Below are 144,179 nucleotides of genomic sequence, written 5' to 3'. Positions count from 1 at the left end.
GTTCTAGCGAGAAATCAGTATTGTAGTAATTAAATTAAAAACTCATTCTATTTTGTTATAGATCATTAAACTGTTATGCTGCCTCAGAAGTTTGTCCGAAATCAGTTTCATGAGGTGCCTTCGTGCAAAAAAAAGTTGCCTGTAAAGTCATTGCCTCATACGGCATCGAGGTAGCTAGTCAGCTGCCTAAGTTTTCAGATGCAGCCTTTTTTGTATGTCTCCCTAATCAGACACACCCAATTTAGTTCTTGCAGTCTCTACAAACGAACTGATGGATGGAATCAGGTCTGTTAGATAAGGGAGACATACAAAAGGTGCAGGGCAGGGGGGCCTCCAATAGAGGTTTGGGAAGCACTGGGATAGAGGATGTGATTACTGATGGTGAATTAGCTGCATTGATTATCTATGTGCGGTTTTCTCTCTCGTGGTTGGATGTATGGTGCGGTTATTTCGCGTTGATTATTTGAACATTTGGGTGACATTATGCAAATCTTCTCACATATTGATGTATACATGTGGGGGCATATTATAATAAGCCCTTTTTAACGTTTACAAAGAATATCTCTTTGGATTTGAGACTATAGTCTTTGCAACTTTACAGATCTTCTTTATGCACCAAGAGCTTGTAACACTCCAAAGAGAAAGGAAAACTTTAAATCACATCATATGACCCCTTTAAGTATTGTAAAATTAATTGCATGTGTTAACGCATTAATTTTGATGTGGCGATTTAGGACGGGGTGCCGATGATAATCAGGGAGGAGGAAGCTGACTCGTCACATTCCCCCTCCCAAGCGACATCCCCGTCATCAGGGCGCCGCCCACACGGGAGTGCTACATTCCTCAACCAGGCTCCAAATGGTCGTAGTGGGTGGGGTGGGGATTCCTCTCCGGGCAGTCCTCCCTCTCGCAGAGCCCCGGAACAAGGACAGAGAAACCGGATTTAGTCAACAGCCTCAACCGACCACAGGGCAAAATGACAATAACAGGGAAGTCACTTACCCCTTTTGTGGTTGGGAGGCTGTCTCCATTGTTTCTCCATCCCAGTCCGGGTTTTCGCGAACTATTGCGAGCGAGAGGGAGTGACATCAGCGGGTGTTTCCCAACTGCTCTGTCTAGGCTCCGCCATGCCCGCATTCTCCACCAGTGTAATGGGAGGAGCCAACAACAGACAGTGGGCATGGCGTCAGGCCTTGGAGAGGCTTTTATTAACAGAAAATAAAGTATAATAGGGGATAAACATGGCCAAAGGGGGAGAGTGTCCAAAACAAACAGGCGATCTGGTGTCCTCATCATGCTGCGGGGTTCGTGTGGGTCGGGCAGTGTTCATGGAGGAAGGGTCCAGGTAAGGGGCGGAGTCCGGCAGCCGCACGCACTCCCCTCTTCGGTCCAGGGCGCGAGGGGCGGCGGCTTCTTCTAATGGCCGCATCCTACTCGACGGCCGCAGCGCTTGCAGTGGATGGACTGCCCAGCATCCTGCCCCGTCGGCCGTGTAAACGGGTGCGGTTCTCGTCCGGACCGTGGGTCCGGTGGCTCATGTCTCTGGTGGCGCAGGATTTCCTCAACGCACCCTTCCTGGACCCACGAGGATACTAGTGTGCATGGACGGGGAAGAGACCAGTCTCTCGAGGAGAGGCGCGTTGGGCTTTTAAACAGCGCCGGTGATGAGGCTCCATTCAGGCTCCTGTCGGGAGCCTGGTGAAGGGTGGCGATTTAGGACAGGGTGCCGATGATATATATATATATAGGGGGCTGACCCCCCTTGAAATGAAAATCCTAGAATCACTCCTGCCTGCTGGATGCAGCTTGGCAGTGTTTCACAGGAAAATAAGAGGTTCAAGATGACGCCAAGCTCAATTAAAGTTCATCCTACTCCCTGCAATTGGATGAATCTGACAGTGTTAACGTGGGGACAGGGGCAATACTGGTGGCTCTGGAAGCTGGGGATCAGCTGTATGGATCAGTATGTTGTAACACATATAACATTTCTTAAGCCCCTTTCACACTGCACGTCTGACCCGGCATATTGCCGGAACATTGCCGGGTCGCCTTCTGTGTGAAAGCAACCACGTCCCGGGATTGATTCCGGCATTGAACCCGGGTCGGGGACCTAGTAACATTGCCGGGTTCAACCCGGGACGAGCGCTGTGTGAACAAAAGCCAGATCTAATGCCGTGTCGAAGTGATGAAGCATGTTATCGCGCGACTCTTTTACCAGCTGTTTTGAAGGAAGATCAACGTTCGCGACGAAAAAATATGTGCAAACTGTAATGAAGCAGAGAGCAGTTAGTTCCGAGTACCAAACAAATCATTTCCCCCACTTGCACATCACAAAATTTGAGCATAGTGTTCTGAATATTTCTTTTGGGAAATCATGTTCCCAGAAGTTGCCGAGGGCAGAGTGCACGGGAGTTTCGAGAACTTTTGGCTTATCTGTTGGTTTGAAGCACCAGGAGGGACTGTGTATGTCTTCACTCCAACTGATCATATCATTCTGAGGCAGCACCCAGCTGCATCCCGCAAACAATTGTATTAGCCAACATATTTATGCCCTCACACTTTTTCCCATAGCAGATCATGAAGGCAAGCGTGAAAAGGAGTGAAACCGCCATGAAAGATTCCATATGTGCTGTTTGTAAAAGCACACATACTGAGTTATTGCTTAACTGCTTATTTTAAAAGTTCATTTGAAGAGATTCATAAAGAATAAAATACTTAAATTATCTGAAAAATCTAGGCTCAGAAAAGCCTTTTTTTATTTTTTTTTATTGTGGTGGGTTTCCTAAAGCACCTGTTACACATTAGCACTAAATAAGATATTTATTTTATTTAAAAATAAAATAATACATAAAAATATAAATAAAGGCTTAAAATAAACTAAACTCTCATGCTGTTTTGTTTCTTTGTGTTTTGTTAAAAAACACTTTCTCTCAAAGCTGTGAATTAATTGTATGGACTCTTTCAGAATAAACAACATCTCTTTGAAGTAAGAGGTTTAATATAAAGTGTTTTATGAGATCATTCTTGAATTTCAGACATCTGTGACCAGATTTTCTAAACAAATTAGTGTGAGAGTGCAATCACATAAAAGTACAGAGGAAAGTTCTGCAGGTGACCTACTAACAATGTAAAGTTTAAAGAACACAGATGAAGCAAGATCAAATCCATAATGAGCGACACAATCTACCAAGAGCCGTGCAAATTAGCATAGGGTTGGTGATAATCAGGTGTGGGTAATCTACTATCAACACAGCTACAAATTGGGTTAAGATATTTTGGGACATCTCCTCATGTGCCTTTAGAAGTGCAAGCTAAAAATTGCAAGATGTTAAGGTACAAGCTGTCAGTAAATCTGTCAGTTAATAGTTTGGGATTATAATGACAAATGCATTGTTTTAGAATTTGAGATTTGAGAATTAGTGATTACATATAATTGCATGTTATATATAATTATTTCTTCATAATCATCCTGAAAAATACTAATTAAGTCACTAAGTAACCTCTGGTCTTTGCCACCCAAGATACATATTATGAGTCAGACCACTTTTACTGCATATCCGTGTCTGTCTTTGTCTTGGCTGTCACAAGAGATACTTGATTTGCAATAGCAACATGTGTTTCAGATCTATTCTGCCAAGACATATAGATCATAGAGATAATTGGTGCTAACATTCTTGGACTTTACAATGTTTTGTTGTGAACCTGTCCTCTCAGTGTGCTCTCTGAGAGCCTTTAAACTCTCCACCTCCTTCAGCTTACTTGTGCTGCGGCAACTACATCTTATATGCTCACAACATCATGTCTAGCATATCTTGGCCATAGCATAAATGGGATTAATTTATGATATAATGCGTACATTATGTATTAGTTTGTGCAAGATTTCCCACACTGTTTGCCAAAGAATAAGTTAACCTGCCCTGTTGTATTGTATCTTTTATTTATCCTGGTCAGTCTATTGGTGCGTTCCATTCGACAGGGTCCCTACGCAGTGTTCACTGCTCCCTACTCGCTGAGCATGGTATATCAGTTGAAGTGGACTTCACTGACAATAACCGCTCATTTGGAATGCCCTGCAAACGTCATCAAAGAAAGTCAATGATGGGGTCGTGCAGATTATGATATAACATAAATATAAAGGACTACATTCATATTTTAATTTTTATTTACAATCACATTTAAAATATGTACACTATACATTAAAAAAAATAAAAAACATTGAGTACTATATAATGAAAAACGTATGTTTATTGTACACTTTAATTGACTATTGCTGCTATTACTTGACTATTAACAGAATTGAAGCCATGCTGTAACTGTCATGCAAATATGAAAATAAACTTTTATTTGGTTAACTGTGTATATATATATGTGTTTTTAATAAATGGTCATATAATTGCATAGCGGTCTTGTGCGCCTTTTTCCCGCGCACAGCCATATAGTAAACACTGAGGTAAATAAAGTAAAATAAAGAAAAATGGCAGAGCCTCATCTGCTTCTAGTCGCTTTTACATTATCATAGCTTTTTAAAATCCGTAATGAATATGAGCGAAGATGGCCGTTCTGACTGGTGGTTACGTGCTGCGCGCAATGACAGTTGGGGGATAATCCCTCTCCACTTCCTGTGAAGTGATGTATCAGTGTTCCCTTATTCCCTGTGCCGTGCGCAGTGCCCTTCTAACTGAACATGTTCGCTCCCTTCGGATTGGAATCTCACTTAAGATGGCGGACCACTTCGCAGTACACTTTATGAGATTTCCTTTAAATGAAAGGAAGTGCACTTACTTACCTTTGGTGACCCAGGAAGCAGTCCATGGATAGTAATGGACAAAATTGGACAATTCAATGAATCAAGGCACCATGTGTGTACAGAACACTATGACAGGAGAACACAATCCCATGTGTCAAATTTTGTGGCAGACATGGCATCATCAATCAATGGATCTAATATTTAAATGTCCATTGTTCCACAACTGAAACTAGTAAACATGATGTAAATATACTGATTTGGTCTTGTAATGTTGTGCTACTGTCAGCAGAAAGAAATTCATAAGAAATTCAAAGAAATGACAGACCAGAGACCTGCTATGCACAGGGTCTGGAACTCAGCAGGGTTCTGGGGAGATGTCGGGATAGATCAGCCACTGAGTGCCAGCCAGACTCTAACTGCTCCGCTTACGGTCACATCTAGATGATGTGATGGACAGTCATGCTAGAAAACATCAGTCAAATTATCATACTGCCCTAATGGAAAGGGAAAGTTCCCCTGGCCATGAAACCTAAGAATGTGTGAACAACAAGTTTATGAGTAATAATATAATCTCGTTTGTAATTAGAAACAGAAAGAGAGAGTTTGTGTTTCTGATAATCACACAGTGCTTTCCCCTGATGCAAGATTTGTTTTACCTATTAAAGCCTGACATGGAAAACAAGAACCACGTCTACAGTACATAGAGAAAGTAGATACAACTTTACACAATAGACTGGATAGGGCAACACACACCATGAGATGGCTGACCACAAACATGGCCATCCAAGCATCATGCCAAACAGGATTTAGATAATTCAGTTGATTCTGTCCTTTTGCACTGTTTTGCTCACACAAACTCGTCCCCAACTAAACATATGTAAGTATTTCCCAAATTCATGCAGAATGATCATAAATGTAACATAAGATTATATTTTTTTAATGGCATATATCATGATTAATATTGCCAAATACAATCAAGTGTACACTCTTAAAAATAAAGGTGCTTCAGGATGCTATAGAAGAACCTTTTTTGTCTAAATAGTTCATAAAAGAAAACTTTAACATTTGAAGAGCCTTTCTGTTTCATAAAAGTTTCTTTGGATTATAAAAAGGTAAGTAAGAGATGTTTTTTTTTTAAAAGAACCTTTGACTGAATGGTTCTTTGTGGAAATGGAGGCTCGTGGGTTTTAAAATAGAGGAGGCACACTAATTGTTTTGGTCTGGGGATCCCTGCCGATGATTATTATTATCAATATGGTAACACTTTACATTAAGGTTCCCTTTATAAAGGGTTTATAAAGGTGTTTATGAATGACTAATAACTCATTTACAAATAAGCAGCTATAAAATAAGCAGCTATAAATGCATTAATAAAATGGTGATTTTAATGCAATACCTGCCAAATAGTGAGCCATATTTGACTCACATTATAAATGCTTAAATATATTTATTAATACTTATTTCACTTATTCATTCATATCTCATAACTCATGTCAATTTCTAACAATGTTTCTTACCAGAATCTAATCTGTAACTTACTCATGATCCTCTGCAAAAGTTCATGATGTGTAACCACAGAAATGATTAGAGACTGAAATATTTTGTTTATCAAGATGAAATTATCATCTTGATTTTTATTTTGGGGTAAAAATAATAAAAGCACACCCATGACTTGAGATATTAATATAGAAAAACTCCAATATTACCTGTGAACCTTAATGTAATGAGCCATTTATTAATGATTTATAAATGCTAAAAACTTGTGAAAATGAACCTTAATGTACAGTAACGTGAACACTTGTGAACCTTTTATTAATGAGTAATAAATATTAGTAACATGTGAGACCATTTATTAATGAGTTAAAAACATAAGTAACGTGTAAATGCAAACCTTAATGTAAAGTGACCACATATGAACCATTTATTAATGATCTATAAATGTTAGTAACCAGTGAAAGTGAACCTTAAAAGGTTATTAATGTTTATAAATCATGAATTAATGGCTTATTACGTTAAGGTTTGCAGGTAATATTAGAGTTAACATTTTTAATATTAATATCTCATCAAGACATGGTTGTGCTTTTATGATTTTCCCCCCAAAATTAAAATCAAGATGATAATTTCAAAGATTCTAATCATTGCTGTGGATATGCAATGAACTTCATGTACGTTTGCGGAGGATCACGGGTAAGGTACGAGTCATGAGATATAAATGAAAAAAAGCATAAATACAACATCAACGTCTTGCTAATATAGTGATTTTTTTGCTGCATCACGAATAAAATGAGGAATCTAGTTTTGAATAAAATAAGTATTAATAAATATATTTGTTAAGCATTTATATCACGTGAATTAAAAATGGCTCACTATATGGCAGGTATCGCATTAAAATCACCCTTTTATTAATGCATTTATAGCTGCTTATAAATTATTTATAATGCATATGTAAGTGAGTTATTAGTATTTTATAAGCACCTTTATAAACCCTTTGTAAAGGGAACCTTAATGTAAAGTATTATTATTATTATTATTATTATTATTATTTGCTTATCCACTTTAAAATTTAGTTGGAAAACGTTAAGAAAACGACAGACATAAAGCAAAATAATATAATTTCACTTACATGGCCTATCACTTGAAGCAAACATCCATCCCTTAAAGGACAACTCCGGTATTTAACACCTTGAGTCTATTTTGTAGTTTGTTTTGGATGAACAAGAGTGGTGGACAAAGAAATTTTGACAATGGTTCCTGTCGCGACTTTTTGACTATTTTAGAATTGCCCATGACCGCATTTGAATGGGAGTCAATGGCCATGCACAAACATGCCTTTAAAACAACCCTTAATGTTCGTTTTCGAAACTGTGCAACTCACCAAGTGGTTAGTGGTGTTCGTTGATGATTTAAAACAAATATATCGGCGCAATGTATTATTTCGATCCGTTTATTTTTCTATAGGGGAACTATTTTTTCAGATACTTCACAACCGCGTATAAACTTCTGCTCGATATTTGAGTCTGAAGCGTTGGCACACTCCCGACCACTTGATGGCGATAAAGTGTCTAGCTAGCACATAGAGTAAAAAAAGGTTTCGCGGGAAAGTCACTCTCACAGTCGAGTTCAACTACCAGGCATCCAATATGGTAAAACTTTGTGCGGTCAGAAACTGCGGTAAAATCCCTAAAAATAGGAGTTGTCATCGGATTCCTTTCCACAACCCTGAACGAGTAAAGTTTTGGCTTTTATTCCTCGGGTTTGACATAAACACCCCTTTAGATGTTCTTCGAAAAGCTGACCATCGTGTTTGTGCATTTCACTTTCAGGATGAGGACTATGTTAAATCTACAGGTTCTCGAAAAAAGTCTCTGAAGAAACTCTATCTGAAAAGGACAGCTGTATCGACGCTCAGTGGACCGACGCAAGACGAAGAAGACCTTGGGGTAAGCTAAACAACATAAAATGATGTGTTATTTGTATGCAGGGCTCTACAGTGCGGCCATTTCACTCGCACATGCGACTAAATATTTGGGCTTGCGAACGTGAAAAAATATTTGGGCGCACTCGTGCGAGTTTTTGTGTGGGAGAAAAACGTTGTCTGAGGAAAATCGCATATTATTGAAAGGACGAGCATAGAGAGAGGCCCGGACGAGCGCCCGCGTCTTCAAACTGTCTTGCTCTCTCTCACTCCTTCATTCCCTCTGTTAATCTAAATTAATTGAGAATTGACACAATGGTAGCAGTAAAAGATCAGAAGAACGAGGTTTCACGTGGAGCATTTGGATATTTTTTGTTGACAAATCTTGTGCAATGTCCTAAAACTGCCGGGATAATCACACAACGTCTGCTAAAATGATACGTCCGATTCGCAAACTAATGACTCCTTTGAACCGGCAAATTTAGATGTAGCAAATAAACAATATTTCTCAAGAAAACAATCAAACCACCGTTAAAGTAGAAGTTCACTTTTAAAATAAATTCTGTCATCATATACTCACCCTCATGTTGTTTCAAAGCTGTATGAATTTCTTTCTTCTGGTGAACAGAAAGGAAGATATTTAGAAGAATGTCAGTAACCAGACAGTTTTTGGGTCCCATTGACTTCCATAGTAGGAACCAAATATACTATGTAAGTCAGTGAGGGTGAGTATATGATGACAGAATTTTCATTTTAAAAGTGAACTTCTCCTTTAAAATGGCACAGTCTGAGCCATCATTACAACAGTGCTTGTGTCAGTAATATATATGAGATGTTGTGTTCTGCAACTTGTAAAAGGCTGTTGGTGGTATAGAACCCCTTGTTTTCAAATATCCCCTTTCTTCAACTCCTGCGAAGGACCGGCATTCTACCTCTGGCATGTCCTTTGTTCTCACCAGCCCACAGCAACGGCCTCAACAATCCACGAAATCCCCAAGGAAGTCCTTATCTGGCAGTTACCTTGCTTTCCCTGTGATCAGGGAGAGCCTGTCACTATCTGTAAGTTTGTATATTGTATTTGTTTTACTTTGTGTGATGTATCACTAGAATATTAATTATATTACTTTCTTTCACTTTTGAACAGCCAGATGATTGTGAAACTGAGATGCTTCAGATGGACACCAGCATGTCATCAGTCATTGAGGATGCCCCAATAGACATGAGCTTCAGCCTCAGTCAACAGTCAACTTCAAGTATAACCTCCAGTTTAAGTTCCTCAGAAACGGAAGAGGAGTGGGATGAAAGAAAATGGATTGTGAACGAGTCTAGTCTCACGACACTGTTTAGAACGTGCCATACATGTGGTGTACCCATCACTGATAAAAAAGTTACAACTGCAGGCAGCCATATAAAAATTGAATGGACATGTTTGAAAAATCACCATGGCAGGTGGGCATCATGTCCTGATGCAAGAGGAATGGCACAGAATAACCTGCTTGTTTCTTCTGCTACGCTTTTCTCTGGAACAACTTTCACTGAAGTACACGAGTGGGCCAGAATACTAAACTTGCAACTCCTGCAAAAATCTCAGTACTACTCCATCCAATCACAATACCTTATTCCAGTAGTACACTTTGCATACAAGACTCATCATGAGAATATTATCAAGCGCCTTTTGAGACAAAAGGCTGAAGGCGCGTCCATAGAGCTGTGTGGAGATGCCAGGTCTGACTCACCAGGTGAGTGTTTTTTTTTAATTATTTTATTTTTATTTTTTATTATTATTAATACATGGAAGTATGGATTGTAAGACTGTGTTAGAAGTGTTCTTCTCTGGATACTAAGGAGGACTCACAGGTTGTCACACTATTACATTATACAGCGTACAGCTGCAAGTATTCCACCTATTAGTTTCAGCTTCTGTCCAGTAATGAGATCATCCACTTTGAACTACTACAGGTAAAACCAAAATTATTCTTCTCTGATTTGTAAAACTATACTCTGGGTGACAGAAAGTTTAGATAAAGCATAATTCAGTGAGTATTATATTTGTTTTCCCTTATCATTTTAGGATCAAAGAGGAATGGGTGGTATGAGCTCTAAATTAAAATCTATTGCTCATTCATTAATTTGTATTCTATTTCTTCAGGTAACGGAAGCTAGCAGTTCAGTTGCCATGGAGTCCCAAGGCTGTAGGAGAGGCCTTAACCATTTAATTTTTAACGAAGAACTAGACATAGATCTCATCACTACAGACCAGGCCCCATCAGTGCGGAAAATAATGAGGGAGGAATTCCAGATGATTCACCACGAGTTTGATCCTTGGCATGTAGCAAAAGGTAAATAGTTGTATCAAAACAGTTTAAATTGCGAGTGACTCAATTACCATCATCAAATTATAACCTGATATCAAGACCCCACATGTTGTACTGTGAAGGAGAACCTTCACAATTGGCACACCCACATTTGCATTTGTTAATTTTCTGTGTTTCATTACTATTATAAACAGGCATAAAGAAAAAACTAGTAGCACTCGCCAACAAAAAGGAAAATCGGGACCTGCAGGGCTGGCTTCGGTCGATCCTCAATCACTTTTGGTTCTCATGCTCATCTTGTGGTGAGAGTGCTGAGGTAATAACCCGGACGTATAAAGATAACCAAGTGGCAATGAAATCCAGTCAGCAGATGACCAAATAGTCTTGTTACAATTAGTTTTGAAATGTAATATATTCTGTAGGAACTGAAGCGACAGTGGACCTCAGTCCTTCACCACATCTGTGGGGAGCACACATGGGAACAAGATTGTAGAAAGTGGGCATGTCCTCACCCTGCTTTACACCCAGATGAGCAAAGGACAAAGCGATGCCTACACCCAGAGTCTCAAGTGTTCAAGGCTTTACGGTCTATTGTAGAAGATAAAAGACTTCTGAACGACCTAGAGCAGTTGACTCACTTCAAACATACAGGTATGTAGCTTTATGTAGGGATTTACGCTTTACTACACTAATTCTTAACCACATGCATCCAATATGCATCCAATATGAGATAAATCAGATATAGATAGGCATACACAAAATAATCACAGTATTACAACTTACATTTGCACAAAACAAAAGGCTGAGAAAGCACATGCAAACTTATAGTCATGATAAAGGTGTAAAATGGTCCCAAAAATAACTCCGGCACACTGGCTTTACATGTTTCATGGTTGAGCAGCACGCAAGTTGTATCAATTAAGTTGTATCAATTAAATGTATTATAGAAAATTAATCAATCGTCGATTAATCGTTGACGTCCCTAGAAAGTATGCACCTTTTCAATCTATGTAGTCACTCTCAATGTCTAATGAAACACTTTCATTTTCAGGTGCTTTGGAGGTGTTCCACAACGTTATGCTAAAGTATCTGCCTAAACGACTGCATTTTGGATACGACACCATGGTAGCTCGAACACAGCTGGCCATCATGGACAACAATTACAATGTTGGCCGAGAGCAGGCACAAACTTCTGAAGGTATTGAGATTTTCATACGTAAGTCCCTAATTGAGTTTGTATAACAACTTGACTAAGTAATGTTCTCTGTCTAGGACTTACAAGATACAGTATGAATTTCCTTAAACAAAGCAAGGAATGGTTAGTCAAGAAGATCTATGAGCCTACAAGTCAGAATTTTACGCAACACCTTGTGGAACGCGTGTTGGAGAGAAGGGAGGAAAGCGCACCTGAAAATATGCCACATGTCCAGTGTCCTCCAAACATTGCCACTAAGGAGAGACCCACGAAAGAACATCTCATCAAGAAACACAAATCCAGATTCACTCGCCACACGGATGCTTGAGAAACTAAGCACCTCCTTACATTATAGGACTTTTACAGTTTTAGACTAATTTACATAATGTTATTGAAATATTGGGAGACTTACTAGTCTCTGTACGTTCCAGTTTTTTTCAGTCCTTACATGTAAGGTAGCAGTCCATGCAATCTTTCCCAAATCTGTAGGTAACGAGGCCGTTAGAATCAATATTGTAAATTTGGTTGTTGTAAATATGTTTGCAAATATAGAAGGCCTATGTCTACTTTTACACATTCTATACACAATCTATGTGAAAATGTTTATGCGTAACAGACTGTGGTATGTTGTACTTTATAAATTAATGAGAAAAGAAGTTTGAAAAATAGATTTTTATTTAAACATTTTTAACAGAAATTGAATTTTAACAGAAATTGAATGCAAATGTCAGTGGGAATAAGTCAAAATAAGTCCTCTATCTCGCTTGGTTTTAACCCCGCATACTGTCCAGTGGGGGATGGGAATGCATTCCTAACAGCCCACACCACGCAACTGGGCAATGCAATTCTATTTCCTCGTCCAAGTGTTTGGCCTTTGAGGGCCCACTCCAGAATTACACGGTAAGCCACAAGTCGGTATTGCCTGAGGATTACATAACAGAGCATAGACTGCGTCAGCGGTGGCATAGTTTTCGAAAAAATTATAGTCAAGGTAACATGCGAATTATACAAATTGGCTATGACTAGGAAATGCAATACATAAATGTAGCTTACCTTTCTGACAATTTTCCATTCGGTCCTTCGGGTGTGGGGCGCTTCTTCCAGTTTATTTTTGGTACCCAGAAGAAAGTTTCCAGCACGGGTTTATACAATAGCTGGCGCACTTCGTTGTCTGTGATGCAGACCGACGACACATCATTCTTGTCGAGAAGGTCCCACTCCATGCAGCACCGACTTTCTACCTCCGTCGGCATCTGCCTGCATTTGTCACAGGCACACCACCATGTTCCCGTGATCCTCGGGACCCGAGCGAAAAGACCATAGAAGACTACAACCACATGTAAACAGCCCCCTTTCTGTTTCCGGTAGCGCAGTAATATAAACGAGCAATGAGTCCTCCAATGGAAATTAATGTGATTTTACAAAATGCCAAATAAAACACTACAGAAAATGTATTTCGCTACGCTACTTGTTTTTAATCATCAACGAACAACACTAACCACTCTGTGAGTTGCACAGTTTCGAAAACGAACGTTAAGGGTTGTTTTAAAGGCATGTTTGTGCATGGCCATTGACTCCCAATGCGGTCATGGGCAATTCTAAAATAGTCAAAAAGTCGCGACAGGAACCACTGTCAAAATTTCTTTGTCCACCACTCTTGTTCATCCAAAACAAACTACAAAATAGACTCAAGGGGCCCTATCTTGCACCCAGCGCAATTGACTTTGTACACTGACGCAAGTATCATTCCTATTTTGCACCGGCGCAAAGCGGACTTTTCCCTCCACAGACGCACGTTGTCAAACTACAGATTGAACTTGCGCTCCCTGGGCGGGTCGGCGCAAAAAAGAAGGCGTGATCCGGCGCAAATAGTCCCTGATGCTATCTTGCAGTTCAATAAAACGTTTGCGCAACTAACCAAAAAAAACCTGGTCTAAAGTCAATGGCGCAAACGCATGTTATCAGATGCTATTTTAAGCGCGCAATGGCCATAGTGTAGCGTGTGTGCGTCCATTCCTCTCCAGACTTCACAAGGCAATGTGATTAAGTTAGTAAAATAATTTAATTATCTTGGCATCATTATCGATGATAAATTATCTTTTGAGTCTCACATAACTCATTTAAAGAAAAAAAATGAAATAAAGCTTGAGTTTTATTTTAGAAACATGAAATGTACGAAAGAGAAGTTTCTACTATGTCTTGCCTTTACTTATATACAGTTATGTGGTGTATGAATTAGATTCCTATCTACTTCTTTCTTCTCTGGGATGCTTTAAGATTTAAATCCGATTGTAAGCCTTTAACTCTTAATTATAAATTGTATAATAATTTATCCTGGTCATTTTTGTATTTTAGAAGGAAAATTTATTTTTTATCGAAATATTTATAAAAACTATTCTGGGATTGTTGCCTTTTTATTTAGGTTGTCTTAAAAATGGTTTTGTGAATATTCCCTCTGGTCTGATAATTGTTTTACTCTCGTTTCACTTGCAAGAACCGAATTGGGAAAAATGGCATTTATGTAGGCTACGCAGTTCCATTTGAATGGAATAATATATTGGCATTTTAAATATATTATTCTGTCACGCGAAGAAGAATCATTGATTTGCTGTTGTTTCAATCTGTAAATGGGTCATTCTTCAATTGGGGTGGCAAATGAGAGGCAGAAATTTTAAAAATGCTTGTTTGTTTTCTTTTAATAAAATGTATTGCTATGCATTTAAAATTAGTTTAATATTATATATCCATTAAAATTGAAGCTTAATAAAATTTAGATTTTTAAATAATTTGAATCAAACACTGGTGAAACAACCACTTATGTCTATGGTGTTACCAATATTTGAAGTAAAATTTTGGTTTGTTCTAAAATGAGCAGGGATATGCAACTTTAGGTAATAATTAATAAATACATAAATTACTGTAAGGACTCGGTTGCATTGATCATTTAAATTTAATTTTTCAAAAGAAATGTTTAATTGTTCATCTTGGCCCCTATTTTTGCCAAAGAAGAATTGTTTAGTTTTTTTTAAATGTGTATATACATAAAAAAAGGCAGGAAAAATGGTCTGTGTTACTTTTATAGTCTTTATTCTAAAATATTAAAACCACTTTACAGTCTAAAAACATTAAATTATATGATCAAATGGCTCTGAAGGAAAGAAATTTCAGATACTTTTTGAAGTAACACCACAGACATAATATTGCATAAAAGGTTTAACAATTTAAAGTTTATTGAGCAAAATACTGAAATTCATCATGAGTAAGATTACAAGAACTATCTTCTCTGATAAAAGAACATTTAGAGAAAAACTGAATAAAAAAATTATTAAAACACTACATAAACACTGTTTCTCACAGTGAGTGTTTCTCACTCTATCAAAAAATTGTCTGCACAATGGGTTGTGCTGCAATCACAATGTGTGATATGTTTCAATAGAGAATACAAAAAAACTGTCCACAGACTTGACACAAAACATTCAAAAAAATAAATAAAATAATAAAAAAAATCTGAACATCTTCAGTGAATAAATCATGTATCCACAAACTCATTTAACACAAAACACAAAAAATGCAGAACATCTTCAGTGAATAAATCATGTATCCACATACCTGACAAGAGAGATACAATTATGTGATTATGGCTGTTCTATGTGTTTTATTAAAAATACAACATTGCTGGTTGTATATTGTCTGTGGAGTTACTACAGAGTTACTATAGAGTCTGTGGTGTCTGTGGTGTTACCAGGATAGGATAACACCACAGACAGAAACACCACAGACAAATTAGCCTAAATCCAGACTTTTCTAAAATGGAGGCTGCCATCATGATGATTGAAAGATCAGGGCATATTTTGGAGATATGAATAAACATGCAATTATCAAAATTTTGATTAAAATTTGTAAAATCTGCAAGTTATCAACATAACACCACAGACACTAATAAAGTGCGACACATGAAATTGTCAGGAATTTAGCTAACTTTAAGAAAATTAATAAGAAAGAATGTACTCACCATGCACCCCTCAGATCAACCAGCACCTGCAATGGCCTTTACACACAGGAAGTAGGCCAAATAGATTTCCCCCTTTTCTTAAAGGGACGACGTCCATTGATGTAACACCACAGACATGAATTTGGGGGACACTACTTTATTCTTAAATATTACAAAATACGTATTTTTAAAAACAATTTAATAGAATTGTACATGTTGAATTAAATCTATATTCACAATATAACCACTTTATTTGTGTTAAAAATTTTATATTGTTGCCATTACATTCTATGAAACCTCTCTGAGGTATGGCGGGAACATGCATATTTTGTTACAAAAGTAATCTTTCAAACTCAATAAAATATGTATTTTAATACAAAAATGTAATTATTAATAGTGAAAAAATTGTTTTTATCCTACAGAATACAAAAATGCAACAACAATTTTTTTTAATGGTATTTAAAGTTTATTTAAACTGTTTTAAAGTAGAGGGACACCACTTGCCACCACAAATGAAGAATGACCCCCATGCTGTCAATTCTCGGCCAGGACTCTTTGAAAAATAGGCATTCTAGTCTAGATTACACATTTACAAAATTATTATATGCCTGTTAAACCAAAGCTTATTAGGTTGTGTTTCTCCTATCCCCATACAATGTCACCTGTGTTTTATGGCCAGACGAGAACATCTGTCTCCTCAGCTCTGCACCGCACCTGGCGCGCGCCTTGGAAGATCCGCCGTTAAAATATCGATCCGCTATGAAATATGCGCGTCTCGTCTTAAAGGGAAGGATATATGAAGCTCTGATTGGTTTATTTCATGTTACTGCCCAAACACACCTCTGAATAATGAAGTTACTTCAGACATGCCTCTTTGAAACTTGCGTCGGGCGCAAGAGTCATTTATTCCGCCGGCATAATAGCAACAGCGCCAAAGACCCGCCCACAAAGTTACTTGCGCTTTGCGCTTGATACTTGCGTTTCAGATCGTTAAAATAGGGCCCAAGGTGTTAAATACCGGAGTTGTCCTTTAAGAGCTGCCTGTTGTGCTGTTGTGCCTGTTGTGCATGACTGCTGTAGCCTATTTCCATCTTAGGCATATTCTCCCTTTATTTTTATATACTGTATACTGTTTGAATGACAGCTATTTGCACAAAAATGTTGTATCCCTTCTAGCAATAACCGCAAATATAACACATAATTACTGTATTTGCATTACTGTAAGAGTAGGTTTAGGTTTGTGGTAGGTGTAGACGTTAATAAACCATAACTTTACAGGTAGCTTTTGTCTTTGTCGAATTGTACTACACACTGTTTTAATTGGAGGTAGCAACAATTGGAGGGTAGGACAAATCATCAGAACACCGGCTCTGGTTACAGCTGTGAAATTACAAACAAAAATATGCATTCTGAGACATGAACTGAAATTTATTGTGAATTTCATTAACATTAAATCCACCCATTTTCATCTCAACATTTTGGGGAAGCCATGCGTCCCCTGCCTCCCCCAATAAGCCACCACTGATTTGTGGAACCAAAGGTGGTTCTTCTATGATATCACTGTGGAGAACCTTTTAAGCACCTCTATTTTTGTATTGGAAGTACAAATACCTTTGTTAAAGGAATAGCTCACCCAAAATCATCATTTACTCACCCTCATGTCATTCCAAACCTGCATAAGTTTCCTTCTTGTGTTGAACACAAAATATATATTTTAAAGAATTCTGAAGAACCAAACAGATTTTGCATCCCATTGACTTCAATAGTAGGGAGAGAAATACTATGGAAGTCAATGGGGCAACCAGCATTCTTCAAAATATCTTCTTTTATGTTCAACATTAGAAAGAAACTTGTACAGGTTTGGAACAACATATGGGTGGGTAAATGATGACAAAATGTTCATTTAAACTATCCCTTTAAATGTTTTTTTAACTGAAGACAACAAAAAAACAACTAACTATAGGCATTCAAAAATATATTTTAATCATTTTGAACTTTTAACAAGCAAACTGAAAATTATTAGGCTACTGTTTTTTTTTTTTTTTTTTTTTTTTTAGCATTAATAATAATAATAATAACAGAACATAGTCGATCTTATAATAACTTTTGATTTAAATTAGGGGTGCTCCGATCACGATCGGCCGATCGTTATGCGCATCTCCTCAGTAAAGCCAGTTCTCTAATCAGCGGTTAATTCCATCAGGTGCTTGATTTCACATAGAGCAGCTGTTACTACACAGAGCCGTTGTTAACTGAGAAGATGCGCAAATCCACGTTCATTTTCAGCGTTTATTGGCGCATCTTCTCAGTTAACAATGGCTCTGTGTAGTAACAGCTGCTCTATATGAAATCACGCATCTGATGGAATTAACCACTGATTAGAGAACCGGCTTTACTGACGAGATGCGCATTAACGATCGGCCGATTGTGATCGGAGCACCCGTAATTTAAATAAATGTAATCATCCCATAAACTTTATAATAAATGTCTCATAGCTTTGCTTTTAATGATGATAATTAACTCCAGATGTTACTGTCAATTCTCTCTCTGCTCTGCTGATTGAATGAGAAATATTTATTTCACGTTTAAGTTTATTTAACAGAGCTAATGAAAAAAATTAACCCACAGCCAGGGTAAATATCACTTTAAAACATTATTTTAGTGTCATCATTTCCATTCAAGTTGTAATTTTGTCAAATTTTTCAAAAAGTGTGAAAATTAAATTTAATGGTGTAAGTGCAAGCTGTGAAATTAGACATAACAAAAAGTTGCTTATTGTATTTCATTGCATTTTTCAAAATGTAATTTACACCACTGTCACTAACATAACAGAATACAATGAAGCATACATGGAATGACACTGATTGGAATTTCACTATTTTTGGAAAATAAAAGACAATAAAATCCTCCTGATCTGTACACCGCATATTCACCGTTGAACTTTTTTAGTGGACAAATTCAATGAAATAATGAGAGTGTGAAAATTATTTTCTGCAAAAGTGTATTTTCTAAAAGTCCACAGAACCAAAAGTGTCCACAAAAACAACACTCATAAATAATAAAAAAAGGCTTTTTGCACATCTCTGGCCTGCAACACCACAACACAATGCGGAATGCTAACTTATTCTGGGCACAAAAGAAAGTACAAAGCATGTGCAATTTGATCAAGAGTGCATTTTAGAAATGTATATATATATATATATATATATGTGTGTATTTAGATATGTATATCTCTATAGCATATTTTTGTTGTATATTAAATATCATTAAAATAGTAAGGTAACTCCATAGTCTCTTGATATAGGAATTTCATTAAACCCTCATCAGTACTTCAACGACAAAATACACCAAACATTTGTTAAACTGACTAACAACTTAATAGGAAACAGACAAATTCTTCTCAAAATCACTTCCCAAAAAACAACAACAACAAAAAACAGCTTTTTTTTTTGCTTCATTATTTTGTCAGTGAATACTGGTGTCCTCAGCTGTGTTGCTCTAAGGAGTTGAACACTCATGATGGGTAATTAAACACTAACATGATTGATGATTTGTTATCCTTGTCAGGATACTCACAACTGTCTCTAAATACTTCTAACCTGAAGCACACCAAGCGGCCTGTATTCTCCAAAGTAGGACAGCAAAGGCTCGTCTTGGAATCCTCATAAAGCATGTAAAGAATAACCAACCTTATTGTCAGAGTATGGTATAAATGATTTATTTGATTTCCTTTTCTAGTGTATCACAAGCAAGTCTCTCTGAAATTTCAAAACATATGGAGCATCAACAAATTAGGATAGCTGTGTTTGCTGTCCAGGTGGTTTTGGGTAAGACCACCAGGTGTGACCTAGTTATCCCTATAGTTATTCTAGCAACTCCCAACATCCGGCCAAGTCTAAATGTTTCATTTCATGTTGACGCAACCTATAGGTCTAAGCTCTGAACATGCATTAAGTTTTGTATTTCTATAATTATTTGAGTTATGACAATAAATCTCAGCAAGTGTCTCCACAACAGCTGAGCAAGTTGTAAAAACTTCAGACATGTGATAAGCATTAAATACTATGAAACTGTAAAAAAATACAGCACCTCATTTATTCTTAGTACACAGTGTCTAACAGTTCTAGTCTAACAGTAAAACACTGTCATATTTGGAGAGAATTAAACAATACTTGCATATTGATAGTTCTCTATCTAGCAATCTATTATGTCCAGGTAAAAAAAATCATAACACAATTGTCCAACTCAAATGTTATATCTGTCATAAATGATTATGCCTTCAGATCTTTGCACAGTGGAGTGCACTGATGCACACACTCTGACATCAGTTTTTAGATATCAATTCATGTGTGTGTGTGTGTGTGTGTGTGTACATGGTTTTTCTATTCCGGTAGAGGCTTAAACCTGAATACACACTGACTCATGGGGACTTGTGTCACTGTAGGGACCTACATTGAGGTCCCCATGGGTAAACAAATCAAAAGGAAATTTAAAAATGCAGAAAGTTTTCTGTGAGGGTTAGGTTTAGGTGTAGGGTTGGTGTGTGCATCAGAAAACAATGTGTTACAGAGAGGCACACAAACATCTGAAAATCCAAACATACAATTCCAGACTGGCTGATGGTGTCTATACTTTCTTGCAAGCAATGTAACATTTAAAGAGACATAAAGCATTTACTCTGATCTTCTATAAAACTGGTTATATAGTTATTTATAATGTTATTTATTTGTTATGGTTTCTTGACTACCTAAAGCGATAGAAAAAAGCTAAACATTATTTTGCTAGGAGGAGATGATCAGCAGGGAGGTTTTTTCTTTTCTTTCCTTTTTTTCTTTTTCTTTTATTTATTTTATTTTTTGACTCTGACGTTATGCTAGCCTCAAGGATATCTAAAAAATAAATAGTCTAAAAGTATCCTTAGGGCAAATATCTCAGGTGTTTTATGAGAAAAGAAAAACTTGGATTTCATTATTTTCCTGTAGTGACAAGGAGCTTTTATTATAAGGAAAAGCAATTCTCTGCTGTTGATTAAATGATAAAAAATATGGGTGATCTGACCAAGACATGAAGTGACTTCATTTAAAAATGTAAGGTAGTGGTGTCCAGACTTTCTGGTGGAACACTTCTTTATAAAAGTTTTTTCAGTATAGTTGGGTCAGCTTGGGTTAATGGTCATTTGTGACTGCCTGTAGACATGATGATTCATTGTGTTTCCAAGTGGTGTGAATGTTTGTCTGTTTACAAGATCTTGTATCTCTCATGGTAAACTGATCCCTCCCCGAGCTTTCGAAATCTCTCTCCCAAAGATATTCATTTTAATCAGCCTTGAGCAAATGGGTCACAGAGTTTCTGAAGATTTGGATGTAAACCACAGGAACTGTTGTATTTCTCTGCTGGTTTAAGCTGGTTGGTCATGAGCTGGTTTAAGCTGCTTAGTTGTTTAGGCCCAGCACATGACCAGCTTAAACCAGCTCATGACTAGAAAGGACCAACTAAGGGCCATCTTAAACCAGCTCAAACCATCTACCATGCATCAAAACATACATATGCACTTTTTTCAACAGGGATGGAATAACTGTACCTCGAATTAGATTTAAGAATAAGAAAGATAAATCACCTCTATAACAATGCTATTTTATGTCATCATGCATGTTTCTTGTTTCGAAAGGTCTAAACAAGGTCATGTTGTTTATTGTTTTGATATTGTTTACCCCATTGATTAGCTCATAATCTGATCTGTTTTTTTTATATTTTGTTTCAGCGAAGCTAGTGTATTTTGTGATAAGTCCGACAAGCTTTTTACCTTGTAACTTCATATTCCAAATGCAATATAATTTCTCTAAAATCTGCCCTTACATCTCCCCATTTTGACTGTTGCATATAACTTTATTTATTTGTTTGTTGTTTTGGAATTGTGGTTTTAAAATATATTGTTCGTTGTCTCTTATGACTGTGACCTTATTTCTCATAATTGTGACTATATTTCAAATATGTGTATGTGTCTGTCTAAATGTCACAACTGTGACTTTATATCTCACAATGTTACTTTATTTCTTAAGTAGGGAAATTATTTCCATTAGGGAAATAAGATATGTTGCACAGAAAGTACAGATTTATAGTTTGTTTCTAAAGTTTGTTTAGTTTGTTTATATGATGCAATTTAAAATTTTCCTTTCTCTTTGTAGTTTTACAAGCTCTTGGTGCATAAAGAAGATCTGTAAAGTTGCAAAGACTAGAGTCTCAAATCCAAAGAGATAATCTTACTAAAAGAGTCAACAACTCCTAAACGGCTCATTCTAACACACCCCCATATGTCAAGTGGGAAGATTTGCATAATGCCACCCAAACATTCACACAAAGAAAGATGGCCTAACTTTTATTCTCGCTGTTGTCATGCTGTGGAGACACTGTGCTTCATTGTGAAAAAGAAACTACTTTGTTTGACCTTTCAAAAGAGGACACAACTAGAAATCAGTGGTTAAGTTGTATTTAAAACTCTGTTCCAGAACAGTTCTTTGCAAGGAGAGCTTCTGACTCACAGTCTGTAAGTAAGTTTTGTATATGTAAATAATTTGCCACTGAAGATTCAAACGCGAATTTTGCAATGTAGAATAGGCTTGTTGTTTATTGTTTCTCCGATCACAAATGCAGACATGGTTTTATGTTTACGCAGCGCGGTACACAACTTGTAAAAAACAGACATAATCAGTAATTATGTCTCCCCTGGATTCAAAAAATGCCTAGTTTGTATTGGGTTTTACTGGTTTTGTCTCCTCAAGCTGGGAGATGGTGTTCTGTCAGAACAATGGCACCACAGAATGATGAGGGGCGTAACATTTCCATCACATGCTTGAGGCATTCGGCCAATCACAACACACTGGATAGCTAGCCAATCAGCATATACCTCACTTTTTTTTAGAACGATGAGCTTTTGAGCATTTCAGAAAGTTGGGGCATAGAAGAGCAACAGTTATGTTCATTATATGGAAAATAATGTGTTTTAAGATTCTTAAAACACTGTCACAACAATAAGCAATAAAATGTTATATTGTATTCACAGAAAAAAAAATGTGCTAAAATGAAAGTGAGTTCATTCAGTCATCACATAAATAACATAAGGCTGAACTTGAAACTGATGATGTGAGAAGAAACTACACTGTAAAAAATAATTCTGTGGCTTAGTAAATATTACAGAAATTTTTAACTTTATTAACCACTTCAGCTGTTATTTTGATTTTTTGAGAATTAGGCATATGCAATATTGGACCCACCGGTGGGTCCCCAGAGTTGATGTGGTTAACTTAATAAAATCTCTGAATATCGTGTACTTGATTGTTTGAGTTAAACATACCAAAATAATTTAGTAAAAATCCAACAGTTCATTTTATCTAAAATTTACAGATATATTTAAGTTGTTTTCAATAAAATTATTTAGTATTTGACTAACCAATTATTTCTTTATAATATACTTAATATATTTGTGAAATTTCTATCAAAATATTTGAGAATGTTGAATTAAACTGATCTGTTTCAAGAAACAAAAATATTACTTAATTCAAATCAATATTATTAATATATTTAACACACTCTTAAAATTTGAGTAAGTTTACTCAATTAAAACAATGCACCCCTCCCCCACCCTCTGACGTGACGACAACTCGACGGTTTGGTTGAGTCAGTGAGCGCGGGCAGTTTGAACTCTCCAGTCTCCAGACAACAGCTCTCTTCTCAGCGTCGCAGATTTGGTGCATTTCCTCTGTGAAATTCAGGTTTGTGTATGTTTTATTTTATCTATAAAATCTTTACTGTGCTTTAAATCATATTTAATGCAAAACAACATACAGAGGCGTAATTCGACACCTAAACGAGAGTCGCGTCTGTCTTTTTGCATGATTGAAACGCTTTGCATAAACACATGACTTCATTCCTAATGATAATAAATATAATTATTATCATTTGGATGATAACATGTCCTCAGAACTGTCACTGTTTGTTTATTGGCAGGTTATGTCAGTCACTCGCAGTATCTATCGGCTGTGAGTGAAACGCAGGACGGCGGTATGAAGTTCAAAGTTCACCCACAGAGGCGAGTCCGTCTCCGGCACGAGGACCAGCGCTGATCCGGTGGATATTGGGTTGATTTGATTACACTCTAATTAGGCTACCTGAATTTTTAAATATTTAATTTTTACTTATAAAATGTTTGTTAAATGAGTTTAAATGTAGGCAATATTGTATACAGTGTAAAATGTGCTGTATTGCTGTACTCATTGACAATAAAGGCCAATGTCATGTATACTGGTGGTTGTGTGGAGTACTATTTCCCTAAAACAGCGAGTGGCGCCGATACAGGATGGCTGCCTCCGTGACGTGCTCTGCAGTTGTTTTTGTGTTTTTGTTAGTTTGTCCTGTCTTTAGTTATATTCCTGCAATCAGTTTCACCAGGGACGAATTGCTGGATATTCGGCAACACACATCTCCCGATATTTCACCGGTTTTCGACTATTCTGATGTTTTGCTGGACATTCTTGTCGGCGGAGCGGCTGCGCTAATCACACGCTTCAAGAGGACGCGCAGACGGGGAAAAAGAGCTGGCGCGCTCGTGAGACTCAGAAAACGCAGTTTTCGAACGCCATTGCCTAGCATCCATCTGGCAAATCTCCGCTCTCTACCCAACAAAACGGACGAACTGCTTCTGCTCTCTCGGACAAATAAAGATTTCTCCCACTCTGCTGCTCTGTGTTTCACGGAAACTTGGCTGAATGACACCATACAGGACAGCGCGCTCCATCTGCCGGACTTTCAGCTGTTTAGAGCGGATCGCGACGCAGAATCAACGGGGAAATCGCGCGGCGGCGGGACATGCTTTTACATCAATGAACGGTGGTGTACAGATGTAACTGTGTTAAAGAAGACGTGCTGCTCAAATCTCGAAACGCTCTTCATTAACTGCAAGCCGTTCTATTCGCCGCGGGAGATTCATTCGTTCATTCTGGTTAGTGTTTACATCCCTCCTCAAGCGCACGTGAGCTCAGCTTTACAGAAACTCACTGAGCAGATCACAGAGACAGAACAACAACACCCAGACTCTTTTTTAATCATTCTTGGGGACTTTAATAAAGCCAATCTCTCCCGTGAACTGCCAAAATACAGACAGCATGTTACTTGTCCCACAAGAGACAGTAATATATTGGATCACTGTTACACAACAATAAAGGATGCATTTCACTCTGTTCCACGAGCAGCTTTGGGGCGTTCTGATCACCTTCTGGTTCATCTTATACCGACCTACAGGCAGAAACTAAAATCAGCTAAACCTGTATTAAGGACTGTAAAAAGATGGACTAATGAAGCAGAGCAGGATTTACAATCTTGTTTTGACCTCACTGATTGGAGTGTTTTTGAAGCTGCTGCCACCGATCTGGATGAACTCACAGAGACCGTAACATCATATATCAGTTTCTGTGAGGATATGTGTATTCCTACCAAGACTCAACTAAATTACAACAATGACAAACCGTGGTTCACTGCAAAACTCAGACAGCTCCGTCAGGCCAAAGAAGATGCTTACAGGAAGGGGGACAATGTCTTGTATAAACAGGCTAAATACACACTGGAAAAGGAGATCAAAGTGGCAAAGAGGAATTATTCTGAAAAAATAAGGACTCAGTTCACTTTGAACGACTCCGCATCAGTGTGGAAAAGCCTAAAGAAGATCACCAATTACAAGACACCACCCCCCAGCACTGTGGAAAATCAACGACTGGCAGACGATCTGAACGAGTTTTACTGCAGGTTTGAAAGAACACCCATCACCTGCCCTGAACACCTCCCCACACAACCATTCACACCATTCACAACTCCTGCAACCAACCCTGAATGCCTCTCCAAACAACCGTTCACACCATTCACAGCTCCTGCAACCCATCCTGATCACCTCTCCAATCAACCGCTCTCACCATTCACAACTCCTGCAACCAACCCTGAATGCCTCTCCAAACAACTGTTCACACCACTTACAACTCCTGCAACCCACCCTGAACACCTCTCCAATCAAGCGCTCTCACCATTCACACCTCCTGCATCCCCCCTCTCCCCCACACCTGCAATACAGATCAGCGAGGATGCGGTGCGCCAGGTCTTCCGGAAGCAGAAAAGGAAAAAAGCACCAGGCCCAGATTGTGTTACACCAGCCTGTCTGAAATCCTGTGCTGACCAGCTGGCCCCCATCTTCACACAGATCTTCAACAGATCGCTGGAACTGTGCGAAGTCCCTTCATGCTTCAAACGCTCCACCATCATCCCTATCCCAAAGAAATCCAAAATTACAGGACTAAATGACTACAGGCCTGTGGCTCTAACGTCTGTAGTCATGAAGTCATTTGAAAAACTGGTGCTGGCCCACCTGAAAGACATCACTGGACACTTGCTAGATCCTCTTCAGTTTGCCTACAGAGCAAACAGGTCTGTGGACGATGTAGTAAACATCGGACTGCATTATGTTCTGCAACACCTAGACAGACCGGGGACCTATGTGAGGATCCTGTTTGTGGACTTCAGCTCTGCCTTCAACACGATCATCCCAAACCTCCTCCTGCCCAAACTAACTCAGCTCTCCGTGCCCACCTCCGTCTGTCAGTGGATCAACAGCTTCCTGACAGACAGGCAGCAGCTAGTGAGACTAGGAAAATACACATCCAGCACCCGTACAATCAGCACCGGAGCTCCCCAGGGCTGTGTTCTCTCCCCACTGCTCTTCTCCCTGTACACTAATGATTGCACATCTAAGGACCCCTCTGTCAAGCTCCTGAAGTTTGCAGATGACACCACACTCATCGGCCTCATTCAGGACGGTGACGAGTCTGCTTACAGACAGGAGGTTAAAGAGCTGGCTGTCTGGTGCACTCTCAACAACCTGGAGCTTAACACGCTCAAAACAGTGGAGATGATCGTGGACTTCAGGAGAAACCCCCCTGCACTCCCCCCATTCACCATCATGAACAGCACTGTGACTGCAGTGGAGTCATTCAGGTTCCTGGGCACCACTATCTCTCAGGACCTGAAGTGGGACATTCACATTGACTCCATTGTGAAAAAGGCCCAGCAGAGGTTGTACTTCCTTCGCCAGCTGAGGAAGTTTATCCTGCCACAGGATCTGCTGAAACAGTTCTACTCCACCATCATCGAATCCATCCTCTGCACTTCAGTAACTGTCTGGTTCAGCTCAGCTTCTAAATCTGACCTCAGAAGACTACAGAGGGTAGTCCGGACTGCTGAGCGAATTATCGGTACAACCCTCCCATCTATTCAAGAACTGTACTTATCCAGAGTGAGCAAAAGGGCTGTTAAAATCACTCTGGACCCCTCACATCCAGCACACTCCCTCTTTGAACTGTTGCCATCTGGTCGACGCTACAGAGCAATGAGCACCAGAACGACCAGACACAGGAATAGTTTCTTCCCTCAGGCAATCCATCTTATGAACAGCTGATAATAACTGTGGGACACACTACACTATTTATATTTATATACACTACACTTTTTATCCAACACACATACTTAGCGTACACTTAAATCTTTTGCACATAATATACATGTACATACATGGAACACAATACACTACTTATATTTATATTTATATACACATACACTTATTTATCCAACACACATACTTAGCGTACAGTTAAAACTTTTCCACATAATATACATGTACATACATAAATGCTCATTTTAATATACCTGCCATACATTGTCAATTTGTATATTGTCAATCCTTACCCACCTATTTGTATTTTTTTGTATTTTTTATTCCTTATTGTGTTTTTTGTTATTGTGTTATTGTTATGTTGCACTGCGGAGCTCTGTCACGAAAACAAAATCCTCGTATGTGTGAACATACCTGGCAATAAAGCTCATTCTGATTCTGATTCTGATTCTGATTCTGAATTTACAAAGGTTTAGAGAAAATAAAAAGTTAATATTACTCATTAATAAAAACAGTTAATATTACTCATAAATATTGTTTGTAAATGTTTAAATGTTCAATTATTTCTACTCAATTTTATTTGTTAATGAACCAGATGCAGTTACTCAGATTTACTTAATTTTTTTACTTGCATTTACTCAATTCATACAGTATATTTCATTGATTTCACAGCTTTAAAATTTACTCAATTTTTTTGAGTGTAAAAATGTTTCACCAATAAAATTGAGTAAATAATATATAAACTTTTTACAGTGTACATGTTCATACTGTACATCAAGAAAATCCTCATTAATTTGTCAAATGACGGACCTGGAGCATATGTATAACAATTTGTTACCTTTTAAAACTATTTTCCCAATTAAATTCAGAGCCCTGTGTCTTACTGTCAGAAACCAATCAGCAGACTCTGCATCACGATCCACACAACGTTCAATCTCCCCAGAATTCTAATCACCCACACCTGTTCACAATCAGTAACCTCATCAACCAGCTCCATAAAACACTCACACTCACTGCAGTCTAGCGTCAAGCCTCCAACAGGAACTGACCGTATTTCCTCTGTCATCTGTCTATTAGAGAAAACCTGTTGAATACTCTGTTCACTGAAAATACTCACCTGTGTATCACTAACCTCTGACTCTGTCTGTAATCCTCAGAAGAGCTGCTGTTGATCACCGATGTCCTAGCTTCCAGCACTCATCCAAGGCTCATTGATACCTCGGTTTCTCCCGCTGAACCCTCACCTTATCCTGTAAGAAAGAAGGCCAGTGTTATCATTCTGGGATTGGATTCACGGAATACATGATTTCAAGAATGTGCATTACCCTGTTGTGGATCCCGCATCTTATGTTCACTTAAATCCTCTCGTCTGGAAAAGACAATTCACATTCACTGATCTGAAGAGGAATACTCACCCGTGGTGGATTCTGATACCCTTTGTTGAACTATTCTGAAAGATAATTTGAGTCCCTAACCCGTTGAGTGAAAAATTACCCGCTGTGGATCCCGAATGCCTATGTTTTGTTGCTCCGGGTTTTTTCCCCGAATCCCTCACACCTGCTATCCTAAAATTCAATAAAGTTGTGTTATTTAACATCACCTCGATCTCTGAGTCCATCGGATCCTGACAGAAGGCTTGACCTACTAAACTCCAAATCGATGGTATGGATATAACACAGCCAACACCCGCCGCTATTCCCATACAATCTGCAAGCAATGCTACCGCTTCAGCAACATCAGCTCCCGGTACTTCCGCAAACACTGCTCCCACGCTGGTGTGCTTGGCTAACTCCGCCTCCCGGCTAGCGCCATTCTCCGGCCGGGCGGAGGACTGCAATGGATTCCTGTTGCAGTGTTCACTTGCTCTTGAAATACAAGCTCAGACGTACTCCACTGATCGATCAAAGATCTCGTTCATAATTCAACATCTATCTGGATCAGCATTAAGATGGGCAGAGTCACTGTGGATGCAACAAACAGAAGTTACTACATCATTGCAGAGTTTTGTCAATCATTTCAAAGAGGTGTTTGGACAACCCATCAGTGATTCCTCCATTAGTGACAAATTGTTGCAGCTCCGCCAGGATAACAAATCTGTTTCAGAATATTCCATCGAATTCCGGACACTAGCCTCTGCAAGTGGTTGGAATGAAAAGGCCCTCATCTCTGTGTTTCGTCGAGGTTTAAATCCTGCTCTCCGCCTACAACTCGCCATTTATGATGATAATCTAGGGCTAGAAAAATTCATACAACAAACCCTGCGCATTCATCAAAGATCACAGAGTTGTTATCACGATTCCCGATTACCCAATACACATTTCAATCGACCTCCATCTGACTCCACTTCTGAGAGTTCACCCGAAAAGATGCAGGTCAATGCTCATAGAATCTCCCTGGCTGAACGTACCGGAAGAAGAGAACTGAAGTTATGTCTGTACTGCGGGACAGCAGGTCACTTTCTCAAAGCATGTCCTACTCGTCCGCCTCGACTGATGGTGAGTTCAGTGCAAACTTTAATTCCAGTTTCAACTCCTCCTCACTATTCCAGTAATTCTGAAATTCCACAATCTCCAAGTCTCCGCAGCTGCCATCATTGATTCCGGGTCAGCGGGGAACTTCGTATCAGGGAAGCTCTGTAAGAGACTCAAACGCCAGAGGATCAACATTCCAAAACCATACTCCATCCACGCTGTAACTGGCGAATTTATCAACCAGGGGTACGTTACCACTCAGACACCACCTATCACTTTGTACACTGATAACACTCACCAAGAAAGTTTCGAACCATTTATCCTGGAAAACAGTCAGATTGAGGTTATCTTAGGACGGCCATGGTTAATCCGTCATCAACCTGATATCAATTGGCAGACTGGCAAAATCAATAGATGGGGCTGTCAGTGTCTCCTTTCAGAAGAACCTCACTCCGTTCAGGCCAACTCCCAATCACCAAAAATCATTAGTTTGAGTTCCACTTCTATTGAAAGTCCCACAGAAAATGTATCTGTCACTTTTCCCCACTGTTACTCCTCGTTCTCCGACGTTTTCAATCCAGTTGCGGCCTCCAAGTTACCCCCACATCGACCCTGGGATTGCGCAATTAATCTGATTCCCGGAGAATCTGTCCCAAAGGGTCGCATCTATTCCCTGTCAATTCCTGAGCAAGAAGCCATGCGATCATACATTGAAGAAGCCTTACAACAAGGTTATATCCGTCCTTCCACTTCCCCCGCAGCGGCTAGCTTCTTCTTCGTATCCAAGAAGGATGGAGGTCTAAGACCCTGTATTGATTACAGAGCTTTAAATAAGATCACCACAAAGTTCAGTTATCCATTACCACTCATTCCCTCAGCCCTGGAGCAACTCAGAGAAGCCAAAATTTTCACCAAGCTGGATCTCCGAAGTGCCTATAATCAAGTTAGGATTCGAGAAGGGGATGAGTGGAAGACGGCATTCATCACTCCTGCAGGACACTATGAATACATCACCATGCCTTATGGCCTTGTAAACGCTCCTTCGGTCTTCCAGAGCTTCATGGACGAGGTATTCCGAGACTTCCTGGGGCACTTTATGTTGGTGTATATTGATGATATCTTAGTTTTCTCCAAAGATCCAGTAGAACATCAACATCATGTCTCCTCAATACTCCAAAGACTCCGTGAATTCAATCTGTTTTTAAAGGCTGAAAAGTGCACTTTCCATCAATCTCAGGTTGAATTCTTGGGCTACCAAATTAGTGAAAGAGGTGTGGAAATGGATAATAGGAAGACTGATGCCATCATGTCCTGGCCCACTCCAACTTCGATCAAAGAGCTCCAGAAATTTCTCGGCTTCGCTAATTTCTACCGAAGATTCATTCACGGTTACAGCATGTTAACAGCTCCTTTAACCTCTTTGCTTAAAGGTAAACCCAAGACCCTTCTATGGACCCCAGAGGCTGACCGTACCTTTCACTCACTCAAGACTGCATTCACCACTGCTCCCCTGCTTAAGCACCCAGACCCTGAAAAGGCGTTTATCGTTGAAGTCGATGCCTCTACCTCAGGTGTAGGAGCTGTCTTATCTCAAAACTCTGAGAGCTCCTCCAAGCCCTTACCTTGTGCCTTCTTTTCAAAGAAGTTGTCCACTGCTGAAAGCAACTACGACATAGGTAATCGCGAACTCTTGGCAGTGAAACTTGCCTTGGAAGAGTGGAGGCACTGGTTGGAAGGAGCTAAGCACCCGTTCATAGTCTTCACTGACCATAAGAACCTCCAGTACCTAAAAGAAGCAAAACGACTTAATCCACGGCAAGCCAGATGGGCATTATTCTTCACTCGTTTCCATTTTAGAATTTCTTATCGTCCGGGCTCCAAGAATATCAGAGCAGATGCTCTTTCTCGTATCCATGCCCCTGAAGATCCGATCGCAGAACCAGAGACCATTCTACCAGAACAGATATTCGTCAACCCCATCCAATGGGACATCAATGAACAGTTACTTGAGCTATCTCAACAGCATCCTGGACCTCCAGAATGCCCTCCTGGAAAGATTTATGTGCCTCAAGAATTCCGCAATTCCTTAATTTCTTCGGCCCATTCATCAGTTGGCACAGGGCATCCAGGGGTACACAAGACATGCTCCACGCTCCAACTCCGGTATTGGTGGCCAAACATGCAACAAGATATCACAACCTTTATCCAGGGATGTATTCCATGTGCCATGTCCAAGGTCCTAAGAAACCTTCCAGCCGGTAAACTGGCCCCACTCAAGAATCTTCCTACGGCCTTTGTCACGGCACAGTTATTAATGGAACACGTCTTCCGAAACTTTGGAATACCAGAAGACATTGTGTCCGATAGAGGTCCCCAATTTATCTCTCGGGTTTGGAGAGCATTCTTCAACCTAATGAATGTGACGGTAAGCCTCTCATCTGGTTATCATCCACAAACTAATGGACAAACTGAAAGGAAGATCCAGGATGTAAGCCGGTTTTTGCGTACATTCTGCCACTCCAATCAACACATCTGGAGTCACTACTTGATTTGGGCAGAGTACGCACAAAACTCTCTCAGACAGTCATCCACTCAACTCACACCTTTCCAATGTGTACTTGGCTATCAACCTCCTTTGTTCCCATGGTCTGGGGAACCATCTGAAGTACCTGCAGTCAATGAATGGTTTAGGGAGAGTGAAAATGTTTGGAATCAAGCCCATCAGCACCTACAACAAGCAGTTAATCGTCAACAACATTTTGCAGATGCTCATCGACGCCAAACTCCCGTTTACCAACCTGGACAATTGGTATGGCTTTCTACCAAAGATATGCGACTCCGACAACCCTGCCGTAAACTTAGCCCAAAATACATCGGACCGTTCCCCATTGTCAAGCAGATCAATCCGGTCACATATCAGCTTCAACTCCCCGCTCAGTATCGGATCCACCCTACCTTCCATGTTTCCCTTCTCAAACCTCATTACCCACCTGTACCTGGCTCCCCAGCAGAATTGGCTCCCGGAGACGATCCTCCTATTCCACCTATAGAACCGGATCCCATCTATACGGTTAAAGAAGTGATGGACTCTCGACGTCGAAATGGTCAATTGGAGTATTTGATCGACTGGGAGGGATATGGACCGGAAGAGAGATGTTGGATACCTCGAAAGGATATCCTCGATCCTACTTTGCTTCTCGAATTCCATGCTCAGCATCCTGACAAACCGGCACCTCGACCCAGAGGCAGACCTCCAAGACATCAAGGTCTAAGGTCCGCTGGCGCGGACTCTAGAGGGGGGGGTAATGTCAGAAACCAATCAGCAGACTCTGCATCACGATCCACACAACGTTCAATCTCCCCAGAATTCTAATCACCCACACCTGTTCACAATCAGTAACCTCATCAACCAGCTCCATAAAACACTCACACTCACTGCAGTCTAGCGTCAAGCCTCCAACAGGAACTGACCGTATTTCCTCTGTCATCTGTCTATTAGAGAAAACCTGTTGAATACTCTGTTCACTGAAAATACTCACCTGTGTATCACTAACCTCTGACTCTGTCTGTAATCCTCAGAAGAGCTGCTGTTGATCACCGATGTCCTAGCTTCCAGCACTCATCCAAGGCTCATTGATACCTCGGTTTCTCCCGCTGAACCCTCACCTTATCCTGTAAGAAAGAAGGCCAGTGTTATCATTCTGGGATTGGATTCACGGAATACATGATTTCAAGAATGTGCATTACCCTGTTGTGGATCCCGCATCTTATGTTCACTTAAATCCTCTCGTCTGGAAAAGACAATTCACATTCACTGATCTGAAGAGGAATACTCACCCGTGGTGGATTCTGATACCCTTTGTTGAACTATTCTGAAAGATAATTTGAGTCCCTAACCCGTTGAGTGAAAAATTACCCGCTGTGGATCCCGAATGCCTATGTTTTGTTGCTCCGGGTTTTTTCCCCGAATCCCTCACACCTGCTATCCTAAAATTCAATAAAGTTGTGTTATTTAACATCACCTCGATCTCTGAGTCCATCGGATCCTGACACTTACTACAAGATCCCATCATCAATTTCCCAGCATTTGCCATCAAATCAGACTAGACGTTTTAGATTTGTGACGTTTTGGTCTGTTTTGCATTTCTTTCAGATATGTCATGTCATGCACTCCACACACTTCATGACCATAGGCTCTACAGAGAGGCTCATTAAAGCACCTCTGGACCATCTCAAATGTCAGACTTCTTATAATATGAGATCATTGTCATATTGCTCCCCTTTCAGATGCCTGTGAGTCATGGCTGTGAGGAATCTTAAGTGCTTGGTTTCACATGTAGAAACCCTGGTATGTAATGCGCAGCATGCATCTGTGAATGTGAAAATTCTGAATCCTTATGTGAGAGCTTTTATACTATGTTACAACAATACAATATATTTGGTTGAGTAAATAATCGAATAAACATCTCTGATACATATGGTACTGTTTTTTATTGAGGAGGCAACCTTGTTGAATTGACACCATGTCACTCAGCCCTTAGTGTGCACAATGTAATATTGTGCTCTGTGGTGATGTAGTTACTGCATATGTATGGCTGATGTCTGGATGTCAGACAGTTTGAAGACAAATAACAAGGATAATCAATGCATTATGAATTTAGAGGCCTTCAGTAAAACAGTTTTACCTTATGTATGGAATAAATTGCCAGAGCATGACTAAACAGACAGGGTCATGGTGAGCATAAATCCATATATTAAAGTATTTGGTACATGGTAAAATGACAGGACAAGGTAACAAACCGTATCCATCTTTCCTTGAAGAAGGAACTTCAATATCTGATTTTCATATATGTTTATAATAACATATATGTAATAACACATATTGTAATAACATATGGCGCCTAGAGGGGGTTGGGGGAGATATTTGTGGACCATGTCACCCCAAGCAAGTTACTGGCCTGCTGGCTCCCTGCACTGTTAGACCTTACCGGGGTTTTTTTTACAGGAAAATACTGGCAACACTGTTGCCAGCTAGTTGCTGTAATGAATCTTTAACAGTGACTAACTGGCAACAGTGTTGCTAGTATTTTACTGTAACTGAACCATTACAGTGACTAACTGGCAACAGTGTTGCCAGTTATATACTGTAAATAAAGAATTACAGTGAATATCTGGCAGGAGTGTTGGCAGTTATTTACACGAAACCACTCAGTATAATACTGCATATAAATTTACTGTATATAATATTTGTGTAACAGCAGAATGACAATATTTTTATTTTATTTTTTTTAAGAGAATGCGTATAAAATGTTCATACAAATATATTTTATTAATTTGGGAAAAACAAATACATAACATGAAATATATCACAAAATTAAACAAATCAGAACACAAACAAACAAACACAAAAACACAAAAACAACCACATTATCTATAGAATTGGCTAAATAACATCTTACAACAACAGTAAAAATTATAAAAAAAATACAAGCATTCTCAATTTCCTTAAACAATATCATAACAAAGTAAAATAAATAAACAACAACGCCAGTGTATTTTAGTAACTTAATTAATCAAACATATTTTCAATACAAAAGCAAATGAAAGAAATCAATATTTATAATAAAATTATAACCAAATAGAAATAATGTTTTGCATTCAAATTCGGTAAGGCTCTGCAAAAATGTATGGGCATGTGGATTCACATTTTAAAACTTTCTTTTAACTGTAGACCCAGTTTTGAGGCTAGTTCCAGATTTTGCAGGACACTTTGTCCCCTCAGGATTAATCCTCACAAAGAACTTAATCCCCAAATCAGAAAACATACATTTTAGAATTTTATCAGTTAGTAAAAAAAAAATCAAAGTGTATTAGAACCAAGTACAACAACAAATACATACTGGCAAAAAAGTTTCAAAAGAGTATTTGTTCCCGTTTGTATTTGGACTAGCCATTTTTTTAATAAAACCATGATTGGACATAATGATTTTTAACACTTACCTTTGAATTAGCTCAAGTGTGGCACTGGCTGACTCTTGGTACTCAATATTAAAACCATAAAAGCAACCAAAAAGTGCAGAGAGTGCTCCAGCAAAATCCAGCTTCTCTTCAATGCAATGTGTCACTTTCCCCTCAATGCTGACCATCCACTTAGAAGTTTATCACCTGAAAAATGAAAAGTCACCATAAAAACGGCAAAGAAACATATAGGTTGTTAACTATATTTTTTATGCTTACCAAGCATGATGAGCCTTGGTGGTAGGGTTTGCTCAGTCTCTGTTGACATCTTGGTGGAAGTTTCCTTGAAAACAACATAAAAAAAGGATTACTCAGCAAAAACTTAGCAATGTTCCCTTTAAAAAGGTTTATTTTAATAGTTTTATTTAATTATGTACAGTACAGAGCAAAAGTTTGGACACACCTTCTCATTCAAAGAGTTTTCTTTATTTTCATGACTATGAAAATTGTAGAGTCACACTAAAGGCATCAAGGGCTATTTGACCAAGAAGGAGAGTGATGGGGTGCTGCGTCAGATGACCTGGCCTCCACAGTCACCGGACCTGAACCCAATCGAGATGGTTTAGGGGTGAGCTGGACCGCAGACTGAAGGCAAAAGGGCCAACAAGTGCTAAGCATCTATCGGGGAACTCCTTCAAGACTGTTGGAAGACCATTTCAGGTGATTACCTCTTGAAGCTCATCAAGAGAATGCCAAGAGTGTGCAAAGCAGTAATCATGTAATCAATGAACATAACACTTTTTTGTTATGTATATAATTCCATATATAATTCCACATGTGTTAAGTCATAGTTTTGATGCCTTCAGTGTGAATGTACAATTTTCATAGTCATGAAAATAAAGAAGTAATTGGACAGTAATTTACTGATTAATGTTACAGTTGGTACCTGCAATGGGTACACAGAGTAATTTACTGTAATTTATTATTTGAGCTGCATAAATTCTTAAATATGCACCTCATATTACAGTAAAATACTGTTCCCAGATGATAGAGCAAAACACTGGCTATTTACAGTTATTTACCCTAGAAAATACAGCAAGGGTTAACAGTGTGGAAATAAATGGCCCTGATGTATATGTCCTGGGGTTGGATCTGCCCCTAGTGTCCAGGCTATATTAGGGGTGGTAAGATTTACCAGTGCATTAAAAGTTAACGATGCATATGCATACATATTAATAATCTATAAAAAAACCCAGATGTGTACTACTGTCATAGAAAACTACAAATTAAATAAACAATAATAATAAAACACAATTCATTGCAGAACATCAATTACCTCAAACACCTAAGTCAAAATAATAATAATAATAATAATAACTATCACATAAATAGAATTTGTGAGGAAAATTATCAAACATTTTTAAGGTAAGTGGTTGCAAATAAGTTATTTTAGTTACATTTATAAAAAAAAAAAAATTTGTTGAAAGTTAGTCATTTTAATTTATTTAATTCTAGCTAAAATAAATGTATTGTAACCACTTACCTTAAAAATAGTAGTAAATTCATAGTATTTTTATTTTTTCATTTTTTTTTTGGGTGACCACCAAGCAAAGATTTCAATATTAATGTATTTTTTACAACTAGGTGAAACACGAACACAATAAACCAATATCAACCAATGTCATTGTTATAAGTCAAATAAGAATGCCTATGTGCATATAGCTTCCATAGTCTATAACACTGTAACGTAAAATATTACGCATGATGATCATATATCGAGTGTTTACGTCACTTAGGTATAGTCCTCTCAATGCCTGTTCCACACAAACGCGCGCGTGCTCTTCCTCTCTCAAGCGCTCTGAAGAGGCGGCAAACTCGAGATGCGCGAGCCTCGCCGATGAAAGCATCAGAAGCAGGAAAAGTGGATTTTGTCTCAAAAAGGATGCCTGTTGGTTACCGATTATTTTTATGAACATATCTCTTATTTACTCAGCATCATTTCAAGATGAACTTCCTTTATTCGTCTTCTGTCTGTGAGATTTTGACTGTATATAGTGTAGCTGTAACGTACAGTTTAACAATCTGCAAAAGTGTTTTATTTCCCTGTTGACTTGCTTTAAAAGTTTCTATTAGCATTACTAGCATTAGTGGCAGGCTTGAATTTGCTTTTGCGACAGCGGTATCCTCAGAAATGAATAGCTACCAAATGGAGCTTACAAATTTGTTTGTGATGGGCTGGGAGGCTTTTTATTTGGGCTGCTGAGCCCTGAAACTTTATTCTCGCGCTGTGAAGACAATAGTAAAGATTTGACCACAGCATTAGCAGCATGAAATTAAACTCTTCACGGAGCTTCTCGTGAATATGCTCCAAGCTCAGGTGAGGGGAAGCTCCGATAGAATTTAGGCTCGTGCAATAAAAGTAAACACCAGCTGAAGCGAAGCGAAGATGTTTTCTGAAGAAGCTAATTTCAGTAACACTTCAAACGGCACGGATGAGGACTTGCTATCGGCGCTAGATGATGACTGGAGCGACACTCCGGCTGAGAAACTGTCACGGACGGGACACAATGTTGTCGCCGTTATTTTGGGATCTATTCTGGTATTCGGGATCCTGAACAATTTCATCGTGCTGGTTCTGTTTTGTAAATTCAAGACCCTGCGGACTCCTGTAAACATGCTTCTGCTTAACATCAGTGTGAGTGACATGCTCGTCTGTCTGTTCGGAACCACGCTCAGCTTCGCGGCCAGTATCCGCGGCAGGTGGCTAGTGGGGAAACACGGGTGCATGTGGTACGGCTTCGTCAACTCATGCTTTGGTGAGTAAGAATTTGAATCAAAATTCAAACAAAGATGCAGGATACGCGTAACAGTCACTGGGAACCTATCTATCTATCTATCTATCTATCTATCTATCTATCTGTCTGTCTGTCTGTCTGTCTGTCTGTCTGTCTGTCTGTCTGTCTTAGAAAATTAAGCACAGCCTATACGTGATCCGCATTATTCTGTTTAAAATAAGAATCACGATTTAGCTGTCATTGTTTTGCTTAGCATTGAGATTACCATTTTCTCACGATTCTGAAAAAAATAATAATGTTTGTCAGTCAGTGCTCTAGAAAAGCTGCACATAATAAAAAGTTATTTGCCCCAGACAGTCTTTTTATAAATTGCAATAAATTGTGAAACGTAAAATAAGTATGAAGTGGAACTGCCTCAAAAAAATTGATTTAAACTTTCATGATGTGTCAAATTTTCACACACACACACACACACACACACACACACACACACACACACACACACACACACGTTTGTTTTTTTGTGAAAAGTGGGGACATCCCATAGGCGTAATGGTTTTTATACTGTACAAACTGTATATTCTATGGCCCTTCCCCAACCCTACCCCTAACCCTAACCTCACAGGAAACTTTGTGCATTTTTACTTTCTCAAAAAAAATAATAATAATAATTCTGTATGATTTATAAGCGTTTTGAAAAATGGGGGCATGGGTTATGTCCTCATAAGTCACCCTCTCCTTGTAATACCTTTGTCATACCCATGTCATTATACAAAGTTGTGTCCTGATATGTCACAAAAACAAGAGCACACCTACACACACACACACACACACAGGTTCACTTAGCTATCTAAATAGGGACATTACATAGACTTTATTGTTTTTATATACAGACTCAGGGCTCGATTTGAGGGGGAAGCAGGGGGGGGGCATCCCCCGGTGGAAAAAATGAAGATTATTTATGTTAAAATTATTTTTAATAATAATCTTTAGATTATTAATGTTATGTATTATGCAAAATTTAAGTGTTAAAATTCTCTACTTAGGATCATTCACAAACTAAATAACGGCGACTGGCCAATCAAAACCTGTAATAAGCTGCGCACAAGCTGAAGCAAGTTTCCGTTACCGTTTCTCGTGTAAAATGGTTCAAGTGCAACGTTTGAAGTTCTTAAAAAAGGAGACAACAAAGGGTATGCTTTTTCCTTGATTGGAATTTAAAGACATTTATTTCCCCTGACATAATGTAATTGTGCTGTATGTGAGTGTGGGGGACTGAGAGAGCTGACGAGTAGGCTGTCACAGACTTTGCCAAAAAAACAAAAAAATCATGAGAGTCCAGAGGCCTTCATGCTCATTGAAGCCCATTCAAGTGCAGTTAGAATGCCATTATAATAAGAAAAAATAGAAAGTGAGGAAGTTATGTTTTATATCCATGCACAAGCAGCTACTTTTCTGAATATCAGCACATAAATATGCTAATAATTTTATACAAAATTGTAGAGCAACGCGTTGTTTCATTCCTTTAATTAATCTGTTTTTGAACGAATAATGTAAGCCAGTGATTCAACGGTCAATTCACTTAATTGTTTCGTTTCTAATTGAATCAGCCATTTTGAACGAATTGTTTAATTTGAATGATTCAATAAATCATTTATTTAAACAGGGATTTGCTTCCAACTAGGGGCAGTTTTATTGTAATATTTATCCATTACAGTCCTAAACCAGCCAAGGTGCCAGCACAAAAACACATGATTAAAAACACATTATAATGAGCAGTATTGAATCAAAATCCACCATTTCAGGCCCCAGAATGTAAAAAAAATGTATAAAATAATAATAAATAAATAAATAAAAAAAAGCTTAGTTTGTTTAATAAGGCTAATTTGTCATTAAATAACAACTTTTTTATAGAGAAATGTCATAATCATTGTGAAAAAGTAGCTACTGGGCAACGTTGAAGATACCATGAAAAATTTTATTTCTGCAGCTATTTTTCTGAGACTGTCTAGTCCCCCCCATCCCCCCTTGTTTAAGGAAGAATATACACCAAATGTAACCCTTAAGGGTTCTATAAATTAGTCATTATACCACTGCATACTTTTTCAATTATAAAATAATAGACATAATCTTACACATCGTGATATATTTGAGCATTACAGTAGAAAAGTACAATAAGAATAATTTTTGAGTAATAAAAAGAAGAAAAAAAAGAAGAGAGAGAGAGAGAAAAATAATTTGCTTTGTATGTCAGTTACCTACTCTGATTGCCAGACATACAGCATTCACTATGATTGCTGGTCATACAATCAGTAATCACATGCTGATGGCCGGTGTTCTGACAAATAATACTACCTATCAGATTATGCTCCCAACACTGTATTTATCCTACTGTAATGGCAGGTTTAGGGATGGGCCAGGTATATATGCTAATAAAGCCTCACACCTTATTAATTTCATGCTGGAAGGAAAATCTGATAGGTAGCACTTTTCACTATCAATTTATGTTACCATCTGTTTTAATGAGAGGTAGCAAAATCTGACAAGGTAGCACAAATCGCCAGAACACTGGCAATACAGATAGTAATTGTACAGATGACCGGCCATATAGTCAATAGTCACACTGTTATGGGCGTTCATATAGACAACATTCACATTGATAGCTGGTCATACAGTCAGTAAATACACGTTGATGTGCGGTCATACAGATGGTTATCATACAGATACAGCCACAAATACAGATACAGATATAGCGATCTATCATCGATGCTTGAGGCCTAGACCTTTAGAATGATTATATAGTTTGTCAAGATTAATTATGTCCATTTTCATTTAATGAAACGTGACAGTTTTATACCAATTTCTGTGACCATCGTATTCTGTGACCCTAGTAGGCGCTGTTGTTACTGTTTGGCTTGAACTCGACCACACAGGCGGATTAAGCAGCGTATATACAGGTGCATCTCAATAAATTAGTATGTCGTGGAAAAGTTCATTTATTTCAGTAATTCAACTCAAATTGTGAAACTCGTGTATTAAATAAATTCACTGCACACAGACTGAAGTAGTTTAAGTCTTTGGTTCTTTTAATTATGATGATAATGATGATCATTTGGCTCACATTTAACAAAAACCCACCAATTCACTATCTCAACAAATTAGAATATGGGGCATACCAATCAGCTAATCAACTCAATACACCTGAACCTTCAAAATGGTCTCTCAGTTTGGTTCACTAGGCTACACAATCATGGGGAAGACTGCTGATCTGACAGTTGTCCAGAAGACAATCACTGACACACTTCACAAGGAGGATAAGCAACAAACATGATTTGCCAAATAAGCTGGCTGTTCACAGAGTGCTGTATCCAAGCATGTTAACAGAAAGTTGAGTGGAAGGAAAAAGTGTTGAAGCAAAAGATGCACAACCAACCGAGAGAACTGCAGCTAAATGAGGATTGTCAAGCAAAACCGATTCAAGAATTTGAGTGAACTTAACAAGGAATGGACTGAGACTTAGGTCAAGGCATACAGATGTGTCAAGGAATTTGGCTACAGCTGTCGTATTCCTCTTGTTAAGCCACTTCTGAACCACAGACAATGTATGAGAGCGTCTTACCTGGGCTAAGGACTGGACCAGTGGTCCAAAGTCCTCTTTTCAGATGAGAGCAAGTTTTGTATTTCATTTGGAAACCAAGGTCCTAGAGTCTGGAAGAAGGGTGGAGAAGCTCATAGTCCAAGTAGCTTGAAGTCCAGTGTTAAGTTCCCACAGTCTGTGATGATTTGGGTTGCAATGTCATCTGCTGGTGTTGACCATTGTGTTTTTTAACCCTTGTGGGTTGTTGGGGACGTTTTCGTCCACTAGGGGGTAAAGTTGAGTCTTATTTTGGCCACAACTTTCTCTGTGTTTGAGCTAATGGAATGATTTTTGGTGACAAATCTTATTTTGACCCATATTTTGGGAAAATGCTTTGAAATTTTTCAAAAACTCAACGGTACACTGTGGGCAAATTCACTACCCTTTCGGGATGTTCGTGGATGAAAACATCCACTAAATTAAACTGCTGTAAAAATGTATCAGATAAATATTTTTTTCAATTTTTTTTGCATAAATCTATTAATCAGCCTCAGTCCTGATCAAAACTACCAATTTTTTTTTAAAAATTCCAAGATTTTAACTTTTTAATTACCAAATTCATAAATGATGTCACTGATTTGGGGAAAAAACACACAAAATTACATATTTTCAATATAAAAAGTGATTGTGGACTGGATTTTTTTTTACCTTTTATCACAGTCTTGGGCATGTCAAAGATTAGTAACAAGATTGGCTTTGATGCATTGTTAGTTTTTGTGCAGCATTAGATTTAAATTTTTTCTCCCTAATTAGCTGTTGGTGGCTGTTTTTGCCTCATTGACATTATAACGACATTTTTCGATTGCAAAGCCATGACACCATATAATCATGCATTCTTGATTGTTTGTGGTTTTCACTTTTGGGAAGAGGTAAAATTTTTACAGTTGATCACTAGGTGGGACCATTAACCCTTTAAATAGGCCTGTGCAAAAAAAGGCTTAGTTTCTGGCTTGTATATGGAGTTATATGGAGTATAACAGCAAATTATAGTGTTTGTGTGTGTGTGAGATTCTTGATTGTTGGTGGTTTTCCCTGTTGGGAAGAGGTAACATTTGTTATTTTTTACAGTTGATCACTAGGTGGGACCATTAACCCTTTAGATAGGCCTGTGCAAAAAAAGGCATAGTTTCTGACTTGTATGGGGTTATATGGAGTATAATAGCAAATTATAGTGTGTGTGTATGTGTGATAGAGAGAGAGAGAGAAAGAGAGGGTGTGAGAGAGACCTTTGTGCACTTACCTTGATGTACAGTATTTGAAAAAATCAAAATATGCACCTCATGCTCTCAGAACTACATGGAATAAACAATAAAAAAATAAGTGTGTTTATGCACCTGCTTCCTTTTGATGGTGAAAAGTACATATGGCCTATAAGTGAATGAATATGCTGTTATACTCCATATAGCTTCATATACAAGTCAGAAACAAGTCAGAAAGCTTTTTTTGCACAGGCCTATCTAAATGGTTAATGGTCCCACCTAGTGATCAACTGTAAAAATAACAAATGTTACCTCTTCCCAACAGGGAAAACCACCAACAATCAAGAATCTCACACACACACAAACACTATAATTTGCTGTTATACTCCATATAACTCCATATACAAGCCAGAAACTAAGCCTTTTTTTGCACAGGCCTATCTAAAGGGTTAATGGTCCCACCTAGTGATCAACTGTAAAATTAACAAATTTTACCTCTTCCCAAAAGGGAAAACCACAAACAATCAAGAATGCATGATTACATGGTGTCATGGCTTTGCAATCAAAAAATGTCGTTATAATGGAAGTCAATGGGGCAAAAACAGCCACCAACAACTAATTAGGGAGAAAAAATTAAATCTAATGTTGCACAAAAACTAAAAATGCATCAAAGCCAATGTAGCTACTAAACTTTGACATGCCCAAGACTGTTATAAAAAGTAAAAAAAAAATCCAGCCACAATTACTTTTATATTGAAAATAAGTCATTTTGTGTGTTTTTTTCCTCAAATCAGTGACATCATTTATGAACTTGGCAATTAAAGAGTTAAAATCTTGGATTTTTTTAAAAACATTTGGTAGTTTTGATCAGGACTGAGGTTGATTAACAGATTTATGCAAAAAAAAAAAAAAATGAATCTGATACATTTTTACAGCAGTTTAATTGAGTAAATGTTTTCATCCCGAACAACTCCAAAGGGTAGTGAATTTGAACAATCCCCAAGGGTTAAAAACCAAAGTCACTGCACCCATTTACCAAGAAATTTTGGAGCACTTCATTCTTCCTTCTGCTGACCAGCTTTTTGAAAATGCTGATTTCATTTTCCAGCAGGGTCTGGCAATTGTACACACTGCCAAAAGCACCAAAAGTTGGTTAAATGACCATGGTGTTGGTGTGCTTGACTGGCCAGCAAACTCACCAGACCTGAACCCCATAGAGAATCTATGGGGTATTGTCAAGAGGAAAATGAGAAACAAGAGACCAAAAAATTCAGATGAGCTGAAGGCCACTGTCAAAGAAACCTGGGCTTCCATACCACCTCAGCAGTGCCAGAAACTGATCACCTCCATGCCACACCGAATTGAGGCAGTAATTAAAGCAAAACAGCCCCTACCAAGTATTGAGTACAAACCCCGATTCCAACAAAGTTGGGACACTGTACAAATTGTGAATAAAAACAGAATGCAATGATGTGGAAGTTTCAAATTCCAATATTTTATTCAGAATACAACACAGATGACATATCAAATGTTTACACTGAGAAAATGTATAATTTTTAAGGGGGAAAATAAGTGATTTTAAATTTCATGCCATCAACACATCTCAAAAAAGTTGAGACAAAGCCATGTTTAGCACTGTGTGGCATCCCATCATTTTTATAACAGTCTGCAAACGTCTGGGGACTGAGGAGACAAGTTGCTTAAGTTTAGGAATGATGTCCCATTATTGTCTAATACAGGCTTCTAATTGCTCAACTGTCTTAGGTCTTCTTTGTTGCTTCTTCCTGTTTATTTATGCTGAAAGAGACGACGTCTGGATGGGAGCAAATGTTGTTCTAGAACTTGGATATACCTTTCAGCATTGATGGTGCCTTTCCAGATGTGTAAGCTGCACATGCCACACGCACTCATGCAACCCCATACCATCAGAGAAGCAGGCTTCTGAACTAAGCGCTGATAACAACATGGGTCGTGGTATTTGCCAGCCCGAGACTTGAACCCACAACCTTAGGGTTACAAACTAATTACAATGTCAATGTCACCTTTATTTATATAGCGCTTTAAACAAAATACATTGCGTCAAAGCAACTGAACAACATTCATTAGGAAAACAGTGTCAATAATGCAAAAATGATAGTTAAAAGCAGTTCATCATTGGATTCAGTTATGTCATCTCTGTTCAGTTAAATAGTGTCTGTGCATTTATTTGCAATCAAGTCAACGATATCGCTGTAGATGAAGTGTCCCCAACTAAGCAAGCCAGAGGCGACAGCGGCAAGGAACCGAAACTCCATCGGTGACAGAATGGAGAAAAAAACCTTGGGAGAAACCAGGCTCAGTTGGGGGGGCCAGTTCTCCTCTGACCAGACGAAACCAGTACTTCAATTCCAGGCTGCAGCAAAGTCAGATTGTGCAGAAGAATCATCTGTTTCCTGTGGTCTTGTCCTGGTGCTCCTCTGAGACAAGGTCTTTACAGGGGATCTGTATCTGGGGCTCTAGTTGTCCTGGTCTCCACTGTCTTTCAGGGATGTAGAGGTCCTTTCTAGGTGCTGATCCAGCATCTGGTCTGGATACGTACTGGATCCGGGTGACTGCAGTGACCCTCTGATCTGGACACAGACTGGATCTGGTGGCCACGACGACCTCGGAACAAGAGAGAAACAGACAAATATTAGCGTAGATGCCATTCTTCTAATGATGTAGCAAGTACATAGGGTGTTATGGGAAGTGTTTCCGGTTCCGGTTTACCTAATTAATGCAGCCTAAAAATCCTTTAACGGATTTGGATAATAAAAGCATATTAGTATGTTATGTGTATGCCAGGTTAAAGAGATGGGTCTTTAATCTAGATTTAAACTGCAAGAGTGTATCTGCCTCCCGAACAATGTTAGGTAGGTTATTCCAGAGTTTGGGCACCAAATAGGAAAAGGATCTGCCGCCTGCAGTTGCTTTTGATATTCTAGGTATTATCAAATTGCCTGAGCTTTGAGAACGTAGCGGACGTAGAGGATTATAATGTAAAAGGAGCTCATTCAAATACTGAGGTGCTAAACCATTCAGGGCTTTATAAGTAATAAGCAATATTTTAAAATCTATGCGATGCTTGATAGGGAGCCAGTGCAGTGTTGACAGGACCGGGCTAATATGGTCATACTTCCTGGTTCTAGTAAGAACTCTTGCTGCTGCATTTTGGACTAGCTGTAGTTTGTTTACTAAGCGTGCAGAACAACCACCCAATAAAGCATTACAATAATCTAACCTTGAGGTCATAAATGCATGGATTAACATTTCTGCATTTGACATCGAGAGCATAGGCCGTAATTTAGATATATTTTTGAGATGGAAAAATGCAGTTTTACAAATGCTAGAAACGTGGCTTTCTAAGGAAAGATTGCGATCAAATAGCACACCTAGGTTCCTAACGGAGGACGAAGAATTGACAGAGCAACCATCAAGTCTTAGACAGTGTTCTAGGTTATTACAAGCAGAGTTTTTAGGTCCTATAATTAACACCTCTGTTTTTTCAGAATTTAGCAGTAAGAAATTACTCGTCATCCAGTTTTTTATATCGACTATGCAATCCATTAGTTTTTCAAATTGCAAACTTTTAAAAGTTTCAATATACAGCTTTTACAACATTGAATTGGAATTTATTTTATTATTTTCTAATACTTTTAATTTTAAAAATTGTACTTTCATTTCTATTTAAAAATTATGGTGTTAATTTGTGGTTTGTGTGCATTGTCTCTCTTCTCTCTGTCTAGTTGCTCTCTCTCCATTACTCCTGGTTCCTGTTCATAATTGACTGGAGAAGCGATTGGCTCCTTCTGCGCTCTTGCATCTTTTTAAAGTCACATCCGTGCAAGACTGAGATAGCCAATTGCACAAGTAAAAAGGCTATTAGAACTCATAATATTGTAAGGAGGTATGCTATTGTATAAAGTGCGGCTCTTATTTATTTCTTTATTTATTACCTCTGGCACGGTTTCATTAATGTTGTTGATCTTTTTATGTTTTTGTTTTTTTCTTTTTACAACTTAATATTTCTCATGGTATTGTTCTGATTTATGGCATTAATAATTGGGAGTGTCTATTTACAGTAAGTGCAAATTGCCTGCCTTGTTGGCAGAGGCTATTTACACTGGCTCCACCCACATACATGTTATAAGGATAGTCAAAACTATAAAAGATGGCTTTCAGTAATCAGCTTCAGAGGCGTAGAAAGTAAAGCGCATACCATACTGTTTCTGACACGACGACCCAGGGATGAATCCTCTTTTTACCAAACTTTTTTCCTTCCTTTTCAAATGTCATATCACATCAGAAAGGCATTTATAAAAAAAAATAAAATAAAAAAAATTCCAAGAAAATAATCAAAAAGTTTAAAATAAAGTATCGGGTAGGGTTATGGTAGGTGTAAGAATGGCTTTATTCTCCCAATAAGGTGCCATCCATTATATAATTTGAATTAAAATGATAATTTACACTCAATACGTTATTACTGCATACAGTTTTATAAAGTACTATAATACTGAGGTGCAGATAATTGTAAATAATAATAAAAACAGCCACTATTTGCAATTAGTATAAATAGAAGCAAATCCTGCTATTTTAGTAAATAGAATTTATCACTATCTGCTCTTAGTGTAAAAAGTATATGACTAAAAATGCTTCTATTTTCACTTAGTGTAAATAGAATCCATTGCTCTTTGCACTTAGTGTAAATAGCTTATATTGCTATATATATTTTATTATATATATATATACAGTACAGACCAAAAGTTTGGAAACATTACTATTTTTAATGTTTTTGAAAGAAGTTTCTTCTGCTCATCAAGCCTGCATTTATTTGATCAAAAATACAGAAAAAAATGTAATATTGTGATATATTATTACAATTTACAATAATTGTTTTTACATTTATTATACTTTAAATTATTATTTATTTCTGTGATGCAAAGCTGAATTTTTTGGAACATTATCACATGATCCTTTAGAAATTATTCTAATATGATGAATCATTATCAAAGTTGGAAACAGTTCTGCTGCTCAATATTTTTTCAGAACATGTGATACTTTTTTAGGATACTTTGATGAATAAACAGTAAAAAAAAAAAAAAGAAGCTATGTTTTTAAAATATAAATATTTATTAATAACAAAATACACTACTGGTCAGTAATTTGGGGTCAGTAATTTTTTTTCTTCTTTCTTTTTTTAAATAAAATCAATACTTTTATTCAGCAAGGATGTGTTAAATTGATAAAAAGTGATAGTAAAGAAAATATATTATTAGAATATATATTATTAGAATTTTTATTTTATTTTGAATAAATGCAGTTCTTTTTAACCTTTTATTCATCAAATATATTAGACAGCAGAACTGTTTCCAACATTCATAATAAATCAAATTATTAGAATGATTTCCAAATGATCTGGTGATAGACTGGATGATGCATGTGACACTGAAGTCTGGAGTAATGATGCTGAAAATTCAGCTTTGCATCACAGGAATAATTTTTTTTTTTTTAAGTATATTCAAATAGAAAACTATTATTTTAAGTTGTAATAATATTTCACAATATTACTGTTTTTTCTTTATTTTTGATCAAATAAATGCAGGCTTGATGAGCAGAAGAAACTTCTTTCAAAAACATTAAAAATAGTAATGTTTCCAAACTTTTGGTCTGTACTGTATATATATATATATATATATATATATATATATATATATATATATATATTAGTGCTGTCAACGTTAACGCGTTAACGCATGCGATTAATTTTTGTCTGGTTTAACGTGTCAAAATATTTAACGCAATTAACGCAGCATCCGTATTTTCTGCCATCCGTTGGCTAGCTTTACATTATATGATCACGCTCTTATTCATTTAAATGCTTTTAAACATTTCAAGCACGGCAAGACAAAAGAGAATGCGCTGTCTGTGAATGCCCTTATGTGACACATACACACGTACACACACACACACACACACACACACACACACACACACACTCACACACACGATGCATAGACAGGGCGCCAGAATCCAGTTCTCTTAAGCGCTTGAACTAACAATAAACATCCCAAAGTGCCAGTTTTGTCGATTATCCTCATAGGAGCGATCTTAAATGATTTATATAAAGTCTAAAATGAACAAAAAGAGTTGTGAGAGAATGAGGCGAGATCCATAGACAGTATATAAACGGTGAGATCCGCGTGTCTGTCTGCTCTTAAAGGGACAGCAGCCAATAAAGCTTCCTGTCAGTAAAGTTAAAGAACAAAGGGAACAGAGAAAATGACTCGCTGCTCTTGACTAAATAACTTTTGTAGCTTTAATAAGGATTAACTATTTAATTTATAGTTTATGCAGTGCAGACTGCATATAACTTTGATAACTTTATTAAATTTCTGTATATTTCCTAACTGTTAAGACAGGAAGGGCAGGAGTAAACATGACATTTATTATGGGTTTATGTTAGCATTGTTTTAAGTTTACTTAAATTAAAAACTGTTATATTTTTGAAGCCTAATAATAAATGTAAAAAAATAGAAAAAAAATCAGTAGATGTATTAATATCGGTAATACTGGCCTTCATTCGTAAAAAGATGCCATTTAAACAAGTATTTAAAATATACTGTCTTTATGTTGTTTCTACATTAATTTGATTAACTGTGAAATTATTACATTAAAAAATATATTAAAAACGTACAAAAACATTTCTTTTTTTATTGCGATTAATTGCGATTATTCACAGAAAAAATGTGTGATTAATCTAGTTAAAGTTTTTAATCGATTGACAGCACTAATATATATATATATATATATATACAACCCGAATTCCGGAAAAGTTGGGACGTTTTTTTTTTTTTTTTAATAAAATGAAAACTAGAGGAATTTCAAATCACATGAGCCAATATTTTATTCACAATAGAAAATAGATAACGTAGCAAATGTTTAAACTGAGAAATTTTACACTTTTATCCACTTAATTAGCTCATTTAAAATTTAATGCCTGCTACAGGTCTCAAAAAAGTTGGCACGGGGGCAACAAATGGCTAAAAAAGCAAGCAGTTTTGTAAAGATTCAGCTGGGAGAACATCTAGTGATTAATTAAGTTAATTGATATCAGGTCTGTAACATGATTAGCTATAAAAGCTTTGTCTTAGAGAAGCAGAGTCTCTCAGAAGTAAAGATGGGCAGAGGCTCTCCAATCTGTGAAAGACTGCGTAAAAAAATTGTGGAAAACTTTAAAAACAATGTTCCTCAACGTCAAATTGCAAAGGCTTTGCAAATATCATCATCTACAGTGCATAACATCATCAAAAGATTCAGAGAAACTGGAGAAATCTCTGTGCGTAAGGGACAAGGCCGGAGACCTTTATTGGATGCCCGTGGTCTTCGGGCTCTCAGACGACACTGCATCACTCATCGGCATGATTGTGTCAATGACATTACTAAATGGGCCCAGGAATACTTTCAGAAACCACTGTCGGTAAACACAATCCGCCGTGCCATCAGCAGATGCCAACTAAAGCTCTATCATGCAAAAAGGAAGCCATATGTGAACATGGTCCAGAAGCGCCGTCGTGTCCTGTGGGCCAAGGCTCATTTAAAATGGACTATTTCAAAGTGGAATAGTGTTTTATGGTCAGACGAGTCCAAATTTGACATTCTTGTTGGAAATCACGGACGCCGTGTCCTCCGGGCTAAAGAGGAGGGAGACCTTCCAGCATGTTATCAGCGTTCAGTTCAAAAGCCAGCATCTCTGATGGTATGGGGGTGCATAAGTGCATACGGTATGGGCAGCTTGCATGTTTTGGAAGGCTCTGTGAATGCTGAAAGGTATATAAAGGTTTTAGAGCAACATATGCTTCCCTCCAAACAACGTCTATTTCAGGGAAGGCCTTGTTTATTTCAGCAGGACAATGCAAAACCACATACTGCAGCTATAACAACAGCATGGCTTCGTCGTAGAAGAGTCCGGGTGCTAACCTGGCCTGCCTGCAGTCCAGATCTTTCACCTATAGAGAACATTTGGCGCATCATTAAACGAAAAATACGTCAAAGACGACCATGAACTCTTTAGCAGCTGGAAATCTATATAAGGCAAGAATGGGACCAAATTCCAACAGCAAAACTCCAGCAACTCATAGCCTCAATGCCCAGATGTCTTCAAACTGTTTTGAAAAGAAAAGGAGATGCTACACAATGGTAAACATGCCCCGTCCCAACTATTTTGAGACCTGTAGTAGAAATCAAAATAGAAATGAGCTCATTTTGTGCATAAAATTGTAAAGTTTCTCAGTTTAAACATTTGCTATGTTATCTATGTTCTATTGTGAATAAAATATTGGCTCATGTGATTTGAAAGTCTTTAAGTTTTCATTTTATTAAAATTTAAAAAACGTCCCAACTTTTCCGGAATTCGGGTTGTATATATATATATATATATATATATATGTATATATAAAATGCTATTTTATATATCATGTTTTTGTGACATTAGCAAACCATTCACACAGTCACTTACATTTTTTTTTAAGAAGCAGTTTTAAAATTGTACAAATAGGCTCAGGAGAACAGTTGTACTGTTCATATTAGACCAAAATTATTTCCTGTATAGGCTATAAAATAGAGGAGGTAACACATTATCAGAGTAAACTGAGGCGACCAGACTGTGTTGACGCATGCGCTCATACAATTTGCATGGGGCGCCAAGTGCATTCACGCACTAACATTTTATGAACCTGTAGTCACAGATCTCACCAATGTTTGAAATTACACTGTTTGCATACCCAATCCACCTGTGTGATCGAGTTCAAGCAAAACAGTGACAACAGCGCCACTAGGGTCACAGAACCTTTTTAGGTTTCTTTGATAATTAGAAAGTTCAGAATAAAATAATTTATCTGAAACAGAAATATTTTATAACATCATAAATATACTGTCTCCAGGCTTTTGAATTATATATTGTAGAATGTTACAAAAGCTTTTCATTTTAGATATTTAAATAATCCTGAAAAAAATGTATTTAACTGTTTAAATATTAATTCAGTGACACATTCATGGAGACAAAGTAACATTTATTAATCTTGAATTTAGTAATTTCCAAATATAACTTCAGCTGACCATTACTACAGAGAAAAATACAAAAACAAAATTTAAGTTAATTTAAGTTCTTGATTTTGCCAGTAAGAGTGTTGATCGATATAAGCCTTGGGTTAGGCACTGTTGATTTGTAATTTATATATATATATATATATATATATATATATATATATATATATTAGGATTGGTAAGCGATTAAACATTTTAATCTAATTAATTTCATGATGTGGGGATTAATTAATCTAAATAATCGCACATAAAATTTGGAGAAATTACTGTTAAAAGATAATTTAAAGTCAATGTTGTGCAAAGCATCAAACAGAGATTACAAAAAGTAGGTTCAGCAAGAAATATTTTGTTTGATAAAATGTATTATACTCTTTTGGACCATGTGAGTAAATGATGACAGAATTGTCATTTTTGGTTGGACAATAAATTGAACTATAATTTTAATAATTTTAATAATTTATTTTCTTAATTTTATTATTATTATTATTAATAAAATATTAAATTATGTCTTTAATGAAACAATAAATAAAAAATAATAAACTAAAACTGCCAGTAGGTGGTGGTAAATGTATTAATGATTAAGTCACCAAATCATTTATTAATTCGTTTGATTTGTTCAAATGGCTGATTCATTCAGGAGTGAAGTAAATGGTTCTTTATGAATGTTTCATTGAATAATTAGGCTTGTTTGACTTTAAGCAGATCATCACCATCAGAACGACCGGTGTGTGACTTCAAAGTAATGCGAGATTTTTAGAGAGAATATGGCTGCTTGTGCTTTTGAATCGCTCTCGCGGTACTTTGATGTTATACACCGATCGGTCAGTTCAGCACCACTTCAAAGCCAACACATATGCCAATAATTCATTCAAAACGTGGATTAAGAAATGAATTGCCACTGTGGGTTGCTCAGGGATGAACAGTTCTGCTTTGTCTTTATCTTCTGGTTGGCAAAATTGTGCAAAACAGACTAAATTTTGTCTAAAATAACACAATATTAATTGTTGTATAAGATGAGTATCACATTTCCACTCGTGTGATATTGCACTTAGCCTACAGCTCGTGTGATATTTCTTAACTATGTGATGTAAATATGAGACAAAAATTTCAAACGGGCATTTTGCCCCATATCTTGAATTTTAGTGATATTCTATAGGCTCCATCAGTCAGTAAGTTATTACCCTGCCTCATATTAGTCATCAATCGACTGTATAAAATGGCAGATGATCCACGTAGGTCTGGGCCGGGGCAAGTGATTTAAATGCTTTAATAATTTTAAAGTGTTATTTTGTCTCCATAATTAATTAATCTAATTAACGCATTAAATTACCAGCCTTAATATATATATATATATATATATATATATATATATATATATATATATATATATATATCTCGTAACTCCTCAAATAAAAACCGGGGCCTTTATTTACCTGAACTGCAGAAGGTAACAGGTTTTTATTTGAAGCAGGCTTTTATTTCTAATTCCATCTGTTTGATAAGTAATTGTTTTAAATAACCCGTTTTAAATTAAAAGCGATAGCGTTCCAGTGGACAGAGATCATAACATTAGCACAGAATCAGTTCAGAATCAATCACCAAAAGAACCAGTTTGGTTCAAACGTACTCTGTGTCAGTCTGCTTCACGCTGAATCAGGCATGTGCAGTATCATCAGCTCCTCGGTTCTCGAATCGGATGCATCTGACAGAAACGGTTCTCGGTTCAGTGTACTGGTGATCCAAAAACTGATGCAACCAGTTCTTGACACGAGAACCACTCCAACAGTGGGCGTGTACGTTCGTTATCTGGCTCTGCTGCACAGATTTCCCCCCAGCCTTTATTTAAGACTGGCCTTTATTTGTCCGTGTTGACCACACCCCCGGCCACTATAAGAGGCCCGGCGTTAATTTCACTACCGGTTTTTATTTGAGAATTAGGGTATATATATATATATATATATATATATATATGATTCTGTATAGGGATGGAACAATACATGTATTTATACCAAACCAAGCTATTTCTTCAGTTCTCTCTTCACAGCAGTTCAGTCAGTGTACTGTTTGAGTAAATGAATTACTCCGGGATATTGGTTTGTTTTAACTCAGAGGGAGTGTCAGCCACATTAAAAAAGTTAACAGCTTAAGTAATTTGTGGATTAATGCGTATTGGAGACGCAAACCCTTTCAAACGATTCAGTTCGATTTGGTGAACTGGTTCAAGAAGATCCAGTTACGTCGAATGATTTGTTCGCGAACCAGATATCACAAAACTGCAATGTTTTGAACGGTCTCACAACAGACACGGAGGAGAAGACAATGCTGAATAAAGTCGTAGTTTTTGCTATTTTTGGACCAAAATGTATTTTCAATGCTTCAAAAAATTCTAACTGACCCTCTGATGTCACATGGACTATTTTGATGATGTTTTTCTTACCTTTCTGGACATGGACAGAATACTGTACACACAGTTTCAATGGAGGGAAAGAACGACATGAGGGTGAGTCATTAATGACATAAATTAGATTTTTGGGTGAACTAACCCTTTAAGCCCTACAACAAATACAGGCAATTCACCCCCAATCAAGAATGGGGTGCTTGCAGCAATGCAACGCCAGCAGAAGAACAGCGAATGCCGTGAGATGAGCACTTGAAAACAAAGCCCACTAGACCAGGGGTTGGCAAGTTTGGCAATTGTTTGGCATCGGGCCCCACAAAAAATTGGCCACTAGATGCATAGTAACATGCTGAAACATAGTAAAAGGATAATTTAAGAAATTATATAATGAAAAATGCAACTAGAATTGTCTGTGACAGACTGTTACAGTGTCTTTTGTAACAGGTACTGAGCTTTTATTCTGTGTTAAATCCTGTATTAGGACAGTCATTAACAAAAAGCCACATTTGTGTGGCTGTGTCTGGGTTTTACACTGGATAAAGTAATAAAGCAAAGTAGTGACACGTAACCTGCAAGTATCTTCATTCACCAACTTGCAACACATGCCTTGCTAAAACACACATATATGGGTGAAAAAAATAAAATAAAAGAGGACTTGAATAAGCCCATTAGTGGCATGTTTGAGTCATGCTCTTTCTTGTTTTGTTGCCTCTTTCCACATTGTGAACAATAAATGTGTATCATTTTAATTTTACACAATGGAACCCAACTTAAAGTAATCATTATTTGCCGTATACTTTTACGTTTCAATGGTTCACTGTTAGGTTTTTCATACCACACATTTCATGATGGTAGTGGTGGAAAGAGCACTAAGAAATTGTACTTAAGTAAAAGTATTGCTACTTAAGGGATAATTTACTTGAGTACAAGTAAAAGTACTGAAAAATAATATGACTCAAATAAGAGTAAAAGGTAGTTTGCTGAAAAAAACTACTTACTACTCAGACAGCAAGTAGAGTCGGCCCAGATTTCATGCAGGCCAGATGATGGCTGGATCTGGTCGAAAACTATATTGCTGTCTGGGGAATTTTTTTTTCTACCAAAATGAGTCCATGTGAGCATTAGGGAGCTCCGGAGAATGCCCTAACCCTAACACTCATGTACTGTAATGTCTGTTTCACAAGTGAGACCCAGGAAATCCTTTATATGGACAAATGCATCAGATATCACTACAGCTGAATAGCAGAGATGCTTTGACTGATGAAACGTGGAAGACAATAAACACCCAATTGCAATGCAATGCTAATTTGCATAGCTTGTATCACAGTTAATATTTTTATAAAGAATATTTTCTGTCTCACTGTGATAAGAAGCAACATGGAACCACAGAAGCTAACTGTTTTAAACATGACGGATGTTTTTTAGTGATTTTGGATTGATATTAGTTTCATAAATTGTCATGTTTGATGCTATGTTAAGCAAACATATCCATGTTGTCAGGAGCAGATGTTTTATAAAGTTTGAAAAAATGTTTGAAAGGTACATTAACATATAAGATTATGTGGTTGTATTTAGGAAGGGCAAAAACAAAGAACGGTGAGTGAAGGTTTAAAAGAAAAGAAAGGGTCTAAAACACTGTGAATAGAAAAGTGCCAGTAAAAAATGATAAGAATAAGAATAAGAATTATAAAATAAGAATTTTAATTTTTCCAATTTTTGTCAATTCCTAATTTCATTTCCAGTAAAAAAATAAGGTAACACTTCTGTGAAGAAAAAAAAAACATTATAAGGGTATTCTTAAGGCATTATTATGAATGATAAACAGTGCATGCTACATTAAGCTAATGCCTGTGTGTATAATTATGTTGTTTTTTGGAACTTATTGTAGTGATATTTTTTTTAATTTTCACAATTTTAGATGTATGTACAGGCAAACTTTTGAAATTGTACTTTCCTTAGGATGCCAATGTACAACTGGCAAACAGGACTAAAGATGAAAATTAGCCATCGGCTAACTCTGGCATGTTACAGGTGTATGCTGTTAATATGCATTGTCCTGATAAATAAAATAAAATAAAAAAGAATCGGGACATCTGAATCAATACCCAGCTGTAAAAATCAACATGCTAAAGAACACTTACACAAGGATGTGTGTGCAGCAGAGAAAACAGCCAGTGAGTCTTCTTGACTTGGATGGTTAAAAATCACATTGAAAGTGTATATTGAAAGTGTTTGTTATACTATCAAAGGTGGGCTCCTGGGACATTTTCAGTAGGACAAAAAAATGGTGCATTTTAAATGTTTAAAACCCATCTCTTCCATCTTTATTTGACCCTCTAACTTTAGCACTCACTATTCTAATTCTATTCTTTAAAAAAAATCTAACTACCTTTCTAATCTTTTTGTATTCTATTTTACTTTCATTTATTATGCAATTGTGTGTGTGTGTGTGTATATATATATATATATATATATATATATTGTACTTTTGGTGAAAAATAAATGTAGCGAAGTAAAATACTTTAGATTTTTTCTAATCAAGTAAAAAGTACCACAATTTAAGTACTACTTAAGTTCTACTCAAGAAAGTAGAAAAATAATGTACTCAAGTACTTTAATAAAAAAAGTATTTGTAATTAGTTACTTTCCACATCTACATGACGGCTGTTTTAGAGCTGTGTCTAGCAATCCACCGACCACTGCACTAGACAGTGACCATGTGTTGACTCTGAATGCATCTCTCACAGACTGACAAAGGAGAATACTTTAAAGGCTTGTGCACTCAACTGTTTGTGAAATGGAGCTTTGTCAAGTGTTGATCACTTCAACTGTTTCTGTATACTAGCAGTATATTGGCTTATTAATAATACATCACTGTATAGAGGTCTGCTTTTATTTGTGTACACTGTATGTGTGTTTGTGCCATAACCAGTTGTACCACATGCCACGTGCCCCCCGCCCCTTCTTTCAAGTTGACCGTGAAAAGATTTTTAAATGTCAAGATGCTGTCCATGACATGCCATTTAGAAGTGTATACTATAACTTGCATTATCATGTGGTTTTCAGGCAATACATTTGTCCTATGATGCATTATTTTAAAGGCCTGTCCTATGTGATCATAAAAACAGTATTAGGGACAAATTTCTTTATAGAGCAGCAAAGATAATTGGGATATTAAGTATATAGTCAAACTGTATAAAATAGCTTGACTGTTTAAGTCTTGCATAACATCCTCATTAAAAACATTAATTAGAATATCTAGCAATTGTCATACGCTGTTATATTGTGATAGCATGCTCAATGCTAAGGGAAGTTGTGGCCTAATGGTTAGAGAGTCGGACTCCCAATTGAAAGGTTGTGAGTTCGAATCCCGGGCCGGCAGGAATTGTGGGTGGGGGGAGTGCATGTACAGTTCTCTCTCCACCTTCAATACCACGACTTAGGTGCCCTTGAGCAAGACGTCGAACCCCCAACTACTCCCCGGGCGCCGCAGCATAAATGGCTGCCCACTGCTCCGGGCGTGTGCTCACAGTGTGTGTGTTCACTGCTCTGTGTGTGTGCACTTCGGATGGGTTAAATGCAGAGCACGAATTCTGAGTATGGGTCACCATACTTGGCTGAATGTCACGTCACTCACTAATTGTATGTGAGTGAGACCAGGTTGGAGAGCTGCATACAGTGTATCCATGTTAATCTCAAATTGACCTTATTTCTTGTCTTCACTCAAGCATGTTGGGTCTAAATCCTTATGAGCAGAGTATCCTCTTAAGTGAAGATAAACATGATTAAACAGCTTTGAAGATAAGAACATGCTGTCCTGTTACAAGAGAGAGGCCTGAGGAGTAATTTGGGAACATTAGGGAATTGATTGCATAACTCACATCTTCCCACATAAAGCCGGGGCTGAAGAAATTCAGAACTGAGGCCAAGAAGAAACTCAGGATCGGTCCTTGTGACAAAATCACTTTCAGATAATATGTAAATCCACCTTTTAATTAGAAATTATCATCAGATGACTAATGCTGAGTGAATATTTCCATTCAAGAATTATAATAATGACAATTAAAGTCTCTCATCTTCAACAGATGATATTATGTATTATCCTGACACCCACCTGGTTTCCATTTCTGATCAATCTCTCCAATTACTAACTGTAATGTGGCAAAGTATCAATTTTGATTTGCAACACATTGTAATTACTTCATCCTTCTCTCATTAAGAATGAGAAATGACTCAAACCCTGTCCAGTCCAAAATATTTTTGCACAGAAGGAAGTTATTTTCTGTGTTTCATTCTTTCTGATTCATTACTATTGCTGAACAGCAAAAAGAAATGTAAACACACTATGTTCTACAAACCAGTGTATTTTTATGATTTTGTGACAACAAACAAAAATAATATAACAAATATCAATTTGCAGCATAACAGACTGTTTTACACACTTAAAATAATAGGTAGTGTATTCAAAATATATCAATCTTTATTTATGTATCAAACACTTCGCTGGCAAGGTCCCTGCTGACAGAAACCAAATATATTTTATTCCATAATTTCTAATGTTTCTCAAAAGACTAATAGCATATGGCTCGCTCTGTTGCACAGGTAACTAGTTTTGAGTATAGGAGCCTGACAGATCAAATATAAACGCCATTCAATTTTGTGAGATTTAAGTGATTGATTTTACATTAACGGATCATTAGCACACACATTTCATGTGCTGCTTTAGGTTGCATTTTGCTTAAAAGGGTTCCCATACTGTGTTCACTGCTCTCTACACACTTAAAGAGGATATCCGCAGGAGTTCTCTTCACTTGACAGAATGGAGTGGAGTCCCTAGGCATTCCTCACATGGTATTCCCTCGTATATATTCCCTACCGCAAATAAAATTTTATAATGTTTTATAAAACACAATGTTTTTTTTTTTCTCTCTCTCTTTGGACTACACAGTAAAAACAAATCCTGTAAAAAACTGTAAAATTCCGGCAGCTGGGGTGCCGGAAAAATACCATAAAATAACGGCCACATTAAGTAACGTCTCGGTTACGTATGGTAACCCTCGTTCCCTGAAGGAGGGAACGGAGACGCCACGTCGGTGACCGATGAATATGGGATATCGCTTCGATAGACCAATCTACTTCGAGTGTAAACTAAACGAGCCAATGCACATTGGCATGCAATTATTGCATCCAGCTGCCGCTGATCACTGCATGAGTATAAGAAGGTAGCAGGTGCAATGCATACCAGTTTTTCACTGAGGAGCCGAGCCGGGGACCCGGCAGCTCAGCAGCGGTACAGCAACCATGGCGACGGGACGTGGCGTCTCCGTTCCCTCCTTCAGGGAACGAGGGTTACCATACGTAACCGAGACGTTCCCTTTCAGTCGGTCACTCTCGACGCCACGTCGATGACCGACGAATATGGGATCCCTATCAAAGCGACATGGGTGCTGCCCCTTCCAGTGCCCTGTGCGAGCCGCCTGTGCCCCTATTAGGTGTTGTCCGGGGCTCAGAACAAGTAGCTCCACTCACCGTTGTCAAAGCACTACCTCACTGGGTGAGATTGGATAACACTGGGAAAACGTACCCGGTCCGCCTGGAACCGGGACGCTGCGGAAGCCCCATCCTTCCCGAAGGAGGTCTCGGAGGCAAATACACATATAGCATCCGTTTAGGAGTTTACGGAGAAATTTGAGGTGATTAAAAACCCTCTTGGGAAGGCAGAAGTCTGCCACTATTCCTTACCTACCTATTTGTATTTTTTTTATTTTTTTATTCCATTTTGTGTTTTTGTTCTGTCACTTTCATTATGTTGCACTGCGGAGCTTCTGTCATGAAAACAAATTCCTCGTATGTGTGCACATACCTGGAAATAAAGCTCTGAATTCAGAAACAGCACAAGAAAGCTTTTCAAGCAAAATATTTCACACTATATACAGTATATATAGTATATCTATTATGCACTAATAATTTGTCCATTTGTACACAGTTTGACTTAAGAATTTAAATACTTTTGTTGCACACTGTAATTGTATATAAAACATCATCCCCCGGTTTCACAGACAAGGCTTAAGCCTAGTCCCCGACTAAAATGTAAGTCTGAGTTGTTTTTAACGGAAAGAAACTTGCACTGATTGATCTTGAAACAATTGAAATGTTTGTTTGTTTTCTGTAATGTTTATAAAAATAACCTTAAAATCCTAATTGACATATGGCCTAGTCCTGGCTTAAACTAAGCCCTGTCTGTGATTTTCTTTTTACTTTCTATATTCTCTTTGTTAAAATCAATGTAGTATATGTTGTGCAGTTTAATCCATGAGTGAAATGGGTGACTTGCCAGACTTCCAAAAAGAGTATACTGTTTCATGGGAGCCCTTTTTTTTTCCATAATTCTTTACAATTATGACTATGGACACAAAGCTTGGCAAAACTTCATCAGCAATGAAAAATTTGGGGTAAATATTAGGGACCTTGAAACTCTTAAGAGTAGAAGGACTGTGTTCAAACCACTGCTGCAAATTGACCTTGAAGACACAAAAACCAATCATAGAGAACTTCACAAAGCCAGCTTCTATGAAACTTCAATTGTTAAAACTTCACTCACTCACAGACAATTATGCTAAAATGCAATAATAATAATAATAATAATAATAATAATGGGGTCAATATCATAAAACCCAGAAAAATGGAGCACAAAAATTAACTTCATCCTGGCCAGCTCAATCATCTGACTTCAATATTATCAAACCACTATTGAGAGTTTCAGAAAGAAGAGTCAGATTCCCTTCTACAGAACATCTGAAGCATTGGCAAATGTTCTTATGTTCATTCCACTGGAGAAATTCAAAAGATGTGTGAATCTATTATAAGAAGGTTGAAAGCTGTATTAAAGCCAAATGGTGGTAAAACACCTTATTGCCAGGTGTTACCATTATTTTGTTTAACCCCTATACATTGTATATATTATGTAATGCCTTGGAGGCCACAATTTGGATCATGGGTTGTATCCCAAGGAACATTAATTTGTATTATATATTGTTTTGCATATTGCTTTATTGTCACAACTGCTACTGTGGAAAAATTAAAGAGTGCAGAGACGAAGGAGTTAAAGAAATACAGTTTTTAATAGTCCAAACTTGAGGAAAACACAGGGTAGCGAGAAGACACATCCATGTAGTATCAGGATTAGACATTTAACACAGCATACTAGACAAAGAAAACACTGGATTTAAGTACGAGTGAGAATGAGAACTGAACGAGGGAACAAATGGGACACAGGGACGATGTGGAGCCAGAGAAGTGGAGTCCCTAGGCATTCCTCACATGGTATTCCTTCATATATATTCCCTACCGCAAATAAAATGTTATAATGTTTTATAAAACAAATCCTGTAAAAAACTGTAAAATTCCGGCAGCTGGGGTGCCGGAAAAATACCGTAAAATAACGGCCACATTAAGTAATATCTCTGTTACGTATGGTAACCCTCGTTCCCTGAAGGAGAGAACGGAGACGCCACGTCGGTGACTGACGAATATGGGATATCGATTCGATAGACCAATCTACTTCGAGTGTAAACTAAACGAGCCAATGCACATTGGCATGCAATTATTGCATCCAGCTGCCGCTGATCTCTGCATGAGTATAAGAAGGTAGCAGGTGCAATGCATACCAGTTTTTCGCTGAGGAGCCGAGCCGGGGACCCGGGGACCCTTCGGGGAACGAGGGTTACCATACGTAACCGAGACGTTCCCTTTCAGTCGGTCACTCTCGATGCCACGTCCAGCTGCTTAGGGTGATGGAGGATCTCAACAGGGTCTACAGTACGGACACTCTGGAGCAGTTTAAGCAAGCCGACACTAACCGGGGCCTCTCAGTGCCACTACCCGTTTGAGGTGAGAACACAGGAGGATACCGGCTCTACACGAAGGCTATAGAACCTAGCGAACGTGTTAGGGGTCGCCCAGCCCGCAGCTCTACAAATATCTGTCAGCGAGGCGCCACGAGCCAGCGCCCAGGAGGATGCAACACTTCTAGTTGAGTGAGCTCGCAACCTGTATGGGCAGGGAACATCCTGAGCCTGATAAGCCAGGGATATGGCATCCACAATCCAGTGGGCCATCCTCTGCTTAGAGACGGCACTCCCCTTCTGCCGGCCTCCGTAACAGACAAAGAGCTCGTCTGAGGTCCTGAAGCTTTGTTTCCGGTCTACTTAGCACCTTAATGCTCGGACAAAGCAAAACCAGGGCTGGGTCTGCCTCCTCCAGGGGCACCGCTTGCAGGTTCACCACTTGGTCTTTGAAGGGTGTAGTGGGAACCTTGGGCATGTAGCCAGGCCGGGGCCTCAGGATTACCTGGGAGTGAGCCGGCCCAAACTCTAGGCACGAATCGTCGACCGAAAATGCATTCAGGTCCCCTACCCTTTTGATGGAGGCCAGTGCAAGCAGGAGCAGAGTTTTCAATGAAAGAAACTTTAGCTCAACTGAATGCAAAGGCTCGAATGGGCCCTGCTGTAGTGATTTAACCTTCTGCAGTCTAAGGGTATTTTTGGGGCCTGGAGAAGTTTTGTCATGCCCTGACATTTGTGCTTTTTTCAGTTTCTTATAAATATCTAAATGGGTAAAGTCTAATCTCACTGTAATCAGCACAAACTGGGCTATAATAATATGTGAAATGCATGCATGTACATGATTGTATTTTTGAGAAAAAAAAATGTTATGCGTGGTTAGTGAAAAACTAAAAATGTTAAATCACTTGAATAAGGCCATAAAACACATACAGAACATTGGTTCCCGGTATTTTTGAGAACTGGAGCTTGTAGCCTAGAATTTTTCTGTGAAAAATGTGAAAATCATCTTGTTTACTCACTTACAGAAAACAATATATTGATTTAAATTTTCTAAGACACTTTTTGTTAGTAAAAGTCATATGCGAGTAGGCGTCAACTATCATGAATATCAGTGTGATTTACACCTGAGAAGACAAAGGCCAGCATAATGAGCTGCATAATGAGCCTTTCAGTCAGCTGTGTGTCACTGTGAGGGAGGAGTTACAAGAAAGAATGTGAGAACAAAATAAATTTATATAATTTTATGTTTGTAGTTTATTAACAATATATTTAATTATCCCACAACATAATTTAATATCCACTTGGGTGAGCAGTTAAACAGTTTATTAGAACAATCAAAGCTGACTTTCAAACTATTTTTTTGGCATCATTAGTCCAGTCACACAATCCTTCAGAAATCCTTTTAACAATCTTATTTTCTACAAAAAACATTTTTATTATCATTATTATTATTATTAATGTTGAAAAGAGCTGAGAATATTTTTCAGGTTTTTTAGGGGGAATAAATTGAAAGCACAGCATAGTTTTTACATTTATTACAGTTATCTATTAGTTACATTTATATTATTTACATCAAGCTTTTCAATGGTATAGTATTGTATATTGTTATTGAAACTTCATAATGTTTCACTTGATAATACATTTAGTCAGGAATTATAGTTTGGAAAAAGTCTTTGGAAAAAGTCTAACTAGTAAAATGTTTACACGTTATGTGAAAACTAGTACAATTATATAAATAAATAAAAAGAGACTTACTCGTGTTTATGTTCTCTGCTGAATAAAGTGCTTCATTCTTTTTTTTTTTTGAGGAAATCCATTACTCAAATCCTCAACCATATCACATCTTTTTGAGGTGATTTATGTCTTATTCCTCTCATCGTGAAGCAAACAGTGAAATAAAAAAAACTTGAAGAACAGTCTCGCTGCTTTTTCTTCTGTGTGGGCGTATTCAAGCCGCGCGCTTCAGTTTGAATCTGAATAGCGCGTTCAGCGCGGGGGCGTGGTCAAATTAGATATAATGAAGGGAGACGTGAAAAATGGACATCGCGTTGTTTTCATATGGATTACTTTATCACAGAATATCTGTTTTCGGCGGCACTTGTTTAGTTTAAAAGTAGACATGTCAAGCTTTCTATAGATATCTCTCTCATGTCTTTTTGTTGAGTATTCACGGAGTTACAGTTCATTTTAATGACATGTTTGTAAATGAAGATCAGCGCAGACAAAGGCTGCAGACAGCACACCTTGTTTGTTATCTTTATTTTATAGGTGCACAAAGTTTTGTTGTTATTATCTCTGTATCCAAAAATTATAGATTCGATTGATGTATTGCTCTTATCTGTATGATCAAAACTGAAAGTGTAATTTAAGTTCTTTTCGGGATTATCAGGAGAAAATGACTCATAACGCGTATCCGCGTTAATCGACTCCAGAGGGTTAAGCACTAGAGACAGGTCCCAAGAGGGTATACAGGGGGGCTGGAAAGGATTTAACCTCCTGGCCCCTCTAAGGAATCTGACGATGAGGTCATGCTTACCCAAAGATTTCCCATTCACGGGGTCATGGTACGCAGCAATAGCAGCAACCTGGACTTTGAGGGTGGAGGGAGACAGCCGTCGCTCCAGTCCTTACTGCAGAAAGGACAGCACGACCGCAATCGGGCATCTTCGGGGGTCTTCTCGGTGAGAAGAACACCACTCGACGAACAGGTTCCACTTCAAGGCGTAAGCGTGTCTCGTAGACGGTGCTCTTGCCAAAGTGATGGTGTTCGCTACCTCTTGGGGTAGGTCACCTAGAACCTCCGCGTCCCATCCAGGGACCAGACATGGAGTTTCCAAAGGTCTGGACGCGGGTGCCAAATGGTGCCCCATCTCTGAGTCAGTAGATCCTTCCTCAGAGGAATTGGCCAAGGAGGGGCTGTCGCAAGGAGCACTAATTCGGGTAACCAGGTCCGCGTGGGCCAATACGGCACTACTAGCAAGACTTGCTCCTCATCCTCCCGGACTCAGTGGGGGAAAGTGGGGCTCACTGGGGGAAACGCATACTTGCTTTGGTCCCGCGGCCAGCTGTGTGCCAGTACGTGCGTGCCGAGAGTTCCTTCGGTCAGGGAGTAGAACAACTGGCAGTGAGAGGTCTCTGGAGAAGCAAACATGTCTACCTGAGTGGCTCCGAACCGCCGCCAAATCAGCTGGACCATCAGGGGATGGAGTCGCCATTCTCCTGGGAGCATTGCTCGAGACAGCTCGTTGGCTGTACGACTGAGCAGGCCTGGAATGTGAATGGCACAAAGTGACCTCAGAACCTTCTGACTCCAAAGGAGGAGGTGGCAGGCGAGTTGCGACATGCAACGAGAGTGCAGACCACCTTGTCGGTTGATGTACGCAACGGTCGCAGTGTTGTCTATTCGGACCAGCACATGCTTGCCTCATAAGAGACCTTTGAGACTGTTCAAGGCAAGGTGCGCTGCTAACAACTCTAGGCAATTGATGTGCCACTGCAGCTAGGGGCCCGTCCAAACCCGAGACTGCATGCCCGTTGTACGTGGCCCCCCAGCCGGTGGTGGAGGCATCCGTGTAAACCACAGCATGCCTGGAGATCTGCTCTAGGGGCACCCCTGCCCAGAGAAATGCAAGATCTGACCACGGAGTGAGGGTTTGGCGACAGGCCGGTGTAACTTGGACCCTGTGAGTGCCGCGCTTCCACGCCCACCTAAGGCCATAAGGCCAGTGCTGGAGCGGTCTCATATGTAATAGGCCGAGCAGTGTAAGTGCCGCTGCGGCCGCCATATGCCCCAGGAGCCTCTGAAAGAGTTTCAGTGGGACCGCTGTCCTGCTCTTGAACGTATTCAAGCAGGCTAGCACCGACCGCGCACGTTCCTCTTTGAGGCGTGCTGTCTGTTCGACCGAATCCAACTCCATACCGAGAAAAAAGATCCTCTGCCACGGCGAGAGTTTGCTCTTTTCCCAGCGGAACTGAAGGCCCAACAGGCTCAGGTGCCGGAGCACCACATCCCTGTGCTCACACAACTGATCTCGAGACTGTGCTACTATCAGCCAATCGTCTAAGTAGTTGAGAATGCGAACACCCTGCTCTCTGAAAGGAGCGAGAGCTGTCTCCGTGACTTTCGTGAAGACACGGGGAGACCGGGACAGCCCGAAGGGCAGGACCTTGTACTGATATGCCAGTCCTTCGAACGCAAACCACAGAAAAGGTCTGTGGCGCGGAAGGATGGACACATGAAAGTACACGTCCTTCAGGTCGATCGCTGCAAACCAATCTTGGGGACGGACGCACCCGAAAATGCGTTTCTGTGTCAACATTTTGAACGGTAGCCGATGGAGGGCCCGATTCAAAACTCGCAGATCCAAGATCGGTCGTAACCCACCGCCTTTCTTGGGTACAATGAAGTACGGGCTGTAAAACCCCATCCTCATATCGGCTGGAGGGACCGACTCTATCGCATCCTTCGCCTCTTGCTCTTCTGCTCACCGTCAAGTTTGACGGGTGGCCAGGACGGGAGGGGCAGCCTGCCTGCGCCCAACTCCACGGCACCACTTGGAGGCTGCTGCAGATGCGGCGCGAGGGCGGATGCAGGGGGCTGCCCTCGTTCGTAGTTCGTTCATAGTTCGGTTCGTAGTTCTTCCAGAAGTGCTGAATCGTGACCACCCTTGTGCAAGTCCTTCAGTGCCTTAGCTTGGTGCAACTGCAGTAACGCCATAGCATGTAAGGCGAAAGCAGCTTCCCCACAAGCCGCATAGGCACTGCCGGTCAGACCAGACGAGTGCCTACAGGCCCTGGCAGTAAAGAGTGCCATCCACGACTTGGTGAGCTCGTCATGCACTTCCGGAAAGAAAGGCACTGGGGTTGGGCGCTGAGAACTAGCGCGCGCCACCCCGTTAAACAATCATCCAGCCGCGAGGGTTCGGGATTCCACTCGAGCCCTACCATCTCAGCGGCCCAGGAAAGCATAGCTGCCACTTCGGGATCCGACTCAGGCTTTGCCACCGTCCCATAATTGCATGCCAATGTGCATTGGCTCGTTTAGTTTACACTCGAAGTAGATTGGTCTACTGAAGCGATATCCCATATTTGTCGGTCACCGACATGCCGTCGAGAGTGACCGACTGAAAGGGAACAGTAATTTTTCATTATTTATTTTTTATTTTTTCTGTAATTTTACATGAGGTTTTCTGTATTTTCTTCAGCTTTTAATGTTAAATAAGTTGTTTTACTTAAATATTGTGGAAATTTAAGGAAAAACCATTAAATTATCATAAAGTTTGAACACTGCTTTAATTAAAATAATCAGCCGTAAGTGGAAAAAAGTGTTTTAATAATTTGCAAGAAATTATTGCAAGAATAATAATCTGCAAAAATATACCAATAGTTTGTTCAGGACAGCAATTTACTAATATTCTTTGTTCAAAACTGCAACAATATACCAGTATAACGATTTACAAGTGTAATCTGTGAACATCTTTGCATTGCATAACTCTCTCCCTTTCACGCTGACCTTGATTTTAGCCAGTCACAGAATTTATCTGTAAGGAGAAAAAAAAGCATGTACTGTAAATATGTGAAATTTTAGGGAATCTACAAAAATACAAAGAAATATATTGACAAATGTATTATATATATAGTTCTGAACCCTATCTGTGTCACCTGTTCATCCCTATCTGTGAGTTTCTATCAATAATCCCTATCAGCTTCAATAACAGTGCTTTAATTTAGAAGTGTGATTAAAACTGTCATGAAACAGAAGTTGTGAAACTTGTTTCCCTAGGCGTAGATTACAAGATTAGAAGGGTATAAGAATTCTCAGATGACACAATGCAGACACTGTTTTTTCATGCACCATTTAAGGTATAACTGGTCAGTGGGTTTAGTCACCATAAATACTTTTAATATATTAAATATTTGCTTAAATGATAGACAGATATAAAGGGTAACCAACTGAAATAATATATTAAAATTGATTAAATACGGAGATACGGATTAAATACGGAGCACACAAGCTTCGCACATAATGTAGCCCACAGATCGCGCGCATACATTCAGGAATGAAGAAAAACTGAAAAGTTACAGCATATTCTCTGTTTCTGAAGTGACAGAAACAGAGTGACTTTGCCATAGTAGAGAGAGACATTTTGAAAGCAGTCAATTAATCATTTAACTAATTTTAGTGTTCCAATAAACCATCATTGGTAATGTTATTGCTTTAGTGATTATGCAAGCAAAAAGTCATTTTATTTGTTGTTTGTTGATTTTTAAATATAAAACTTGGTTAAGTGATTTATGTGTACAGTATGTACTTTTTTAACATCTCCAGCACATTATAACAATACGATGATAATACTGATAACCGTGATCATTTTGGTCACTATAATCGTGATAAGGAATTTTCATATGGTTACATCCCTAGTGAATTTCCTTATACAGGCGTAATAACCAGTGCTTGAAGAGGAAAAAGTGTCGACCAACATAACGTTATTAATAGAAAACGATGATCACAATTGGTGTGCTCACACATAAAAACACAACAAACCACTCCCATCATCAATAAGCAATTAGTGGACTAATTAAGTTCAATATCAAGATACGGGTAATCAGGTGTATGAGATCAGGACCTAAAAAGTAAAGGACAAAAAAGAGACAATGCAAAAAAAAACAAAAATTATAATATTAACATACACACATATACATACATTCAAACAAATACCTACATATAGTAATATTAAAGTAACACAAAACAAAGATAAATGTAGTAAATACAAATTAAATGTATACCCCAAACTATATCATAAAAAACATTTGAACTCTATATCCTCATTCAAACCTGGGAAATTAAGTGCATCCAAACGATGGATCCAAAATGACTCACGTTGGCTCAATTTACGAATCCTATCACCACCTCTATTTAAAGGTCTAACATGTTCTAAAACCTCAATTTTTAGTAGAGAATCATTTTTGTTATGTTTATGTAAGAAATGTGTGGCCATATGGTAGTCTGGATTATTGGTACGAATAGCATACTTATGTTCAGCTAATCGATCACGCAAACGTCTCTTGGTTCTGCCTACATAAAATACATTCTTACATGGGCAAGATAAACGATATATAATGAAGGTTGTGTTGCAGTTAATAAAATCTCTGATTTTGTATACTTTATTGGATTTAAAATCCACAAAGGTTTTAGATGGGATAATGTTACTGCAATGAGGACAATTCATACATCGATATAAACCAATGGGTCTCTTGAGCCAATTTTCTTTTTTCTCAGGAGGATATTATCAAGTCTGATACTGTACTTCAACAGATTTTTCAGCAACCTCCCTTGGTGTCGTATCGTAGAGCTCCGACACTTCGTGATAAATTGGTTCATAGTTATCTTCCTCCTGTTGCCTCATTGCAGTAACATTATCCCATCTAAAAACTTTGTGGATTTTAAATCCAATAATATCCTTAGAGAGAGAGTAGAAGAGGAGTTAGTCCTAATAGTAAGCATACAGGAATGATCTTGTCGCGAACGTGACCGGACGATGACTGAGTACGTGTGTGTGGCTTTTATGGTGCAGCGCTGGTGAGTGGGTGATGAGGAGCAGGTGGTGATGATTCAGAATTCAGGTGAGGGTGTGCGCTGTGATTGTGTGGAGGTGGAACCTGGCGTGTTTGTGACAATTTTCATGACTATGAAAATTGTAGAGTCACACTGAAGGCATCAAGGGCTATTTGACCAAGAAGGAGAGTGATGGGGTGCTGCGCCAGATGACCTGGCCTCCACAGTCACCGGACCTGAACCCAATCGAGATGGTTAAGGGGTGAGCTGGACCGCAGACAGAAGGCAAAAGGGCCAACAAGTGCTAAGCATCTCTCTGGGAACTCCTTCAAGACTGTTGGAAGACCATTTCAGTTGACTACCTCTTGAAGCTCATCAAGAGAATGCCAAGAGTGTGCAAAGCAGTAATCAAAGCAAAAGGTGGCTACTTTGAAGAACCTAGAATATGACATATTTTCAGTTTTTTCACACTTTTTTGTTATGTATATAATTCCATATATAATTCCACGTGTTAATTCATAGTTTTGATGCCTTCAGTGTGAATCTAAAATTTTCATAGTCATGAAAATAAAGAAAACTCTTTGAATGAGAAGGTGTATCCAAACTTTTGGTCTGTACTGTATATACAGCAGTATGAAATGTAATTTCTGTAAGTGTAAGAAGCATTGGTAATGGCTTACAATACATTTTATAAAAATAAAATTGGACAGCGAGCATTGTAGCCAGTGTTAAATGCCAGAGTCTTTTTCAGGCCAAGCTCACATACTGTTGTGAATGCTCTCATAACCATCCAAATGTAGACACTTCATTATGTCGTATAGATGGTTTCAATCTATCCAATTAATGTAAGTTTTGGTGAAAGTGCAGACCTTGTGCTGAACTAAAGTAACTGCCAGTGCACATTCTTAGATAAGAGAGATGTGTTTAAACTAATCAGGGAATACTTGTTTTTTATGCCTATATAAGTAAAATGCTAATAACCTAGTGGTGTATCAGTGTAACCTGCAGAAAGAGATAATATATCTCTGCACTCTTAGGCAATCAATCATGCCACTGGTTTTCAAGAACGGTGTGAAAAACAAAAAAGAAACAAAAGCTGTGGTATCAGCACCTCTGTGGCAAAAATGCCTTGTGAATAGGAGAGATTAGATGAACATTCTGACAGGTTCAAGTTGACAGGAAAGAAACAGTCACTTAAATAGCCACACACTGCTGTGCAGAAGAGCATCTTTGAATGTAACATTTCAAATTTTCAGCTGAAGACCCATCTGAGCACCCCAAGTGCTTTGTATGTCTCTCATGTTTCTCCAAATTCAATTAATCTGAGAACATAAGTCTGGTTGGGGGGGTCTACACCAGTCAACATTTGAAGTGGATCAAAACCTTTCATCAATGTTGTGCTAAAGCCCTTTCTTGTCTTAACTTTGATTAACTTTTTTGGTCCACTTCAAATGTTGACTACTATACAACATAAACTCATGCATGGCTTGGAGCGATGAGAAAACGTTTAATCTTCATCTCAGTTCTGTAAAATTAGTCATGGATCGCTGTGGAATTACTTTATGAGATTTTAGATAGACATTGTTAAGGCAAAACCAAAACTAATTGGATAGAAAATGCATAAATGCATTTGTTTGCAATTGTTTGTGGATTTGTAGATAGAAATCTTTTATATTTTCCATTGTTTCAGAAATATGCATGTGGTTTTAGCAGTTACCTAAATCAGACAAAAATCAACAACATTTTTAGTCTGAAAATAAAAAAGCCCCCTAGGTGCTAATAGCTGTAATGAGCATGACCTAATCAAGTAGACATTTTATAGCCTCTTTTTTAGTTGAATAAATCTTATTCCTTTTGAAGGAGATATTATTTAAAATTTAATGAACAGGTAGACAAAATAAGCCTTTATTTACTATATTTTATTTACTATATTACTATATTTTATTTACACCTTAAGGGGACACATTGGTGGTCAGATTAGGTCCTCTGTACAATGTTATTGAATCCCATTTATTTTGCAGAGCTTCAACAGCTTCTTAGTTTATAACCCCTACAAGCTGAAGTAGCTGTTCCATACACATATCATAGTGTATCTGTTTAATCTGATGCTATTATCCCCTTGTAGCTGTCTTTGTTTGTGCTGAAAGTATGTTGAAAGTCCCAAAGAGCTAAAGAAAGGCCAATAATAGCAATGAGAATATAAATATTAAGAAAATAAACACATATTATAAATTTTCTCATGTACTTCTCTGGGAGGCTTTACCCTGGTGTTTACAAACATTTGTAACATTAAGTTCCTTCCTAATCTAATTGGCTGAGCAGTACTCCAAAAGTGTTGATATTTAGGACTATTCACTGTTTGTATCATTCTGCTTTTCAAAGATTAGATGTTCAGTAAGTTGTCAATCTGTATATTAGTGGTGGGGATTTATCAATGACTAAATTACAAGTCTTTATCAGCAAGTCATTGAATCATTCACTAACCCCTCAAAAAACAATAATTCATTCATGAATTAAAAACAACTGCGTTGTATGGAAACCTGCAATGGTTGCTTCTGCTTTGATTTGGTTTGGAACTATTTTTAACGACAGAGTAAAAATAGATACCTTGTTCACGGAAAAGAAATAGCACACAAAAAAATCACATAGAAATTCATTACTTGGAATAGTAATTCCCCACAATAAGTATCAAGTATACTGTAAGTATTTAAAAGGTATGTTGTAAGTAAATTAACAATGTGTATTACTTTTCCATGTTACCTGCACCAAGATATCCCTGTTAATTTTTCAGCAAAATCGCAATATGTGCATTATGAGAGCCAAGCAAAAAGTAAGCTGCAGTGTCTGACTCTACTAAACAACAAACTCAAGATATGAAAAATCCCCTGTAATCCCCTGCTGTGTGTTTCTGCAGTGCAAATATGTTCGGCTCTACTCTTGTGTGCCGTTTCTTGCATACACAGTGTCAAATGCGACAGCCTAAGATTCCGTCAACAGACTCAAAGATTAGCAGATTTACAAAGATCTTTATTAGCACAGGCCTTTGCATACTTAAAGGGAGAAAAAAAGGAACAGTCTATGTGCCTTTCATATTCTGGTGAATATCTGTTGACTTAATGTCCATAATGAATTGGCATATCTCAATGTTGGAGAAAAATCTGTTTTGGCATGATATGAATGAACTTATTTGCATATAAATGTTTAAAATGTGCAGTGTTGGGAAGGTTACTTTGGAAATGTAATAGGTTACAGATTACAAGTTACCCTGTTTAAAATGTAATAGTAGTGTAACTTTTTCAATTACTTTATTAAACTAATGTAACTAATGACTTTTGATTACTTTTTGATTACTTTTCTAAATTTGTGAAAATTAAAGAATAATAAATAAAAGCATATACATCAACTTAAATACAGTTATCTAATAAGCATGTGACATATTCTGTGTAATAAACTCCTGAAACATTGGTGTTTTTTTGAAACTGCTGTCTCTGTATATGATGATAGTTTTCTCAAAATAAGTAAAATGCACATGAAGTGACACAGAGCATTTCTAGAAATTATGTTTATGTGCTCGTGTACTCCTATATTGAGGCAGCAGAAGTTGAAAACACTGCGAGCTTCAGTAGGCCTATGTGTAGTAAATGAAACCATACAAACAAAATCATGGACAAAACCAATTTTTTGTATGGACCTGACATAAAAAAGGTTTAAATCTTTAATTTGGGGACATGCAAAATAATTAAAAGTTCTCTCCTGAACTGCACCTTCACTTCCATTTTTCTCTTCAGTCTCTTTATTTTGCCCTGTTATCCATCTCTCTCTCATGACTTTAATACTCAAGATTGAACAAAACTATACTTTACAATACAATACTCTACAATACTACAATATCTTTATAGAAAAATCCTAATACTGTACACGAGTCATGTTTTTCCCTTACAAAAAATTACCATGCTTTTATTAGCCTATATAAAAGTAAAATAACCTTGTTTTTTTTTTGCAAATGGATTTGTATTTATTTAAAATAAAATACATTTGTAAAATAATTTTACATTTTTTGTTATCACAGTTAAACAATAGTAACCATTTTCTCTGGATTAAGAGTTAAATATTAAAATGTTAATTATCGTAAACCTTAATTTTCGTTTTCCCTAAACCTATAAAAAAAATTTTGAATTTTTTTCAGCTAAATTACTACTGTAACATTACAACAGATAATAATGATGTCCTTTATATAGTATTTTGAGTGACGACTGATGAGCAACGTGCTGCTGGTTGATTAAATAAATAAAAAAACAAAGACAAAAAAGCATCTTTACAGATGAAACTGACCTGAAACCCTGAACAGGAGTTCTGCTTCTCTGCTCCAACAGTCCACTCTATTCTCTCTCTCGCATTGATTACTCTGAGTCTGATCCAAACCGTTTGGCGGAGGCGCGGAGAGCGCGCGAGTCATGACTAACAATTTATTGTGACTTATTAGAGATTTAATTATCAAATGGCGGATTCGCAAATGATCGCTTTAGTACATTCGGCAGGCAATTATACAATAATGATATTAAATAGTGGGGCAAAATCGGCTTTTTTTTTTTTTTGGTATGAAAATCTTCTCGGGTTACTTGACTGTAACCCTGTTCCCCGAAAAAGCGGGAACGAGATGCTGTTGGCAATAGCGCTAATGAGAACATTCTTTGTTCGACCGGTTGTGTAGCATGTGTGTCAAACACGGCAAGAATTGGCTTAAATAACCTTGGCAGGTGACGTCACTGATAACGTGCACCTGCAGGTTATAAATAGACGTGAAACGGAAACATCCTCAGGTTACCTCTTTGTCTGAAGAGACGTCCGGACACGTCGACAGTGCGGCATTGAGGCGCAGCATCTTGTTCCCACTTTTTCAGAGAACAGGGTTACAGTCAAGTAACCCGAGACGTTCCCTATCAAAAGCTACTCTCGATGCTGCGCTCAATAGCGCTAATGGGAATGAGAATACCAACGCCGCCGCACTGTAAGTGTCTGGACCCCCAAGGTTGTGTAGTGTGTGCGCACAAACATCGAAGAGGTCTCAGACATGACTCTGGGATGTGGACTCAAGGGCATGCGAGCCCAGAGTAGCATCGACATCCAAACTATAGAATCTGACAAATGTGTGCGGAAAGGACCAACCTGCCGCATCACACACTTGCTGCAAGGGCGCACCTCTTGCTCAAGCCATTGAAGATGCAACCCAACTGGTTGAATGGGCACTAACTCCAAGAGGCAAAGTTTGACCACGCGCCTCGTAGGCTAGGGCAATAGCAACCCCCACCCAATGTGAAACTGTTTGCCTGGTGGCAGCCGCACCCCTGACTGCGGCCCCCATGGCATATGAAAAGCTGCTCTGACTTATGCCACTGGCTAGTGCGGTGGACGTAAGTCTGAAGAGCACGTACTGGATACAGTAAGGAACATTCGGAAGATAATTAGGGTGAGGATGCAAAATAGCTTTTTCTCGCCTAGGGGCAAAATCAGAACAGGATGGCAGGACTGACAAAGCCTGTAAATCCCGAATTCTCCTTAGAGAGGTAATGGCCATAAGAAAAACCATCTTTAGAGTCAGAAGCCTGGCAGGCGCTGATTCTAATGGTTTCGAAAGGGGTGCCAGCCAGCCCCTCGAGCACTACGGCTAAATCCCCTGAAGGGGCCGTAGCTCTAGTGGGTGCCTCAACCTCTGAGCCCCATTAATGAAGCGGGCGACCAGAGTGTGCTTCCCCACAGAAACCCAGTCAATCAAAACATGGCAAGCCAAACTAGCGGCCATGTAAATTCTGAGAGTACTAGGGCATGTGCCTGAAGACAATTTCTCTTGCAGGAACTCCAGTACTGAAACAATTTGGCAGTGAGCTGGGTCTGCATGGTGTGTCATGCACCAGCCCTCAAAAACACTCCATATGAGGGAATAAGTTCTTCTAGTGGAGGGAGTCCTAGCACTTAGAATAGTCTCTATTACTGTGGCTGGAAGACCAGCATCTCTAGTTGGTCCCCCTCAGGGGCTAGACGTGAAGGTTCCAGAGCTCAGGCCGGGGATGAAGTACTGTCCCCTGTGCCTGAGAGAAGATCTCTCCTGACAGGAATTGCCCATGGCGAGCCATCGAGGAAGGATATCAGATCTGAGAACCAAACTCCAGTCGGCCAACGGGGCGCTATCAGTAAGAGGCGAGACCCCCGTTTGACGGACCTTGGCCAGGACTCCCAGGAGCAGAACAATTGGAGGAAAGGCGTAAAGACGCAGTCTGGGCCACGCATGGGCCATAGCGTCCAGACCCAGGGGAGCTGGATGAGTCAGAGAGATGTAGAGGGGACATTGTGCCATCTCCTGTGAAGCACAGAGGTCCACTTCTGCTACTTGAAATCTTTCCAAGATTTGACTACTTAGGGGTGGAGTTTCCATTTCCCGTGTTTCATAGCTTGTCTGGACAGCAAGTCTGCTCCCACATTCATATGCCCAGGAATGTAAATCACCCTGAGGGACAGGAACTTGTCCTGTGCCCAAAGCAGAACCTGGTGCGCTAACTCGTTCAAGCGGCGAGAATGCAGTCCACCCTGGCGATTTATGTAAGAGACTACAGATGTGTTGTCCACCCGCACTAGGACATGGTAGCCTCTCAACTGCTGGACGAAGTATTTTAGGGCCAGAAATACAGTCTTCATTTTGAGGCAATTGATGTGCCAATTCGAGAAGATGACCTCTCCAGATCCATTGGGCTAGACAGCCAACTAAGGCCGCTCCCCAGCCCATCAGGGAAGCGTCTGTCATTAGCATCTTGCGATGACAGCACGGACCTAGAGTGGGTCCCAAAGTCAGAAACCGGGGTCTGAACCACATAGATAGGGTACGAAGCCCCTGGCGCGTAACCCTTATTTGCCACTGGGGATTGGCCCTTGGATGAAATCCCCTGGCTCTGAGCCACAACTGAAACAATCTCATGTGCAGGAGGCCCAAAGGTATCACCGTGGATGCAGCTGCCATGAGACATGAACATTGACTTTCTGGCCTAGCTTGATGTTCTTTAGGGTGTTTAGAATGGATTTGACACATGCAAGAGACAGCTGTGCCTGCATTGTGATCGAATCCCATACCACACCCAAATACATTGTCCTCTGAGCCGGAGAGAGAACGCTTTTCTTGGCGTTGAGTCTCAACCCCAGAGATTCGAGATGAGCTAGGACGACATGCTGATGTCGAAGCGCAAGCTCTTGAGACTGGGTCAGATTCAGCCAGTCGTTTATATACATTTTAAATGTGGATGCCCTGGAGTCATAGAGGAGCCAGAGCTGCATCCATGAATTTAGTGTAAGTGCGGGATAACAAAGCTAGGCCGAATGGAAGAACCTGATACTGGTAAGCTTCGCCGCCTGAAAGCGAACCTCAGGAACCTCCTGAGTTGTGGCAATATTTCAAAATGAAAATACACGTCCATTAGATCTATGATTGGACGCAGTCCCCCAGCTTTCTTGGGAATTAAGAAATACAGACTGTAATAGCCTGACTCTCTGTCTGGCAGGGGAACACATTCTATGGCCCCTTTGACCAGCAGAGTCTGTGATTCCTGTGTCAACAGATATGCACGTGCCGGTTTCACAGAGGTGGAGACCACGCTGTTGAAACGCAGAAGACGATGTGCAAACTGAATCCTGTAGCCCTTCACTACAGTTCTTTCGACTCATGGGGAGATATTTGGCAGTAGCTTCCACACTGCCAGCTTCTCCAAAAGGGGCAGTAATTGTGACACTTTGTTTGGGGGGGGGGGGGGGGTTAGATGTCTGGTGTCCTGAAACGTGGCAGGTAGCAACAGAGCATGTATCATTTCACTGGAGACCACTGCCCCCCGAAGGTTGTTTAGTGATCCCCTAAGGGTGCCAGGAAGGAGCCTTACACTTCTGATGGAATTTTCCAGGGCCCTCCCTGAGGGGACACACCCTTTGTCCTGGGCACAGCTTAAGGCCCTTGATTTGGTTGTGATGACTGTACTTTAGTCCAGCTCCTTCTGCGGCTGTTAGTGTTACAAGCTGCTCCCCAGTCTTATGAGGGGGCGCACAACTCGCCACACTCTCTCTTTGAACCTCCTACCCCAGAGGAGCTGGATCGGGTCGGGACTGTTTATTTATTTATTTATTTTTTGACAGCCCCGACACTTGAGCACAGTGAGTGAGAAACATATTAAAAGTCTCCTCCTGGCAATCAGATTTTTTAGATCAGCCTGATACGCCTGCAGAACCTATGGTGTGCAGGGAAGCACTAGTCTGACCCACAGCATGAAATGCGTTCCATCCAAGTGTAGATGTTGCTACAGTACGTTTGGCAGGGAACAATTTTTTTTTGTTTTTGTCAGGCAATGAATGTAAGGAAATAAATTTAGACAAACAGACATGTAAACTATATCACTTGTATTGTCAGATTGGTGCTGGTTTACTAACTAAGGTCAAGAGTTAATTGATGTGGATTGAGTTTCATTTCAAGTGAAGTGAGATACAGCCAAGTTTGGTGACCCATACTCAGAATTTGTGCTCTGCATTTAACCCATCCAAAGTGAACACACACACCCACACACAGAGCAGTGGGCAGCAATTTATGCTGCGGCTGCCCGGGGAGCAGTTGGGGGTTCGGTGCCTTGCTCAAGGCCTAAGTCGTGGTATTGGCAGCCCGAGACTCGAACCAACAACCTTAAGGTTAGGAGTCGAACTCTCTGACCACTAGGCCACGACTTCCCCCTTACTTATTAATATAAAAAGTATTTTTATATCGACATCACAGTTTTATCTCCCTTTCTAATTTTTTATCTTTAAGTAATAAAGACAAGCATTAAGGTAAAAGGGCATAAATATTTATAAAAAAATATTACTTAAAACCTTTGTATTTCCTTTCTTGCATTGTAAAACTTTGAAATCTAGTCTTTTGTTATAACTTTCTATGAGGTTTCTCCTCATTACTGTAATTTGTAGGTGATTTATTTTTATTAGCTTTTTTACTTTTGATTTTTTTCCTCTAAAACTTAAAAAATGGTTTTGGAATGACATTTATTGTGAACACTGAATAAAAAATGAATACCAGTCTTTATATTGTAGTACCTCAATAGGGTGTCATTGTATTTGGGGGTCTTTAGCATTGAAATGTTTGAAAATATCTGAATGAATATATGTTATTATAATAATAATTGCTATTATTAGCATATAATCATATTTCAGAAAGATAAGTGCTAAATAATAATTCCTTTGCTCGAATAACCTCCCATTTAACTCCCATTTAGTGTAGCTGGCTTTGTGTATGCAAAATCTGTTGATATCTACGTCAAAAATACCAAAGAGCTAAATAAAGACCATTAAGAGTAATACAAAAGCAAACATTAAAAAAAATCAAACATGGCATTATACATTTTCTAGTGTATTTCTCTGGGCAGCTTTACCTTGAGTTTATAATAGCTTAAGGAAATCTCCCCAGTTCATTTGCATTTTTCCTGTTCATACTGTAACGTGTGACAAAATGTTGTTGATACAAGTGGCTCTGTGGTTTAATGGTGAGCATGTAGTACATACACTAATTTCTTATTTCGTTCTTTTTTAAACAGGGATCGTATCATTGATCTCTCTGGCAATCCTTTCGTATGATCGTTACAGCACTTTAACGGTTTACAACAAGAGGGCCCCAGACTACAGCAAACCCTTGTTAGCTGTCGGGGGCTCCTGGCTGTACTCATTGTTCTGGACAGTTCCCCCCTTGCTGGGCTGGAGTAGCTATGGACTGGAAGGGGCAGGAACCAGCTGTTCGGTTACATGGACAGCCAACTCCTTGCAGTCGCATGCCTATATCATCTGTCTGTTCATTTTCTGTTTGGGAATCCCCGTGCTGGTCATGGTGTACTGTTACAGCCGGCTTCTCTGTGCTGTCAAACAGGTATATTCAGTCACGACATCTCAATTCAAAGTAAATGTTACACTTTAATTATGTGTGTACAATTTCATCTCAACAGAGAAAGGAGTTTAAACAAGTCAGATTTCACATCTCAATATCTCAGACTCCAGATAAAGTTTAAACTTCAAATGATGTTTAAGCCAGTGATATCTGGAATCCACACTCTCTACTATGCGGGAAAAAAAGTCAAAAAGTCAGTGCTATTATGCACTTTTTTGAAATAAGTCACAAAAAAGGATGATGTGACCATGAAAAATAGCAGTTTCTGAAAATGTAAATAGTTCTGTTTTAGATTCTACATATATAGTATACAACAAAGAAGACACTATATGAAATTTGTTAAAAGCGGTGCATTATATTTGGAATTCGGTTTATTACTTTACACATTTGCAAAATTTCTGTGATTTTAGGACATCTTTATAAATATCAGTAAATTATGTTCCTGAACCTGATGAATGAGTGGAATCATCTGCTGGTGCAAATAAAAAACACTAATTAATGCACATGTTTTTCCTCAGTTAGGGCATATTAGAAAGACAGCAGCACGGCGGAGAGAGTACCATATTTTATTTATGGTCATCACTACAGTGGTGTGCTACCTTTTGTGCTGGATGCCTTATGGGGTTGTTGCAATGATGGCCACGTTTGGACGTCCAGGAATCATCACTCCCATTGTGAGCGTGGTGCCGTCCCTCCTTGCCAAAAGCAGCACAGTCATCAACCCTGTGATTTACATCCTCATGAACAAACAGGTTAGACTTTTCAAACTTTTTAATGAGCACTAAATCATGGGATTTGATTTCTTATCATATACAGTACACCCATATACACTGAACTATCATGGGTGCATAAAAGTTAACATTTCTTCCAGAAATACATTTCTTTTGATTTAATTGTCCTAACCCAACATCCACTATTATGAAACAAATTACCAGCCAATAGAAAGAATTGTAAGAAAAGATAAATAAAAAATAAACTCCATTCAAAATGTGAGTTATTTAAACAATAACAGCAGTTAAGTATTGGTACAGCTTGAGACACCATTTTGTGTCAATATATAATACAATATTTTGAAATACATTTACTAAACATTTTACTAAAGCACAAATAAATAGAAAAAGGTTAATAGAAATGATTTGCCCAAAGGTCAGTGTTAAAACTTTTCTAAGTTAGACATTGTCTTATCTCAGAGGTTTGTTAGTAGTAGTTCACATTCATATTATGAAATAAATCAAAATCAGTCATAAAACACCTTTATAAATTACACTGATCAGAGTTAAAATCTAATGATCTTGGCTCTGTGGTATATTAACAGCTTTAAATTGTCATCTAACCAATAAAAACGGCAAAAGATTTATTCAAAATTACCACATCGGCACAGATAGACAGAAAAGAGAAATCTCTTTCCATCTCAACTCATTTCATACTGAAGCTTACCACATTTAAAAATAATTGTAATTGGTAATTGTCCTTTTTATATACAAAATGTGAGCAGCTTTAAATGACAGTGACTCAAAAAAAAAAACCATTTTGGAAATGTAAAACTTGTTATTCAACCCTCTCTTTATACTTTTTCTGTGTTATTCTTAGAACACAAACTAGAATTTGATTCCTCTCAGGAAATTTACAATCTGATGTTTGTTCATTTCAGTAGCTCTTCCAAGCATATCAAGAGTTTACTTTGAAACTCTCCTGTTGTCCTGCATCACATCATGTTTTGTATGTACAGCATCTGTAATCTCTGAATTGAGGTCATTTTAAGCTCATTAGGACATTTCTGACTCCATTGCGAGTGATAGCTGTAGCCTAATGTCTTTCAGCATAAGGACCATCTTAAGATGATCAGACTTTTAAAATGTTAATTACCCTCTTCATTATAATGTCTTGTCTCAGTTTGTTACAAGAACTATGGGTAAAACCTCTAGTCTGTTAAGGGTCCTTCACTCTAGTCTTTGAAGGGTTCATACAGTCTTGAAGACCTGTTTCATCTTTTCACAGTGCTATAAGTTTGAGTGTGTAAATCACAGCGGACAGTTAATCTTACTGAATCCTGGCAGTGTGACCTTTCCCTTTTTCTTGATGTCCTTCTCCGAAGCTGTGCTCATTCGCTTGATAAGCAGTTTCTCGTAAAGCAGAGGGTGGTATGCCCCAAATGTGCAGGCCGCGTCGTTATACTTCTCATGGTAATGGCACAGATTACTTTGTCTCATTGAAGGAATGTACTCGTACACATGGACCTCCTCACAAAAGTTCATCATCATGACTATACCTGTCAAACACACACACACAGAGAGAGAGAGAGAGAGAGAGAGATTATATATTAATTAATAATGACTGTACTGAGCAGCACACATGAGGCCAGCCTTTATTACAAGTGTTTTGAAGTCAATCAATGGTCTTGTGTGAGGAACCAAAGTCGCTATTGAAATATTTATCAAAAATGTTATTGTCTGCCACAGATTTTATGAGAGGTTATGAGACAAGTAGCCCAATTTGTGAATTAATCATTCTTTTGAGTTGTAACTTTTTAATGAACCCAGTCTGAATGATTCATTCATGAATTCATAAAGTGAGAAACACTTAATTAAAAACTTAATTGAATACAGAAGAAGCTGTTAGCCTCTCATCAGATTGTCAGCGAAGACCAACTTACATTATTTATTTTTCCTCACATTTCCTGCACCAGTCAAAAGTTTGGAACAATTATATTGTTTTAGAAAAAAATGTCTTATACTCATCAAGGCTGTGTTTAATTGCTAAAATTAGTCCTGTCAAATGATTAATTGAGATTTATTGCATCCAAAATGATTTTTTTTAATACATTAATATATGTATGCTGTTTCTATTTATTATAGATATATATATATATATATATATAGACACATGCATGTATATATTTTAGAAAAATGTTATGTTTATATTTTAAATATATTTATTTATAATATAAATCTTATGAATTTAAACAAACATTTAAATACATATACATATTTTCTAAATATATACTGTATGTGTGTGTATTTATATACAAGTATACACAGAACACACACATATTATGCAAACAAAACCTTTTATTTTGTCTGCGATTAACCACGATTAATCGTTTGAAAGCACTACTAAAAATACAGTAAAAACAATAATGTGAAATATTAATACAATTTTAAATAACTGTTTGCAGTTTGACTACATTTTAAAATGTAATTTATTTCTGTGCTGCAAAACTGAATTGTCATCAGCCTTTATTCCAGTCTTCAGTCTCACGTGATGCTTCAGAAATCATTCTAAGAAACATTTCTTATTATGGTTGAAACAGTTTTTGCTTTTAATATTTTTGTGGAAACTTGACATACAACTACTATTTATAGGTTTTGGGTGAGGGGAAAATAATACTTTTAGTCAGCATGGACACATTAAATTGATCAAAAGTATCAGTAAAGATATTTGCAATGTTACAAAAGATTTCTATTTCAAATATGTTTTTTTTCTTTTTTACATTTCTGTTTATCAAAGGATCCAGGGAAAATGCATCACATTTATTAATATTAAGCAGTAAAAACTATTTTCAAAATTTATAATAAAAAGAACCATTATTAAAACTGGTAATAACTGAGCACCAAAACATTAAATTTGACTGCTTATGTGACTTAAGTAATGGATGCTGAAAATTCAGCTTTGACTTCACAGGCATAAATTACCATATTTTCCGCACCGGATTATAAAGCGCACCTTCAATGAATGGCCTATTTTAGAACTGTTTTCATAAATAGGGTGCACCGGATTATAAGGCGCATAGAATAGAAGATACTGCAGTCAAACGTTTGACTGGGTTTGCGTTATGCATCCACTAAATGAAGCTGTGCTAAAGGGAATGTAAACATTTTGACAGAACATTAAAGGCTTTTAAATGTGCCTTATAGTGCGGAAAATACGGTACATTTTAGAATAAATGTATATATAGAAATGGTTATTTTACATTGTAATAAACATTTCACAATATTATCATTTTTACTGTATTTTTAGTCAGATAAATGCAGCATTGGTAAGACATAATAGAAATAGAAATATTAATAATGGAAAACTTTTATCTGGTAGTGTATACATACATTACATATAAACTTACAAGATTTGGAAAAAAAAAATAATTGTAAAAAAAAAAAATTGTGACCAGTACATTCACATACAGATCTGGAATGACATGATGGTGAGTAAATGAAACAATCTCCTCAAAGATCTTGTTTGAATCTGGTAAGACATTAGTACACAGCACACATCCTGTCAGCTGTGTGTACTGTGGTCTATTGTTGGCCACCTCTCTGAATTATTGTATTTTTGTTTTACATCAAGACTGTCATCTGCCCACAGGCTGACAGCCTGACAGCACCCTGCCAAGATCAGACACGGAGTTGTCTCAGTAAATACACGCACACATGCAGGGGACATACTCACCAAATACAAGGCAGTATAGTCCCACCCCAATGTGATGGCCAATCAGAGGCCTGGATGGGCCGAGACAAAGCCAATCAGACATAGAGTCTCATTAGAAGAACAACAAGGCATGCACCCCTTGGGATAGCTGATCACCTAAGACAGTTTATTTGTTCAGTGTCCACATCTATAGGTTGTCAAGGCAACAAAGTGAACCAAGTTTATTGACTAACATCAACCCAGCAGCTATCATCTAAGAACCAGCAGGGTGTGCATCTCATGTTGTTCACCGTAGTTCAGGACATGCCACAGGGACTTTTGTGTGGACTGGATTGAATTTAATTGGCTTCTTAGGCATACTGCAGAAGCTGTAAAGAGATGATCCCATGACACACACATAGGTTTGAATGAATGTAAACAGCTATTTCTGCACCTCGCTTCTTAACAAGTGACCTAACATCTGACATCTTATCAGAATGAAGAAACAAGTCAATCAAAACATTCTAGTCGAAAATGGCTGGGTCAATGAAATGACTAAAAAAAAAAAATTATTCACAAATACATAAAAAGAAATACACTTCATAAATATAATAACTTGAATGTTTCTCCTTTTTGAATTAGAATTCTTTCTCTCTTTTTTTTTTCTTTTTTTTCATTCTTGATAATACATTTTTAACCAGTTTGGCTTAATTAATATTTGCTACAACCAACACAGAAAAATAAAATAAAATAAAATCTACCTTTTTAAATGAACTATTATTTATAAGCTTTTTTTCCTTTTGGTGGCTGAAATGGAGGAATTTTGGTCAATATTTTGCTAAATGTGTTTTTGTGCTGGTTGTGCAGGCACCTTGTCTGGTTTAGGTTTGTAATGGATAAATAATGGTGTCAATAAAATCGCCAGTAAGTGGCAGCAAGTCCATGTCTAAATAATAGACTGTATAGGTTTTAATAAATGATTCATTTAAATCAAACGATTCATTCAAAACGGCTGATTCAGTTAGAAATGAAACAAGTATGTCCATCTGAATGGAGCGTTGAATCACTGGCTCACTCGATTCATTCAAAATCGGACTCATTCAATGAACGAAACACTGTGTTGCTATTCACATGTTGTATAAAATTAATAGCACATTTGTGCTTGTGCATTTGCATTAATTAGTATTCAGAAAAGTACATTGCTTGTGCAATGAATATAAAAACTTAAAAACTCATACATGGGTGTTTTTTTCTTTCATTGCTTGACTTATAAGGGCATTCTAACTGCATTCTAATAGGCTTCATTGCACAGTGAAAGCTTTTGGACTCTCAAGACATGTTTCCGTTTGGTTTTTGCCAAGTCTGTGACTCGGTAATGTCAGCTCTGCCATCGTCTCTCAATCCCTCACAATCGCACAATAACAATGTCGGGGAATGTCTTTAAATAATAATCAAGGAAAAATCATACCTTCCCTGTTTTCTTCTTTTTAAAGAACTTAAAAAGTTACGCTTGAACCATTTTGAGCAATCTTTCAAACAAATGTACAAAATTGAAATGGCTGTGCATCTTTTGTGTACGAGTGCTAATTTATTGTGTTTTGTGCAGTTTTACAGGTGTTTCCTCATCCTGTTTCATTGCAAACACAGCTCACTAGAGAATGGACAGACATCAATGCCTTCAAGAACTACTGGCATCCAGCTCAACCGAAGAGCTTATAGCAACCCAGTGGCTAGCAATGCACCTCCATCCATTGGTCTCCAAAAGGAGTGCAGCACCCCTGTCTCGGGCTGAACCAATCCATACAAAATCACATCTTGATGTTCCAGCCCCATTCTAAACCTACCTGTCACAAATGATGCCAAGACAGAAATCATCTGTGTAGTGTTGTCGAGTGCCTACAAATCAAAAGCTGAAACAAAAAAAAAATCATAACTGTAGCAAAGTGATCTCTATAGACGTCGTTGTGATGACAAACTGTTGTTTAACTCACGTCATTTTAAGTAAGTATTTGTGACTTGTCAATATAAATGTTACAAAGAGTGAGAAAAGTGCAAACAGCCACTGGTGACTTGTTAAAATGGATGTTTAGATCATGTGCTGGTGCAGTACTTCTGAATGTGCTTACCCCCATGTTGTCTGTATGTTCCCAACCCATTTAAGGCCAGGTCTGAATAAGAGGTTGAATAAATCTATTAATTTAAAGGAAGCTGGAAATCTGGTAAAATCCCGAACACGACTGCTTTGTACTTTTTTTCTACTCTGCCCCTAATCTCACCATTATCTGCTGGAGATCAAGCATGGTGACATTTGGATCATTAGTCACATCATTGCTTCAAATGAGTCCAGTGATCTAAGACAGTATTTCCAAACTTGGTCACTAGTGGCAATGATAAATGAAGAGTTTAATCAAAATTGAAAATTCTGTCAATTACTTACCCTCATGTCATTTTAAACTAATTTAAGTGTCCTATCTGGTTGGGTAAATTCAGTACAATGGCAGCATTTATAATATATATAATTTTCAAGTTTTGGTTAAAACACTTTAGCAGCTATATTTCATGGCAGACATCATTGCTTTCCTTTACTCTCCAGTCCAGTAGGTGGCGATGTACTGTCACTGTATTGAATTTGCCAAAACAAATGTTCATTGGAGGCTTCTCAATCAGAAGGCTAAGTCCTTGTAAAGCTGCATATCTTTGCTGCCACATCTTCAAGCGCCTTTGAAGGCCATCTCAATTTGAAGCATCCTTGTAAGGCAGCTTGTGTTTCATGTCTATTATGCAGCGTTTTTCGAAGGATGCATCAAGTGTATCCTTTGTGCCCTCCCATCACCCATAACATCATATACAGTAATGATAAAGATTTTTAATATAAAATATTTTTCCAAAGTTATTTTTAATATAATTTTTTTCAGTTTTATTAATCAGTATTTAATGATAAGAATTAGTCTAGCATAGAAGCCTTTACATGGACTGAACTCGGAAGGATGTACAATACATCAGTTTGTACATCAGCTTGTTTTAAAAAGTTGGTTGCTAAGAAGTGAATAAAAGGGACTACAGAGAATTAAACGCCGCATCACGCCAAATAATTAAACTCATCTACTCACTGGCCTGCTTTAACAGCCTCATCATGTTTATAATCACTCACTTGTAAACATAATTTTTACTACATGAAGACTGAAGGAATTGTTTAAGGCTTAAATAATTCAACTGTGATGTAGTTTGTTCTTGTTCAATGTTTCACTTTTTACTTCTGGCAATTGCATTTAGGCTTCAAAATTCATAATACTGTTGTGTTCATTTGTGAAGATTCTTATGATTAAAAAAAAAAAAAACATGTAAGAACATGTTTCTCAGTTTATTTTTTGCAATAACCCAAAAGCAAATGGACAGATCCTACTCATTTTTTTAGGCAACCAAAAAATTATAATAATAGTAAATTAATAAATGCTGGCCGACAAAAATACACCATCACTGCAGCACTCTGTTGGGAAGCATCCTATCTAATTTTGTTATCCAAAGAAGCAAGTAAGTCATGGTTTTGGAACAGCATGAAGGTGGAATAAATGATGACAGTTTTATATAACAATTCCATTAGGTCAAAGCCAAAATGGTGTGTTAAAGGTACAATCATCCATCACTCACTCAAAACAATGAATGACAAAATTAGTGCTCTCTTAGTAGCAGATACTGGATTGCGCCTTTTAGATAGCACATATGTTTGATAGGTTTTGGAATGTTAATTGTCTGTTTGAGAACCATCAGCTTGATTTACACAGCATTTGGGATTATATGTCAGTCGTCTAAAAAAAAAATAAAAAAAAAATTTGCAACCTTTGTTCAATTACTTGTTTGTCTCTTTCAGATCTTGAGTTTTAAGCCAAACCTTAATTTTCATTAAAATTCAGCAATGCACTGACAAGGCAAGGGAGATAACAAGAAAGAGTGTGCATGTGTGTATTTGCACGCACATTCATTGGCTCAATGTTGCAATAGGCCCTCAGTTAGCCAGTCAGTCACTGGCCTGCGGCAAGGTAAGTATCCTCTGGAAATGTTATGGAGAGTTTGCCTCCCTGATTGAAATAATCCCATCATGCCCCTGAACTATAACCTATAGTAACAAATTTTAGCATTTCCACACACATACACACACATCCTATGCTCTGTAGTTAAAAATTTATTCAAGAGGAACAGTGAATACAAACAGACATGATTTTCATTTGCAAGTCAGCAGATACCCTGGATAAGTAGGCAGAAGAACATTTGATCTTGCAAAAATTAGGGTCGAATATGTGTGTCAGATGCACAGCATGGCAAATCTCTCCGAAATTACTGTCACAACATGTGGCACAACAATTTTCCTGAGCGCAAGGATCAAAAAGTGGCCAGATTTTGCGTCTATATTTGCTTGTGTTAATGATGAAGAGGCTCACCTATAAATCCCGAGGAAGGAGGGTTGGGTTGAATGTTATCCTTCGTGTTGCTTTGCACAATATCCCAAAGTTTCCAGATGAATGAAGGATGCAGGATATAAAAGGGCTGCTCAGGGAAATTCTTCCTGTGAGTTATGTATGGAGTAAACAGGTCATAATCAGGTTGCTGGTACCACTGTGGACATTAAAAAAACAGGAACATATTAGGTTGAATATAAAGTCCTGACACTTAGGCCTGGTTTCACAGACAGGTCTTAGATTAGCCCCCTACCAAGAAAACTGCACAAACAAAGTTGAACAGGGCTGAATGGTATGAGACTTCTGACAGATTGTCTATGATGTGATACCTTATGCAGGTCAATGTTATAAGGAGCAGGATCCCAGGCTACCAAGGTGATGTCCTTATAAAGCAAACTATTGCTGAAGTTGTGTTTTGGGTTTGCTAGAATCTGATAAAAGAGAAGAAAACATGTCTATTTAGTCCTTGCACAAGGAGACAGGGAGTGAGTCAGAGAGTGAAGGTTTGTGTCTGGGTGCATTGATGCAAATGACTCTAACCTGAGAGTTCATGATTCGCATGGTTGTCTTGCTGCCTACGTCCTTTTCATAGCCCTTGCAGGGTGCAGCATTAAAACGCACCACTGCATCATGGGAATCTAGAATGGCAAAAACAGCAGTCAATCAAGAGACCAGTCAAGTTTTAAAGGGAGAACACGTTGAACTTTTGTGACAATATGCTTGAATATTCTTAAACGCTGTCATAGTTAAACTTTGATTATACAGAAGAGTATGCTTTTTTAGGTGAAAACTTTAAACCGTAAAAAAAATTATAAAACATACAAAATAGTCAAATCATTGTTCTGACCAAGAAATATTTCAATAAATTACATGAATTTACAAACAACTTGCCCGAATAATAATAAATTAATAAAAAAACAGCTTAATTTGTTGTATAATAACCTTACCCTCACTTTTATGAAAAATACCTTGTCCTGAATCTGAAAAATCTACCTCCATTATATAATTGACTCTGGACTTAAAGACTTTTACATGTTGTTTGAACATAAAAGCATTCAAGTAAGAAATGTCTTCTTTTTAGAGCTATAGAAGTTGTTCAATCCAGAGAGCAGTGAGTGATTTTCTTATTTTATTCTATTGTTTGAGTCAAATTAACAGCGTAGACCAAAATAGCGGTCAGTATAGGTACTGTATATTAAGCTGCTGCTGTCACTTAATCTAACCGATCTAATGTCGAGATTCGATTTCTTTCCCAGTTGTTTAACTTCACAGAAATAAGGGACTGTGTTTTTGTAACTTAAGCGTGTTTTTAACATAAACTTGTGTGTGAAATAGAACATTTAGTACGCACATGTGTTTGAGAGCCACTCTCTGTTCATGTGCTTCGGATGCATGCATCCAGATAAACATATATCATACATTTAAACTGATATGGCTTTAAAATGCGTGATTTCAGTGCGATATACATGATAATCAAAACCAAACAGATGTTTTTTGGCAGAGTTCTGAGAAACTAGCTAAATTTGCACAGCCCTGGTATGGGAAAGATGGTGAGGAGCAGCAGCTCATTTGCATTTAAAGAGAAATGGACTAGAACAAACTGTTTCAGAAGTCGTGGCCTAGTGGTTAGAGAGTTTGACTCCTAACCCTAGGGTTGTGGGTTTGAATCTCTGGCCGGCAATACCACGACTGAGGTGCCCTTGAGCAAGGCATCGAACCCCCTACTGCTCCCTGGGCGCCGCAGCATAAATGGCTGCCCACTGCTCCGGGTGTGTGCTCACGGGTAGAGTACCCAAAAACTGTACTCAAGTAAAAGTAAAAGTACTTCTAGAAATATTTACTCAAGTAAAAGTAAAAGTACTAGTCTTGAATAGTTACTTGAGTAAGAGTAAAAGAGTATCGGATAAAAAATCTACTCAAGTAGTTAGTTACTAGTTACTTTGGGCCATATATACTGAGCCTATTTTTATTTAGATATATAGATAAAATGTATGTAATGTATGTGTGCGTGTATAAATGTATATATTTCATCAGCCTTTACTCCAATTTATGTAATTTATTATAAAACCCTGTCTGTTTACTTAAGGTGTCATGCCATAACATATTTTTAATACGACTGACTTTATATTAAATGTGATTTTAACATCGAAAGTTAATGTGATATAAATATTGCTACTAATCTTTCATTGTTCAGAAAGAGAGCAAATAACATTTACATTATTAAAGATCATTTTCACTGACAGTCTAGATTTCAATCACTCTCAGAAACTCCCATTAAAATCACTGAAACTGTTAACACTGTGAAATCAATATCTTAATTAAATATTCGTACACACATCTGCACTTTGTTGTTTCTGCGAGAGAATTCGCCAGAAAAAGGTATTCAGTCAGTGAGCGAGTGAAGGAAGCACCGGCATTTTAGCGATGACTCATCTGAACGCCTCTGATTGGCCAATGCTTTAATAAGCTCAAAAGAATCGTGTGTGATTTGTTATAATGTGCAGTGCTGTATAAACGCTTCTATCTCTGGCTAAGCGCCAGCAAGCAATCACAGATCTGAATTTAGCAGCTGATAATATGACTCGCTGAACGTACTTGCACCAGTGTGATTAAAATTAATTAAAAATTAAATCTTAATCGGCTATTTTTTGTCTTTTGGAAGCTGCATTCAACTTGACTCCCCTCTGTTATAAGCCACACACGTACAACAAACTAATGTCACAGTGGTATCGTGTACTGTAATCGAATGTAGCCCAAGTTATTACCTGTTAAACAGTAGACAGCACACGCGGTGTTCATCTAATAAGGATCTCCATCGCTAGCAAATAATAACCTTTGCAGATTTCAATTCAGTGCAGTTCCATAGCCACGTTTTCAACGCTCTTTCTGTTCTTAAACGTTACAACTCTGAGTGAACCACTTCAGACGCTCAGCGCGTGCGGCAGGGAACTGAACGACTCATTCAAACTGATTCATGAACCAATTCACTCGTTTGCCAATTGATTTGATCAAGCCTTTGAACAGAATTGACTCAAAAGAATGAATCATTCGCGAATGGGCATCGCTCATTGCCCAGAGAAAAGTAGACGGCGCGTTTGGAATAAACTGAAGCATTTATAACATTTATTGCATTAAGAAGTAACGAGAGGATCGTCGCCCACAGTAACGAAGTAAAAGTACAGATTTTTCCCCAAAAATTTACTCAAGTAAGAGAATAAAGTACCCATCTTTAAATATACTCCAAAAAGTATTCGTTACCCCAAAAAATTACTCAAGTAAATGTAACGAAGTAAATGTAACTCGTTACTACCCACCTCTGACAGTGTGTGTGTGTGTGTGTGTGTGTGTGTGTGTGTGTGCACTTTGCATGGGTTAAATGCAGAGCACGAATTCTGAGTATGGGTCACCATACTTGGCTGAATGTCACTTCACTTTCACTTTCAAAATGATATAATAAATGATCTGTTGGGTATTTTGAACTGAAACTTCACAAACACATTCTGGGGACACCTAAGATTTATAATACATCTTGTAAAAAGGGGATTAATAGGTGCCCTTTAATGTATTGAACAATTATATTAATACATTTCACAAACATTATTCTATTAAGAGGTTTCTGAACTATGCTGTAAAAGATTTATATATAAATAAATAAAACAAAATAAATATATAAATAAATACTAATTCAGTCTTCAGTCTTTCTACATTACATTTTCAAGTTCAGTTCAATGTGTAACTTGTCTTTTGTTTGTATTAATAGAGACAGTTCAATTAATTTCTGAGTGAGCACTGTAAAAGTGTATCATACACCCTTTTTTTCAGTGCAGGAGTTAACATTAAATAAATACAGAAAACATTTCTGTCATTATACATTTTACACAAAACCCTGGGTATTCAGTTAGAAATTATTATTATAATAATTATTATTATTATTAAAGAACTTCAGTAAATGAATCAGTCTGAAAAAAAGTGTTATGGCCAAGCTAATATTATAAGATATTGCTCTCTCTAGTGTTGTAAGGCAAATGCTACCATAATAAACTCCTAATATACACAATACAGGTATATGTATGTTAATGTACAAGTATATTGGATTTTATCTCTGATATATCCATATAGTAAACTAAGTAATTCCTTATTCTTTGACCTTGAATAATCAAAGAATCTCTCCACGGTGAAATATGAATATGAAATAATCTTCTTTGTCAATGTCTTTTTACATGCAAAACATAAAATCACCACTAGAAGGTAGCAAAAGACAATTCACTAACATCTAGTAACAGGATCTATTTTATCTAGACTCACTTCCCAAACTTTGCTTCATTTGTGAGTAATAAAATGTGAGTATATTCAAATAAACATTTCAGCAAAGAAATCTAGGACTTTTAATAAACAACTGTGTAAGCATAAGATAAGTTTCAATATCCAGTTTCTAAAACTTTTCTAATAAAAGGTCCTATAAGACTCCCATAAATAAACAAAAACATGCAAAGACATGGTGTGAATTCCAGCAACATTGCTTTAGTTTTTTTCTGACAATGAAGCAGGGCAAAGCTATTCAAGGGCTTCTAGAGAACAGGGAGAACTGTTCGAATGCTTATCTGCCATTGGCTGTCAGCTGTGGTATTCATGTTCCAACACATTCAACAATTAGGCCTTGTGCTTCAGTGTCTCTATTCAAAAGCAGACCAAATCAAGGTCTAACAAGAAAATAAATAAATAAATAAATAAATGGCGATGAATTGAGTGGAAGAAATGGAATGAGGGAATGAAAGTAAGAGCAAGAGTGAGAAAGAGAGAGCAACCCTTAAAACAAGACAAGAAGGTGCCTGTTTGGATACTAAAAAGTCTGAAAAAAAACTAATAATTTTGTGTAATTGGACACTTATGGACAGATTTAAATTCACCTTCTAAAAACTAAATAAATATTTTAGCTTTAAATAACATATTTAATAAATACATTCCATGATTGTAATATCATCTGTAATTAAAAAAAAATGTTTTCTTTATAATGATGATTATTGAAAAACTGGATCAATGAGTCAAAGTGGGTCAGGTAAAATGACACGATCCTTCAAAAATCATTCTAATTTGCTGATTTGATGTTCAGTTATTATCAATTTATGATCAATACTATAATTTTTTTTATCAGTATAATACATCCTTGCTGAATATCAGTGTTATTTTTTTTAACTTAACCCAAATGTTTGAATGGTAGTGTATCAAAGTTTCCACTAACAAATTATACATGAAAAACCTTTTCATTGTTTTCAACTATGCTTAAATTAAGAAATGTTTCTTTAGCACCAAAATCAGCATATTAGAATGATTTCTGAAGGATCATGGAGGAATGAAGACTGGAGAAATAGCTGCATAAAAACTTTGTCATCACAGTTACTAAGCTACATTTTAAAATTGATTACAATACAAAATATTTAGGTTATATTGTAATAATATTTAACTGTATTACTGTTTTTATCAAATAAAAGCAGCCTTGGTGAGCATAAAACTTCTTTCATTCCTTTAAAAAAAAAATCTTATCCAAAACTTTTGACCACTAGTGTAACTATGAATGTTATCCCTATCCAACTCACCAATTTCACGTCCCAGTGATGAGTTCAGTATTGCCCCTGCTGAAGTCACCACAGCACATGTTGTGTACATCTTCTGCAGTTTAGAAGAAGACAGCTGTTTAAAACCTAGGTGAGCAAAGGGCTGTTCAGAGCCATCCAGGGTCCTGAGTTGGGCTTGCCTTTTCATCTGACACAGCATCTCCTCTCTACTCTTGTTTGCCTTTCGTTGGCCTTTGTAGAGAACTTTGTGCTTATTAGAGTGAACATGGTCTTTCAAGGCTTGCTGTAGTTGATGGCTTAGCATTTTGGAGGACACCTGACCCTTCCACAGACCGCGAACCACCGACCAATCATTGGAAAAATAGTCATCACTGTATTCACTTCTAGGAGGCTTCTTCAAGTACTTCCTTGCCCTTGGACGACGTTCGCCAAAATTCCTGAAATAAAACTCTTCTCTGGCGCGAGGAGGTTGAAACACTCGCCTGTGCTGTAGAGGACCCTTCCTGTCTGCATACAGACGCCAGCGGGAATTATGGGACACCATGATGGCCCGGGAATTATGCTGAACATAGGTTGAGTGTTGAGGCTCAGAGTTGAACAGGATAATCTTTTGGGGCTGGTTCATCTGGAAGTCAGTGAAGTAAATGAAGACAATAAGGAAAAACAGAATCCAGAGCAGTAGGACCAGCAGTAGAAGTTGAGCCAACTGCTTTGTGACATGCCGTAAGCCCGGCAATAGAGAGTCCTGGACTCCCATCACCCTGTTCCACAACACTCACCCTGGAGGGAGACAGAAATGGGTGACGCTTAATATGTACAATGTAAAAATTGGCAACCTACAAGAGACCCTAGTACAGCAAATGTACATATTTGTTCTTTAAATGTTTTACTTTTTATTTGGAATGATTTGAATGTTCATCTCCAGAAATAGTTGTGATCAGGTGACACTTCTCTCTGACAGTCACTGCCCTGCTTAAAAAAAAAAAAAAAAAAAAAAACGGTATATGCTGTTTTTTTTGTTTGTTTGTTTGTTTGCTTGTTTTGTTAGTTTTTTTTTCAACAGGGTGTGAAAGTTGTGTGAAAACTAGCAGTTTAGGCAGGTTAAGCAGTCAAGCACTGTAGATTTAAAGGTTAAGTACACTGATTTTTAACCAGCTTTGTATTGTTACAATGTGAGTGGTAAAAATAAATAAACAATTTGTATTATTTTTCTGTTTTACTTTTATCAAGATATCCCCATTTATTTGCCAGCAAAATGCATAATCTTCTGGCAGAATTTTGACAGCTACAGGGCTTTTGTGAAAACTAATCTTTCCAGAAGTTAATCATGCCTTTAAGAGATTAATGCAGAAAATGCCTAATTTTTGTGCTCACAGATATTGATGCAGTAGAACAAAAAAAAAAATGAATAAAACATTTTGATAACCATATTAAATGAAAAATATTTAAAATTGTTCTTGGGCCTAATGTTCTTTCTGTAATTATAATGCAGAAAGATTATTCTCTGTGTGTGAATTGGGCTTACAAGGAACAGTACCAAAAAAAAAGCACTCGATAAATAAAGGTAACTTGACTTGACTAAAGTAACCTCGGTTCCCTGAGATACGGGAACGAGTACTGCTTCTGATAAGACGCTTTGGGAAAACAAATTTTTCTTCGAAAACTGAAACCTTTTTCAATCACGCAGTGTAAATGCATGGCTATTAGTTTGTGCAGTGTATTAAAAAAATTAACCAACGGCTCGGCAGTTGAGCCGATTGATACTTCACATGTACTGCGCTGCTAAGACACTTTGGGGAACCAGTACAATTCCGCCATTCTATGTTAAAGGAACAACCAATGCTAGAACTTGCTTTGAGCACCAAGGGTCCAGAGAGACCAAGTAATTACAGGGAAGCCCCACAGGAAGTGATAGGGTTGAAACTTACAGCGGTCATTCAAGTTCCATCCAATGAGAGTCTTTCCAAGGGGCCAGAGCTGCTACGCTGGCCTGGTCCACCTTGACACAAAGATGTCCAAGATGACAGGTGTGGGACGGAACTCGCGTTTTCAGCCAGCACTGAAGGGACCGCATGCAAAGCAGGCTGAAGTACTGGATACATGGAGGCCATAAGGCCCAGCATCTTCTGAAATGCCTTGAGACTCCTTTCACCAGCAAATTCATCACCTTGGAGTGCAGGACATGTTTTTGCTCTAAACAGAGGTGGGAACCATGCCGCTGAATCGCAGGGGCCTTCGAGCAAATTTCATTGAATAACCTCATTTTATTATCCCCAAAAACCATTCTGGCACTCCGGGGATGGCCTTCTTGGGTCTTAACCTGCGTGACAAGGGGTTGGATTAATTCGAGTGGCAGGTTGCCGTATGGGGACCCCACACTCAGAAGAGGAATTTTACGCTCTTTGAAAATGCTTTCAAAAAATGCTTTACTAGACCTAATACTCTCATAGCAAGACCAATCAGCCCCCATGCGCGCTGCCTCACTGTGGGTGTGGCCTAGACGCGTCCAATTTGAAGCTGTCAGTGACAATAATCATTAGTGACAGCACTCTCTTTTAATCCACCCAAAAATATCAAACCTTTCATTAGAGGAGGAGTGATGATCTTTATGTGTAAACAAACAGGCAGATCTAAAGTGCTGCGTGCATTCTCTCAGATCATGAATGAACAGGGCAGACTGCTTTCGTGGTAAAAGCAGGAGAAGAGCAAGGCTCATGCTCTCATCGAAAGCACTCGGTATCAGTGAGTGCAGTCTCTGCGTGGGGCTGCCCAAACAAATGACGCACTCACTGCCCTTCTGCATAGTGCAAGATTCGCTGAAGGAGAATAAATCTGAGGATCCTATGGCAAAGTGTATACTTACATAGCCAGATGCCCTGCTGCCGAGCCATTGGTTTGTTTTTTAATACACTGCACGAACCAATGGCCGTGCAGTTACACTGCATGACTGAAAAAGGCTTCAGTATTCTGAGAAAAAGGAGTTTTCCCAAAGCGTCTTAGCAGATGCAGTTCGAGTGGAGTATCAACAGGGAACAACTATTACTGAATTCATAAGGATCAGAACACAACCTTTTAATTTAACTTTACTTAAATTCATTTTATTAGGCATGCTGATAAAATTATTAGGGACTATCTAATACTCCCTATAAATTATAGAAAGAACCTCAGAGAGAGTGGAGAGAGCGTGACAGATCCAGAGAAAACAAAATCAGTTAACATCTACAGTAAAAACTCGTTAAATGGACCACAATAAAATTAAAGAAACATCCATATTAAAAGATTAGACTGACCAGTTTTGTTTCAATCATTTTTTTTTCATTCATATGAAAAATATTAATCAGTGATTCTCATATTCTCTTCTCTCACTGTTAACATTTAGTTCAGCAGTTTCATTCTATTTGAACCTTCTGCTTTATACATATAAATTAAATTAAAAATTAATAAAAAAATTAATTAAATTTTTCTGGTTTATTTTGCTTCTTGCTGCTTGATTCTGCTTCAAAGAGACTCACTCCCTCTCGCTGCTGCCTTGTTATAAATGATGCTGAACCCATTTAAAATAAAGGATAATTAAAAAAATAATAAAAAAACATAGGTTGCACTTTATTTTACAGTACGTGTACTTACATGTACTTATAGTGTACTTACAGTGTATTTATCTAAGAAAGTTCTGGTAATACAAGGTAACTACATGGGGTAGGGTTAGGTTTAGGGGTAGGTTCAGGGTTAGTACCTAGTTATAACATAGTTATTATAATTACTATAATAAGTACACAGTATGTACATGGGGAACAGGACTGTAAAATAAAGTGCTACCAAAACATATATATACCCACTTACTCTTGCTCTTTGTGAGTCTTAATGTCTGCAGATTTAAATCTTGTGGGATTTCATCAGAGTTTTTAATCTCTATACTTTACATGGACTTTCTGTCAAATCACACCCCTTTCATTCTCAGAGAAATCTGCTTCACACAATGAAGGAATCAATTTGATGTGCTGAAAATTGTTCTTACAGTATGTTAGCAAATTGCTCTTCTTCACAGTTTACTCAAAGCAGAGATAAAGAAGAACACTGCAATAGACCTTTTTTTTCTAGAATATTTATGTTCGGTGGATGTTTTTGAGAGCCTAATAGCCTACTCTGTAGTATGGTGGCCCAGTAATGCACAACACAACGACATTAAAAAAGCAAACATAAGCTCACAACACAAATACATTAAGCCACAACACAAAGACATTAACCCACAACACAACGAAATTTTCACAACACAACGAAATTAAGCCACAACACAACGAAATTCTCACAACACAACGAAATTCTCACAACACAAATACATTAAGCCACAACACAACGGAAATGCTCCCGACCACTAGGGGGCAGTTGGTCTGCAGAAACGGGCAATAGACTACGTATTTCCTGTGAAATCTCAGGGCGAATAAAAGAGTGCATTACCAGCTGCAAACTTTTATCCATAAACGATGAATATTACATAATATTTATACATTTTGCTATAATACGACAAATCAAGTATACCACAGCAATATAATTATTTAATGAAGAGTTCCATAGACATCTGTGAGGGTGGTTTACACAGCTATTGCTGTGACCCGTTTTGTGAGGCTCCTCAAGGGTTTTTCACACTTCTCCACTGGATGTAGAAACTCGAAATAAGTGGATTCAAATTAGTAATGTAAGATTTAAGGATTTCAACATCACTTCTGATACTTCAGTCTGCAGGCGCCTCTTCAAGAATGACAACAGCATGCAAATCTACATTAGGTAAGATCTAAACCTTTATTACTATATTAACGAGCACAATGTAGGCCTATTGTGAATTTTTTAATTGTCATTATTTATTTTTTGTCGCTGTGGTTGCCTGTTTGTTTAAAAACCTCTTCCGTGGATCAAGGCAATACCTGTTAATAGATGATTAACCCAAAAATAAAAAAATAAAGCTGTCATCATATACTCAACATTATGCCGCTGTAAACCCATATGGCTTGCTTTGTTCATTGGCATACAGAAATGTTGTAAATAATGTTACCGTCAGTCAGCTATCTAGATAGACCCCACAGAATAAATTCAGAACAGTTTAGAATGTCACGAGGGAGAATAAGCTAAAACCCCAGCTAAAATCTTTTTACAGACCTACCTTTTTTCCACTTGTATGTCAATACATTATACATTTTTAAGTATCCTTCAGGTTCAGTGTAGGCAAACAAACTTTTTACATTGTTTGGTGTGTATTTTATGAAAACATGTCTCATCCAATCTAGATTTAAGAAGTAGATCCATTTAATGGCCTTTTGGAGAGTTATTGAACCTGCATTCCACATGGTTCGTGAGACCAGAGCAAGGACAGCTACAGCGAGGAGAGAAGTTGGAATAACAAGCAATGCAATGGTAAATATTGATATTGTATTGTTTGTGAAAGAGAAAAAAAATGTTATATTTATTTTCACTTTTTGATGCACACATTACATGCATGTATCATAATTATTTAACATTTATTTTGACAGTGTCAGTCTCTGCAGCCCTTCGATGAGTTCCCCCTCTTCATGGTCCACCTTTCAGTCGATCTTCCACAGAGAGATCTGGCCTTACACAAAAAACTTAGGATGGATTCATTTGGTTTTATTTGTACAGACTACAATACAAAATGTAAATTAAATATTATGTAAGTGCAAATATATGTAATTTTAATATGTTTTCTTGCTCACCAGTGTAGTGTAAGCATGTAAATATCCACAATTAAATTTTTTAAACTTTGATACAGTTTTAATAGTTATGTAAAATACAAATACTAATAACTATGACAGTGTAATGGTGTGTTACTATATTTTTATAACACTACTATATTTATAACACTTCTGCCACTTGGAGGACTGCTAGGTCAGGCAGATCACTGGTGACATCACTGTAAACATTCTCCTGAGATGAAAAACAAAGGTATAGTGTAAATTGACCATTAAGAAAAAAAAAAATTCCACCATCATTACAAGTTGCATGCATAATGAATAGAGCCATAATCATTATGATTGTCTTTTTGTCTTTTTTCTGTTAAGGCTAATCAAATAGGCATGTTATACATTATGAATAAAAGCAAGATATGAAAAGATGATCAATAGCAATATTAGACACGTTACTCCTAGCTTAACCACTCAGCGAGTTTCCTCTCTTGAAAACAGGACCACCATCCCACTGACAGGACCTGGCTTGACTCTCTAGGCATACCAATGGGGCGTGTTAATATTATTAATCAAAGTTTATTAATTATGTCATACATTAAAGAATTTGATAATTCTCTTACTTACCATTGTTCTAGGTTTGTGCCAGCTCTGCTCCCTTCAGTGCAGCTCTGTACAGGTGGAACTGCACTGATTCTCACTTCTGAATAGTGTGCTGTCTGCTACAGTGCTGCAACAGTATGGATGGGAGTCCGTTAAAATAATCTGTGAAGATAATAACATTGGTTTACATATTTAATTGATTTCAGATACATTTGGAATTACTTTCAGTTGCATTTTAAATTATTACATTGTAAATTACTCTATATTTAAAATAAATTATGACAAATAATTAATATTTTATATAATGTTACAAACATGCCAATAGGCTGTAAAGAGATCAGTAATATTTCAAAGGATGTCCCTATCTCTCTTAGCCATTTCTGATCTTTTTTGCTTTTTACTGAATAGCTTTATCATGCTTGTGTTGGGGATCCCTGGAAAACTGTTATATAAATGTGAACAATTAATTCAAGCTTCAGGTTACAGATAATATAATTTGAAAATATAACAATAACTGTCAGACTAAAGCCCCGTTCACACAATGAATGATAACTATTAAGATAACGATAGAGTCCACAGCAGCGAACGATATAATCTGTTTATTCTAAGCGCGCACACGCTCGTCCGCTGCTTTACATTCTCTAGCTCGTTTTAGCAGGATTCTGATTGGCTGTCAATGTTTTTAATCGTTCATCAGCTGGAAAAAAATAGTTCTTAATTCCAATTATATTGTTTCTCTTCTTTATCATTATAGCTGTGGTGTGGACTCTTTTTTTAAATAGTGAGAACGATTTTTAAAACTAAATATCTTTATCGTTTTCTTTACAGTTTGGTGTGAACGGTCCTTTAAGATTTATTACGATACATGGCAATCTAAAAATGGCAACAGTATTTAAAATACTTTATATCAAGTGAAGAAGTTTATATCACAGCAAACACCTATCAGAACCACCGATGCAAATCAACGTGGATTACCGGGAGTCCTGCTGTTATTTCTACTATCTCTTACGAGTTATAAAAAGATGAGGTGGACGGAGTTTAAAGCTAAACTCTAACTTAGCCCTGATATTTTTGAGCTGATCAAGTCAGTGCAGCAGCGTTATCCAGCTTTATTAGCTAGATTTGCTAGAAGACGATAGAACAATACTCACCCTAAAGTTGTTGATGTAACGTTTAATGCCCTTCTCCGCGCGATGAAATTCATTTACAGTCATCAGGGGAAGTTCTTGTAAGATGAAAAATTTTCTCCTCTTGTCAATTTGAAAGCTCTACGGAAAGAGCAATGGTTTCCCCGCACAGCACCGGATTTACATAAGCCCCCCTGAGGAAAAACATTGTGTACAAGAGCAGAGCTAAACGGTCCAAATATTATCAATTTATTTTTTGCTCAATTCATTAATCGATACATTAAGATTATCAGGATATCAAAACATTAAAAAAAAACACGTTTTTCATTTAAAAATCGATTACACATTAAGTTACACATACGTCTCGATGAAATATCGGTGTTTAACTTTCAACACTGCCCCCTAGTGGTCGGGAGCACTTCCGTTGTGTTGTGGCTTAATTTCGTTGTGTTGTGGCTTAATGTATTTGTGTTGTGGCTTAATTTCGTTGTGTTGTGAGAATTTTGTTGTGTTGTGGCTTAAAGTATTTGTGTTGTGGCTTAATTTCGTTGTGTTGTGGTTTAATTTCGTTGTGTTGTGAGAATTTCGTTGTGTTCTGGCTTAATGTATTTGTGTTGTGGCTTAATGTCGTTGTGTTGTGAGAATTTCGTTGTGTTGTGGCTTCATGTATTTGTGTTGTGGCTTAATGTATTTGTGTTGTGGCTTAATGTCGTTGTGTTGTGAGAATTTCGTTGTGTTGTGGCTTAATGTATTTGTGTTGTGGCTTAATGTATTTGTGTTGTGAGAATTTCGTTGTGTTGTGGCTTAATGTATTTGTGTTGTGGCTTAATGTCGTTGTGTTGTGAGAATTTTGTTGTGTTGTGGCTTAATGTATTTGTGTTGTGAGAATTTAGTTGTGTTGTGGCTTAATGTATTTGTGTTGTGAGAATTTAGTTGTGTTGTGGCTTAATGTATTTGTGTTGTGGCTTAATGTCGTTGTGTTGTGAGCTTATGTTTGCTTTTTTAATGTCGTTGTGTTGTGCACCACTAGGCCACCGTACTGTAGCGTGTTTAAAACGTCTCTAGGTTACGTATGTAACCCTAGTTCCTCGAGGGAACGAGACGCTGCGTCGAAGCGCTTTGGGGAACGCGTTCAGCGTACGCGACTCTGAATATCATGTGTAATCAGTCCAGTGGAAGGGCGTGACGTCACCGACGTGGTGACGTAAGCGACCAGGAAGCTATAAAAGCACGTGCCACGCAGCTGGCGTCAGCTTCGAGTACCAGCAAGCGCCAGCAGGGGTGCCGGGGGTATGGCTCCGAGACGCAGCGTCTCGTTCCCTCGAGGGACTAGGGTTACATACGTAACCTAGAGACGTTCCTCTTCAGGAACTCGAGCTGCGTCGAAGCGCTTTGGGGAACGAGTCCTAACGCCGCCAGACTACCAAACCCCTGCCTGGTGTGTATCCGAAGAGCACAGCTCAGGACAGGAGGACAGAAGCGCCTGGAGTGACTGGCATATCTAGGCCATAGAACCTAACAAATGTAGAGGGCGTGGACCACCCCGCAGCGTTGCAGATGTCCAGCATGGATACACCTGCTAAGAAGGCCTTAGAGGCCGCCATACCCCGAGTAGAGTGAGCCTTGGCTCCCGACATCGGGGGACGACCAGAGGACTCATAGGTGACGTTGATAGCCTCGACTATCCAACGACTAATAGTCTGCTTAGAAGCAGGAGAACCCCTCTTGGGGGGACCGTAGCACACAAGCAATTGGTCAGTTTTTCTCCACAGGGCAGCTCTGTGGACGTATGCGTCCAGTGCTCGAACCGGACACATACAGTTTAGCTTCGCCTGGTCGGGCTCCCGAAAGGGAGGAGGACAGAAGGCCTGCAGCACTACAGGTCGTGGTGTAACAGAGGGAACCTTGGGAACATATCCCGCTCGAGGGTATATGAACGCTTTAGTCATGCCTGGTGCAAACTCAAGATAAGAAGGGGCCATCGAGAGGGCCTGAAGATCTCCTACTCTCCGCAGAGAGGTAATAGCCAACAGAAAAGAGGTTTTAAGTGTGAGATGTCTGTCTGAGATATCTTGAATAGGTTCAAACGGGGGTTTGCACATAGCCTCTAACACCACAACCAAGTCCCACGGGGGAATACGGGACCGTACTGGAGGTCTCAGCCTCAGTGCACCGCGGAGGAAACGTGTAACTAGGGGGTGTCTTCCCAGAGACTGACCGTCGAGAAGGGTGTGGTAGGCCGCAATGGCCGCCACGTAGACCTTCAGAGTAGAGTGGGTCAACCCTGCAGAGAGCCTAGCCTGTAGAAACTCCAGAACTGTACCAACTGGGCAGTTTGCTGGGTCTAGCTGGCGGTCTCTGCACCATGAAGTGAAAAGCTTCCACTTCAGGGCGTACAGTTTCCTCGTAGAGGGAGCTCTGGATTGGAGTAGGGTCTCCACAACCTCAGTTGAGAGACCAGCTGCTACCAGTTGTGCCCCCTCAGGGGCCACACCCACAGCTTCCACAACTCCGGGCGAGGGTGAATTATCGTGCCCTGCGCCTGTGAGAGTAGGTCTGTCCTGATCGGTATCTCCCACGGAGAGCCGTCGAGGAGCGAGACTAGATCTGAGAACCATACTCGGCCCGGCCAGAACGGGGCTACTAATAACAGACGGACCCCGTCCCGGCGTACTCTCGCCAGAACTCCCGCAAGCAGAGCGATAGGGGGAAAAGCGTACAGACGAAGCCTCGGCCAGGTCTGTACCATAGCGTCCAGTCCCAGAGGAGCTGGATGAACTAGAGAGAACCAGAGGGGACATTGTGACGTCTCCTGAGTCGCAAAAAGGTCTACTTGAGCCCTGCCAAACACTCTCCATATCTGATCTACCACCCGTGGGTGAAGTCTCCATTCCCCGGGCCTCGGCCCCTGCCTCGACAGTATGTCTGCTCCCATATTTAACTTCCCAGGAATATATACTGCTCTTAATGAGAGGAGTTTGTTCTGGGACCACACCAGGATCTGGTCCGCCAGCTTGTACAAAGGGCGCGAACGCAGACCGCCCTGGTGGTTGATGTAAGAGACCACTGATGTGTTGTCGGTGCGCACCAACACATGGTGACCTCTCAGGTCTGGGAGGAAGTGCTTCAGTGCACGATAAACTGCTAGCATTTCTAGACAATTGATATGCCACGTTAGATGGCGATCGCTCCACAGACCACGGGCAGGGTGGCCACTCATGACCGCACCCCAGCCGGTGAGGGACGCGTCCGTCGCTAGTGTCACACGGCGACAAGGAGCTCCCAGCACCGGGCCCTGATTCAAGAACCAAGGTTTCTTCCACATGTCTAAGGCACGGAGGCAGCGCCGCGTGACCTTGATAGTGCGAAGCGGATTGCCCCTCGGGGAAAATCCCTTTGTCTTGAGCCACCACTGTAGGGGTCTCATGTACAGCAGGCCAAGAGGTATCACGTTGGACGCAGCTGCCATCAGACCCAACAATCTCTGAAATTGTTTGACAGTGAGTGACTGGCCTTCTCTGACTCTCTTGACTGAGATGAGGATCGACTCGATACGAGCACGGGACAATCGTGCCTGCATCGCGGTCGAATCCCATACTACGCCTAGATAGGTGGTTCTCTGAGCCGGAGAAAGTACACTCTTCTTGGCGTTCAGTCTCAAACCCAGCTCCCCCATATGTGCGAGAACGACATCTCGATGTCGAACCGCAATCTGCTCTGTCTGAGCTAAAATCAACCAGTCGTCGATATAATTGAGAATGCGGATGCCCTGCGTGCGCAGGGGGGCCAGAGCCGCATCTACACACTTTGTGAACGTGCGGGGTGAGAGTGCGAGGCCAAAGGGAAGTACTCGATATTGGTAGGCTTCGCCCCCGAAAGCGAACCTCAGAAACTTCCTGTGTTGAGGAAGGATGGAGATATGAAAATATGCGTCTTTGAGATCTATCGTGACAAACCAGTCCTCGGACCTGATCTGAGCTACAACATGCTTGATTGTGAGCATTCGGAACTTCAGTCTCATAACTGAACGATTTAAGACCCTCAAGTCTATAATCGGACGCAGCCCCCCATCCTTCTTTGGAACTATGAAATACCGGCTGTAAAATCCGGACTCCCTGTCCTGAGGAGGGACCACCTAGATGGCCCCCTTCTCTAATAGGGTTTCCACTTCCTGTTCCATAACCAGACCCTGCCCGGGGCCCACTATAGCGTGAACGACCCCGTTGAATATAGGCGGCACGGAGCCGAACTGAATGCGGTAGCCTTTTTCTACTATATTCAGGACCCAACGAGATACATTTGGCAGTAGTTTCCACGCTGCTAAATAATCTACTAAGGGAATCAGTCTCTCGAGACTGACCTCTGGTGTAAGAGACCCCCGCAGGGGTGGCGAGCGTCCCAGCCCCGCTACGCGCACGGGCGGAGGATACTGAGAACGATGCTCGCCCGGGGCCGCTGCGCCCTGGAGCACTGGCAGGGTTGGCAGAACGACCCCTAGAGGGCACTGAGGTGGGACGGGCACCGTGGACTGCGGTGTGTACCGTTCTACCCCAGCGGAGGCTGCCCACTGAAACCCCGGGCCATTGGCGTCAGGGTTTCTTGGCCGAGGACTTCTTAGCTTCGATAACCGCCCTTAAATCTAATTTGGGCTTAGAAGACCTCGGCCTAGAGCGTCGCTGAGACTCTCGTTCCCGACGCGGAGGAGCACGAGAGGCGACGCTCTGTTTCTGGGCCTCGCGGTGTGAGGGGCTAGGGTGCGGCTGGGGCATCTCCTTCCCAGATGCCCCGAGGGAGCGACGAGGGAGGAACTTATGGAACGCCGCCGCCTGTTTGCGGGCCTCCTGGAACCTGTCGACGACCGAATTAACTGCGTCGCCGAACAGGCCAGTCGGCTGGATCGGGGCGTCCATGAGGCAGACCCTGTCCCGTTCTTTCATATCGGACAGGGTCAACCATAAGTGCCTCTCCGCGGCCACCATAGCTGCCATGGACCGCCCAATCGCTCGGGCGGTCTCCTTGGTGGCGCAGAGGGAGAGATCAGTGGTCCTTTTTAATACAGAAATATCATGGGACTTGATCTCCTCTCCCTCGTCTAGCTCCTTGAGCAGGTCGGCCTGGTACGCCTGTAACACCGCCATGGTGTGCAGACACGCACCAGCCTGACCTGCAGCCGCATACCCTTTGCCAAAGCCGAAGTTGTTCTTAGTGGCTTTGAGGGCAATGCCGGGGCCTTCAGAGACGATGCCGCGCCAGGGGACAGATAGCTCGCAAGCGTCTGTTCCACCCGGGGCATCGCTCTATAACCGTGTTCTCCCATCCCCACTACATTTCCGTAGTAATCAGACGAGGGGATGTAGAGGCGGGCCGAGAATGGACGTTTCCACGACCTGGCGATCTCATCATGCAGGTCGGGAAAGAATGGAAGGCCCCGGCTGGGAGGTGGCTGACTCGCGCGCAGGAAGACGCTCAAACCACGCACAGGTTGTGTGTATCCCCACCCGTTATATATCTCGGGCAGTGAGGAACACACAGCCTATAACGCGATTTGGAATCGCCATCTGAGTGCTTAACTTTCGCCTTGCTTTTTGGCATGTCTAGGAGCTCTTTTAACTGGACAGACAACAGTAAATAAGACTCACAAGACGGACAAATGACATTCACACACAGAGCGCTTGCTGAAAGACGCGAAGCTGACGCCAGCTGCGTGGCGCGTGCTTTTATAGCTTCCTGGACGCTTACGTCACCACGTCGGTGACGTCACGCCCTTCCATTGGACTGATTACACACGATATTCAGAGTCGCGTACGCTGAACGCGTTCCCCAAAGCGCTTCGACGCAGCTCGAGTTCCTGAAGAGGAACAGTTTTCGCTGACCTTAATGCACCAAGAGATTTTGCATTCAAGGGGAAGTCGTGGCCTAATGGTTAGAGAGTCGGACTCCCAATCGAAAGGTTGTGGGTTCGAGTCCCGGGCCGGCAGGAATTGTGGGTGGGGGGAGTGCATGTACAGTTCTCTCTCCACCCTCAATACCACGACTTAGGTGTCCTTGAGCAAGGCATCGAACCCCCAACTGCACCCGGGCGCCGCAGCATAAATGGCTGCCCACTGCTCCGGGTGTGTGCTCACAGTGTGTGTGTGTGTGTGTGTTCACTGCTCTGTGTGTGTGCATTTCGGATGGGTTAAATGCAGAGCACAAATTCTGAGTATGGGTCACCATACTTGGCTGAATGTCACTTCACTTCTAATAACCTGTCCTCTACTCATCCCAGTAATGTCACTGAGATAACAAGCACTTATAGCTCTCACTAATTCACAACAGCATAAATAACTGGGGTCAAATTACAGTCAGTACAGTTGCAATCTCCGACAACCACATTTATACTTTAAAAATAACCACAAAAAATACTTTAGATCATGGATTGCCATTATGGTATCGAGGGAAGTCTGGTTAGGTTAGAATTATCTGTCCATGAGATACAGTGTATTTAATGCCCCAAAAAAATTGTTTTTTGAAATAAGCAAAGTACACCAACTTCACCAAAAGGAGCACTAACCAACTCAATATCACAACAGCTTGTAACACATTTATGCTTAAAGGAGCTTTAAAAAACAATATCATGGCAAATTCAAGGCTAATTCATTTTAAATCCTACAGTCTCATTAGTGTGTTTTGTTTTATTTTAGTTTTTGTTGTTTCGTGTGCAATCTGTCCACTGGAAGGGCATGACGTCATGGACGGGGTGACGTAACGACCAGGAAGCTATTAAAGCACATGCCGCGCAGCTGGCTTCAGCTTTGAGTAGGGAAGCAAGCGCCGGCAGGGGTGCCGGGAGTATGGCGATGCGACGCAGCTTCTCATTCCTTCAAGGAACTAGGGTTACATTTGTAACCTTGAGACGTTCCTCTTCAGGAACTCGAGCTGTGTCAGATGCTTTGGGGAACGATGTGCCCACGCTGCCAGACTTCCAAATCCCTGCCTAGTGTGTATCCGAAGAGCACAGCTAAGGCGAGAGAACAGAAGAGCCAGGAGTGGCTCGCATATCTATATAGTAAAATCTGATGAAAGTGGAGGGCGTGGACCATCCCGCAGTGTTGCAGATGTCAAATAGGGTCACACCTGCTAAGAAGGCCTTAGAGGCTGACATACCCTGTGTAGAGTGAGCCTTGGCTCCCAACGGCAGAGGAAGACCAGAGGACTAATATGTATCGTTGATAGCCTCAACTATCCAACGACTAAGGTTCTGCTTAGTTGCAGGAAAAATCCATGGCACACAGGCCATCGGTCCGTCTTTGTCCACAGGGCAGCTCTGTGGATGTATGTGCCCAGCGCTTGAGCTGGATACATACAATTAGTTTCTTCTGGTCGGACTCCCGGAAGGGAGGAGGAGGGCAGAAGGCCTGCAAGACTATTGGTTGTGGTGTGATAGAGGGAACTTTTGTAACATAACCCGCTCAAGGGTATAAGAACGCTTTGGCCATGCCGGGCACAAAGTCTAGGTAGGTAGAGGCCACCGAAGGGGCCTACGGTTTAAAGGGCCAGATGTCTATCTTAATTATATTGATTTGGCTCGAATGGAGCTTACAAAGAGCCTCTAAAACCACAACCAAGTCCCAGGGGGGAACACGGGACCGTACTGGAGGCCTCAGCCTGGAGGAAATGTGTCACTAGGGGGTGTCTACCCACTGATTGATCACCGGAAGTGACATGTTAAGCTGCAATGGCCACCACGTAAGCCTTTAAGGTGGAGTGGGTTAACCCTGCAGAGAGCTTGGCTTGTAGAAACTCCAGAACTGTACCAACTGGGCAATTAACAGGGTCAAGCTGGCGGTCTCTGCACCATGAGGTAAAGAGTTTCCACCTCAGGGCACACAGTTTCCTCGTTAAGGGAGCTCTGGATTGGAGGAGCCAATCGGTTGAGAGACCGGATGCTTTGAGTTGTGCCTTCTCAGGGGCCCCACCCATAGTTTCCATTACTCCAGGTGAGGGTGAATTATCGTGCCCTGCGCCTGAGAGAGTAGATCTGTCCTGATCGGAATCTCCCATGGAGAGCCGTCGAGTAGAGAGATCATATCTGAGAACCATACTCGTCCCGGCCAGAACGGGGCTACTAATAGAAGACGGACCCCGTCCCGGCGTACTCTCGCCAGAACTCCTGGGAATGAAGGGGGAAAGTCGTACAGTCGAAGCCTCAGCCAGGTCTGTACCGTAGCGTCCAGTCCCAGAGCAGCTAGATGAACTAGAGAGATTTAGAGGGAACCTTGTGATGTCTCTTGAGTCGCAAAGAGGTCCAAAAAACCCTCCATATCTGCTTCACCACCTCGGGGTGAATCCTCCATTCCCCGGGCCTCTGCCCCTGTCTCGAAAGTATGTCTGCTCCCACATTCAATCTCCCAGGAATATACATTGTTCTGAGCGAGAGGAGTTTGTCCTGGGACCACAGAAGGATCTGGTGTGCCAGTTTGTACAGGGGGCGCGAACGCAGACCTCCCTGGTGATTGATATAAGAGACCACCGATGTGTTGTCGGTGCGCACCAGCACATGGTGACCTCTCAGGTCTGGGAGGAAATATTTCAATGCTCGATACACAGCTAGCATCTCTAGACAATTGATATGCCGTACCATATTGGACTGAAGTGAGGATTGACTCTATACGAGCAGGAGACAGACGTGCCTGCATCGTGGTCGATTCCCACACTACGCCTAGATAGGTGGTTCTCTGAACTGGAGAAAGTACACTCCTCTTGGCATTCAGTCCCAAACCCAGCTCTCCAATGTGAGCGAGAAAGACATCTCATCATTTGCTCTTATTGAGCTAAAATCAACCAATCGTCGATATAATTGAGAATGCGGATGCCCTGCATACGCAAAGGAACCAGAGTCCCATTTACACAATTTGTAAACTTGCGGGGTGAGATTGCATGGCTGAAGGGAAGTCCTCGAAATTGGTAAACTTCGCCCCAAAAAGCGAACCTCAGAAACGCCTGTGTTGTGGAAGGATGGAGACAGAAAGTATGCATCTTTGAGATCTATAATGACAAACTAGTCCTCGGATCTGATTTGAGCTACAGCATGCGTGATGGTGAGCATTTTGAACTTCAGTGACATAACTGAGCAGTTCAGCTGACGTAGATCTGCTTTTATAGGTTCCTGGTCATTACATCGCACCGCCCATGATGTCTAGCACTTCCATTGGACAGATTGCACATGATATTCTGTCTTGCCAAAGGCATTCCCAAAGCATTCGACGCAGCTCGAGTTCTTGAAGAGGAACTCTAATTTACTGTTGTTTTACACAACATAAGAGCTTTTACAGTATAGGTCTTTTTAAAGCTTCAATACCTGTTCATTTGAATTGCATGCAAAACAGCTGCCAGCTAGTTTTCCTTCTACACAAAAAGTGATAGTTTAAAACAACATGAGGGTAAATAAATTATTAATGGTCATTTTTGGAAAATATATTATGGATGTGGGTTGCAGGTTTAGTCCACGGTTCAGCTTCTGAACAAGATATAGTAGCTGTACTTGCTAAAGCAACACCATGTTTGAAATTCTAGGTATACAGTTAACCATACAGAAAATGAATTTATTTAAATTGTCTAGCTAGGAGAATGTAGCAATAAAGTTAAGCTTGCTAGCAGCATGGGTGTGGTGTAACCTAGTGTGACAGATTCAAACAATAAGCACGTTGCATGTTTAAACCCTATAGATGACCATTGTACCTCTGAGCACATTTGTCATTTATGCAAATTTTTTATCACCTGCACTTGTTTCAGCTTTTTGAATAATAAGATCAAGGAATCAATGTGGTTAGGATATAGTTAAATATGCTACAGTAAAGGGGAACTTCACAAGACAATATATCCATTCATATATACCATCTTCCGCTTAAAATATTCTCCCTTTCATGCAACCATAGATTTAGACACTCAATAGCATTTGAGAAGCTGCCTACACACACATCATGCTACAAACAGATACAAACACTTTCATGCTTAGTAAGGCGTAAAGTGTAGGAGTCAGGTGCACAATTCCAGCTGGAAAATGATGGCAAAATTCACAAGGATTTTTTAACTCTTTTGCATCAAGTATACACATTATTTTAGAAAAAGTACCCGAGTAGCTACCTGGTGTTGAGTGCCTTGCTCAAGGGAACAAGTTAAAGATTTAATTTAATGTACTTAAAGGGGTCATAGGATGCCCATTTTCCACAAGTTGATATGATTCTTTGGGGTCTTAATGAAAAGTCTGTAATATAGTTAAAAAATCTCAATGGTGGTCAAGAACAGCTCTCAATGGTGGTCAAAAACAGCTCTTTTCAGAGAACGCCGTTTTGTAGCATTTTCCTTAAAATATTAATGAGCTCTGCTGACCACGCCCCTCTTTTCCGAGCTGCTCTCTGGGGGCCTGTTTACATTAAATGACGACTGCTATGTTCATTATTACATCCAACAACAGAACACCTCAGTCACTTAATCTGTAAAACAGTTGCGGACTGATGACAGCTCACACAGTTCAGGTCTAAAGTAAGGCCCTGTCCCAAATGGAACACTTCATGTGCACTTTGGGATTGCAAACTTACAATGGCCACCGCGTGCGCATGTCCGTTAATTCCATGAGAATGTAGGGTGTCCCAATCGTCATTTTAGCGGTCAGTAGGGTGCTCGCGAATGCCCCCTTTGTGGCCATTTTGCACCCTCAAAGCGGCATTATGTCACGAAATTGTGGACTCAGAGGAAGACCGTGAGAGTTTAGGGTGCCATTTGGGACAGGCCCTAAAATGGCACTCCAGTCTGTGCTGAAATGCTAAAAAAAAACACTGGGTGGATTTTTATCATTTTAGGGTTGTTGTGTACACACACTGCCAACACACATTTCAGTTCAAACAACTTGTAAAAGGGCATGTAGCATCATATGAGCCCTTTAATCTGAAAGCTTTCTGTTTTGAAGATGAGATCCTTAACCATTAGACTATGGTACCAACATCAGAAATTATATGATAGACTATAAATAATTTCACCTGCTCTCTCTTAGTCCTTGGCCTGTGCCCAATACCACTGAGAGAAACAAACGCCTACGCCAGCAAAGGCAATCCACTGTGGAAGAGAATTTTAAATCAGCAAAGCTTTTAAACACAAATAAGTAAACCTGCCAAGAAAAAAAATACAAGAAGAAGAAAAGCTTTTTCAATCCAGAAAGAAGGTTTGTGTGTGACAGATCTTTGCCAAAAGAAAACATTAACAAATGGAGACAGAATAAGGGCACATTTTGATGTGTAGTATGCAGAGAAACAAGACAAGACAAAGTGCTGTCACATGAGGAACAAATAAACAGCTAATAAAGAGGTGTTGAGTAAAAATTATATTGTCATGATGGATGTATGGTCTGACGTATTGTTCTTCTTTTTTCAAATTTGACTTCTATCTTTTTCTGCACTGAGTCAACTGATCCGATGGTCTGTCTAAAACCAGGGTAGAATACAAAACCTATATGTGTTCTCTTGCCAAGTACAATCTGCAGAGGTGGGTAGTAACGAGTTACATTTAGTTCGTTACATTTACTTGAGTAATTTTTGGGGGTAACTAATACTTTTTGGAGTATATTTAAAGATGGGTACTTTTACTCTTACTTGAGTAAATTTTTTGGGAAAAATCTGTACTTTTAATCCGTTTCTGAGGGCGACGCTCCTCTTGTGACTTCATCTTAATGCAATAAATGTTATAAATGATTCAGTTTATTCCAAACGGGCTGTCTACATTTCTCTGGACAATGAGCGATGCCCATTCGCGAATGATTCATTCTTTTGAGTCAATTCTGTTCAAAGGCTTGATCAAACCAATTGGCAAACGAGTGAATTGGTTCATGAATCAGTTTGAATGATTCGTTCAGTTCCCTGCAGCGCGCGCTGAGCGACTGAAGTGGTTCACTCAGAGTTGTAACGTTTAACATCAGCAGCATTGAAAATGTGGCTATGGAACTGCACTAAATTGAAAGTAAATCTGCAAAGGCTATTATTTGCTTGCGATGGAGATCCTTATTAGATGAACACCGCATGTGCTGTCTACTGTTTAACAGGTAATAACTTGGGCTACATTCGATTACAGTACACGATGCCACTGTGACATTAGTTTGTTGTACGTGTGTGGCTTATAACAGAGGGGAGTCAAGTTGAATGCAGCTTCCAAAAGGCAAAAAAAAGCCGATTAAGATTTTATTAATTTTAATACAATCACACCGGCGTGAGAACGTTCAGCAAGTCATATCATCAGCTGCTAAATTCAGATCTGTGATCTTTTGCTGGCGCTGAGCCAGAGATAGATGCATTTTTACAGCACTGCTCATTATAACCAATCACACACGATTCTGTTGAGCTTTTGAATGCAATGGCCAATCAAAGGCGTTCAGATGAGTCATCGCTAAAATGCCGGTGCTTCCTTCACTCGCTCACTGACTGGAGACCTCTTTCTGGCGAATTCTCTCGTCAGAAACAACAAAGTGCATGTTTGTACGAATCTATAATTAAGATATTGATTTCACAGTGTTAACAGTTTCAGTGATTTTAATGGGAGTTTCTGAGAGTGATTGAACTCTAGACTGTCAGTGAAAATGATCTTTAATAATGTAAATGTTATTTGCTCTCTTTCTGAACAATGAAAGATTAGTAGCAATTTTTATATCACATTAACTTTCATTGTTAAATTCACATTTAATATAAAGTCAGTCGTATTAAAAATGTTATGGCATGACACCTTTATCTGTTACTTAAGTAAACAGACAGGGTTTTATAATAAATTACATAAATTGGAGTAAAGGCTGATAAAAAATATATATATTTATACACGCACACATACATTACATACATTTTATCTATATATCTAAATAAAAATAGGCTCAGTATATATGACCCAAAGTAACTAGTAACTAACTACTTGAGTAGATTTTTTATCCGATACTCTTTTACTCTTATTCAAGTAACTATTCAGACTAGTAGTTTTACTTTTACTTGAGTAAATATTTCTAGAAGTACTTTTACTTGAGTACAGTTTTTGGGTACTCTACCCACCTCTGACAATCTGCCAGCATCTGGCCACTCATCCTCAACACCAAATGCAGGTTGTACTTAAATCTCTGCAAAAAAGACTCAATAAAATATAACCTGTATAATATTCATAAACAAAGCAATACATTCCCCACTTGTGATATTTCTTCAGTCTTATTTACAGATAAAATTATTTGAAATTATTTATTCTATATTGAATCAGTATTCACAGATCCACTACAATCAGTGTACTTTTCAGTAGCCAGGTTTGCAGAATGCAATTTTTCCGTAAAAAGCAGAGAACAAATAGGATGCAAACGATTAATGTCAGTATGTGATGGCTAATGGTGGTAGTGGTGTGCTGTCTAGATGTAGAGACAGATGCACTACTGTAATAAAACAATCAAAGGCTACATACCGCTGAATATGTTCTCTTTGATGTGTCTAATTTAAATCTACATTTTCGAGAAGTGGCATGTGCCAGTTCCTTTAAACATGTCCATGGTGGTAAGATAGCCTACCTATTTTTAAATAGGGTTATTTTCATTCTCAACTGATTTAATCTATAAGGAAGAAAGTTATTCAAACAGACTGAAGGTCCTCAAAATAACTGAAACGCTTCATAAATCGATTACCCATATATTTAATTACAATGATAATGTGAAAGTAGGTTATATGGAACTCAAATGTACAAATACACGTTCGTTCGAACGAAGACAATAGATTAGGCTACTGTCGTAACCCGGTTCTCTGAAACATCGAGATTATGGAAGAGAACTGCTAAAAGTCTTTCATCTTACAAATTGCAAATACATTTCTGAAAACAGTACTGTGGCATACAGAAAAAAATCTACAGCTAAATATCTGTTTACGAGCAGTGTGTAGCCTACTTACTGCAGTGGTAGACAGTTTGCGCTGCGCGGCTGCATTCAACCTCTCGCACCTGCTCCGTCCAGCATGTGCTTGTAATAAACAAAAATAACACTAATAAACGTCCACACGTGAACATTAACTACATTAAAACATTAATTCATTGCTGTTTCCTCGCCAGAGGGCTGGACCCGAGATTTTTTTCTCCGTCATTACGTTCATCTTTGTCAGTTTCGCTATTGTTGTTGATGTTGATGTTGATGTCTCAAGTCACGCTCTACTTCAGTCCTCAAAACTATGGGACGAGATATAATGAGTGCAGACAACGAAAGAGAGATTCGCCCGCCCTCGGTGTGTTTTGCCACGCCATTTCTTTTTGACATAATAGACTCTCCAGTGGTGCACGATGTCTTTAACCGAGGACATGCAGTATCTGATAATGCATCAATGCATTAGGCTAAGCGTGGACGTTCGTTTCTTTAGACATTCGCATTCTCCGATGGAACGACACAGACTTAATGTTTAAGAATTCATTTTCTTTTTTTCCCTTTTCATTTCTTTTCTTTTCTTTCTTTCTTTGCAGTGCACAAACTGTTAATTGTTTATAATCTAAAAATAATCTAATATAAAATAATCTATTGTTTATAACCTAATGCTTGTTTCCTCAATAGCCTAGAATCCAAAAATGTCCCCAAAGGTCAAAATATATATAACATTCAGAAAGTAGAGACAAAGGTGTATTTATACTACAAGCAATGGAAACTACCTTCATTTCCCTTTGACTATATGACTTCAAAATCCAGTTTTAAAAGTTATGTGGCTCTTGATGAATAAAGTAAATAGGAAATTATTTTACATAAATTCACAACATAATTAATAATTTCTGTTGACAGAAACTTCTGACAAAAATCAAGGAAAAAATCCTTACATACATAGACTACATAAATCAGCTTTCAGGAGCTCATAGGCATATTTATAATATTTGCGCCCTTAAATTGATTTCCAGTGTATTTTTTTGCTTTTAAAGGGCTTTGTTTTAACAACTTAACCTTATTAAATGCATGCATCCATCATCTTTCATGTAAAATACTTACATTTTATCAATAAAAATAATATGAAACTATAAGGCTGCTACCAATCAAATGACACAAGTGTCAACAAAATCACAAAGATACCTCAGGCACTTCTCTGTTTTGCATTCTTGCAAACTGGTTTATCAAATCTGAGTCAGGGCTTTGTAAGATAGACTTACCATAACTATTGACATAACAGCAGAGTTCGGATCCTTGTGTGAGATATGTCGTATACATTATACGCAGAGTTTAATCTGATTTGGTTTGACAAAAAGGAGTTCGTTTCCCACTAACTAACTTTTTAAATCTATATTTATGGCATTTATTTTATATTTATTAATTTATTAATTCCAGGTCAACTAAATGATTTATTTCCACAAACGAGTTACTAGGAGTGCTACTTGGGTATTGAGAGGTGTATTCCTTTGGTGCTCTTCAGGTAGGAGATCCAAAATATTTATACATCATATGCACATGTCAATGTTTTTGCTATATGTATCTATCTATATTGACATTTCAAATTGTATCTTGATATGGAAAGTGGTAAAACATAGAAATTAAAATCTGAGACATATTTATTAGAGCATAAAATGAAATTATATATTTTTCACAATGTAACTTTTTTCTGTAACTTGTCTTATACAAAGCAACCTCTTCCTAGATGTATCTATTTATATTGATTATTTTAAATTATCTTGATGTGGGAACTGGTTAAATATTGAATATGTAACTTGTCTTATCTAAAGTAACTTGTTGTAATTGCTTCTTGTTATGTGATATCTGTGCAGATGAACTGCCGTGCTTCTAGGTCATGTGACCACATACAGATATATAGCATGCAGTCTAGAGACTGCCATTTTGAATTTGCCCTGAAGAAGGCCACAGAGGCCGAAACATGTTGGCATGTTTTTAATGGATAGCCAAGTTTAAATAAAGGCTTTTTAACATGTGTTCCATGTGAGTGCCTCAGAACTATTGTTTAAATGATTTATTTATTTAATTATTTATTTTAAGATTCATACACAAACAGTTTGTTGCTATTATTTAACTTTTTTAAAGAGGCAGAAGACAATGACAAAAACTCTTTCTTTATTGGAGATGGGATAGTATAGGCAGCATTAGCTAAAAAAAGAATGCATGGATGGAATCGTATATCATCTGGACACTAGCATTTAACATTACATTCCCTGATCATCAAGCAATGGAAATTGATGGTGCACATTTCAGTTGTCTGCAGCAAAAATTCAGGACATTGGTTAAACATCTTGTGTTGATGCTGCATACAAGGGCTATTAGCTATTAGCTATACATTCAGCCATTCAAGTAAGCTTTCAGATTTAATCATGTTAAACATTCAATTCCTAAACAAAATTCTAGTTGGTAGAGGCGATGTAAATTAATGCATCACAGCTATCAAATTTGTAATTATAGTATTTAAAAATTCAAGATCATGCAAGTACAGCTTCTTACTATCTCAAACCTCAGAAAAATCAAATCAAGCAATAAGCCCTGTTAAGCCATGGTTTACAGTTTACAAAATGTAAATACATCTGTTTCCTCCAGTGAAACAAATATGAACGCATGCTTTATAAAATGATCATGTTGTTAATTTCATTTGAAAATGTAACTTTCAATATAAAACATGCATGCAAACATGCACAGAAATGATCAAAGACAGTGACAGACAGCCCTCAGCCAATGAACTTATTTTAACTGCATATCAGAGTGATTGACAAAAATTTTTACTTGTTTGTTTTTGTTGTTTTTGTTTTAAATTTTGAAAGTGAATCATAGCACTCACATAGTTGAATCCATTGTTCAGCATTATAGCTGTTGTTTATATTGATAATATGGCTAGTTAATATAAGTTAAAAGTTATATGTTGTTTTCTGGTTGCATATTTCTGTTTGCAGTTGAGCATAGAATGAGGTTTGTACTATAAATGCAAACAGTACGTTTTTTGTGTTTGTACAGTAAACAGGTGTGTGTGTGTGATCAGGAAGACTTGTATTTTCCTTAATCAGTACTGAAAATTTTATACCCCTTTATGCAATGGAATGCTGCAGTAAGTTAAACCTTTGTTGTTTTTGCTCATTGCTTTTGTAAAATGCTAAGCATGTGCTTACACCACCCATTAAGACAAAATTCACACCAAAATATGACATTTTGAAACAATTTATTTGGTGTGGTAAAACGGTTCTAGGTTATGTACCAGCAAGCATCTCGTTCCCTCGAGGAACTAGGGTTACATACGTAACCTAGAGACGTTCCTCTTCAGGAACTCGAGCTGCGTCGAAAAACGCTTTGGGGAACAAGTACCAACGCCGCCAGACTACCAAACCCCTGCCTAGTGTGTATCCGAAGAGCACAGCTCAGGACAGGAGGACAGAAGCGCCTGGAGTGACTGGCATGTCTAGGCCATAGAATTTAACAAACGTAGAGGGCGTGGACCAACCCGCAGCATTGCAGATGTCCAGCATGGATACACCTGCTAGAAAGGCCTTGGAGGCCGCCATACCCCGAGTAGAGTGAGCCTTGGCTCCCGACAGCGGGGGACGACCAGTGGACTCATAGGTGGCGTTGATAGCCTCGACTATCCAACAACTAATAGTCTGCTTAGAAGCAGGAGAACCCCTCTTGGGGGGACCGTAACATACAAGCAATTGGTCAGTTTTTCTCCACAGGGCAGCTCTGTGGACGTATGCGTCCAGTGCTCGAACTGGACACATACAATTTAGCTTCGCTTGGTCAGGCTCCCGAAAGGGAGGAGGACAGAAGGCCTGCAACACTTCAGGTCGTGGTGTAACAGAGGGAACCTTAGGAACATATCCCGCTCGAGGGTATATGAATGCTTTGGTCATGCCCGGTGCAAACTCAAGATAAATAGGGGCCACAGAGAGGGCCTGAAGATCTCCTACTCTCCGCAGAGAGGTAACAGAAAGGAGGGTTTAAGTGTGAGATGTCTGTCTGAGATATCTTGGATAGGTTCAAACGGGGGTTTGCACATTGCCTCTAACACCACAACCAAGTCCCAAGGGGGAATACGGGACCGTACTGGAGGTCTCAGCCTCAGTGCACCGCGGAGGAAATGTGTAACTAGGGGGTGTTTTCCCAAAGACTGACCATCGAGAAGGGCGTGGTAGGCCGCAATGGCCGCCACGTAGACCTTCAGCGTGGAGTGGGTCAACCCTGCAGAGAGCCTAGCCTGTAGAAACTCCAGAACTGTACCAACTGGGCAGTTTGCTGGGTCTAACTGACGGTCTCTGCACCATGAAGTGAAGAGTTTCCACCTCAGGGCGTACAGTTTCCTCGTTGAGGGAGCTCTGGATTGGAGGAGGGTCTCAACAACCTCAGTTGAGAGATCAGCTGCTAACAGTTGTGCCCCCTCAGGGGCCACACCCACAGCTTCCACAACTCCGGGCAACGGTGAATTATCGTACCCTGCGCCTGCGAGAGTAGGTCTGTCCTGATCGGTATCTCCCACGGAGAGCCGTCGAGGAGCGAGACTAGATCTGAGAACCATACTCGGCCCAGCCAGAACGGGGCTACTAGGCGTACTCTCGCCAGAACTCCCGGGAGCAGAGCGATAGGGGGAAATGCATACAGACGAAGCCTCGGCCAGGTCTGTACCATAGCGTCCAGTCCCAGAGGAGCTGGATGAACTAGAGAGAACCAAAGGGGACATTGTTATGTCTCTCGAGTCGCAAATAGGTCTACTTGAGCCCTGCCAAAAACTCTCCATATCTGCTTCACCACCTCTGGGTGAAGTCTCCATTCCCCGGGCCTCGGCCCCTGCCTCGACAGTATGTCTGCTCCCATATTTAATTTCCCAGGAATATATACTGCTCTTAATGAGAGGAGTTTGCTCTGGGACCACACCAGGATCTGGTGCGCCAGCTTGTACAAAGGGCGCGAACGCAGACCTCCCTGGTGGTTGATGTAAGAGACCACCGATGTGTTGTCGGTGCGCACCAACACATGGTGACCCCTCAGGTCTGGGAGGAAGTGCTTCAGTGCACGATAAACTGCTAGCATTTCTAGACAATTGATATGCCACGTTAGATGGCGACCGCTCCACAGACCACGGGCAGGGTGGCCACTCATGACTGCACCCCAGCCGGTGAGGGATGCGTCCGTCGCTAGTGTCACACGGCGACAAGAAGCTCCCAGCACCGGGCCCTGATTCAAGAACCAAGGTTTCTTCCACATGTCTAAGGCACGGAGGCAGCACCGCGTGACCTTGTTAGTGCAAAGTGGATTGCCCCTCGGGTAAAATCCCTTGGTCCTGAGCCACCACTGTAGGGGTCTCATGTACAGCAGGCCAAGAGGTATCACGTTGGACGCAGCATCCATCAGATCCAACAATCTCTGAAACTGTTTGACAGTGAGTGACTGGCCTTCTCTGACTCTCTCGACTGAGATGCGGATCGACTCGATACGAGCAGGGGACAATCGTGCCTGCATCGCGGTCGAATCCCATACTACGCTTAGATAGGTGGTTCTCTGAACCAGAGAAAGCACACTCTTCTTGGCGTTCAGTCTCAAACCCAGCTCCCCCATATGTGCGAGAACGACATCTCGATGCCGAGCCGCAACCTGCTCTGACTGAGCTAAAATCAACCAATCGTCGATATAGTTGAGAATGCGGATGCCCTGCATGCGCAGGGGGACCAGAGCCGCATCTACACATTTTGTGAACGTGCGGGGTGAGAGTGCAAGGCCAAAGGGAAGTACTCGATATTGGTAGGCTTCGCCCCCGAAAGCGAACCTCAGAAAGTTCCTGTGTTGTGGAAGGATGGAGATGTGAAAATATGCGTCTTTGAGATCTATTGTGACAAACCAGTCCTCGGGCCTGATCTGAGCTACAACATGCTTGATTGTGAGCATTCTGAACTTCAGTCTCATAACTGAACGATTTAAGACCCTCAAGTCTATAATCGGACGCAGCTCCCATCCTTCTTTGGAACTATGAAATACCGGCTGTAAAATCCAGACTCCCTGTCCTGAGGAGGGACCACCTCGATGGCGCGGCGAGCGTCTCAGCCCCGCTACGCGCACGGGCGGAGGATACTGAGACCGATGCTCGTTGGGGGCCGCTGCGCCCTGGAACACTGGCAGGGTTGGCAGACCGGCCCCCAGAGGGCGCTGAGGCGGGACGGGCACCGTGTACTGCGGTGTGTACCGCTCTACCCCAGCAGAGGCTGCCCTCTGAAACCCCGGGCTTTTGGCGTCAGGGTTTCTTGGCCGAGGACTTCTTAGCTTCAATAACTGCCCTGAGATCTAGCTTGGGCTTAGAAGACCTCGGCCGAGAGCTCTCGTTCCCGACGCGGAGGAGCACGAGAGGCGACACTCTGTTTTTGGGCCTCGTGATGCAAGGAGCTAGGGTGTGGCTGGGGCATCTCCTTCCGCCCAGATGCCCCGAGGGAGCGACGAGGGAGGAACTTATGGAACGCCGCCGCTTGTTTGCGGTCCTCCTGAAACCTGTCGACGACAGAATTGACTGCGTCGCCGAACAGGCCAGTCAGCTGAATCGGGGCGTCCAATAGGCAGACCCTGTCCCGCTCTTTGATATCAGACAGGGTCAACCATAAGTGCCTCTCCGCGGCCACCATCGCTGCCATGGACCTCCCAATCGCTCGGGCGGTCTCCTTGGTGGCGCGGAGGGAGAGATCAGCGGTCCTTCTCAGCTCTGAAATATCGTGGGACTTGATCTCCTCTCCCTCATCTAGCTCCTTAAGCAGGTCGGCTTGGTACGCCTGTAACACCACCATGGTGTGCAGACACGCATACCCTTTGCCCACCAAAGCCGACGTTGTTCTAAGTGGCTTTGAGGGCAATGCCGGGGCCTTTAGAGACGATGCCGCGCCAGGGGACAGATAGCTCGCGAGCGTCTGTTCCACCCGGGGCATCGCTCTATAACCGTGCTCTCCCATCCCCACTACATTTCCATAATAGTCAGACGAGGGGATGTAGAGGCGGGCCGAGAATGGACGTTTCCACGACCTGGCGATCTCTTCGTGCAGGTCGGGAAAAAATGGAAGGCCTCGGCTGGGAGGAGGCTGACTCGCGTGCAGGAAGCGTTCGTCAAGCTTGCTTCTCTGCGGTTCAGTTGATTTTTCGGCGGGCCAATCAATGCTTAACTTGGCCACCGCGCGAGTAACCACCTCCAAGAGCTCCTCATATTGTAGCGAGTGGGAAGGCCCCCTCCTCAAAGAGGGCCCTCCGGGAACGAAGCAGCCGCACCAACATACGCTCACAGTGCGGGCAGTCGGTCCCCCCGAGAGCCGACTCAGCGTGCTTCGAATCCAGGCAAACCACGCACAGGCTGTGTGTATCCCCACCCATTATATATCTCGGGCAGGGAGGAACACACGACCTATAACGCGATTTGGAATCGCGAGCTGGCTGAGTTCCTGAAGAGGAACTGTTAGCAAAATGATGTAATGAGATCATGCTGTATATTTCTAGAGAAAATGATGATGCTTTAAATGCAGCTTAAATCAAGCACTGTAACAATCTCAGTTTTGAAAAGGTTTTTTTTTCACAATGCTGAATGATGATTTTTTTCACAGTGCTGTAAGAAATATTACTATAATGATATTTAACACGTCTATGATATTGCTGCAGAAAGAAGCGGGATCTTTAGGAGTTGATTTGTTAATGATCTTTTAATGATCGATGGTTGAAGGATAAGTTAAATAATATCACCTCATTGTACCGTTTTTTAAAATGTTATTATTGTCTTAGAGTGAACCTTTACTGATTGTTTACAGTGTAAAGAAAAATGAATCCCATTATTTGTGCAAAGCGTCATGGGGCGAAGAAAAAAGGGTGGATACCATTTGGAACTGGGCTGTTGTCATGACAACTTAAAATGATGGACATATCTATGCATGTGTACTGGCCCAGTGTGACAATAGTGTAGTCTATGATCTAAATCAACCTGACTGTATTTAGATTGTCTTTTCCCCCCAGCATCACAATCCCTGCATGTTCAATAAACCTATGAACACAGAACATTACATCATCAAAAATGTTCTTTGTTCTGTAGTCCATTCTGACAGAAATTGTTGGATTCATGAAAATGTTAGGAGTTTAAATTCCAGTATGTTGGTTACACCTGCTCCCAACCATGTGTGTGTATGTATACATATATATTAACGCGTTAACGCATGCGATTAATTTTTGTCTGGTTTAACGTGTCAAAATATTTAACGCAATTAACGCAGCATCCGTATTTTCTGCCATCCGTTGGCTAGCTTTACATTATATGATCACGCTCTTATTCATTTAAATGCTTTTAAACATTTCAAGCGCGGCAAGACAAAAGAGAATGCGCTGTCTGTGAATGCCCTTATGTGACACACACACACACACACACACACACACACAATGCATAGACAGGGCACCAGAATCCAGTTCTCTTAAGCGCTTGAACTAACAATAAACATCCCAAAGTGCCAGTTTTGTCGATTATCCTCATAAGAGCAATCTTAAATGATTTATATAAAGTCTAAACTGAACAAAAAGAGTTGTGAGAGAATGAGGCGAGATCCATAGACAGTATATAAACGGTGAGATCCGCGTGTCTGTCTGCTCTTAAAGGGACAGCAGCCAATAAAGCTTCCTGTCAGTAAAGTTAAAGAACAAAGGGAACAGAGAAAATGACTCGCTGCTCTTGACTAAATAACTTTTGTAGCTTTAATTAGGATTAACTATTTAATTTATAGTTTATGCAGTGCAGACTGCATATAACTTTGATAACTTTATTAAATTTCTGTATATGTCCTAACTGTTAAGACAGGAAGGGCATGAGTAAACATGACATTTATTATGGGTTTATGTTAGCATTGTTTTAAGTTTACTTAAATTAAAAACTGTTATATTTTTGAAGCCTAATAATAAATGTAAAAAATAAAAAAAAATCAGTAGCTGTATTAATATCAGTAATACTGGCCTTCATTCATAAAAAAGATGCCATTTAAACAAGTATTTAAAATATACTGTCTTTGTTGTTTCTACATTAATTTGATTAACTGTGAAATTATTACATTAAAAAATATATTAAAAACGTACAAAAACATTTATTTTTTATTGCGATTAATTGCGATTAATCACAGAAAAATGTGTGATTAATCTAGTTAAAGTTTTTAATCAATTGACAGCACTAATATATATATATATATATATATATATATATATATATATATATATATATATATATATATATATATATATATATATATATATATACTGTATATATAAATAATTTGAAAGCTGAATAAATATTATTAGGATAGGACAATATTTGGCTGAGATACAATTATTTAAACATCTGGAATCTGAGGTTGCAAAAAAATCAAAATACTGAGAAAATCACCTTTGAATTTGTCTAAATGAATTCTAAGCAATGCATATTACTAATCAAAATGTAAGTTTTGATATATTAACAGTAGGAAATTTAAAAAATCTCTTCATCGAACATGATCTTTACTTAATATCCTAATGATTTTTGGCATAAAAGAAAAATCTATAATTTTTACCCATACAATGTTTTTTTGGTTATTGTTAAAAATATACCCCAGCGACTTAAGACTGGTTTTGTAGTCCAGAGTCACATATATATGTACATATGTAAAAATTTTATTTTAAATGACCTTTTTGGATGTATTTAATTATAAAACACTTCATAATCTATAAAACTATTTATTAATAACTTATTAATATTTTCTCTAAACCTTCTTGTATATTAAGACAAGCACCTGCAATTCTGTCAGAATTAAAGATATGTTGTGTATGAATTTGCACGTTATAATGTAAGCATCAATAATGGCCCCCTGTGTTTAATAATAATAATAAAAAAAGATTGATTAGTGAAATTAAATAATGATTTAATAAAAAAATTGAAGGACTGGTGTCTCTAATTGGCCTGTTTAGCTAAGCCCTCCAAACACTTCTTATTTACTGGTACAGTAATGCATGATTTGTGGACTATATTTAATAGTTTACACTTTGTAAAAATTTAAGTTTTTTAATATTACATAATTAAGGACTTGCATTGAATGCTTGCATTTCTTTTCAGGAGCACCAGTGATAAAAAATATATTTAAAAAATTAAATAAAGGATCGGACACCAGAAATTAATCAGAAGAGCACAAATGTGGCATTAGGATTATTTACAGAATTTTTTTAAAGGATTCAGAGGTGGCATTAATGCATCTCATAATAACAATGTTAGGAGATGAATCTTTTAAATATAAAGTTTTGAATATAGAAATGTAAATGATCTAAATGACTCAATTTATACTTTAAAGGAGTCATATGATGTTGCTAAAAAGAACATTGTTTTGTGTATTTGGTGTAATGCAATGTGGTTATGTGGTTTAAGGTTAAAAAAACACCTTAATTTTACACATAATGTACATTATTGTTTCTCCTCTATGCTCCGCCTTTCTGAAATGCATACATTTTTACAAAGCTCATCGTTCTGAAAAGCAAGGTGTACGCTGATTGGCCAGCTATCCAGTGTGCTGTGATTGGCCGAATACCTCAAGCGTGTATTTACATCGTCTCTATACTTTATTTTTTACAATGAATGACAAAAACTGCAGTCTGCTTTCACTGTCTTTGCAGTGATTATGACAAAATACGGCACTGCGTAGTGAACCATAAAAACAGTGCTAAGTTTATGTGCAGAAATGGGATCCCTTTCATAGTCTTTTGAATGGGTAAAATATAGAAATAATTTTAATTTCCATATAATCCTAACCAGTTGGAAGTAAAATGCCGTCCCCCCTCGAAATACACTCTGTGGACTCCATTCCCCAAACCCCAATTTTCAGCCCAATATATACAAAAGATACACATGGCAATCACAGCTTCTTCCTTTTACATTATAATCCTCTACGTCCGCTACGTTCTCAAAACTCAGGCAATTTGATAATACCTAGAATATCAAAATCAACTGCGGGTGGCAGATCCTTTTCCTATTTGGCGCCTAAACTCTGGAATAACCTACCTAACATTGTTCGGGAGGCAGACACACTCTTGCAGTTTAAATCTAGATTAAAGACCCATCTCTTTAACCTGGCTTACACATAACATCCTAATATGCTTTTAATATCCAAATACGTTAAAGGATTTTTAGGCTGCATTAATTAGGTAATCCGGAACCGGGAACACTTCGCATAACACCCTATGTACTTGCTACACCATTAGAAAAATGGCATCTACGCTAATATTTGTCTGTTTCTCTCTTATTCCGAGGTCACCATAGCCACCAGATCCAGTCTGTATCCAGATCAGAGGATCACTGCAGTCACCCGGATCCAGTACGTATCCAGACCAGATGGTGGATCAGCACCTAGAAAGGACCTCTACTGCCCTGAAAGACAGCGGAGACTAGGACAACTAGATCCCCAGATACAGATCCCCTGTAAATACCTTGTCTCAGAGGACCACCAGGACAAGACCACAGGAAACAGATGATTCTTCTGCACAATCTGACTTTGCTGCAGCCTGGAATTGAACTACTGGTTTCATCTGGTCAGTGCCGCTTGCCGCTGTCGCCTCTAGCTTGCTTAGTTGGGGTCACTTCATCTACAGCGATATCGTTGACTTGATTGCAAATAAATGCACAGACACTATTTAACTGAACAGAGATGACATCACTGAATTCAATGATGAACTGCCTTTAACTATCATTTTGCATTATTGACACACTGTTTTACTAATGAATGTTGTTCAGTTGCTTTAACGCAATGTATTTTGTTTAAAGCGCTATATAAATAAAGGTGACTTGACTTGACTTGACTTGACTTGACTTCTGTCGAATCGAGATTTCGATTCCATTTTGATTGTCAAGCATATCTTTCAGTGAAGCACGGTTTTATGATCAGCAGTAAATCTCTATCCAAAGGCCAGAGGGCGCTCTCGCGCTGAAACTCCAAATACGCCTCGCAGAAGAAACCCAAGAAATGCCTATAGCAGTAGCTGGATAAACAGAAGATTTAACTGCTTTTATTGATTCAATGTGACTAATAAACACACGATTATGACAATATATGGTTTATACGAGTTATTATTATAATAATTTTCATTTAATAAAGTATATTTATAATGTAATGCCTCTCTATCACCGCTTAGAATACTATGAAATATATTGTGTGCCTTATTCTGTGAAGCCACATCATCTCACAGAAGGATTTATTTCAAACACTCGACTGATGTTATGAAGTGAGTTTGGAGTAAAAATATATTATTAAATGTGATATTTTCACATGCTTTTAGATTGAGCAGCATTTACTACACAGAGACATAGTTCATTGAGAAGCTATGCAAACTGCTGTCATTATTGCGAACGATTTCTTCGATTTTATAATTGCGCAATAAAATCTTATTTTTTTCCATAGCTTGTCATTGAAATCTGTGTAGTAAATGCTGCTCCATCTGAAAGCACATGATGATGATTTACTTTACTTTATATATATATATGTGCTGTCAATCGATTAAAAACTTTAACTAGATTAATCACACATTTTTTCTGTGATTAATCGCAATTAATCAAAATAAAAAAAGAAATGTTTTTGTACGTTTTTAATATATTTTTTAATGTAATGATTTCACAGTTAATCAAATTAATGTAGAAACAACATAAAGACAGTATATTTTAAATACTTGTTTAAATGGCATCTTTTTATGAATGAAGGCCAGTATTACTGATATTAATACAGCTACTGAAATTTTTTTTATTTTTTACATTTATTATTAGGCTTCAAAAATATAAAAGTTTTTAATTTAAGTAAACTTAAAACAATGCTAACATAATAAATGTCATGTTTACTCCTGCCCTTCCTGTCTTAACAGTTAGGACATATACAGAAATTTAATAAAGTTATCAAAGTTATATGCAGTCTGCACTGCATAAACTATAAATTAAATAGTTAATCCTTATTAAAGCTACAAAAGTTATTTAGTCAAGAGCAGCGAGTCATTTTCTCTGTTCCCTTTGTTCTTTAACTTTACTGACAGGAAGCTTTATTGGCTGCTGTCCCTTTAAGAGCAGACAGACACGCAGATCTCACCATTTATATACTGTCTATGGACCTCGCCTCATTCTCTCACAACTCTTTTTGTTCATTTTAGACTTTATATAAATCATTTAAGATTGCTCTTATGAGGATAATCGACAAAACTGGCACTTTGGGATGTTTATTGTTAGTTCAAGCGCTTAAGAGAACTGGATTCTGGCGCCCTGTCTATGCATTGTGTGTGTGTGTGTAGCCTACGTGTGTATGTGCCACATAAGGGCATTCACAGACAGCGCATTCTCTTTTGTCTTGCCACGCTTGAAATGTTTAAAAGCATTTAAATGAATAAGAGCGTGATCATATAATGTAAAGCTAGCCAACGGATGGCAGAAAATACGAATGCTGCGTTAAATATTTTGACACGTTAAACCAGACAAAAATTAATCGCATGCGTTAACGCGTTAACGTTGACAGCACTAATATATATATATATATATATATATATATATATATGTATATGTGTATATACACATATGTATATATATATATTAGGGGTGTAACGGTTCACAAAATTCACGGTTCGATTCGATACGATACACTGGTGTCACGGTTCAGTTCGGTACGGTTCGGTACGTTTTAGGTACAGCAAAAAGAAAAAATTGGCAGATAAATTTCCTTGATTTTTAAAAAATGTTTTATTTATTAAAACTAACAAAGTATGTTTTTTTTTGTTTTTTTTACATTGAATAATGATGGAGCTATTCTTTACCCATCTTCTATAGTGTTTTCTTAGCAGCATACTGTATAAAACAAAAACAGCTCTTTATAAAAAAATTAAAATGTTATATTATTGTAGTAGTTATGAACAAATACAAAGATGTAACTTTTTATATGGAACTCTATAACTCTTTATATTGAGTGTGTTTTTACTCAATTGGTCCTCTATAGGGCTTATGTTTTTGGAACAAAGCAGGAATTACGGTCTGTCTGAAATGGGCTCGTGAAGGAATATTGTAACTGGGCTTGATTACATTAAGCATGTTCTTAAAACCTACGTTAAAGGCGCTCGCTCACTCAGTACGCGCTGAAGGCTCGTTGCAAAATGGCTAATGTGTTTAACAGACCAGAAATAGAAGATCCTCCAATAACCAACAGGTCTGGTGTTTGGGTGCACTTTGGATAGAATGAATGGTAAATAGTAAGGTCTCATATCCGCGGTTATAACGTAAATATAGCCTACCAATCGCCGTGGTGATGTCTTTTGCCCTGTTTGAATCCGTTGGAAATGTCTGTCTAAATGCTGCAGGGATAGTTTGTTGCATGTATGTTTCTCCTTTTTTTCGTCTTTTCCCAGATACTGACACACTAAGGCACAGTTACTCATTGCGCGGCTCGCGAGCCGCATGCGGCTCGTCAAGCTATAACTGGCGGCTCGCATAGTAGCTTACAGTATCACACTGCCACTTGCCTTCAGAGCATGTGAGGCGGGAGCGAACGGGGAGCGCGAGCGGGTGGATCTTGGACAGAGCGCAGAGCGGCAATTTCAAAAGGACGGTGGATGGAGTGTCGCATTTTCCGCTCCAATTTCGCTCTGCTCACACCACGAGTCTGAAGCATGCTCATTCAAGCCTGACCCTGAATCCATTAGTCTTGCACAGTCATCAACAGTAGACTATTTTCAAGCAAAACTCGGCTCAATAATGGAGTTCAAAAAGTAAAATGAGAATTCATACAGGTGTAGCCTATCAATATAAGTCGCTCCGGAGTAGCCTATAAGGCGCATCAGTCAAAAAATGCGCCATGAAGAAGAAAAAACATATAGGCCTAGCCTCGCACTGGACTATAAGTCACATTTATTTAGAAATGTATAAAAAATAAAAAATAAAAAAAAATCTTATGGACGGGACAGTTCTCCGTTACGGACGTGAGCGCTCTGACAGCGGCACTAAGACTGCTTTAAAACTTTCACTGAGACCTCAAACAGAAAGCACAAAGCCTGTCTTTAAATTTGATTTCGTTTTGTATTAATTGTATCTTAATTTTAATCAAGGTTTCATCAACCAATTGTCTGGATTTAATAAGAAGTAAATAGAAAATAGATAACCACGATACGAAGGAGCCGGTGTGAACCTGGAGTTTGTCTCATGAATGAACCGAAACTCAGCGTATAGCCTACTTGCCTCACAGACCCGACAAATAGGCTATATATAAAGCTTGAAATGTCTACTTTTAAACAAAACAATTCAAAACGAAAGAAAACAGACTGCTCTCCCTCCCGTATGAAATGTGCATTTCTCTCAGGCGCGTTCACTACTGCGAAGATCACGAGTCAGCATCTTTCTAGCCGACAGACATAAAAAAAATTTAATGTCTTCTGCTATATTTTACATATTCATAATCATTCATTTTGCCGGTTCGTTGTGACAGCTTTTAGGTGCCCTTAAATGTTACATGAATGCATCAGCACTGAAAACATAGAGATTTTTTTTTCTTTTGGGGGCATTTTGTTTGACATGCATGCCAGCTTTCGCTCATCCCACTATTAAAGTAAATCTGTTCTTAAACGAAAATGTATTGGCCGTGTAATTTCTTTTTTGTGGGATGTCCAATTTATATGTAGAAATGCACATTTGCAAAGGTGACTTAGTATGTTGTCGTAAAAGTGGCTCGCCTTTTGATTTTTCTCTGCCAATGTGGCTCTTGTGAAAAAAATAGTGAGGATCACTGCACTAAGGTGATTTCGGCGTAAATGAGTTGACATGTTTCAAGTATTCCCACTGGTGTTTTTTTTTTTTTTTTGTATTCCCGCTGGTGTACCCTAGATGCGACATATCGTAGTTTTTTTTATCCACCACTCTCTTGCCATCACCATTATAGCTTACAGGGAATCCAAAGTACACCCAAACACCAGACCTGTTGGTTATTGGAGGATCTTCTATTTCTGGTTTGTTAAACGCACTGGCCATTTTGCAACGAGCCTTCAGAGTGTATTACTGAGTGAGCGAGTGCCTGACTGAGTAGCCTAACATAAACATATAAGTTGGTGTTTTTTTCTTCTTCGGGGGTGTCAGGGGCATTGCCTGTTACGTAGTTTGGGTTATTGGGCTACCTTGTTGAACGCATATCATTATATTTCACAATTTTTTTTTTTTTTCCAAATATAATTAATTAGTCCAACGAAACGTTCGGTCCATAATGCGTACCGTGTACGAACCGAAAGCCTCGTACTGAACGGTTCAATACGAATACGCGTATCGTTACACCCCTAATATATATATATATATATATATATATATATATATACATATATATATGTGTATATATATTTATATATATATATGTATATATATACAAGTGTGATTACCTCTGACTCTGATACATTCATTCCTTCTGCTCAGTCTCATATTCACAATAAAACTTTAGTTTGAATGTCCGCTGAGGAAAGCATTATCTTTGTCATACAATCCTTTTATCTGTTAAGGGTGATTTCCAATGACTGCACTGCTCAGTGCATTTGTTGGCTGTCTTACTAAGTGTTGTTAAGAGTAAAAGTAACTTCCAGGTTTATAACCCTGTTTCTGCCATGAACCGGGTATCCTTTCCTGTCTCTCTTTCTCCCTCTCCTGGTGAGTTTCCTTTACTCACTCATCCGCTTATCTCATTATCACTCACACTCTCCTCTATCTGCACCTGCACCTTCTTCTCTCTGATTAGACCTTCTATTTCTAGTCTTCTCTCCCCTTTGTTTTTCACCAGATTGTTATCTCATGCTCACATACGTACCTGAGCATGGTTCTCTCCTCTCCTGTCTTGTCATGTCCTGTCTGGTGCGTGTTGAACGAACCTTCGCTAACCTCTATCCTATCCAGCCTCCCGCTGATGTGAGTTGACTGCAGCCAGTAATCCCATCCGCTCACCTGGACCCCTTCTCTGCTCTCCCGGGATCCTCTATCACCGGCAGATTGACAATCCTCCTTTGTTATTTAGTGTAAAGACATTTTGTTTGAGAAGTCGCCTTGCGACAGCCTGAGTTATTTGCCTTGTGAAGACCTGAGTTTATTAAAAGAAATTACCTGCCTTTGCATTTGAGCCCTCTCTCTCCTTCAGCATTGTGACAGAACAATCTGACCATCCATGGACTCAGCGAAGGAGAACCCATTCCAGAGCACCCTCAAACTACAGGGAGCTATGCTGGGTCGTCATGAGGATCTAGCCGCCACCCGTCGGGTCATGGAGACCCACGCTGCTCAGATGACCGACTTAACCCAGCAGCTTCACCATCTTCGCTCGGAGCCCTCATCTTCCAGAAATTCTGACATAGAAGAACCGAGAGTTAACAACCCTCCTTGCTACGTGGGTGAGCCAGCTGAGTGTTGATAATTTCTAACACAATGCGAGGTGGTTTTCTCCCTTCAGCCTTCGACATACACGCAAGATCGCTCCCGCATCGCCTTCGTGGTCTCTCTTCTCACTGGCCGGGCACGGGAGTGGGGAACTGCTGTCTGGAACTCCAATGCCGGTTTTTTAACCCGTTGTGTGCTCTTCAAGAAGGAGATGCTAAGAGTTTTCGACTGCTCCGCTCATGGGGCTGAGGCTTCTCCACTCCTTTCTTTTCTCCGTCAAGGAGAGAGGTCTGCTGCCGACTTCTCCATCGAGTTTCGCACCTAAGCAACCTCCTGTGACTGGAATAAACCCACCTTGGTGGTGTGCTTTCTTGAGGGTTTAAATGCCGACATCAAGGATGAGATCCTAGCCCGCGAGATTCCGTCTCGTCTTGACTCCCTCATCGACATTGCCATCTGCATCGAGAAGCGCTTCGAATTACACCTTCGGGCTCGTAACCTTGAGAGGTCCCTGCTGGCTGCACCTGCTCCTACATCGCCTTCCACTGCGAACTCAGAGACAGAGCCCATGCAGTTGGGGGGTTTAAGGATCTCTGTGGTGGAACGCTAGCGTCAGATCACCAGACGTCTCTGTATGTACTGCGGTGCCACCACTCACTTTTGTGCTGCCTGCCCGGTAAAAGCCAGAGCTTGCCAGTAGAGGGAGGGTTATAGGTGAGCGCTTCTATGTTTGTTCCTTCGTCACGCACCTGCACTACTTTCTTTGTTCACCTGCGGTGGCTAGGCTCCGCCATCTCATGCCGGGCTTTGATAGACTCAGGGGCCGAAGGAAGCTTTGTGGATGAGGCCTTGGCCCGTGAACAGGGTATTCCTATTATTGAACTCAAAGACTCCAGCCCGTTTTATGCCCTCGACAGCATCATCCTTGCCAGGGTACGCTGTGCCACGGTTCTGGTGAGTCTCACCATTTCTGGCAACCATCGGGAAACTATTTCCTTTCTTATTTTTCACTCTCCCTATACTCCTGTAGTTTTAGGACATCCCTGGTTAGTTCAACATAACCCCCAGATAAATTGGTCCAATGGTTCCATTCTTTCTTGGAATTTGTCTTGTCATGTGAAATGTTTAGTGTCTGCCTTCCCTGCTGTGTCTTTGGTTTCTGTGTTTCAGGAGGAACCCGGTGATTTGTCTGAAGTCCCGGAGGAGTACCATGATCTGCAGGCGGTCTTCAGTCGTTCCTGGGCCACTTCTTTTCCTCCCCACTATTCTTACGACTGCAGTATCGACCTCCTTCTGGGTACCACTCCCCCTCATGGCCGCTTGTACTCCCTGTCTGCGCCTGAACACAAGGCACTCGAGAGTTATCTTTCGAGAGTCTCTAGACGCCGGAATTATTGTTCCCTCCTCTCCTGCCGGCGTGGGTTTTTTTTTTTTTTGTAAAGAAGAAAGATGGTTCATTAAGCCCCTGCATCGATTATCGAGGGTTGAATGACATCACAGTCAAGAACCGTTATCCCTTGCCTCTCATGTCATCCGCCTTTGAGATCCTTCAGGGGGCTAAGCTCTTCACAAAGCTAGACCTTCGTAATGCTTACCATCTAGTCCGGATATAGGAGGGGCATGAGCGTAAGACAGCATTTAATACTCCCCTAGGGCACCTTGAATATCGCGTTCTTCCCTTCGGTTTAGTCCACGCACCTGTCAACGCTTTTGTCAAGCGTTGATTAACGACATCCTCAGAGACATGTTAAACATTTTTGTTTTTGTTTATCTCGACAACATTCTGATTTTTTCCCCCTCTCTCCAGAATTACACTCAACATGTTAGCCAGGTTCTCCAGCGCCTCCTGGAGAACCGTTTGTTTTTTAAGGCGGAGAAGTGTACCTTTCATGCCCAGTCCATCACCTTCCTCGGTTAGGTTATCTCTAAGTGCAGTGAGACAAACGGTGAAATGGTTGGAGCTATGTCATCACTAAAATGTCGCACTCCTCTCAGCCAATCAGAAAGAACTGTTGTGTGTTTGTGTGTGTGTGTACATATATATTTTTTGTAATAACTGGCGGTTGTTCTATAGAACATGGGGCTGACCGGAGCTAAGCTAGGTAACTAAACTGTTGCTAAGCTAATTGCTAGTAGGGTGCTAGCATCTAGGCATCACAATTTTTATGGTGGCTAGTAGAAAGTGTGAGCACTCATGTCCCATACACTGCACGACCCTGATGCCCCATTCACTTTTCAACTTCTCAAGCGCCAACGCAGGCATCAGCCAATCAGATCACCTTATGCAAATATGCTGGTGCAGACGCTAGCCATTGGCATTCATGCAACACCAGAAATCTAATGTGATTGGCTGTTGTCACTATGACATCGCGTCAGCACCAAGCTTCAGAAACACCCACCATGAATGCCCCATGTGAATGTACCGTGAGTGTCTCTTTGAGCCGAAGCACAGACAAAACAAACCAGCAGGAGGCAGTACTGTCTTCTTTCTCTTTATATTTGGAACACAGAATAAGAACTTACACAGGCAAGGCCATCAGTGCGTTCCAAACAGAATATATGACACTCTAAAGGGCACTTCGGAATGAAAACAATCATGGCCACCATAATGAAGGGTCGTTCCAAATTGAAGTGCTCAAAACTGGCCACTTAAAAGGGCCCTTCAGAATGTAGGATTGAAGGATCATGGGAGCCCGAAGTGTCCATCAGTTGTAACCTTGGGGCTCCAATGATCCTTTAGTGGTGGGCATAGATTATTTTTTTTAATCTAGATTAATTTCACTGTAATCTTGTAATTAATCTAGATTAATATAGATTAAAGTGGCTCATTTGAATTCTGCCGAAGGCATTCAAAATATGTGTGCTACCCAAATAAAATAATGACTAAAAGTAACTTTAAGTCTTTGAGAACGGGTTTCTCAAGACAGGTGGTGCATTAGACCAGGGGCTCATCTCCTGTTTCCAAAATGCATCACAAACTGCTTGAGAAAGCTGTAAACGAATTCCACATTGCACAAGGTGCAAACAACCTTACGCCTGTTTCAAACATAATCCGTCTGCAGTGCGTATGCATTTCGTATTTATTTACACACCCATGTTAACGGATTCCAGCGTTCTCGTCCCCTACAGATTCGGCTAGGTATACATCCGCGCTAAAATATCAAGGTGAAAGTCATCATAGCTCGCGTAGTATAGACCCAGCTCTCAACCCAACTTTGAGAATAGATTAACGGCGATATTTTTGTTATCGTCCGATAAGAGTCTCACGTTACCGCAGCACGTTATCTGTATATATATATATATATATATATATATATATGTATTTATGTATGTGTGTGTGTGTGTGTGTGTGTGTATTCTTATGAATAAAGCAGGGTAAAATTTGACTTATGAAAATTCCTTATTGAAATTTACTTGGCAAGATCAAGTATTGACAGTATACTGACACGCCAAAGAATGTAAAGGCTACAAGAAAGAAACACAGCAATAGGAGCACACTCACTGTTTAACTGTGAATTGACACTGCCTTTGATAAATAGACAGTCATTACTACAACCCTTTGGTGCAGTAGATTCTGAGAAACATATATAGACATCAGATTCTGCTTATCGTATTCATCATTTTCTTTATATTGTAACTGATGGTTAAGATTGAGTCATTGTTAATGCTGTCTGTCACAACATGTATTTCAAATGCAACAGAAAAATTCTACGTTTAAAAGCTGATCATATAAGAAGACTCTAAAGCAGGGGTAGGCAAGTTCGGTCCTAGAGAGCTGCAGAGTTGGAGCTGAACTGTGCAGGACTGCGGCTCTCTAGGACCGAACTTGCCTACCCCTGCTCTAAAGAGAGGCAAATTTAGTTAGTTAAATTATATTTTCTGTCCTTTTTTTGGCTACCATTGTCTTCCTTTGTATGGGGAGAGCAAAGACAACAACTGACATTTCTAAAAAAAAAAAATAAAAAAAAAAAAAAATTTATTTCCGCCACACAAGAAAAGGTTGTACAGTTTTGTAGCAACATAAAGCTTAAAAATTATAGAATTTTCATTATGAGATACATTTTTCAACTCAGTACAAAGTAATATTCTACAATTCCAACTAATACACACTCACTTCTGCTTATTAAGAAACTAAATCATGATGTTTTGGCAGACAACATTAAGGGAGCTCTGGGGAGAGTGGCACACAGCTGTCCTGTGCAACTCACCATGTACAGCCCATTAACAATGCTCTACCAGAATGTGCTTTCTTACTGCCTGCTGTCATCCAAATGGGTCAGTACAGCTGGTGCCCATAGTCCCCATGATGGCTTTGAAGGCTCTGTGCACGGTTGAATTCTCACTGGACCAATTACAGAAACTGGTTGGTTATGTCCACGCCTGAGCCAACGTACCGCTTGGTGTATTTTGAGTGTAAACATTATGCAAATTTTCCTGGAAGTTGAACAGCACTGTGAAAGAAGAATGTGTAAGGAACACACTGTTTTCTGCCAGTTTTAAAATCAGGCACCACACAGGCTTTTCCATAGTCTGCTCACAGATTGGCATGAAAGTTTGGATTTTTGAGAAATTTTTGCCAGTAGAATCTGATGGGGCATGAAGATTCAAGAGAAGCACAGTTACTTTGTACACATGGGCTTTCAAATTTGAAGATACATGCATACATCCTGAGGTGAACAAAGTACACTCGATTACTTGAAAGTACAGATACTGCTGGTCAAATATCACTCTGTTACAAGTAAAAGTTGTAAAAGAACAGAAGTACTTACTTTTAAAAGTACTTAAGTAACAAAAGTAAATTAAATGTTTCTATGTCAATGCACTGTTTTATTATTGTTGTACATAATATTTGCAAATACCTCTGTAGCAACTTACAATACATTGCACCTACTGAATACACTGACTAGCTTTAGTACCTTTGGAATAAAAAGATTTTAGAATGTTAAAAACCTACAGAATTTTATATATATATATATATATATATATATATATATATATATATATATATATATATATATGTCAGGAGAAACGGGCTGGATTCAGTTGCGGGTTACAGTGAGCTTTATTGAAAGCAGATAAGACAAGGCAGATGAGTATCGTTCCACAGTTTAGCTCGTTCCACAGCCGAAAGACCGAGGGACTCGTCAGAAGCAGCAGACAGCTGGTCTGGTATGATCTCATGGTCGCAACCTCTAGCAGGAACAACCTCCGCGGGCTTGACAAGGCAAACAGGAACACATCTCCATGGCCATGACCCAACTGGCAAAGACGACCTCAGGACATAACCGGACCGACAGGAACATTTTACATGACCATAACTTGACAGGCAGGAACACCGTCTACGGCCTTGACCTAACTGGCAGGAATGACCTCTGTAGGTCTGACAGGACAGGCAGGAACACTTTACATGGCCCAGATGTGACCGGCAGGAACAACACTTGAGGACTTGACAAGACAGGAACAAACTCTATGGCCAAACAGACAAAGTAGATAGGGGCAACCTCGAAGGTGTGATCTCTGGACATGACAGGAGTGATCTCTGGACACTTGACAACATCTGTGGACATGACAGGAAAGATCTCTGGACATGTGACAACATCTTCTGGACACTTGACAACATCTGTGGACATGACAGGAGTGATCTCTGGACACTTGACAACATCTTCTGGACACTTGACAACATCTGTGGACATGACAGGAGTGACCTCTGGACACTTGACAACATCTGTGGACATGACAGGAGTGACCTCTGGACACTTGACAACATCTGTGGACATGACAGGAGTGACCTCTGGACACTTGACAACATCTGAGGACATGAGAGGAGTGATCTCTGGGGACTTGACAACGTCTGTAAACTAAACAGGAGTGACCACGGGGGACTTGACACACGACTGACAGGAACATTTTCTATGGGCTTGACAGGCATTAGGATCGCCATCGTAGACCGGCGGATTGTTGGCATGGGGTTCGGAATAGTGGGACATCCCGGTAAGAAGAACGGACCCCCAGCTCGTCGCCTCTCGCTGAAGGCTATCCACCCGTGTGAGGAGTTCGGAGACTAGGGCACTAAGAGCGTCCACATCCTGCACGATAGTGTTGAGCTGGATGGCAAGCTGACCCAACCAAACTCCAGTTTATTGAGGTTTGAGGGCATTTGTTTATGCACAGCTCTCATCACAGCATTTCAGTCAGGATGAGCTTTGGACTTTGACTGGACTATTTTAACCCCTTGATTGTTTAATTTTCAGCCGTTCTGTTGTAGATTTGCTGTTTTTCTATGGATCATTATGTTGTTATATCACCCAAACTTGGCCAAGCTTTAGCTGTCAAACAGATGCCCTCACATTTGACTCTAGTATACTTTCGGATACAGAGGAGTTCATGGTCGGCTCAATAGACTTCAAATTGTTTGAAATGGCCATATCACCCTTCCCAGATTAATGGCAGCAACAATTGCTGGCTCAAAATCACTATAAAGTTCCTTTGTACTCATCAGAATCACTCAGTCATCATGACCATAATGCAATATAATGAAATTCTGAAATGATACGATAAATGCCCAAACATTTGCACACATATAACTACAACTACAGTCTCTTGAAATTTATTTTTCTCATTTTATACCATTTCTTTGATTGGATGTGTGTGATTTTGGCATGTCCCTAATGAAAATACAAAAATGTATTTGAAATACATTTGTTTAATTCTTAGTATACTACATACATTTATATAATAATCTGGTATATTTGAAGTATGCTAAATTAGAATAACTTTTTTTTTTTTTTTTATTCACTTAAATTGTGTGGAAGTGCTGAAGTGCAAATAAAGATGCACCAAAGCATATTTGATTGTGTTAAAAGTGAAACTATTGCAAGTATACTTTAGGTACACTTTAAATATATTGGATTTAAAGACGGATATTATTCAAAGATCATACGATCCTCACTAATAGTAACATTAAAATACCTTTTAGGCTTAATATAAGTAGCATTCCAAATAAAATTTTAATTATATTTTTTATATCTGTAAATATTTTATGTCAGAAAATATACAATCAATAAATAAAATGAAATTTTAATAGATTTAAACTAGTATGAAATAAATGTATTTTTTTTATTACAGTATATTACTGTTTCACTAGTGTTTGTAATAAAATATTATGATAAAAAAAATACCATGAACTGAATGAAAAAAAAAAATCCTCTCCAACTCAAAATTCCCTAGTGACAGATTACATCTACATTTTTCAAATGAAACATTTAAATGTGATCACTAATTCACACAAAGTCAGTTAGGCCAGTTGAAAAATTTAGATGTTTTTGAATTTAGAAATATTTGAGTTGGAGAGGTCTGAACTTTTTTATAGTGTTTTGCACAAGTGAATTCTTAATGAGTTATTCATTAGAAAACTAAAGACTTAAAGGAGTCATCGGATGTGAAATGCACTTTTACAAGCTGTTTGAACATAGATGTGTGTTGGCAGTGGGATTATTATTATTGTAAATAATAATTAGTTATACAGATACATCATGAGCTGTCAATGGGAGAGGTCATCATGAGGTTACACTATCACTGGCTCTCCATTAGGTGTTATTGTATTGTTTGTAGCACATTTGTTACCAGGTATAATGGTCAGCTCACACAGACAGTACCTTGGGTTAAGATTATTTGAAGGAAGATACGCTAACATCACTGCAGAAGAACTGCTACACTGCTACCCTCAATAATTTTTTTTTCCCCACAAGAACTTTGGTCAAGCTTACTACTTTTATGTATTAGAGAAATCTAGTATATTGGCAAGCCACGCAAACTATTGCTCAGCCAAATACAGGAAAATCTAAAAACCAGGGGCATGAGTGACGTTTTAGGTGAAATGGAGATAAAATGCACAAATTTAATTCCATACTTCCATAGTCTTGTTTATTTAGGAATTTAGCAGCAGGATAAAAAGGTTTTAAAGTTAAAGTTTTTTTTTTTTTTTTTTTTACCTTTCTTTGCTTATCCTATCCATCTAATATTAATATGATCTTATATTAATATTTAAAATTAATACTCACTCTAACATGAATCTCCAAACCCTTACAATAACCATTTTCAACCATGTATGAGTAATCTATGACGTCTGTATCTCTAGCACACAATTATCACAGTCCCAAAGAATGTTTAAAGACACGCTAATGTAAATATGCTTAACTGTCTGCTTGCAAACATGGGAGAGTTCTTAAACATTGAAATAAAGTTGTTTCAGTAATGAATGTGTTGCTTTGACTGGGGTGTGTGTGTATAATGAATGTGTTGCTTTGACTGGGGTGTGTGTGTATTTTCTATTTCTGACAAATAGCGTGAATGAAGTTCTGCTGGTGCTTACGTCAAATGTAATATGTACAAAGGCCAACTGCTGTTGATCAAACAGGACCTCAGTTAAATCGGTGTGACCCTGTTTGTCTTGGGTCATCTGTTGGATATGCCCACCGGATCTCCCCTTCCTACCAGGGGCGATTCTATGATTTTCCTTTTAGGGGGGCTCAGCCCCCAATGAGAGTATAATAACAAAAAATTATTATAAATAAATAAAATAAAATAAAATGTTTGCCTAATAGGTTAGGGTGTTATACTAAACCTATTACAGTATTCCACTCTATTGCATAAGTTAGATGGGTATAACATTTACTGAACAAGCCAAATACAAGTCTTCCTGATCACAGAGACACACGTTTAATGTACAAATACAATAATGTACTGTTTTCATTTCAAAGCAAACCTCTTTCTATGCTCAAGTAGGTCTGTCACTGGCTTCAATCATTCCTATGCATTACTGTATAGTAGATAATGCCACATGAACTGTAATATGTTTTATAATGAAAGTTACACTTTCAAATGAAAATAGCAACATTATCATTTTATAAAGTAGCCTATACATTCATATGTATTGAGGGCTACATTTTCGTTGCAGGAAACAGCTGTGGTGGGGTGTGGTGTGATGAAGGGTAAACAGAGAGAAATCTTCATAGTAGATGGGAAACTGACTGATCTCCTCCTTACAATCCATGTTTATTTTAGTTATTATACAGTTTTCAACAATATCCGAATTCAGTCTGCAGATGTGACCTGTTGATGGGGAAGAGAAAAGACTGAAATCCACTGTTTGATTTCAAGCGCTCGCAATTTACTAATGCTCTCCAGTTCAGGAGCCACGAAGTAAATTTGCCTTCCAAATAGTGACTTGTGGCCTTGTGAATATGTAAAACCGAACATTCAGAGGAAAACCCTTCACAGGCACCTCAGAGACTTCTCCATATCTGACAAAGCAATTGATCTTTTGCCTCATCCACCCCTATTTCAGTCTATCCCCTTAGATAACCATGTCAGGGTTTTTCTTATTACCATGAAGAAAACGTACAGGCTGAGTTTTTCTATAAGATTGTTAAGAATAACTTTGAGGTCTCTTTGATTGTGACATCTGAGTTTTTGCTGGCCTCAGTATGGAGAAAGTAAGATGAGGATATACTGCTATGACATTTACATAAAGACTTGTTCTATTATTGTAATTAGACAAATTTTGTTTAAAATCCTTTCTTTAGAAAGGTGCGTTTCCCTTCTCTTGTGTGTGTGTTTGCAGGTGTTCCAGCATTCCAGAGGATGAGCAAAGATATGCAAACGACACTGGCCACCTAGATGAACATGCCTGAAGAACACAGAAAACAATGACATCAGTCACTTCCACAAGATCGCAACATTAAAATAAAAAGGACTTAGGCATTGAAAATAATGAAAACCTCACCATGAACTCTTATTCTGTCATCTTAATTAATGGAGCCTGTATGCAGCATTCTGTATTTATGATTACTAAAAAAAAGTATGTTTTGTGATCAAAAGGGGGGCTGAGATGTTACTGTATGTGTATCTTTAGTCACATTCATTTACATTGTGACTGTGCCTCAGATGCAATCAACTGAAATTGTTTACAAAACTGTGGCCCAAATGGCCCATGCATTTAGCCCATTAGGTCAGCATTAGGTCAATGCATCACGAGCTCAACATGGGAGCGGTCCATCAGGTCATCATGAGGTTTACGCTATCATTGGCTTTCCATTGGGTGTTATTGTATTGTTTGTAGCACATTTGTTACCAGGTATAAAGGTCTGGTCTCACAGACAGTACCTTGGGTTAAGATTGTTTGAAGGAAGATATGCTAACATCACTGCCGAAGAACTCCTACAACTTCAATAAATTTTTCTCCCCACAAGAACTTTGGTCAAGCTTACTTATTTTATGTATTAGAGAAATCTAGTATATTGGCAAGCCACCCAAACTATTGCTCAGTCAAATACAGGAAAATCTAACAACCAAGAATATAAGAAACATTTTGGGTAAAATGGAGGATTCATATATATATATATATATATATATATATATATATATATATATATATATATATATATATATATATATATATATATCCAATGCCTTGTGAAAGTATTCTTTTTTCTTGTTGCTGCCTTATGATAAACTTCTTTAAATTACTATTACAAGTCTTTTTTTTTTTATGATGCAACAAGCTTTGCTCATCTGCATTTGGAAATTATCTTCCATCCTTCTCCTCATCTCTTCACCTCTCAAGTTCTGTCAGGTTGGATGGGGGCAGATGCACATTTTCAGGGTTCAAGCTCAGGCTGTGGCTGGGCCACTCAAGGACAGTGACAGAGTTGTCTATAAGCCAACTCATGCTGTGTGCTTAGGGTCACTGTCCTGTTGGAAGATGAACCTTCTGCCCAGTCTGAGTTTCTGAATAATCTGGACTGGGTTTTCATTAAGACTATCTCTATATTTTGCTGCACTGAACGTTCCTTCTACTCTGACGAGTCCCTCAGTTCCTGCCACTGAAAAACAGCATCGCAGCAT

The 144,179-nt window shown here is 39.1% G+C and overlaps 2 protein-coding genes and 1 long non-coding RNA gene across 3 annotated transcripts; 2 read left to right on the top strand and 1 right to left on the bottom strand.

Moving 5' to 3' along the window:
• Positions 1-38,015: 38,015 nt before the first annotated feature.
• tmtops2a (teleost multiple tissue opsin 2a) lies at positions 38,016-86,684 on the top strand. Its single transcript, XM_059571377.1, has 4 exons — positions 38,016-38,393; positions 79,731-80,056; positions 80,593-80,826; positions 86,082-86,684. Exons 1-4 carry the CDS (start codon positions 38,024-38,026, stop codon positions 86,265-86,267), a joined length of 1,116 nt encoding a protein of 371 aa, XP_059427360.1. The 5' UTR covers positions 38,016-38,023; the 3' UTR covers positions 86,268-86,684.
• st6gal2b (ST6 beta-galactosamide alpha-2,6-sialyltranferase 2b) lies at positions 81,697-115,986 on the bottom strand. The gene is made up of 6 exons (XM_059571376.1): positions 115,854-115,986; positions 94,524-95,282; positions 89,470-89,567; positions 89,259-89,360; positions 88,912-89,086; positions 81,697-82,343 (listed from the first exon to the last, which is right to left on the bottom strand). Exons 2-6 carry the CDS (start codon positions 95,257-95,259, stop codon positions 82,096-82,098), a joined length of 1,359 nt encoding a protein of 452 aa, XP_059427359.1. The 5' UTR covers positions 95,260-95,282; positions 115,854-115,986; the 3' UTR covers positions 81,697-82,095.
• On the top strand, positions 86,722-88,292 carry LOC132160582 (uncharacterized). The gene is made up of 3 exons (XR_009438055.1): positions 86,722-87,422; positions 87,517-87,834; positions 87,891-88,292. It is a non-coding gene; the product is annotated as an uncharacterized LOC132160582 (long non-coding RNA).
• Positions 115,987-144,179: the final 28,193 nt, after the last annotated feature.

This window comes from Carassius carassius, chromosome 17, assembly GCF_963082965.1.
Source record: "Carassius carassius chromosome 17, fCarCar2.1, whole genome shotgun sequence".
Classification (NCBI taxonomy): Eukaryota; Metazoa; Chordata; class Actinopteri; order Cypriniformes; family Cyprinidae; genus Carassius; species Carassius carassius.
The sequence above is the reverse complement of the archived record's forward strand: the minus strand, read 5'-3'. Positions and strand labels throughout refer to the sequence as shown.

Bases quoted from the DNA above. Each gene is read 5' to 3' on its own strand.
- tmtops2a (XM_059571377.1), top strand. From the start codon at position 38,024: ATGTTTTCTGAAGAAGCTAATTTCAGTAACACTTCAAACGGCACGGAT. The intron at 80,057-80,592 runs GTATATTCAGTC...GTTTTTCCTCAG, and splicing joins TTCTCTGTGCTGTCAAACAG to TTAGGGCATATTAGAAAGAC. The intron at 80,827-86,081 runs GTTAGACTTTTC...TGTTTTGTGCAG, and splicing joins ACATCCTCATGAACAAACAG to TTTTACAGGTGTTTCCTCAT.
- st6gal2b (XM_059571376.1), bottom strand. From the start codon at position 95,259: ATGGGAGTCCAGGACTCTCTATTGCCGGGCTTACGGCATGTCACAAAG. The intron at 89,568-94,523 runs GTGAGTTGGATA...TTGCCATTCTAG, and splicing joins ATCACTGGGACGTGAAATTG to ATTCCCATGATGCAGTGGTG. The intron at 82,344-88,911 runs GTGAGCCTCTTC...TGTGTTTGACAG, and splicing joins TCCTTCCTCGGGATTTATAG to GTATAGTCATGATGATGAAC.